The sequence below is a fragment of the Henckelia pumila genome, chromosome 2 (assembly GCF_033568475.1).
Source record: "Henckelia pumila isolate YLH828 chromosome 2, ASM3356847v2, whole genome shotgun sequence".
Taxonomy (NCBI): Eukaryota; Viridiplantae; Streptophyta; class Magnoliopsida; order Lamiales; family Gesneriaceae; genus Henckelia; species Henckelia pumila.
In genome coordinates this window covers 146,908,241-147,052,419 of record NC_133121.1, presented here as the reverse complement: position 1 = coordinate 147,052,419, position 144,179 = coordinate 146,908,241, and the positions used below count along the sequence as shown (strand labels likewise).

General features: G+C 35.7%; 10 protein-coding genes across 10 annotated transcripts; 4 read left to right on the top strand and 6 right to left on the bottom strand.

The window, feature by feature from the left end:
• Window positions 1-221: 221 nt before the first annotated feature.
• On the top strand, window positions 222-1,838 carry LOC140882075 (probable aspartic proteinase GIP2). The gene has a single exon (XM_073287823.1). It carries the CDS (start codon window positions 316-318, stop codon window positions 1,603-1,605), a length of 1,290 nt encoding a protein of 429 aa, XP_073143924.1. The 5' UTR covers window positions 222-315; the 3' UTR covers window positions 1,606-1,838.
• A 34,853-nt stretch (window positions 1,839-36,691) lies between these two features.
• On the top strand, window positions 36,692-39,005 carry LOC140884048 (F-box protein At2g27310-like). Its single transcript, XM_073290713.1, has 2 exons — window positions 36,692-36,829; window positions 37,688-39,005. The coding sequence occupies exon 2, from the start codon at window positions 37,708-37,710 to the stop codon at window positions 38,827-38,829; it is 1,122 nt and encodes a 373-aa protein (XP_073146814.1). The 5' UTR covers window positions 36,692-36,829; window positions 37,688-37,707; the 3' UTR covers window positions 38,830-39,005.
• A 1,533-nt stretch (window positions 39,006-40,538) lies between these two features.
• LOC140878645 (antifungal protein ginkbilobin-like protein) lies at window positions 40,539-40,949 on the bottom strand. Its single transcript, XM_073282260.1, has one exon. It carries the CDS (start codon window positions 40,947-40,949, stop codon window positions 40,539-40,541), a length of 411 nt encoding a protein of 136 aa, XP_073138361.1.
• Window positions 40,950-49,354: 8,405 nt separating this feature from the next.
• Window positions 49,355-49,768, bottom strand: LOC140878644 (antifungal protein ginkbilobin-like protein). The gene has a single exon (XM_073282259.1). The coding sequence runs from the start codon at window positions 49,766-49,768 to the stop codon at window positions 49,355-49,357; it is 414 nt and encodes a 137-aa protein (XP_073138360.1).
• A 2,553-nt stretch (window positions 49,769-52,321) lies between these two features.
• On the bottom strand, window positions 52,322-52,729 carry LOC140878643 (antifungal protein ginkbilobin-2-like). The gene has a single exon (XM_073282258.1). The coding sequence runs from the start codon at window positions 52,727-52,729 to the stop codon at window positions 52,322-52,324; it is 408 nt and encodes a 135-aa protein (XP_073138359.1).
• Window positions 52,730-55,142: 2,413 nt separating this feature from the next.
• LOC140878642 (antifungal protein ginkbilobin-like protein) lies at window positions 55,143-55,547 on the bottom strand. Its single transcript, XM_073282257.1, has one exon. The coding sequence runs from the start codon at window positions 55,545-55,547 to the stop codon at window positions 55,143-55,145; it is 405 nt and encodes a 134-aa protein (XP_073138358.1).
• A 5,155-nt stretch (window positions 55,548-60,702) lies between these two features.
• On the top strand, window positions 60,703-70,024 carry LOC140879532 (transcription factor BHLH42). The gene is made up of 8 exons (XM_073283282.1): window positions 60,703-60,859; window positions 61,123-61,383; window positions 62,184-62,280; window positions 63,125-63,139; window positions 63,238-63,294; window positions 68,071-68,485; window positions 68,639-69,411; window positions 69,817-70,024. Exons 1-8 carry the CDS (start codon window positions 60,753-60,755, stop codon window positions 69,892-69,894), a joined length of 1,803 nt encoding a protein of 600 aa, XP_073139383.1. The 5' UTR covers window positions 60,703-60,752; the 3' UTR covers window positions 69,895-70,024.
• Window positions 70,025-72,479: 2,455 nt separating this feature from the next.
• LOC140879533 (preprotein translocase subunit SCY2, chloroplastic) lies at window positions 72,480-81,093 on the bottom strand. The gene is made up of 13 exons (XM_073283284.1): window positions 80,922-81,093; window positions 80,168-80,689; window positions 79,850-79,938; window positions 77,506-77,585; window positions 77,310-77,399; window positions 76,668-76,759; window positions 76,153-76,236; window positions 75,282-75,423; window positions 74,597-74,713; window positions 74,057-74,186; window positions 73,520-73,643; window positions 73,336-73,442; window positions 72,480-73,016 (listed from the first exon to the last, which is right to left on the bottom strand). Exons 1-13 carry the CDS (start codon window positions 80,965-80,967, stop codon window positions 72,927-72,929), a joined length of 1,713 nt encoding a protein of 570 aa, XP_073139385.1. The 5' UTR covers window positions 80,968-81,093; the 3' UTR covers window positions 72,480-72,926.
• A 57,951-nt stretch (window positions 81,094-139,044) lies between these two features.
• On the top strand, window positions 139,045-141,322 carry LOC140885062 (uncharacterized). Its single transcript, XM_073291976.1, has 5 exons — window positions 139,045-139,295; window positions 139,932-140,447; window positions 140,522-140,608; window positions 140,686-140,757; window positions 140,972-141,322. Exons 1-5 carry the CDS (start codon window positions 139,257-139,259, stop codon window positions 141,185-141,187), a joined length of 930 nt encoding a protein of 309 aa, XP_073148077.1. The 5' UTR covers window positions 139,045-139,256; the 3' UTR covers window positions 141,188-141,322.
• Window positions 141,323-141,430: 108 nt separating this feature from the next.
• On the bottom strand, window positions 141,431-143,245 carry LOC140885234 (uncharacterized). Its single transcript, XM_073292181.1, has 6 exons — window positions 143,155-143,245; window positions 142,934-143,077; window positions 142,682-142,804; window positions 142,211-142,456; window positions 141,959-142,123; window positions 141,431-141,860 (listed from the first exon to the last, which is right to left on the bottom strand). The coding sequence occupies exons 1-6, from the start codon at window positions 143,197-143,199 to the stop codon at window positions 141,570-141,572; spliced, it is 1,014 nt and encodes a 337-aa protein (XP_073148282.1). The 5' UTR covers window positions 143,200-143,245; the 3' UTR covers window positions 141,431-141,569.
• Between the last annotated feature and the right edge of the window lie 934 nt (window positions 143,246-144,179).

Genomic DNA, 144,179 nt, shown 5'->3' with positions numbered 1-144,179 from the left:
ACTTTGATCATAAAAATTCATTTTTATTCAAATTTGTGGAAACCTATTTTTTGCAAGAATTGGGAAAAAAAAAAGCTAGGCTTCCAAAATAACTTAATATTGATAATTAGTATTAATTATCAATATAACAATGAGTCAAACACAAAGCCCTCGCAATTTATAGTCCAAATTTGCATCCTTCTGGATAGTGTACATTTTCGACGAAGTCACCATCTTATCCTAATATTAGCACCATCACTATGACAAGCTGAAGCAACATTTAAGTACAAGTGTTTCCATTCATCTTATCTAACAAAGTTTCCCTAATTACATACAATGGCTTCATTTGCCCCAATCTTTGCTATCCTTTTGTTCCTACTAGTGTCCGTCTCCGATGCACAATCCTCGTTTCGACCCAAAGCTCTCCTCCTCCGAGTGGAAAAGGATGCCACTACCCTTCAGTACGTCACCAAGATCAACCAAAGGACACCTTTGGTGCCTGTGAGCCTAGTTGTTCATCTTGGAGGCCAATTTTTGTGGGTCGATTGCGACCAAAACTACGTATCATCCTCGTACCGACCCGTTCGCTGTCGCTCAGCCCAATGCTCTCTCGCAAGGTATACTGGATGCGGGGATTGTTTCAATGGGCCTAGACCTGGCTGCAACAATAACACATGCGGTGCTACCCCAGATAACCCCTTCACTCGCACCGCAACCGGTGGGGAGCTAGCACAGGACGTCATCTCCCTTCAGTCGACCGACGGGTCAAACCCCGGCAGAGTCGCGACGGTACCCAATTACATATTCACGTGTGCGCCCACGTTTTTACTCGAGGGCCTAGCAAGGGGTGCAACAGGCCTGGCGGGGCTGGGAAGGGCCCGAGTTGGTATGCCATTGCAATTGGCAGCGGCTTTCAGTTTCCCCAGGAAATTCGCCATTTGCCTGTCCGAAAGCGGAATCATAATTTTCGGAGACGGCCCGTATAGCCTCCTCCCAGGATTGGAACCTCCATTGACATACACCCCGCTGTTCATCAACCCAGTCAGCACGGCTTCGGCTTTCTCGCTAGGCGAACCATCTGACGAATACTTTATCCGCATAAACTCCATCAGAATCAACGACAAGCCTCTTTCCATCAACGCGACACTCCTGACGATCGACAGCGAAGGCAAAGGCGGGACCAAAATCAGCACCGTGAATCCGTACACCACCCTGGAAACCTCCATTTACAGAGCATTCACTTCTCTCTTCATTCAAGAAGCCGCGGCCCGGAACATCAGCCGGGTGTCGGCTGTGGCGCCTTTTGACGTTTGTTTCAGCTCCCAGAACGCCTTCCCAACCCGGGTGGGGCCTTCGGTTCCATACATCGATCTGGTTTTGCAAGGACAGAATGCGGTTTGGACGATTACTGGTTCGAATTCAATGGTGGAAGTGAATGACAATGTTTTGTGTCTGGGATTTTTGGATGGAGGGTCGAATCCAAGAACCTCTGTTGTGATCGGTGGGTACCAATTGGAGGACAACTTTTTCCAGTTCGATTTGGCTGCTTCAAGGTTAGGATTCAGTGGCTCGCTTTTCTTGTTCCGAACTACTTGTGCCAACTTCAACTTCACTTCCAATGCTTAATTGACAAGCTGTCCAAGTTCCCCGGATGCATGGTTCGATATTAATTATCACAGAAATAAATGGCTGGCTGCTGATTGTTTTTTTGTCTTGTATTTGCTTCTTCTGCTTTTTCTTCCTTCTCCCACTGTGTTTGAGAGAATGAGATTTTTTTTTTTGTTTGGTTGGTTAATCTTGTAACTGATGATATCTCTTATTTGCAATAAATTACAAGTTTTATCGTAAAAAAAATAATTTATTTATATTTATGGAGCCAAAAAAAATTAGTAAACGAAATTTTGTGGGATAAAATCTTCAAATGTCCCTATTGTTTTCGTGTTTTTCGATTTATATCCCTGAAAATATTTCGGTGTTATTTATATCTCTTATTCGAACTTTAATTTTCAATATACATTCTTGTCGTCAACTGCTCTATTAGGAGATAATGGATGACGCGTGAGACAGGAAACGCCCAAATACGCCCAAATTAAAGCCCTCAACAGACCATTCTTGGAAATTCACGAACCCTAATCCTCAAAATTCGTCTTCTCCTTTGCTCCAAACTCCATCGGACCACCGTCCATTGGTCGGAGACGGGAAGCGACAAGAACCCAGCAAATTCAAAAGTAGCAAATGTAAGTTTTTTTATGTATCTTGTTCTTTGTAACTCATTTTTTAAGTTTCCGATCCCATCTAGTGGTGTGATTTCATTAAGTATACTTTGTTTTTCTTTTTGTTGATTCAAAATAGATTTTTCTTAATTATTTTGTAGCCAAAGCGTTTGTTTTTGGTTATTTGGCATCGATTTTGTTATTTTTTTGTAGTTTAAAGTGAAGAAAAAGCTACTGTCATTGATCTCTAATGTCCAGACGAAGTAGAAGCATCTTGCGTTTCACCCCGGACTATGGTATTTATTCTATTTAGCACTGATTTTGTTATTATATGTACTGTTTAATTATTGATGAACTGTATAAAACTATTTTATTTAACTATTTGTTTGACTATACCTTTGAATTTGTGTATTGATTTACAACTAGCATTGAGATACATTCATTAGTTTGAAACTATTTTATAATGGAAAAAATGAAGAGCACAAGTGCATTGAAAAAATATATTGGGGGAAATGTTGAATATTATGACTGGGTAGATGCAAATAAAATGAAAATGCTTCATTTGTATGTATTTTTCGAGGAATTAGGTTACAAAGACACATAGGTTCCTGTGTTTTGGCACAAAATAGGTCCTAGTTCGAGCAAATGACAGATATCTAGGGAATGATGCAGAGATATCGACAATTAAAGATAACATCCCAACGAACCACCAAGTCGATGTGATGATGAGATTGATAGCAATAGTGCAACAGGTTCAAAAAAGGAAGAAAGTTGATCAGAATATGATGATGATTATGTAGATCAAGAAGATGAGTTTCATAATAGTGATTATGAGTTTGAGGAAGATGATAGGGCTTTTAACAGTAATGTCGATCATGATGTGGGAATGTTGAATGATATGGTGATGGTAAATCCAGACAATCCTGATAATGTTTTAGCTGGGATGCAGAATGAAGAAGGCGATGAAAATTGTGTTGACAGTGATGACTTAGACAGTAATTTGGATTCTGATGATGGGGATGGTAAATCCAAAAAATTTTCAATTTTCGACTCAATCAATGATGGAAAAAAACCCTGACTTGAGAGATGAGGCTAAATTTGCAATTGAAAATCATTTGTTAGACGAGAAAGTCTATTAAGTTTGTTAAAGTTGATAAGCAGAGGCTTAGGGGTCGGTTGTTGGCGGATAAAGACTTTCAAATCGAAACACAAGGGATGTTTTTGACATAATAAGAATAAAACCGCTAATTGTAGTTGGCTGGGAAAAACTTTTGTGAAAAATTTTAAGTCTAACTCAAAGTTAGGTGTTGTAGCATTCCAAGATCAGGTTCGCAGTAGCTTGAAATTAAGTATTTCAAGGAAGAAATCTTATATGGTTAAGAGGAAAGCTCTTGAGTTGCTACAGGGAACTATCGCGCAACAATTTAGTAAGATCAAAAACTATTATCTTGATTTGAAAAGTGTCGATCCAAGTGCATCGGTTATCTTAAAACTGACTGAGGATGATGATGGGTCAAGATTTCAGCGCATGTATATATGTTTTTATGCATGCAGGGAAGGTTTTAAGAAAGCATATAACCTTTGGTAGGTGTTGATGGATGCTTCCTGAAGACTGAAATTGGTGGACAGTATGCATGATACTTGTTAATGACCATACACACACACGTTCGGGGCTATATATCTAGTTGAAATGTTTGAATATCGAACTTGTTCCGTTGTTAACATTTTAACGCCTTTTTGATCATGCATTAAGTTAATTTCTGAGGCATACATGTGTAAATCATGGTTAATTTCATTACGAAATATGATCTTGGAACTTATTTTTAGTTTTGTGTTGCTCGAGGGCGAGCAAGATTTAAGTATTGGGGGGGGGGGGTTTGATGTTATTTATTATATTTATTTGAGTTAAATTGTGATGATTAGGTGTTTTTGGAGTGATTAAATTGGTTTTTATAGTCACTAATCATGAGTTTATGATGTGATATAGGAAAAGGAATAATTTGGAGCAAGAGAAGAGACGCAAGAATGAATTACGGAGCAACAATGGTCAAAAAAATTATTTTAGATGCTAGAAATATCTAAATCCAATCTTCACCGTTCCAAATGAACTCAAGATGTTTTGAAGCTGCTGTCCAAATTTCGGCTCGATCCGATGGGTAGAACTTGAGATATGATTTTTTTAATAAAACTGCGCGTTAAAACCTTGACACGGACCTGAGCATGGAAGGGGGGCACGGACCTTGTGCATGTTTTGGAGGAAGGTCCGTGCATTTGTTTCATCGAAAAATTTGAGGCAGAGTACACCCGGAGGTAGACACGGACCTTAGTACAGGGTCTGTTCTTGTCGCAGATTTGGAAAAAATATATTGCGCATAATTTGGAAACTTTGGGTGTAGCACCAAGAACTTCTAAAATTTGAAAATCATGCCTAAAATTATTTTCAGTATTTATATTTTAAATTTCTTGAAGTTAATTGTTTAAGTTTCAGTTAAAGTTAGCCTTGCTTGACTTATTTGAATTAAATGCCTTGAACTGTTTAGTTAGTAATTTTTATCCAGGAAGGCGATGACGGTGGGCTTCGGTGGTTTATTTTCAAGATTTTTAATTTTAAGATTTTAAGTTAGAGGTAAAAGGGGGGTTTTGGCCAAAAATGCAAATTTTGAATTTTTAGGGGTCAAAAAGCAATTTTATCATTTTCTTGGGTTATTTCCTAAATTTTCCATAAAATAGGATTTTATTAAATCCGGGTTAGTGGAATTTCAATCAAAATGTTGTGAGTTGAAATTTTAAATTTAGAAGTTTGAAAATAGCAAAAAGTTTGAGGTAAAAAGTTTTAATAGTACAAGTAGTACTTTTGCTAGTACAAGTGAAATTTTAAAACACTACACACAATACACTACACTTTTAATTTACACTATCATTAAAACATTTCAATTAAAAAAATCAAGACACAAACCCTAACTCCCAAACCCTAGCCCTAGCAGCCCACTTCTCCCCTCTCCCTTGAAGAAGCCGTCCAACCCCTCCAGCCGCCGCCCAGCCGCCGTCCGCCGCCGCCTGCCGCCGTCCCAGCCACCGGAGAAGCTCCCCTAGGTGCTTAGCTTGGTGTTTGGTTGAAGTTCCACTCTCATCTCCCCTTATTTTCGAAATTTTTGGGTAAAAGGTTGAAAGGCAAGTGTAGCTACTCCTTTGGGCTCACATTCAAGCAATATCTACCCCCACCCTTATGATTTCTTGCAATATTTTCGAGAATGCATGTTTTTAGAAGGTTAGGGTTTCGAATTTTTCATGTGTAGGGGCTGATTTTTTCTAAATATGTTAGGGAGTTGAGTTTATGTGGATTAATGTTGAGTATATGTGCATTGACATGGAATTAATTGAGTGTCCTTGCCAAAATTCGAAATTTCAGATTGTATATGGACCTAATTTTCGAAATGTTGCATGTGTAGGGGCTGAAATTTATTTGATGTTGAAGTATTTAATGGTCTTGCATTGGTCTTGATTGATTGTTCAACATTTTGGAGTTTTGATGGTTAATTCTTGATGTTCTTGATATGTGTTGTGAAAGTGTGGATTGAGTGTAGCCCAAGTGTTTGGGAAAAGTCCTAAGAGAGGTTATTTGAGGTGTTTGGGTGTTTGGTGTGGAGATAAGTTGAGGAAAGTGGGCTAAGTGTTTGAATTGTTGGAATTGGAGGTGTGTGAGTGTGCAGGGCAGCACTGTTCACGGGGCAGGGCAGGGTCGTGGCTGAGGTCTGGGCAGGGTTAGGCTATTCCATGGTAAAGTTCATGACGTTGTGGTCGCGTCGATATAAAATGGGCCCGAATCGGATAAGTATTGAGTAAGTTATGAGTCTTTTAAGTTTGTGGTGTAAGTGCAGAATTTTTTTGAGTATAAGGGGCTGTCCGATTTTTGTGTTTTGTAAATTTGCTCTTTTGATCTTTTGATGATACCACCTATTCCTTGGGATGATTTGGAATGTTTGTTGAGTGTCGGTTCAAGCGGGACGGGTTTTGGATAAGGCATGACAAAATTAAGGGCTTTTCGGTTTACTTGCTCGAGTTAAGTCAAGTTTGAGGATTTTGTTGGGTAAGTTGTCTTCTTTGGACTTAGGGGCAGCCACTCATCCACCTTAAACTCACATTTTCGAGTCGAGTCTCATGTCTTAAAGATTGCTTATTCGTGTTGTTGGGATCGGTTCAGAGGGTAGAGGGGGGGTGAATACACTCTGAAACTTTTCTTCTTCTTCTTCAAAATGATCAAGTGAGGTTTAGTTCACTTAATCTGTTTTCTCAACTTCTAAAACGGTTTGAACAACTTAAATAGTGCGGAAATAGTTCAGAGGTTTTAGTGATGCAAAGTTTATAATGCAATGTATGAGCAGAATGTAAGATAAATAGCAGTAAAGATTAAGGCACGATTTATGGAAGTTCGAAGGCTTAATCCTTCTACGTCTCCCCTTCTTCCACTTAGGAAGGAATTCACTAGAAGACTTTGGTTATTACAACGTCTTGTAATACACCCACTTCAGACTTAGGACTTATCCAATGCCTAATCCGAAACTCCTAGATTTACACAGATAAGATTCTCAGTTCTTATCAGACTGGTGGAAGCTTTCAGAGTAGCTTCAATTCTCTTCAACAATGAGTATAGTTGAGTTGAGCTTCTCAAACTGCAGAGCGGTCGAGAGGCTTGAAAACCCTAGGATGATCCTTGACGATCAGATATGTGAACTGTAGGCAAGGGTTTATTTGAGCAGCAAATGAATGATCTTGTAAGTGTGCTCAAGTATATCAGATGAGGACTTCTGATATTATTCAAGTGATTGAGTTGATTGAGATTTTTCTGAATTGCTTGTCTCTCTCTTTTGTTTTTTTTTTTGTTCGTTCGTAGTCTCACTTCTTGAGCAATCTTCTCTTTATATAGGTCAATCATCAACGTCTTTATTTTGAACGTTCTGATGCTGCATTGAATGCACATTTAATGCTCATAAATGCATTGATGATTCTGCATGAAGATCGTACACTGCAGACAACTTCCAGGGTCCAAAACTGGAATAAACGGTCGAATGCTTTATCTGTAGTCATTCTGTGTTTTTGCCATTTTGGTGCAACCTGTTGTCTCGATTGCAGGAGTCAACATATCTTCTGACACGCCGGTTCTGCTTTTAATAAAAGATCTTGCAAAGAACATCTTGTCACAGGTACTTGTCTTGAGATATCCTGATAAGCAATTGGCATTCTACCTGTAGAGATATTTGTCCTCTGCTGGTTTGAATAACCAGTCGATAAGCTTGTGACTTCAACCGGTCGAGAGACAAAGGCGGTTGACAAGCTTCCGGTAGATAGATTTATCCTCTGCTGGTTTTGATAGTCAGTCGATAGGCTTGTGACTTCAGCCGGTCGAGAGCAAAGGCGGTTGACAAGCTTCCGGTAGAAGTTGTAGTAGATTCCTGAAATACAATGGTTGGCAGCACATTCCTATACAATGAGTTGTTGTTTGTTATCACCAAAATATCGGATTCAACAATTTCCCCCTTTTTGGTGATGACAAAACTTAAGTGCTCCAAGAACAATATGAAAGCATTAAAATGAACTTCATTGAGAGAATGAATTTCATTAAGTACAATAAGCATTTTTATTACGCCTACAGAAAAAAATAAGATGCAGCTGCGATAAGTAAAGAAGAGATAAGTTGTTCATCTTTTGAACCAACTGGCTCCTCCTGACCTATAACCTTCTCTTCTTCTTCTGTCGGCTTCTTCTTTTCTTCTGGACTCTTCTTCACATCTTCTTGCCTCTGCTGCTCTACGTTGCTCTTCTTCCCCCTTTTTGGCATCACCTTGGTTGAGTCGAAGGATGACCTCAGTGAGTTGAGTGCCAAGGCAGGCTTGCATAGTGTCTATTTTTGCATCGATTTGAGCAAGTAGAGTGGCTTGCATAGTGTCCATCCGATCATTCAACTGTTTATGAAGGCGGTTTTCGGATCGGATAACTTGTTCGGAGACGGTAGAGAGCGTGTTGATTTGAGTGCGATGATGGTTAGTGATCTCTGTGGACAGACGAGCAAGGTCTCGAGACACGGTCTCGAAATGCCGAATCATCGTCTGGCGTGAATTATCGACCGATAAGGATGAGTTTGTTATGTCTTGAGAGAAGGACCTAACCGTTTGCATGAGCTCATGAAGCCGATTTATCAAGGTATGATCTAGAGCTGCGGCCATGGCTTCAATTAAAGAATCATTAGTCTGAAGCATTTGCCCTTCTGGGTCATTTCTTGGTGAAACCGGGCTAGACTCACGATGATGTGGTGCAGGTGAACTGGCTGGAGAGCTACCCGATGGACCTTCCAATAATGGTACAGTTGGAGATGGAATAGTTTCGACTGCAGCCAATATGGTTGGTGGAGTACCAGGATCAGCACTTGGTTCATCCATAATGAGATCTTCCATAAACTTTTCAGTAGATGGAGACGGTTGAAGTGCTGGATCAGCATCAGTCACTTGCTGTTCTGGAGATGCAGGTGATACAATAGTGCTTGATATCTCCGTTGGGGGCACTGTTGCTTCACTACTGCAAGGAGCCTCTGTCACAGAGGTGACAGGTATCTCTTGTGCAACCACTTCTAAAACATCTTGTGAATGACCGGGAGAAGTGTGAGCGGTCGTCACTGGAGAGGAGTGAGCAATCACAACTGCTTCCGGTTGAGTGAGAAAGGTTTTCATCATCACTTGTGCTTCCAGCACATAAGCTTGTAAACAGGCTGCTGAAGCTGGTGTTTTGACATTGTTGAGAGCTTGGAAGTGCTGAAGTAGTTGAGTGATTTGACGTAGACTATCCTGTAGTCCAGTCAAAATCACAAAGTCATCGGCAGCGGTAGGACTCTTGGATTTGAAATTCTTGACACGCTCATTAATTAGCAGAGATAGCAGGCTTCCTCGAAGCTTCAAGTCTATGAGCTGTCTTCTTCCCAGAGCCTCCACGATGTCTTCAGTATCAGCAAATAGAAGCATCTTCTGCTCAATGACGTTTAGAGATTTCCATTTAGGAAATATTTGAGCGAGTGTCAAGTGAGTGCGGGAGTGATGCCATCTGTCAAAACGTTGTAGATGGCGCTTGACAGTACGGAGCACGTGAGAGATGATCATATTGAGTTCTATCGTAGCTGCTGGTTGAGCCTTGGGTGTGTAGATCATCACACCTTTCCCTTTGTCTTTGGGATCAGCTAGAGTGACCTCAGGAGCTGATGAGGCACCTGCCCGGATTATCACACCCTTTGTAGGACGAGGAGCAGTAGAAGCAACAACGGTAGTAGTCTCGACCGTTGGCAGGGTAGGAGCAAGTCCAGAAAGAGACTTTAGCTTCTTGTGCTGCCTCTTCTTCTCGCCTGCAGGCGTGGATGACACAGCTGCTTTGGAGACCGAAGGGGATGACTTGCTGAAAGCTTGAATCAGTGGAACATTCTCACGTGATTCATCTTCAGAGTCAGATTCGATGATCAGTTGACGCTTGGCAGACTTTTTGGTATGGACTGGTTTGGCCACGACCGGAACCGTTGAAAGCGGTTGAGGGATAGCAATAACCTTTGCGGTTGAGGGCAAGGTGTCGACCGCAGTCTCTTTCTTGTTCAGGAATTTGAGAATCGTAGACTTGTTGAGCCATTTGGTGGGATGCAGAGGCTCAGTCTTGGAAAAGTCCACTCCAAGGACGCCCAAGATGTGGCAGATTTGCAAAGCAAATCCCTCGGATTGCCCTTTGCCCCTGATCATTTCACATAGAATATTGAACAGAATGTCTGACCAGTTTATGTTGATCTTGGAGGCAATACAAGCCATGTATTGAAATTTCTCCAGCGTCACCTTGTCGTAAGATCCAGCCTTGGCCAGAAGATTCTTGGCCACGATATTAGTCAGTAGCCTGAATGGAGCTTTGAGAGATGTCTTCTGGGCCGGCAGTTTGATCGGAGCATCAGTAGTTGAGAACTCCTTCAACCAATAAGAGCAGTTACCATCTGGAAGATCCGTGCATTTTGTCAAACCCCTGGAGGGCAGATCAAATGTGCTGGCGAAGAACTTCTGATTGAAGGAGTAGACCTCTGTCTTGATCAAGCATTTGATAGTCCCATGCTCGATTTGAGCGGTTGCGAAGAACTCCTTCAAAACAGGCAAATCGCAGATGGCGCTGCATTCCAGAAATTTCTTCAGTCCAGAGGCTTCAAGCATGGTGAAGACCTCAGATATTCCTGCGTTGTTTGCCTTAACAACGGAATCAAAGTTGATTGCGAGGCAAGTCTTCTGGATCGACATGATAGCTGTAGATAAGAACTCGAGCAGAGAGTAAGCAAAATCTAGAGAGTAATTCGATGATGCATTTAATACAATATGAAAGCTTTTAGCAAAGGTGAAAGATTGATATACGAGTGTAAAGAAGTATATATAGGAACCTATGGGCCATAGGGTGACGTCATGAAAAGTATTTTTGAAATTCAAAAGGTTTTGAAGAACATAATCACGGCGCCCAATTAATGTCATTTGGTTCAAAGCACCAAGCTGCTAGTACGAAGCCTGTCAGAGACTAGTTAAAGGCGGATGATATGCCAATATTTATGGCAACGTAACAGCTAATCTATTAATGTCATATTGACAATCATTCCCCCTAAACACATGCATACTAACTTAAATCTACTAAGCCAAGAATATTTCGAAAATATGAAAACTTAGCGTCCGGTAGAGGCTTGGTGAATATGTCTGCTGCTTGCTGATCGGTAGAGATGTATTCCAGCCTGATTTCCTTCTTTAAGACATGATCTCGGATAAAGTGATGCCTGACATCAATGTGCTTTGTCCTAGAGTGCATCACTGGATTGTGAGTGATGGCTATGGCACTTGTATTGTCACAGTAGATTGGAGCTTCACTCGACCGAATCCCATAATCATTAAGCTGCTGTTAAATCCAGAGTATTTGAGCACAACAGCTGCCAGCAGCAAGGTATTCTGCTTCGGCGGTCGAGGTAGCAATTGATGTCTGCTTCTTACTTGACCACGAAATTAGTCTATCTCCAAGGAATTGACATGTGCCACTTGTACTTTTGCGATCAATTCTACAACCTGCATAATCTGCATCTGAATAGCCAATAAGATTGAGATTTGAATCTTTGGGATACCAAAGACCCACATTAGTAGTTCCTTTAATATATTTAAGTATTCGTTTGGTAGCAATGAAATGAGATTGCTTAGGTGCAGCTTGAAATCTAGCACATAAACAAACTGAATACATGATATCCGGTCGACTGGCAGTCAAATAGAGCAGTGAACCAATAAGGCCTCGATACATGGTTACCTCGACCGGAATTCCCCCTTCATCTTTATCAAGCTTAATTGATGTACTCATGGGGGTAGATACAGTTGAGCATTGTTCCATTCCAAACTTCTTTACCAATTCCTTGGCATACTTGGACTGATTGATGAATATTCCAGTTTCAAGTTGCTTCACTTGAAGTCCAAGAAAGAAGTTTAGCTCGCCCATCATGCTCATTTCAAACTTCTCCTGCATCAGTTTAGAGAACTTCGAGCACAACTTGGGGTTAGTTGACCCAAATATAATGTCATCAACATAAATTTGTACTAGTAACACATGATCACCTTTTACAAATTTAAACAGGGTCTTATCGACCGTTCCAATTTGGAAATCATGTTCCAGTAAAAATTTTAGTAATGTGTCATACCAAGAACGCGGTGCTTGTTTTAATCCATAGAGAGCTTTGTCAAGTTTATAGATATATTGAGGATGAGTAGGATTGAAAAAACCTGGTGGTTGTTCAACGTACACCTCTTCTTGAAGTAGACCATTGAGGAATGCAGACTTCACATCCATTTGATAAACTTTAAAATTCTTGAAGGCTGCATAAGCAAGAAAGATGCGGATTGCTTCTAGTCTTGCAACTGGCGCGAAGGATTCCTCAAAGTCTATGCCTTCTTCTTGTCTGAATCCTTGAGCAACAAGTCGAGCTTTGTTACGCACAACAGTGCCATGTTCATCGAGCTTGTTACGAAACACCCATCTAGTTCCAATCACATTTTGATTTTTCGGTCGAGGAACTAGATGCCAAACATTGTTGCGGGTGAATTGATTCAACTCTTCTTGCATAGCTTCAATCCAGCTGGCATCTGATAGAGCTTCATCTATTTTCTTGGGCTCTACCTGAGATATGAAAGCTGCATGCAAGAATTCATTAATCATTTGACCACGTGTTTTTCGAGGAGCAGAAGGGTCACCTATGACCAACCCAGGTGGATGATCTTTGTTCCACCTAAAATAATTCCCTAAAGGGTTGTCATCAATTGGTTGATGAACGTCCTCGTTTACTGGATCATCATTGGCTGGAGGATTGTTATCAACCGGTGGATCCACTTCTGGCCTTGTTTGATCACACCCGGTAGAGGGAACTGGATCATCCTTCTTTGGAGGATATAGATCACTGTCACTCTCTTCCTGTAGATTTGTGTTTTCCAGTCTATGACTCAGATCATTTATGCTCCCTTGAGTTTGTTCTGTACAAAGAGTAGATTCATCAAAAACAACATGAATGGTTTCCTCGACCGTTAGTGATCTTTGATTGAACACTCGATAAGCTCTGCTAACGGCTGAGTAACCAATAAAAGTTCCTTCGTCTGCTTTGGCATCGAAGGCTGTCAAATGGTTTTTGCCATTGTTGTGGATAAAGCATTTGCACCCAAAAATTTTGAAGTATGAAATATCAGGTTTTGTGCCATTCCAGATCTCATATGGAGTTTTGTTAAATCGTTTATTAATCATAGATCTGTTTTGAGTATAGCAAGCTGTGTTAACTGCTTCTGCCCAAAGCCTTTGAGAAACATTTGAATCAGCAATCATAGTTCTGGCTGCTTCTTTTAAAGTACGGTTCCTTCTTTCAGCCACCCCATTTTGCTGTGGGGATCTAGCAGCTGACAACTCATGCTTGATTCCCTGATCATCTAGATAAGTCATAAGAGTGGTGTTTAAAAATTCAGTCCCTCTATCACTCCTAATTCTATCTATCTCAGTAGATTGTTCATTTTGCAAGCGTTTAAAAAGCTTAATCAGGTGAGGTGCAGTTTGATCTTTTGAAGAGATAAAGATGACCCAAGTAAATCGAGAAAAGTCATCTATAACAACAAGAGCATATCTCATTCCCCCTATGCTTCTTACTGGTATAGGACCAAATAGGTCCATGTGAAGTAAGTCTAAACATTTGGAAGAAGACATACACCCTTTATTTTTAAAGGTTGCTCTCACCTGCTTTCCTAGTTGACAAGCAGGACAAACTTTGTCTTTTATAAAATCTCCTTCGGGCAGACCAGAAACCAAATCATGCTTCCTCAAGTTAAAAATGGACTTAAAATTTAGATGATTTAACCGCTTATGCCACAACCAATGTTTATCATGATGAGCAGTAAGACAAGTAGGTGAAGAAATATGTGAGCAAGACCAGTTTACCTTGTAGGTGTTTAGGTCTCGTACACCGGTCATAAGAGTCTCACCTTTGTCATTTTTTATGAGGCAAGTGTGTTTGTGAAACTCGACCGAATGATCATTGTCACATAGTTGACTAATACTTATCAAATTATAGCATAGTTTGTCAACAAGTAACACATCTTTAATAATGATGTTACCATGGATAATCTTACCCTTACCCACGGTTTTACCTTTGGAGTTGTCTCCAAAGCTGATCTTTGGTCCTTTGCACAACACCACTTCTGTTAGAAGTTCTGGATTCCCTGTCATGTGTCGTGAGCAACCGCTATCTAAATACCAGGTAGTGTCCTTGATAGAAGTGGTTTTCTCGCCCGTTTGGACTTTTAGTACCTGCAAAGAGTGAAGAACTTTTGGTACCCATATCTAGTAGGGTCCAGGTCGGATTAGCCCTTTCGGGACCCACACCTGGAACACCCTTACAGGTTTGCCCGTGTGTGTGTCCAGAAATCTGTGCGGTCGATAGGTAGTAAATGTGTGTGCTTGTGAGGTTGTTGTGTGCTGCTTGCCTTTTTGATTTTCATCAGTTAGCCTGTACCTCTTTTGAACTGGCCTGCAATTAAAGTACTGGTAAGGCTTCTCCTTTGACCATCTTTTCTTAGAGTAGTTAGACTCATTCCATGGCCTTTTGAAATTAGATTGGTTTCCCTTTCTTCTTTCATTAGGTTTTGGTTTGATCCAAGTTCCTCTTTGATTAGAGGTCTGGGGATCCACATATCCCAGCCCTCTATGCTTAGAGCTTCGTTCGTTAGATACTTTCTGATTTTTGTCAAAGCTGCACTTATCGTGTTCATATATCGTGCTGGACCTGACAAATCTTATTTTGTTAAGATTGCCTTTGTCCAGGCTTGACTGAATACAGGATTCCATAGACTGTTCATTTGTTCCAAACCCTAGACCGGTTTTATCATGTACCGGTCTTTGGATTTCTTGAATCTTGTCAATGGTTACAGAAGATTTATTCCAAGCCTTAATGGTTTCAAGTAGTTTTTTATTCTCAATCAAGGTAGCTTGGAATACTCTTTTCAAGGTGTCGTTCTCAGTAGCCAGCAGACTTAGCTTGACCTTAAAACCATCAAGCTCTTTTTGCTGCATGCAGCTTGATTTGCTTGACTTATCTTTTAGGTCAGCTCTTTCTGCCTTTACTTCCTCGAACTCCTTGGATAATGCTTTGTATTCATTAGCCATTTCGTGTAAAGCAGTAACTAAATCACTGTGAGTAAATTCAGGTGAGCCAAAGTCAAATACCTCCTCAGCTTCTTCTTCGATGTCGGCCATAAGGCATTCCACTTTTTCATCATCGCTGTCATCTAAAGAGCTTCCGGTATTGGAGTTGTCAGAGTCAGACTCAGCCCACTTGCTTTTGCTTTCGTCTGCTACTAGAACCCTTTGGTCTCTTCCTTTTCTAAACGTCCTTTTATCCTCCTTACCCCTTCTTCTTTCGGAGAATTGCTTCTGATCATTGTTCTTAGGCTTGGTGCAGTCTGCAATGAAGTGGCCTGACTTGCCACAGTTAAAACAAGTAAGACCATCCTTTGTATGGTCCGATTTATGATAATTTTTAAATTTAGAATTGTTTTTACGCATAAATCTATCAAATTTCTTGACAAAGAGTGTCATGGCTTCATTGCTGATTTGCTCAGCTGATCTCTTTGGAGCTTCCTCGACCGGTGGACATATCACGGTTGAGGTTAAGGCCTTGGTTGGTTGAGAAGTAGATGGTTCATCTTCTGTTCTCATGTTGAGCTCGAACTCGTAGGCTTTGAGATCTGCAAAGAGATCATGCAGTTCAACCTTGCTTAAGTCTTTTGACTCTCTCATGGCCACTGTCTTGATCTCCCATTCTTTGGGTAAAGCTCTCATAACCTTCACAGCAATTTCACGGTTAGTATAAGTTTTACCTAAAGCAATAAGATCACAGATGATACTACTGAACCGTTCATCAAATTCAGCCATGGTTTCCCCTGGCTTCATTTTGGCGTTGTCATATTTTTGAATGGCCAAAGTGAGCTTGTTTTCCTTTGTCTGGTCATTCCCTTCACATAGCTGAGTGAGCTTCTCCCAAATCTCCTTTGCTGTGGAACATGACTTGATTTTGCTGAACATATTCTTATCCAGTGTTTTGTATAGGATGTCCCGGGCCACATTGTCAAGATTGGCCTTCTTTTTGTCCTCAGTGGTCCACTCAGCTCTTGGTTTCTCAATCATTTGTCCTGCACCATCGGCTAGAGCTGGGTTGACCTTCATAATTTTGATAGGACCGTCTGTTATGACATATAGCATGTCATCATCCTGTGCTGCAAGATGTGCCTGCATGCGAATTTTCCAATCATCATACTCTTCTTTAGAAAACATAGGAATTCTGTTTAAAGAAGTCATGATTTTAAAACTTCAGATCAGCAGTTGAGAAAGGAACCCTCTCTGATACCACTTGTTGGGATCGGTTCAGAGGGTAGAGGGGGGGTGAATACACTCTGAAACTTTTCTTCTTCTTCTTCAAAATGATCAAGTGAGGTTTAGTTCACTTAATCTATTTTCTCAACTTCTAAAACGGTTTGAACAACTTAAATAGTGCGGAAATAGTTCAGAGGTTTTAGTGATGCAAAGTTTATAATGCAATGTATGAGCAGAATGTAAGATAAATAGCAGTAAAGATTAAGGCACGATTTATGGAAGTTCGAAGGCTTAATCCTTCTACGTCTCCCCTTCTTCCACTTAGGAAGGAATTCACTAGAAGACTTTGGTTATTACAACGTCTTGTAATACACCCACTTCAGACTTAGGACTTATCCAATGCCTAATCCGAAACTCCTAGATTTACACAGATAAGATTCTCAGTTCTTATCAGACTGGTGGAAGCTTTCAGAGTAGCTTCAATTCTCTTCAACAATGAGTATAGTTGAGTTGAGCTTCTCAAACTGCAGAGCGGTCGAGAGGCTTGAAAACCCTAGGATGATCCTTGACGATCAGATATGTGAACTGTAGGCGAGGGTTTATTTGAGCAGCAAATGAATGATCTTGTAAGTGTGCTCAAGTATATCAGATGAGGACTTCTGATATTATTCAAGTGATTGAGTTGATTGAGATTTTTCTGAATTGCTTGTCTCTCTCTTTTGTTTTTTTTTTTGTTCGTTCGTAGTCTCACTTCTTGAGCAATCTTCCCTTTATATAGGTCAATCATCAACGTCTTTATTTTGAACGTTCTGATGCTGCATTGAATGCACATTTAATGCTCATAAATGCATTGATGATTCTGCATGAAGATCGTACACTGCAGACAACTTCCAGGGTCCAAAACTGGAATAAACGGTCGAATGCTTTATCTGTAGTCATTCTGTGTTTTTGCCATTTTGGTGCAACCTGTTGTCTCGATTGCAGGAGTCAACATATCTTCTGACACGCCGGTTCTGCTTTTAATAAAAGATCTTGCAAAGAACATCTTGTCACAGGTACTTGTCTTGAGATATCCTGATAAGCAATTGGCATTCTACCTGTAGAGATATTTGTCCTCTGCTGGTTTGAATAACCAGTCGATAAGCTTGTGACTTCAACCGGTCGAGAGACAAAGGCGGTTGACAAGCTTCCGGTAGATAGATTTATCCTCTGCTGGTTTTGATAGCCAGTCGATAGGCTTGTGACTTCAGCCGGTCGAGAGCAAAGGCGGTTGACAAGCTTCCGGTAGAAGTTGTAGTAGATTCCTGAAATACAATGGTTGGCAGCACATTCCTATACAATGAGTTGTTGTTTGTTATCACCAAAATATCGGATTCAACACGTGTGCATTTGACGTGTTCTTGAGTTTAATAAAGAAAAAGGAAGTTTACTTGTTTGCATGCCATTTAATGTGTGAGTTGAGTCTTTATAAATGAAAAGGGAAAAGAAAGCAAATATTTTTGAATGAAGTGATCTGTTTGTGACAAGAGGGGTGTTGCTAGGCCGGGGGATGCCTCGGTCTACTCACCAAGAGGTTATAGAGGTTAGGCAAGGAGCAAGAGACATCTTGTTTACCCTTGCCACAGAGGGGCAATGTGGGATCGGGAGGCATCTCGGTCTCCTTGCCATAGAGGGGTTAAGTTCGTCGGGAGAAATCTCGTCGTCTTGCCGGCATAGTGCACTGCAGCCATGATCATGATCGAAACAGAGGGTCACAAATCAGGGATCGGATTTCTAAGAGGAAAAAGTAAAGAAAAGTTTAAAAGTTAAAGTTTCACAATTTTAGTTGACTCGTTTTGCATAGATGTCAGTCTTTCAGTTATGCATGAGTCTAAGTTGAATGTTATGAAAGTTAAAGTTGATCATAGTGTGAGTTCATTAATGCATGATTTCTATATTTTTTTAGTTTCATGCATATTACAGTTTAAGTTGAGTTTTTGAATCACGTATTTTAAACCCTTGTTATTATCCTAGTTATGCTTGTTGAGTCTTTAGACTCACTATGCTTGAATGTTTGCAGGAGAGGATTTTGTGGAGGAGACGGAGGGGCGTGATCTACTGGGATGAGGCCATCGGTAGTGCAAGGCCCAGTGACCGTTGCTTCCTTTTAGTTTATGTTTTTCCGCACAGTTATCGAATTTGTAATAATGAAGTATTATTTGAGATCTTGTAGTATTTATAGCCAGGATGTGCATTCCCTGTGCTACAGCTTATGTTTTGAAGTACGTTTTTCGCTTTTGCAAGTTTATGATTATCGTTGGAATTAATTTTAAATGCTTTAGTTTACTTTATGCTGTAACCGGGAGGTGGTTACTAGGATTGCATGTTTATGTTTAACGCACTTAAGTTTTGAAGTCAATTTTCTTTCCTTATTTAAATTGCTGTTTGAGTCTTGATGGCTTATTTGTTTTACAAATAGGTCATGGCAAAATTTTTAAAAATCCGTAATTTTCCTTTATTTTAATTATAGTCTAGTAGCGAGTAGTTAGGGTCGTTTCAGTTGGTATCAGAGCACGGTCTTGGTTTGGGCTGAGCCTACTGCCGGTTGCTGAAACTCAGGGGATCTCGCCTCATAGTCTGTAAGATTTAAGTTTAATGTCTCTATCTGTTTAAGTTTTGATGTATTAGTTTCTTGAGTTATTGAGAAGTTTAAATTTTAAGTAAAAATATTTTCTAAGGCATGAAATTTGAATGTTGGATTTTCTCAATGCGTTTAGATGGCTCGTCCTCATGATCCGCGTGCAGTTACGCCTCCACCACCTCCACCGGCGCCGCAGGTGGATATAGGAGGGCAGGTGCTAGCAGGATTGGCCCGTATCCTCGAGCGTCATGTGAATGCTCCTGTTGCTAGATCGGAGACTACTTATGAGCAGTTTCGGAAGATGAATCCGAAGGACTTCGCTGGCACCACTGATCCGTTGATAGCGGAGGGTTGGATCCGCTCCCTTGAGGTGATCTTTCGCTATATGCAGATGGGAGATCCAGATAGAGTGAGATGTGCTGTGTTTCTCCTCCAGGATGATGCCGCCCTCTGGTGGGAGGGTATGGAGAAGATTGTGAACCCAGCTACTCTACCTTGGGCTGAGTTCAAGAAGTTGTTCTTTGAGAAGTACTTTACTGCTGATGTGAGAGCCCGTTTGAAGACGGAGTTTATGAGCTTGAGGCAGGGTGATCTGTCGGTTGCCCAGTTCGTGGTGAAGTTTGAGAGAGGCTGCCATTTCGTGCCGTTGATTGGAGATGATGAGAAAGAGAAGCTGGAGCACTTTTTTGTAGGGCTTCGACCTACCATCCGTAGGGATGTGCTGATGGCTGAGCCATCTGATTATGCTTCAGCACTGAGGCGTGCCTTGAGGTCCGAGCAGACGCTGAGAGATATTAGCGCGGAGGCGCATGGCAAGAGGCCCTTCCCTCATCAGGGCCACTCTCAGCAGCAGCAGCACGGCAAGAAGCCGTATCATGGGCCCCCGAGATAGCAGGGACGGCAGGCACCGCAGGGGCGTCAGGCCCAGAAGCAGGTTCCTCCCAAGGCTGGGGAGAAGCCTATTTGTCAGTTTTGCCATCGTCCGCATTTTGGGAAGTGTTTGAAGGATGCTGGAGTTTGCTTCAAGTGCAAGAAGCCAGGACATATGTCTACCCATTGTCCAGAGCTGAGGAGGCCCGTGCAGGACAGAGTGTTCGTGATGGAGGCCGAGCAGGCCGACCCAGACACTACTCTTCTCACAGGTAATATCTTAACTTTTGGGTTAGAGCAGTTAAAGATTTGTTGATGCATGCGACTCTAAATCTTTGCTTGTTTGAGGTTTTACTCTAGTAACTTGTTGCATGCCTTAGGACCTTTGACTGTTTAGCATGAATAGTATCTTGTTTGGGAATTGTTGAATTAGAATGAGCCTAAGTAGAACTCGTGGTTTTAACTTCAACCTTTCGTCGTTGTAACTACTGCTATGCAGGTAGGATTGTTGTGGCAGGCGTAGCCACGAGGGCCTTATTAGACTCAGGGGCTACCCATTCCTTTATATCGGAGTCTTTTGCCCTTGAGAGGGGCATTCAGAGCGAGGAATTGGAGGTTGGATTCTTAGTTACTATCCCCTCAGGGGAAGAGCTATCCACCAGGAGCTTGGTGAGAGACCTTGTATTGCTTTTTCAGGGTCAGTCAGTGGTAGCAGACCTTATAGTGCTACCTTTGCCAGAGTTTGACCTGATTCTTGGGATGGATTGGATGACGAAGAATGCGGTGATGATAGATTTTCAGCAGAGGTCAGTACTAGTCAGGCCTGAGGGCGAGGAACCGTTTTGGTTTGAGGCTGCTAAGAGCTTGAGGAAGACTCGAGTCATTTCTACTTTGCAAGCTCAGAGGCTGGTACTTAGTGGGTGCGAGTCATTTCTAGCCAGTTTATCTTTGACAGAGCTGCCAGAGCGACCAGTTATTTCTGATGTGGCTATCGTCAGGGAGTTTGAGGATGTGTTCCCTAGCGATGTTGTGGGAATTCCGCCCGATAGAGAAGTGGAGTTTTCTATAGATTTGATTCCCGGTACTGTCCCTATCTCCAAGGCACCGTACAGATTGGCTCCTACCGAAATGAAGGAGTTAAAAGAGTAGATTCAAGAGTTGCTTGACAAGGGATTCATACGCCCTAGTTTCTCCCCATGGGGCGCACCAGTTCTCTTCGTTAAGAAGAAGGACGGTAGTCTAAGATTGTGCATAGACTACCGAGGTTTGAACGGAGTGACGGTGAAGAACAAGTACCCATTACCTAGGATCGAGGACCTCTTCGATCAATTGCAAGGTGCATCCGTCTTTTCGAAGATTGATCTTCGTTCAGGTTATCACCAGTTGAAGGTGAAGGAGTCAGATGTGGCGAAGACAGCTTTTAGGACTCGTTACGGTCATTACGAGTTCCTTGTGATGCCGTTTGGGATGACGAACGCACCCGCGGTTTTCATGGATCTTATGAACCGCGTGTTTCAGCCTTACTTGGACCGCTTTGTCATTGTTTTCATCGATGACATCCTCATTTATTCGAAGGATAGAGTGGAGCATGAACAGCATTTGAGGACCGTTCTTGAGGTGCTTCGAGAGCACAAGTTGTTGGCCAAGTTTGATAAGTGTGAATTCTGGTTGGAGAAAGTTGCTTTCTTGGGTCATATTATTTCTAAGAGCGGTGTGGAAGTAGACCCTTCAAAGGTTCAAGCAGTGAAGGAGTGGTCTATACCGAGGAGCGCGTCTGAGATTCGCAGTTTTCTTGGATTAGCCGGTTATTACCGAAAATTTATCAAGGGTTTTTCCTCCATTGCTGTGCCTATGACAGCGTTGACTAAGAAGAACGCCAAGTTTGTTTGGAGTGCCGAGTGTCAAAGGAGCTTTGATACTTTGAAGGAAGCTCTTACGACAGCGCTAGTGTTGACCATGCCATCCGGGCAAGGTGATTTTGTGGTGTATACTGATGCTTCCAAGTTGGGATTGGGAGCAGTTCTGATGCAACGAGACAGAGTTATTGCCTATGCTTCTAGGCAATTGAAGGAGCACGAGAAGAACTACCCTACTCATGACTTAGAGTTGGCAGCGGTAGTGTTTGCTCTTAAGATTTGGAGACACTATTCTTTACGGAGAGAAGAGTCAGATCTTCACAGACCACAAAAGCCTCAAGTACTTCTTCACCCAGAAGGAGTTGAATATGAGGCAGCGTAGGTGGTTAGAGTTGGTGAAGGACTATGACTGCAATATTAGCTACCACCCTGGGAAAGCTAATGTGGTTGCAGATGCTTTGAGCAGGAAGACTGCAGTGATTACCTCCTTGTCAGTGTCTAGACCGTTGCAGGTTGAGATTCAGAGGTTTGGTCTTGAGTTTTATGCGAGTGGTAGAGCTCCCGATTTGTCTTCCCTTAGTGTGCAGACTACACTTTTTGATCGTATCCGTGCAGCGCAGTCAGTTGATGAGCAGATCAGGAAATGGAGACAGAGAGATGAGGAGAAAGGCAGCGGTTTGTATGCGGTGGTAGATGGGATTGTGAGGTACAGAGGTAAATTTTGGGTTCCCACAGGTGATTCTCTGCGAGTTACTATCATGGCAGAGGCACATACGTCGCCGTACTCAATCCACCCTGGTAGTACGAAGATGTATCGGGATCTTCAGCAGCTTTATTGGTGGCCAGGCATGAAAAGTGACATTGCCCGATTCGTGTCAGAATGCCTGACATGCCAGCAGGTCAAGGCGGAGCATCAGAGACCGGCCGGATTGCTTAAGCCTCTCCCTATTCCTGAGTGGAAATGGGAGAATATATCCATGGATTTTGTCGTGGGATTGCCGAAGACATTGAGAGGTTCGAATGCCATTTGGGTGATTGTAGACCGTCTCACTAAGTCGGCTCACTTTTTACCGGTGAAGATGAATTTCACGATGACTCAGTTCGCGGAGTTGTATATCCGGGAGATAGTCAGACTACATGGTATTCCAGTCTCCATAGTGTCTGATAGAGATCCACGGTTTACTTCGTCTTTTTGGAAGAGTCTTCATTCTGCTATGGGTACGAAGCTACTTTTTAGCACCGCCTTTCACCCGCAGACTGATGGCCAGTCAGAGAGGGTGATTCAGATTTTGGAGGATCTTTTGAGGGCTTGTGCTATTGATTTTCAAGGTAGTTGGGAGTCGAGACTACCACTAGTGGAATTCGCGTATAATAACAGTTTTCAGTCCACTATTGGCATGGCTCCCTACGAGGCACTATATGGGAGGAAGTGTAGATCTCCAGTGTTGTGGGATGAGATAGGTGAGAGATCAGACTTTGGTCCGGAGATTGTTCAGTTGACCACCGAGGTAGTGGCTAAGATCCGTGATAGGATGAGGACTGCCCAGAGTAGGCAGAAGAGCTATGCTGATCACCGGAGGAGAGAATTGGAGTTCTCGGTGGGTGATCATGTTTTTATCCGTATTGCACCCATGAAGGGTGTGATGAGGTTTGGAAAGAAAGGGAAGTTGGCACCGAGGTTCATAGGGCCCTTCGAGATTTTGGATAGGGTAGGGGTACTGGCTTATAGAGTGGTCTTGCCGCCTAACCTTGATAAGATCCATAATGTCTTCCATGTGTCGATGTTGAGAAAGTACATCTCGAACCCATCCCATGTGCTTAGTTCGGAACCGCTTCAGCTATCTCCTCACTTGACCTATGAGGAGAAGCCCATCCGGATTTTGGATAGACGGGAGAGAAGACTCCGTAACAAGTCGATTCCAATTATCAAGGTGAGATGGCAGAACCATTCGGATGAAGAGGCCACTTGGGAAGCAGAAGCAGATATCAGAGTTCGATATCCGAAGCTTTTTGGTAAGTTTTAATTTCGAGGACGAAATTTCTTATTAGGGAGGGAGGAATTGTAGCACCAAGAACTTCTAAAATTTGAAAATCATGCCTAAAATTATTTTCAGTATTTATATTTTAAATTTCTTGAAGTTAATTGTTTAAGTTTCAGTTAAAGTTAGCCTTGCTTGACTTATTTGAATTAAATGCCTTGAACTGTTTAGTTAGTAATTTTTATCCAGGCAGGTGATGACGGTGGGCTTCGGTGGTTTATTTTCAAGATTTTTAATTTTAAGATTTTAAGTTAGAGGTAAAAGGGGGGTTTTGGCCAAAAATGCAAATTTTGAATTTTTAGGGGTCAAAAAGCAATTTTACCATTTTCTTGGGTTATTTTCTAAATTTTCCATAAAATAGGATTTTATTAAATCCGGGTTAGTGGAATTTCAATCAAAATGTTGTGAGTTGAAATTTTAAATTTAGAAGTTTGAAAATAGCAAAAAGTTTGAGGTAAAAAGTTTTAATAGTACAAGTAGTACTTTTGCTAGTACAAGTGAAATTTTAAAACACTACACACAATACACTACACTTTTAATTTACACTATCATTAAAACATTTCAATTAAAAAAATCAAGACACAAACCCTAACTCCCAAACCCTAGCCCTAGCCGCCCACTTCTCCCCTCTCCCTTGAAGAAGCCGTCCAACCCCTCCAGCCGCCGCCCAGCCGCCGTCCGCGCCGCCTGCCGCCGTCCCAGCCACCGGAGAAGCTCCCCTAGGTGCTTAGCTTGGTGTTTGGTTGAAGTTCCACTCTCATCTCCCCTTATTTTCGAAATTTTTGGGTAAAAGGTTGAAAGGCAAGTGTAGCTACTCCTTTGGGCTCACATTCAAGCAATATCTACCCCCACCCTTATGATTTCTTGCAATATTTTCGAGAATGCATGTTGTTAGAAGGTTAGGGTTTCGAATTTTTCATGTGTAGGGGCTGATTTTTTCTAAATATGTTAGGGAGTTGAGTTTATGTGGATTAATGTTGAGTATATGTGCATTGACATGGAATTAATTGAGTGTCCTTGCCAAAATTCGAAATTTCAGATTGTATATGGACCTAATTTTTGAAATGTTGCATGTGTAGGGGCTGAAATTTATTTGATGTTGAAGTATTTAATGGTCTTGCATTGGTCTTGATTGATTGTTCAACATTTTGGAGTTTTGATGGTTAATTCTTGATGTTCTTGATATGTGTTGTGAAAGTGTGGATTGAGTGTAGCCCAAGTGTTTGGGAAAAGTCCTAAGAGAGGTTATTTGAGGTGTTTGGGTGTTTGGTGTGGAGATAAGTTGAGGAAAGTGGGCTAAGTGTTTGAATTGTTGGAATTGGAGGTGTGTGAGTGTGCAGGGCAGCACTGTTCACGGGGCAGGGCAGGGTCGTGGCTGAGGTCTGGGCAGGGTTAGGCTATTCCATGGTAAAGTTCATGACGTTGTGGTCGCGTCGATATAAAATGGGCCCGAATCGGATAAGTATTGAGTAAGTTATGAGTCTTTTAAGTTTGTGGTGTAAGTGCAGAATTTTTTTGAGTATAAGGGGCTGTCTGATTTTTGTGTTTTGTAAATTTGCTCTTTTGATCTTTTGATGATACCACCTATTCCTTGGGATGATTTGGAATGTTTGTTGAGTGTCGGTTCAAGCGGGACGGGTTTTGGATAAGGCATGACAAAGTTAAGGGCTTTTCGGTTTACTTGCTCGAGTTAAGTCAAGTTTGAGGATTTTGTTGGGTAAGTTGTCTTCTTTGGACTTAGGGGCAGCCACTCATCCACCTTAAACTCACATTTTCGAGTCGAGTCTCATGTCTTAAAGATTGCTTATTCGTGTGCATTTGACGTGTTCTTGAGTTTAATAAAGAAAAAGGAAGTTTACTTGTTTGCATGCCATTTAATGTGTGAGTTGAGTCTTTATAAATGAAAAGGGAAAAGAAAGCAAATATTTTTGAATGAAGTGATCTGTTTGTGACAAGAGGGGTGTTGCTAGGCCGGGGGATGCCTCGGTCTACTCACCAAGAGGTTATAGAGGTTAGGCAAGGAGCAAGAGACATCTTGTTTACCCTTGCCACAGAGGGGCAATGTGGGATCGGGAGGCATCTCGGTCTCCTTGCCATAGAGGGGTTAAGTTCGTCGGGAGAAATCTCGTCGTCTTGCCGGCATAGTGCACTGCAGTCATGATCATAATCGAAACAGAGGGTCACAAATCAGGGATCGGATTTCTAAGAGGAAAAAGTAAAGAAAAGTTTAAAAGTTAAAGTTTCACAATTTTAGTTGACTCGTTTTGCATATATGTCAGTCTTTCAGTTATGCATGAGTCTAAGTTGAATGTTATGAAAGTTAAAGTTGATCATAGTGTGAGTTCATTAATGCATGATTTCTATATCTTTCTAGTTTCATGCATATTACAGTTTAAGTTGAGTTTTTGAATCACGTATTTTAAACCCTTGTTATTATCCTAGTTATGCTTGTTGAGTCTTTAGACTCACTATGCTTGAATGTTTGCAGGTGAGGATTTTGTGGAGGAGACGGAGGGGCGTGATCTACTGGGATGAGGCCATCGGTAGTGCAAGGCCCAGTGACCGTTGCTTCCTTTTAGTTTATGTTTTTCCGCACAGTTATCGAATTTGTAATAATGAAGTATTATTTGAGATCTTGTAGTATTTATAGCCAGGATGTGCATTTCCTGTGCTACAGCTTATGTTTTGAAGTACGTTTTCCGCTTTTGCAAGTTTATGATTATCGTTGGAATTAATTTTAAATGCTTTAGTTTACTTTATGCTGTAACCGGGAGGTGGTTACTAGGATTGCATGTTTATGTTTAACGCACTTAAGTTTTGAAGTCAATTTTCTTTCCTTATTTAAATTGTTGTTTGAGTCTTGATGGCTTATTTGTTTTACAAATAGGTCATGGCAAAATTTTTAAAAATCCGTAATTTTCCTTTATTTTAATTATAGTGTAGTAGCGAGTAGTTAGGGTCATTTCATTGGGTCTTTTTATATTGGGCAACATATAACACTAATGGGGGACAAAAATCTGAGTTTTTTTTTGGACGGGAGAACGCAGAGAAGAATTCTTTAGTGGCTAGGTTTTATTTGTTGTTCTTAGATTTAATTTTTTTCTTGAATTTTTCTAGAGATTTCATGAATTTTAGTGGTTAAATTTTAATTCTTGGTTGAGGAAGACGAATCTTTGAAGTTTTATTTTTCTCGTGATATTTTGATACACGTTCATCATTTGATTTGTTATTTGAGTATAAAGAGTTGTTCCGATTTATTTGTTATGTTTGTGTGTTGATTATTAGCTTGATCACCTAATGATTTTTCATACAATCTAAGGCAAAATTAGATATCGAATCCGTAATTATTTGATCTCTCTAATTTGCGAAGCAAGTATGGTTAATATTTTCTGCTTTTGAATTTATTAATTCGTAGGAACAACGATTGAGTAGATTAAATATAATCGCTTGTGTTTGTATTGTCTAGATTCATCAATTTCACTAGTTTGAATGCTACTTTAGATTTAAATCTTGATCACTTGCATCTTGGTTGATTTATTGGTAAGGGTTAATTTAGAACACTTGTGTCTAATTAACTAAGATTAAGGTGAGATAGAAAATTAAATTTTCAATGATGAATATTCAAATGTGAATTAATTATTTTTAGAGAATCGATGATCGAGTGAATAAATTTCAAGGGCATAGTCGACCGATACCAATGTTTGTTTAATTAATTGTTTCTCTATAAGTTTAATCTTGCATGATAGTTAATAAAATTTGATTCTATTTGATTATAATTTTTAAAAGTTAATTTCAAATTCAAAAATCCCCTTTTATTTACTTTCATTATTTTTAAGAATACAATAAATTTTACCTTTTTCGTGGGAACGATCTCTACTCTCGCTACTACATTTTATTTATCTGAGTTGGGTTAATTTGGACGTGACACGAATAAGCGCTACCATGTATCAACACATTGAGATTATTAATATGAATTTCATTTCTATTGAATGTATCAACACAGGTCCAAAGGCCAGCCTCACAGGTCAATATGAATTTCATTTCTGTTATGTAGCTATATGTCTATAATTTTTGTTTGTCTATTCCTAAACCAGTGAATTTGTATGATCTATTTTACAGGTCATGCAGAGCCCTGTGTTCGTGAAAGAGGGAAAAAAACTTCACCACTATTTCGAAACTAAGAGAATGTGTTGCTAATCAAAGGAAGCAAAGCCAGTCAGTTCCAATCCGAGAATATTCAAGGATCACTTCAGACCAGGTTGATATAAGGGCTACTCCAGCACCAAAAGAAGTACAAGATCGAATTCAAATTCTTCAATAAAGAACTGATATATGAATCTAGGAATCTAGCACAATATTTTGTCACACGGTATGAATTTATTGTATCCAAGATTTTGGTGATGTTTGATTTTGGATATGTACATTTATTTTGAAGGAGATTGTGATGTTTGCTTTTGGATACATTTGATAGATATTTTTTATGTCAATTGATGGATACATTTTTTGTGCTAGCTAATATCTGTTGTAATTTTGAGGTTTTATGATATTTACGGGATACATTTTTTGTGCTAGCTAATATCTATTGTTGTAATTTTGAGGTTTTATGATATTTACGAGGAAACTCTGTCAAAAAAATTGGTTATTTTATTACTTTGGTTGCTTCAAAAACATATAACCAAACATTAGAGATTAAAAAAATAGTAGTATTCATTCATTCAACACATAGCATAGAATTTCAAGTCTGGTACATTCTTCCATCATCAAATTTTGCATGTAACAAATACATGCATCCAACTAAAAAAAAAAAAGGGCCTAAAGTCATTTCAAAACTAAAGGCTATCAATTAATCACTGATATGAGCAGATTCCATTTTCTTCTTAACATTTTCATAAAGCTCAGCGATCTTAGCTGTATGTTGTGAAAAATACTCATAAGCGTACGAGTGTCAAGTTTTAATAAAGTGATGAATCAAGTATCGTTCCCACAAAGAGTAAATTGAAAATATTCAATACTTGTAATTAAAATAGTCTTAATTTTATTTAGAAAATTCAACTTTAGATATTTGCTGACAATTTAAATAAATAATGAAGTTTGTAAAGCGCGCACACACACAATCCTTAAGATATTATCAATAAAAGAGAAATAGTCTAGAGGTTTTGATTTCACCTGGTCTCGAAAATCTTCATTCCTAATTAATCTATTTTCATGAGTTCATTTCAATTAATAACCAAGAACACATAGATTATACTATTTCGCTCTCCCGTGTATCAAATAGAGTGTATCAATTACAGATAAATTCCAATATCCCTATTAAGAATCTATTTGTAATGATATGTGTAAAAAAATGTTCTTTCTAGGCTCTATTAAAGTTATAAGCTCTCCCGAGACATATAAACAATTAATAGTGTGAATTCTATCGATCCTATTCTAAATCCCCTCTCCCGAGTGCCGGATTCTAAATAAATATAACAAATCAATTTATGGCCAATAAATTGAAAATACTTTCAAAACTAGAATCACAATTAATTTAGAAGAACTAAATTCAATAAAATCAACAATTCATAAACACGTCTTGACCAGGCTACATCAACCTTTAGACTTAAAAACCAAAATCATGTTTAATGTTTCAAACATAATTCAACAACTAAAAGAAAATAAAGAAGAAGTAACAAAGTCGTAGTCTTTCTTCCGTGTCCGGTTGAAAATCTCCGTCTTCGTTCCAAGCAATCTTCAATTCACGATCCAAAATCTCACCAAATAATGCTCTCAAAAGTGTTGTGTGTATGGCGGCTAGATGATCTCTATTAGGTCTGAAAAACTCCCTTTTATACTCCCCAAGAATCGTCCAAAATAAACTCAAAGATATCTCAAAGTTTCCATAATTGCAAAAACACTTCGGCAGAAATCTCGCGATGCGCGGGCGCACATCCCAAGTCACGCGACCGCACATAAACTTTTGTCTCGACAATTCAAAATTCTCGAACACGCGCGGGAGCGGGTGATGTCTGGCACGGGCGCGAATAGGTCTCAAGTCCTTCTTCATTCTTCCTTCAAAATCTTGGACCGTCTTCGCTCGTTTTACCTCTTTCTTGACTCCATCCATCATAAATTCAGTATTTACTTTATTTCCTAACATCCAACACAAACAACAGCAAATTCCACGTAATTTCGCCCGAAACCAAACAATTATCCAATAATATCAATACAAATTAAGTGCACAAAATGCACTTATCAAATTCCCTCAAACTTAAATGTTTTCTAGTCCCGAGCAAAAACCAATTAAACTTAAAAAATCGAGCTTGGTTCGTTTGCCTTAACGAGCCTTATTAAACGAGCTCGAACGAGCTTTTAACGAGCCGAGACCCGAACAGCTCGCGAATTGTTCGGCTCATTTACATCCCTACTTATTTGGGTTTTAATACTATAGTTTGTCAACGTTGAATTTCATATAATAACATGGATACGAGTCAATTCAAAAAATATCGGGTTAAAATATTTAGGTTTGGCTCGAATCGGATTGACCCGAAGGCTAGCCCAAAAAAAAAAATCAGGTTCGAGTTGGATTCGAATCAACCCGAGATGAATCGAAACTTGTTGTTGTTGTTCTTATTATTATTATTATTATTATTATTATTATTATTATTATGATGATGAAAGATTTGCTACATGTTTATATGTTTTATGATTGAAAAAAAAATTTATTGTTTATTGATATAATATATTTTTGTTAATTAATTTTTATTTTGTAAAATTTTGTTATTTAAAAATAATTTTTTATTTTTTGTAGTTAATAGTTAAACTCATTAAAAATAGCTTATAAGCACCTAGAGCTTAAAAGCTGTTTTATGAGCTTATAAACACTTAGAACTTACTTTAAAAATAAGATGTTAAATGTTTGGGTAAACTTATTTAAAACAACTTAAGATGTTGATATGTTTGATATTGTAACATCTTTTTATTGTCAAAATTATTAAAATGTGAATAATGTTATGAAGATAATGTAATGAGTTATATATATACGAAAATAATTTTAGAATAAACTTATATTAAAAAAATAAAATTATTTTAATACTTTAATTTAGAAAATTTTATGTTATTTAGATTTTTTTAAAAAATAACATTTAATATTTAGTGAAAGAAGGATATGATGATGATTTACGATAATATTTAAGGATATTTTGAAGAGATGGAATGTTAAAATAAGATTTTTTTTTTAAAAAAAATAAGATCACCCTAAATTTTTTAAAAACATCTTGTAAGCTTTCAAACAATTTATTTTGACAGCTTATAAGTTGTTTGAAAAAAAATTTATCAAACAAATTTTAAGAGCTTATAAACTCCAAAACAACTTAGCTGTTTTGTAGAGCTTATAAGCTCAGCCAAATATTATTTAAAATATATATGAGCTTGATTTTGTTATTATATGATTAATCAAAATATTATTATTATTATTGGATGTTTTGAATTTTTATTTAATTATTTTGTTAAAAAAATTAAAAGTAAAATCGAATTGATTCGGGTTAATCGGGTTAGTCGGGTTAGCCGCGTTCGGGTCGACCATTTTCGGCTTGGTTCAGGTTCCGGTTGATAAATTTCTAAATAATATTTTCGTCAACCGACCAGAATCCAACCGATCCATCCGAATTTACACCCATGGTTTGGAACTTAAAAATAATAAAAAAATTCATATTATTAGATTAAATTCAAAATTTAACAAGCTACAACACTAAAACTCAAAATATATTGAAGTAAAAAAATATAATTACAATTTTAACTTATGTTCATCGTCTACTGTAATTTGAATAATTACAATTTTCGGACGAATTAATTCTCGACACAACGATGGCCCACAAAACCATTGGTAGGTAGCTTTGGTTATTACTTTATAATTAATATTCGGTTGGTAGATTGCCACGTCATCTGAAGGTTATAAAATTAATCGGAAAAATCACCCAATGGATTTTTATTTTTTTAAATGATGCATTGACGGGCAAATGTTATCACTTGGTCTATGAGTTATTTGCATCAAATATACTTATTAAATATTGAAAATGAATAATTCTTTCTTGTGAAATTTTAATAAGCATTTTCAATTCTAATTTTTTTATAAAATTAGCATACTCGCTCCTTCAGATTAAGTGATTGTTGTACACGCGCTCCTAATGCAACTGGACAAACATTTTGATATTTTTTTTGCACCAAATACCCTTGTGAAATATTAAAAATGCATATTTGACCCTTCTAGAAATATAATTTTTAAATCTATTCAACTCATAATACACATTTTTTTTATTAAAATCCAATTATAAAATATTTAGCAAGCACTAATTTTTGGTTTATTAATTTTATTTTTAATTTAAATTTAAATGTATTATGAATAATTAATTGTTTTCTTAAAAATATTACACCACCGTCCCATATATATTGTCCTCTTTGAATTTTCACACAGATTAAGAAAAATTTATTGGGAAAGCAAATTTTATATAAACTTCCTATTTTATCTCTATTCAATGTATTAAAAAATTATTGCACAATTTTCAAGGTGTATTTAATAGGGGTATATTAGTAAAGAAGTATAAAAAATATTATTAATTGTATATGACTATATATTTGGGAAAACAAACAAAGAAACATGGACAATATAATTGAGACGGAGGGAGTATTACTTTATCTTGCTATCATTATTTTATTATACTCACTTCGTGTTTTCAATTTTTCCATTAAACATGCATTCATAAACCAGATTTAAATACCTAAAAGCAATGTTATAAAAAGCTTGATTAAGCTTCACTTAATCTTGCTTAAGCTTGAAACTTCTCTAAAATGCTTCGCTTCGGCCAAAAGCGATAAAAAAGCGGTTAGACATAGGTTGATCATGTCAAGTGTCATTAAATACACAAAAAATGTGATTTTTCTAAAAACCAAAATTGATTAATAAGATATAAATTAGCGTTTTTACTAGTGAGTGATGATTAACAATGTTAGAAATGTATAATATTGATTATTGTATGGCTAAGTGTAGCGATAATGTGAATGCAGCACATATTGAGAGATTTTACAACTAATGTTTTAAATTAGACCAATTAATTTAGTTTATGTTCAATGACACATGATATGAAATGAATGATGAAATAAATTGAATTAGAATCTCACAAAAAATTAATGCATTACACTTGATTTTTTTGAGATGACTAAAATTATATCTTAAATTAAAAATGTTTTTTTACGCTTAATCTCGCAGTAATCGCGCTTAAGCTTAAAAAGCTTGAAGCTTGGCTTCCACGCTTCGACACGCCTAAAAGTACCAAAATATTAAACCAAAATAATAAGTTTATGCATATTACTTTTCAAATTAGGGCTACTATATTTTTGAACCAAATTTTAAATTTTTTAAAATGCATTGCAGAATTTGCATTAAATAATAATACACAATACTTATTAAGATCCAATTATAAAATATTTTTCAAAAATTTTAACTTTATTAATGTTTTTTTCTAAAAAAATATTATTACTTTATCTCGTTATCATTATTTTATCAAATTACTTCGTTTTTTCAACTTATCCATTAAACATGATTCATAAATTATGATTTAAATGTCTAAAAAAATACCAAAATATTGAACCAAAATGATAAGGTCATGAATATTATTTTTATTTAGAATTATATAACCATGTTATTTTTTTATTATTTATAACAAATTGTGCAATGCATCTTATCGAAAAATTTAAATTTTTGTTCAATAATATATAGTCCTAAATCGAAAAAGCTATATGTTTGAACTTATCGGTTTAGTTAAATATTTTGGTACTTCAAATTATTTAAATTCTTATTTATGAATGCATGTTTAACGGAGAAGTTAGAAATACGAAGTGAATTTAGTAAAATAATGATAGCAAGATAAAGTAATAATATTTTTTTAAAAATAATTATTTAATGATAATACATTTAAAATAAAAAATAAAAAATAATAAAAAATGTTTGTTAAATATTTATAATTGAATATTAATAAAAATTGTGTATTATGGGTTGAATCGATTTTAAAACTATATTCTAAATAGGTCAAATATGTATTTTAATATTTCACCTGGGTTTTGGTGCAAAAAAATATCAAAATGTTTGTCTAATTGTATGAGGGGCGCGTGCGCAACAATCATTCATCTGAAGAGGCGAGTGTGCTAATTTTATAAAAGATCAGAGTTCAAGATGTCTATTAAAATTTCACAAGAAAGAAATGTGCATTTTTAATATTTTACAGAGGTGTTGGATGCAAATAACTTCTCAGTTTATATGGGATAAACTTCTGTCTAAAGTAATAGTATTCAGATCAATTAGTCATAAAAATCATATGAACAAGTCTTGTGCTAAATGCTTGTAAAAAAAAATGTTGATAGGAAGATCGAATTTCTAACTATTTGTCAAGAGTTTGCCCACTCTACTTACTCGAAAATCGAATTATTATGTTTTTCCATCATACATTTACAATTTTCTTATGTTTCTTAATAATTATGACTGGCTAGATATTATTTTCTTAACTCTCTTCAATAAATAAACAATAATTAATCTATAATTAGATAATTATTTTGTTTGATACTCCAACTATGAATAAAAGTTTATAAAAATATCTTTTATTTAGGTAGTATTTGAAATAGCTTTTAGAAAACACTTTTTAGTTTTTCTTTCACAAATGTTCAAAAAATTTGTGAAGAAAAATTTGAAAGATACTTTTTAGAAACTCTCCTAAACATAATCTTATACTTTGAAGTGCTGAAAACAAAGAGAGAGATATATTTAATTTTCAATTGAAATTATTTTTCTCTATCTTATTTTTCGAATATTTTGTAAACGTCCACCCGAGAATATAACATTTTACATTTTTTTACTTATAATAATCTACTTTTGAGACAGAGCATGCATGTTGACGTGTAAAATGGGAATTACTTATTCTAACACATGCCGAATCATTTTTTTTGACGTGAAAACTACCAACCGCTACCATTTGATGTACATTGGATAAACTTTCGCACTAACGCAATACCCTGCAAATTAGGCTAGTCAGGTAAACCACACTGAGCAAGCTTTGTGCGACAAGCTGGTCCAATAAAGTGTTGATAACGAGAATCGAATTCCTAATTTCTGACCAAACATTCACATACTCCACCAACTTGAACACGTCATGTAAACAAGGGCGGAGCCACACTTGTCTAGCCTGGGTAGCCCAAATTTTTTTCAAATTTTTGTGTATATAAATTTTGGATTAATTTGGTATAGCCCGGGTAGCTCAATTGAAAATATTAAAGGATTCGGGAACTTAAAATTTTAGCTCGGGTAGACCAGAAATCCTAGCTCCGCCACTGCTTGTAAATCAAACTTGTTTCACTAGGTTGCAATTAATTGATAAATGGAAAAGGATAAATTACAGGAATTTTAATATTTTTAAATATTAAATATATTAAAACCTATATTATTATATAATATATACGTCACAAAGAAAGCTATTTTTTTAAAAAAATATCTCTAACATGGGCCAAAAAAGGAAATTTTGTTTTAAAAAATATTGTAAAGAGTTGTCGGATAGACTCATGACTCATCTAACAATAAAGTACAGTAAGACACTAGGTGTTACATCGAAAAAATAAAATATTTGGTGGTACGTACGTGGCAAATCTAACCAGTTTTTAAGGTTTGTGTCTACCAATAACACAAAATGAATGTGGATAAGTGCCTACGCCCAACTTTGAAATAAATATAGGAATCTATTCATATTCATAACACAAACAATTATTTTATTTGTCTCGATTATATAAATCATTTTTTTTTCAAACATATTTAGTAATAGTTTTTTTTACACTTTTTTTTATCAATATATCTCTATTAACTATATCTTGAAAATTATGCAATCATTTTTAATGTATTAAATAAAAATAAAATAAGAAGTATATAAATAATTTGTTTTTTCAATGATTTTTCTTAATTTGTGTGAAAAAATAATTACACTATATAATCGGGACGAACAAAGTATTAATATCAATTTTATAAAAAGCGAAGCTTAATCTCGCTTAAACTTTAATACACTTAAGCTCGATTAAGCGACCACTTTTTAGAACGGAAGGTTTCATTTATTTTTTTAAAATAAAAACATTTTTATAAATATGTATATTTATAGTTTAGAAGTTGAATTATCTATTAAATCATATATTTATGGTTAATCTAATATTTTATTTAATGTTTGTTTTAAAATAATTAAAATTATAGTAAAAATTAAAAACATTTTTTTACGCTTAAGCTTGAAACTTAACCTCCACACTTCGACGCGCTTCATGTTTTTTAGAACTTTGATTAATATCTAGTATTTCACATATGATAGATTTAAGCATGTAAACTTTTACATTACGTTCAGAGTTATGTTTAGGTTATTATATCAGTTTCAAGATTATGTCAGTTTCAGAATTTACGAGTGTGCAATGAAGGTATCAAGTGTGGTTTCATCGTCATAAAAAAAATTACATATTGGTAATATGAGCATCGGTTAACTTTATTTTTTTAAAAAAGTTTTTTTTGATATTTTTACGAACATATCATGAAATTTCACATCAGTGTTAAATGATTTTAAGATGTTCAAATGTAAAATCTCAATTTTTTTTTTAAAAATAAGCGTTCATGTGTACCTACACATTAATATATCTATACTATATATAAAAGTTGAGTTTCTTTGAGGAAGAACACTAACTTATTTTTTTTCGAAATTGCCCTTTCAATTCGTATATATAAAATTTATTTTATTTGTATATTTTTTTCTCAATTAACAATTATAAATATGATAAATAATTTTTTATATTATTTTAGAAATAAAAAAATTTAAATATTATTAAAAAATAACATCTATATGTAACATACAATATTAAAATATTATATGATTTTATACATATGCGTTTATGTTAGTATATTAATAATTGAGATGTAATAATATAACATAGAGTTTATATATATAATTTTTAAATATGAAAATAAAAAAATACCTTTTTGTCGCTAAAATACAATCTCTGGAATCGGGTATGCGGTGAAACGTCATCGTAAAAGCCGTCCGCCGGCTCCCAATTTTTTTTTCCTTCTAGAAGATTACTAGTCCGTGTAATAAATTTTCACTTTTGGGAAACTCAATGGTTACAAACGAAATTCACACCACAAGATAATATTTTAAAAAATCTGGAAGTGGCCCTTCGATTTACGTTTCGAGTTGAAATATTTCATTTCCAATTTCTCAGCTATAGTTCTTGCTGTGAATCTTGGCTGGGGACCCGAGTCTGATTCCGTTTCTGCGACTTTGTGAGGTGGGTTTTCTTTCCTTTGAATCTTTTTTCACTCTTTTATGCCTTTTCTGTTTCTTGGGTTGTTCTTATTTTTGGAATTTTGCTTATGATCGCCAAATTTCTGTTTTAAGAAGATGGGTGATTAATGCAATTTTGTGTCTTGCAACTTGCAAATTGGCGAAAATATCGCCTTCTGCTGGTGGGTTGTTGGCTCTGTTGGTTTTACTATTGTGGGTTTGGTGCGTTCTGATTTGATTTCCGAGATGCGGTGTTAATTAGGCACTGTTTTGTTCTGTACAAAACTTTGGCTCGTTAGCTGCACTCATCACATGCAAGAATAGACCTGGGAAAAGCAATTGTTAAGTAGGAAGATGCTCCTTAAGACAGTGCTAGCCAGGATAAGCTGCTGAACAAGTTGCAGACTTAATTTTTTGAGCCTCCATGTTCTAAATACTAAATATGATGCTGTAGATTTTAACTTATTTTATTTGTTCCCATCCATAATGTACTCAACGTGAGTGTCTGTTCTAAGAAAGTGAATTATGGAAATTGAATGGGGATTTATAGATATTTGGTTTAACAAATAGAGACAATGGGGAAAGGCTTCATATGGTCAGTGGAGTACCCTGTTGTAGTCTTCTCTGAACTGTGTAAGCCGAGCTTGATGGTCTGATGACTTGTATATTTGAAGTGGCCACAGCATTCACGAATGGGACACGGATGTGTTTCATTCAATGGATTACAACCGTCAAAATATTAAAAAATTGAGTTTCCTATGCACTATCCTGTGAGCTTTATAATGGTATCGAGTAATCACGTGTCTGTCTCTCATCCTCGCTTTTGGAATTTATCCATGAATAGTTTCTTCTATTCTTTCAGATGGTAAGAGAATTCTAACGATGACTATCCCATCCATCAAAAGTATGACTTCATTGAACAGCGATCTTTTCTACGATATACTTGGCCGTCTTGATGGTGCAACTTTGGCCAGTGCAGCCTGTTCTTGTTCAACATTCTGCTCTATTTCAAAGGAAGAAAAATTGTGGGAAAATGTATGCTCTTCTATGTGGCCTTCAACTAATGGAGACGACGTTAAAAATTTGATCTTGTCCATAGGTGGATTCAAAAAATTTTATGCTGATTGTTTTCCCCTCATAGTAAACAAGGAGGTTCTTGAGTTTCATTGTAATGACCATTATGAATATCCTCAAGAATGGGCTGAAGCCGAATATTATGGCTATGAGGATGAAGTGGAAGATATTTCACCCTCTGATTTCGTGTCTTTGGTGGATATCAGATATCAAGATAAAACAATTTGTTCTAAAGTCCTCTGGGGCATCCCTTATGAAAATGGCTTTAATGGGTGGTTTTATGATAGCCCATTTCGGATGGATCTTCTAGCATATTCGGCTGGAGATGATGATCAGGCAGATGCAGTCACTATTTCTTTATCCGACGGTCTGCCTCCAGTTCAGTCAATCGAAAGAGAGAGGAAAGATGGAAAGCTGTGGCAAGAACTCCGAGGTGGCATTAGGCTTAGTTGGATTCTTGTTAACCATAAAACCAAGAAATCCGCAAATCTATCCAGTTGGAGCACCATTGGAGGACAGAAACATTGGCCAACAGGAAAGGATTTCTTGATACGGTTCGGCTCTGTTCTTCCAGCCAAAGATATTCTTCCTTGTCAAGTAGTGGAATGCATCCTCACCATGAAGTTCAGATTGATTCAAACTGAAGGTGAAGGCACGAGTACGACTCTGAAGCTAACAGAACTAAGCATGCAACTAGGGGACATGGAGGGTTCTCATCTCAACGGTAGAAATACTTTGCTGGTGCTGAAAGAAGCACTTAGCTGTCAAAGGAGTAAGAATTACAGTGAAGCCCTTGAGTCATGTCATCTGTACTCGAAAGTTCAGAGCGAGCTCAAGGAGGAGAAGATGAGATATGAAAACCGGTTGGACAGATTATGGATTTTAGGAAGCATTACAGCTTGCGCCACTTTCTGTTTGTACTGTTTATGAGAAAAGGAACCATTCGAATTACTGTACTTGCAGGAATGCTCGATGTAAGTTCTTTTTTTCAATGTCTCAGCTGATCTTTCTACACGTGGCTTATCGTTTTTGAGCCACAGTACTTGTTGGTTAGTCTTGCTTGTATGCATATATTACCATATCAAGCATGTGAATATATCATCTACCATTATAATTCTGTCAACGTACAACTATCCAGGTGAGCCATATATAATTATTAAAACACATTCGTACGTAGACTGCTTCTAATTTGTATTCAAATTCTTCTGTCAACCAAGCTACTTCGAAATACCTGGCATGTTTTGGCACTACTCAATGCCGAATCCCCACAAACGCCCTCGTTTGGCTGCAGAAAGTTCACGAGATCGTCTTATTACGACAATACCCGAAGTTCTTGCGTCATTATGGAAATTTTGGGATCTTAACAATCCAAAGAAGAGAATGAAAGTGAAAATGAAAAATGGAAGTTTGAACTCTCAATCGCGGCGTAGGCATGCAAGAAACTGAATTTGGAACATGACGCCCCGTAGAAACCCCCCTCCCTCTCTCTGATAAAAGCACTAGTTCGATTCTCATTCAATACCAGCGACATACTGTTATATTAGTATATCATATGCTGTTTTCTCCTTGTTTGTTGGTAAACCAGTTTTATTTTCTTCTGAAATCTCAAGATGAAATGGTGAAAAGAAAAGAGAACTCTATGCCATTTCCATTCTGTGATGATTCTGGTTACAAAATGAAATGATCGAGGGCCGGCAAACATCCATCAAGGCCTGGACGCATATAACACGAAAACTTGGAACCAAGTATTTCATACGACCCTGGTTCCACGTAGAAAGACAGCAGAAATCACTGAATCGAGGCTAACACATAAATGATAGCTGAAATTACACAAATAGAGATAGGTTTTCGAGATTCTTGATGTGCTTAAGGCTCGGTCTTTTTGCAGAAAATCTACGAGGAAAAGGGTTTATCTGGTTGGATTATCCCAGCTAATGTAGTAGATATATACAAACTTCATAATTCAGACAATTTATAGTATATGATAAATTAGTTTTCATTTCCTGATCACTACTTCAGTTAGAAGGGGAAGAGTTCTTCGAAAAGGATCGCTCTCAAGCCAAGTCTGATGGTTCATTAATCACCGATTTGAACCTGCCCATACCACTTTAATAAGGCCAAGTTCACCATTTTGCTTACCCACTGCCATTGCAAAATAATTAGCCAAATCTTAGTTTTGGTCCCATTTTTGGTTACCATAGTCGATATGATCGTCAAGAGATTGCCACTTGCTTTTCATAAGGATCACCTGCTCGTGAATCCATGAATCATGTATCTAATATCTATCTATATCCAGTTTGATTAGAAAAAATCACTCTAGATATGCACAAACATAATATATATAATTCATTGGAAAATAAAGTTCATCAATCTTCTGCATTTATAAGCTAAGCCCAAATGATTCAAATGTCAAAGAAAAGAGATACAATACAGTACAATAACCCGAAGAGCTACTAATTAAACACAACGTACGAACAAAGCACCATATGAGATCAAAGTACATGATCAGACATAGGAAAAGGAACACAATGCGAATTCAAATTCAACTCAAACATCTTTGGAACACATTATTTGTCAACGAACACCGTCTCTGGGGTCAGTGCCAGGACAGAAACATCAACGTGCCAGTCATGCCGAATCTACGCGAACCCATAGTTCTCGTACCTCATGCTACAATCAACCATAGTAACTTGGCCACCGATGCGATTAGCACAGAAACTAGACACAGATCCTCGTGCAGCAATCAAGCAACTGACGCACTCCGAATTTCCCAGATTTACACTACAAGTTGCATGCCCATAAGCAATGGGTTTGAAAGGAGAGACTGTGTAGTAATTGTATCCTGGCTGCGAAGGCGCAACGTTCGTTAGATCAGCTAAAACATAAGCCACACTGTTGGCAAAAGGGCCATTTGGTGCATACGACTTTACGTTGCAAATGAGGGATTGCACAGTGGTGTCTGGACGACTCTCCACTGCAGAAAATGATGCTGCCATTAGTCCCATTATCAATGTGATTATCTTCATAGAATTATTAACTGGATTAGGCATTGCCCTTTTATTTACTCTGATTCTTGATTCTTTTTTTTTTTTGTGTGGATGTGCGTAAATATTGTAATTTGTATGTAGCTAGTGAAATTTGATGATGCATGAAGGCGAGATGGATTGGCATATATATATGGATGAGGTTTGGATTCATACATTTGGCACATGCAATTTGGATCATTTGGTATATTACATCTATATGCGTATTTGCTAATTGAATGTGAATTAATAATCTCGATTGAACACAATTATGCATTTGTTGTTACCGTTCAAGTTATAGATGTGCGTGATAAATAAGAACTATTCAATTCATTTAAATTTATATTTGCGTATGTAGTTGCATAGTATTGAATATCTATCGCCATAAAAGACTAATTCAATGGTTACCATCGACACCATATGGAACAAATAGGTCATGCTGCATGCCTAGAAGGTGACCCTCTAATGAACCGATGCGTAAAAATTAGAAATCCCTTTCTATATATTCCAAACAATCGAGGATAAGGAAGAAATAATGAAGCATAAATTGAAAAATATAAAAATAATGGTCGAGTTCTTTTAAGTAACCGTTTTTCAAAATTGATTAGTCGTATCCACACACGTAATTTGTGTGTTGTTAAAACATGAATTTTTTTTTGAAACTAAAACATGAATTATTATTATTATTATTATTATTATTATTATTATTATTATTATTATTATTATTATTACTGTTGTTGTTGTTGTATTTTTATTCTTAACATATTTAAGTTTAAAATTAATATGAGACACGAAAAAATGGAGAAAATCATGGACACGTGAAGTTTAAAATAAACATAGAGATTCTTGTTTTGTTTTGTTTTGTTTTTTTTTTTTGGTTTTGAAGGGTAAGTTAGATATTTCGTTTGTAGTTTCACCAAATCAATTTTAATTGAGTTACTAAGATATGTTATTTTTTATTATAGTAGAGACCCCTTAATTAACTAACTTTTAATTAGTTGATGAAACTTGAGATAAATTACGACTATATCCTAGCTTAATTAATAACAAGCCAAAATTATTAGGCAAATTAATCATTCTATATGGTGTTATTTTTTTAGTCATTAGATGTTTGCTTATTCACCAAAACGATATTTACTTTTTGACCTTTGATGTCTTTTTATTTACGAAAAGGCTACACACCTGTAAAATTGATGTAAATGTTGCGTTTTGGTGAATATTTATTTATGAAAATGCTACATTTTTTCGTATTTTTTGATTTTACAATTTTTTTTTGTTTTATTAAAAAAAACAAACTGTACAAGCAGACAACACGTACATGACAGTACTAGTAGTAAGATAAAATTTAAGGTGATCAATGATTATATATCTTATCTTAATTCTCATGACCAAAATTATTAGGCAAAATATATATTTTATATGCCCGACATTTTTTAACACATGTATTTTTATTTACCAAAATGACATCAAACTTTGTACTTTTTGATTTTTATTTATTTTTATGTATGAAAATGTCATTCATCTTTGTAAAAATACCTTTATAGTCTTTTGGCTACTATTTGTTTACAAAAACGTTAAATTTTTCCATTTTTTCGCATTTTTTTTAAAAATTTTACCATTTATTTTTTGTTTAATTTTTTTTAAGAATAAACTTTACATATACGCAACACATGAACCGACAAAAGGGAGAAGAAAAACAATTTGAAATGTTCTAATTGTGTATCTGAGTGGCGTGATATTTGATCGATGAATTCGAGATAAATTATTTTGAGAATATTCCAAAGTTGGTCATTTTAATTTAACGTGGCCGTCTTGCCGCCAACGATATTCCGGCATCCGCTAGTCACGGGCCTCACGGCGGCTCTGGCCACAAGGATAAGACCATTTTGGATATTATTAATATTTTTATAGGTTCCGTTTGGACAAAAACTTATACAACGCTTTCATAAAAGTGTTTTTTAAATTTTTTTTATAAAATCTTCTCAAAATTTTTTTTTATAAAATATTTTAAAAGTTGTTTTTAAGAATAAATAATATGCATTTGGACAAGTATTATATAAATACATAACATTTTAAAAGTAATGTTGTTCATCATTATCTTTCATAGTTCCATTCTAAAAATATCTAAACCCACATCTCATTTATTCTTTAAAAACTATACTTAAAGAATATGTTTTAAAATGTTTTTTCCATGTATAAAACACTAAAAACGTTTTTAAAATATATGTTCAAATAAAACTTTAATTTAAAAAAAATTGTTGAAACATATCTCAAGGTTGCAAAATATTAAAATTTTCTAGCAAGGTGGATAATCCTGATATATGGCAATCAAATGCAGATACGTGATACCTTGCATATTATTTTGTAATTTCTAAGATATATATATGTATATAACTTTTTTTATTTTAATAATAACCACTTTTGGTGAAACTTTTCCTTATTTTGGAAATGGAAATTGTTCTTTTACACTTTAACTCTAGCTAATATATATTTAATTTTTTAGGTATGATTAATTTTTTTTAATTTTATAATTGTACATGAAAAAATTCATCTCACTGAATCTTATCTCATATTTAATCCAATAGAATATTGTAATAAGTAAATAGAATCTTTCAAAACAAAATATGTGAAAATATATTATGTTATACACACAACTATGCTCGGTAAGTTTATTATTTTTATTTTTCATGATTTTCTTGCTTTGATCTCTATCGATCTTCTCTCTTTATAATTTTTCAATCCATCAACCAAATTTTTAGTAGTTATCATAAATATAAATATTTTATATTTAGATTTTTTCGTATGAGTTAAATTAAATAAATGATTGAAAGTTCAAAAATAAAAATATTATATATATATATAGAATTTCGATCACATGGGCAACCACCATGAGCAATTACGTGAGCAACAGCTGACGTGACAATCACTCATTGGATGTACAAGGTGTCACGTCAGCTGTTACTTACGTAGTTGCCCATGATAGTTGTTCATGTGATCAAAACTCTCTCTATATATATATATGTATATATATATATATATATATACACACACACACACACACACAACGTGCTTATACGTTAAAGGCTAATATCTATACCTATTTATTAAGCAAGAAGAACTTAGAAAAATTACATGGTCTCTTAGTATGACACTCTAATTTGAAATTTTAAATAATTTGGAAAAAAATAATGGGAAATAACTGATAGGATCGGTTTACGGGGGTTACTGTTGGACTAATTTCGAATGTGTCACTGTAGCAGTTTACCCCACTATCTTTTACAAGTTGAGTTCAGTTGAGGTTAGTTAGTCAACTGAGCTCTTTCTTTCTCGTGTGTCTATGTTGATTAACAAACAGAGTATGTGCGGAAAATGCCAATCAACAGATTAGAACATGATTCAAATGGTTGAGCAGTTTCGTGAGTGTGTGTGAAAATGGTAAACTGATAGTTAAGCAACACACGAGATGTTTATGGATGTTCGGAGATTTCAATCACTTCTACGTCTTCCCTTCTTTCATCTCGGAAGGATCCACTCTAGAAGACTTTGACAGTTACAAGTAATTTGTAAAAGCCCGATCCAAGACTAGGACTTACACACACAGCCTATCCCAGAACTTCTAGAAACAAGAACACAACCCTCGACTGTTTCTTATCACAACGATAGTGTTTTCACAGAACACTCAACTGATCTATTACAGAGTTTACAACTCGATAGAGCTTAGCATAGATTGATCCTACACTTGATCAACTAAGACTTTATACTTGTGCTTGATCAGTTGATTATCGTGATCCTTGATGTTTTTCTTGTTGTATATATGTGTTCTTGAGAGTGTTTATGATTGTTGTGCCCAATTGTGTTACACACTACTGAATATTTCTTTGTTATCACGCACACCCTTGGCGTCTCTCTATCTAATCTTGTATTTATAGGCTTTCTCTAACGGCTCTTTTTGAATTCAAATCATTTGCCGTTGGCTTGTCTTTTCTTCAACATTCTCTGACAATAGTACACTGACTTTCCCTCTGTAACTTTGTGTTGTTGGCTTTGTACGGGAAACCTTATCCACTTCTGGTTGCGATGGTAAACTGATGCAATGAGTAAGATGTTCGCAATTGATCAGTTTGGTAGCTCAATCTGTCATCAATTTAGCATATGTCTTCATGTGATCAGTTTAGCCCTTTCTCTTTGGAGACACGTTTTAAAGCTTTCTTTAATAAATCGTTCTTTTTCTCTTGAAGACTAAATTATGACCCTTTGATGTATCTTTAGTTTGGGTCAACGGTCAACTCAATTATGCTCTAAGACATCAGTTTACTTATTTAATTCTTCTCGTTGTTTTGCGTGGTTTGGCTTGAACCAGTCTGCGTTTCCTGCTTTGTTGAATTCCATCGGATTAGTTTCACAAACACCGAAACTTGGATATTTCAATTTTCAACAATTTCTCCCTTTTTGGTGCTTTGTCAAATATTAGGCAATTGCTTATCATTCTTCTGTAAATCCATATATATGTCATTTCTTCAGAAGTTCTAATGCTGATGTTTCATCTTTTTCTTCTAATTTTTTTTGTTGTTTCGATGTTGCTGATGCTAAACCAGGGCAACAATAATGTTGGAGTGGTTTTGTGGTCTTCAGTTTAGATTGATAAACTAATTTCAGGTGATCAGTTTAGCTGTGGTGCACATCATCAGTTTCAGTTCAGGTGCTTCCACGGTATCCCTTCAATTTGGATGTATCTGATTGTCTTATGTTGTCACCCTTCTAATCTTTGCAAGTTCCAATACTTTCTTCTGTATTATGTACTCTTTTTCCCTGTTTATAACATTTGATATCATTTGTTGTTTGGCTCATTTATGTGAAATATAAACTTTTATGATTCGTTATTCTGCAGCAATTTTCTAATGCTGATGCACTTTGTTGTTTCTTGATAATGCTGTTGTTACCTTTTTTCCTTGGAGTAATACGATATTTCTATTTTGATGTACTGTTACTGGATCAGTTGATCTCATATCTTCTGACAATACTCCAATGAATTTTCTGCTTCATGCAGCAACTTTCTTCTTTCTTGGGATTAGCTGCTGTCTTTATTGCTCTTACAAGTACCTTGCATGTTCATTAAAGAATAAACGCAACATGAGTACTAACAAATGTCCTCATCGTTATTTATAGTGAGCACTTCTAATTATCTTAAACAGACAAAAATGGAGGTCCTAAGACGCATTTTTGAAGATGAAATCACAACAAAAGTTCAGCTACTGAGAGCTATAATAAATCTTCTGCGGGTAGTTTTAACTACTTACCCTAGGGAAAGAAAATATCCACTAGAAAAGTATATGAGGCAGCTTGGTACATCTAGAGCTGAGGATGTGTTCAGTCTTGATGGTATACACCTTCTATGTCTCAAAAAGAGTTGAGGGCTTTGCGAAATATTACTACTTATCAGCGATATCAAAGAATTTCAGATGGTGATCTAGTCATCTTTATTAATCTATGGATGGAAGCGGTTCAGAGAGCAATTATCATTGCTGACGAGGGGTGATTATACGACTTTTTAACATCCTTGCTCCTTTTCTTTTTTTAATATTTTAAAAAATAAAAGAAGATCAACTGACGTTCTCCCTCATTATGTGATATCTAATGACTTAAGCACAGACTATCTAATCATGAATAAAATCTAATGAATGTTAATACGAATATTTATTGAGATGCGTGTCAACTCTTCGCATTCCCTAATAGTATTAAGGCACGTTTCTTTGTATTCTGTTAGACTGACTATAAAGAGAACGATCATATTCGTATTTTTCTCGAAAAACAAAGATGGATACAGAAGCATGGATGAAGTTTTATGAAGATGGTGTTGAAGATAAAATCAATGCTTTAGAGGCAAAGATCAAAGCTCTTAAAGAGCTTTCTCTTCCCCTTCCTCGTTATGAGGATAGAAGACTGGAGAAATATATGAAAAGACTTGGTGACTCCAAGTATGATAATGTCTTCAGCGACGAAGACATTATACTGTTGAAGTTTTTGAAGAGACTTCAAATAATAAGAAGGATGACTACTTCCTCTACGTATCACGAGATAGCAACTGAAACGTTGTATTCGGCCATGGGCTTTTGGGAATCAACTGTAGTATGGGAAATTGAAATGGCAAGGGGCGAATTGTAAAGATTTATGTATGAATTTTGCTCTATAGTTTTGCTCCCTTTATATACTGTACATAGTGTTTTAATATTTTTCTTAAATACTAATGAGCATTAATACGATGAAATAATAAGATAAAATGCTAAAAAAAAATTGTCCTAATCAAGAACTTGGTTTAACTCTTTAACCAAACATTTAATCAGAAAAAAGGAAGAAATAAATAAGTAAGAGTTTTGAAAAGAAGTGACTTATTCTGTTTGAGAGATTCAGTTGATGTTTTTATCAGTTGGGCTATCGCAATAGCCCAACTGATGTTCCCCCACACTTCGAGACTTTCCTTTTGAGTTGATAATTGATCGGTCGATCATCTTAGTTGAGCTCTTTTGGACCTTTTTCTATTGTCCAAGTTAAACTGTCAGTTTAGCTGATATGTGCTAAACTGATCATATATATGTCTTTTATTCCTACAATCACAAAATCAAACTCGACTATGGTACCAATTTTTCGTGGGTCCTCAAGAGATTAGACCTTTAGGAATCCATACCTGAATCACTTTAACTGATCGATTCTTAGATGGATCCCACAAAGTTCGCGATTTGTGTTGTGTGCTTGTGAAATGAGTAATATGCATTTGACCATGAGTGATGTGTCCGTGATTGTGCTGAAAGGTTAATGTGAGTTTTTAACCTGCCTTTGTAATGAGTTCTTCTGTTCCACTTTAAATCTTGTCATTGGTAAGTTTTGTAGTTGTGACGTTCTATTGTCAAGATGTGCATAGTTTGACTTGATTCACAGCCTTGCTTATGAGAGCTCTCCGGCATATATCCAACTTCGAATTTTTTAACATTGCTGCATTCTCTAAAATTTTTATCACTTTGTCGAACCATCTCTCCTTATGTATCTTCTAAACTGGACTTGATGAAATAAATATACTTTCCTTTGATCGTCTCCAGTCTAGATTGATTTTCAACCATAGCAGACTTGCAGTTTATGTCACTGAACCCTGAACCAGTTTTGTCTCCATTGGGCTTCTGTGACTCTTGTAGTTCATTTAATAGCACTGATGACTTATTCCAAGTTTGAATTAACTCAGTCATCCTTAGATTTTTTTATTTCAATTGCTGACTTTCAACTTGTAACTCTTCATTTTTTGTTCTAAGTTTTGCAATTTCTTATTCTAGGCTGATCTTCTCAACTGATATTTTTCAATCGGGTTCGGTTGAGCAATCCAAAAGATTACTTTTCTTAGTAATAACTGCATTCCGTGTGCATATTTTGGTGTTGTTTTTATAGTTATTTTGCATGCTTTCATATTATTTTATATGTGTTTTTATGTGATTTATTGCATATGTGTGCATTTCACTTTTCGGGTTGATTTTTGTAGAAATTTGTGAAGAAATCATGATTTTTGGGCAAGAGAAGAACCGAAAGTATGAACTACGGAGCAGCAATGATTCAAAATTTACTTTAAATGCTAGAGAGATCCAAATTCGATCTCCACCATTCACAATGAAGTTCAAGATGTTTTGAAGGTGCTGTCAAAATCTGGACCACGATGCATAGGGCTTATATTTTTTAGGTCCAAATTAATTTATTGGGCTTGGCCGGTATTAAGTATTAGAGTTTTCTTTTTTTTTTTTTTCTTTTTTTTCTCCAAATAAAATATTTTTGGTTATTGCTAACATAATTTAAAATTATTTGTCTAACACAACCAGTATAAGTAAACAAATGCCAATATTTTGGTTAAAAAAAGAAAAGAAAAGAAAAAAAATGCCAATATTCACCGAAATCAATAAAATTTAATAATATAATAACTGCTCGTTGATGTAGCATGTAGCAATCAACTGTATCTTTATGGTTAGAAATATTACTCTAGTTATTGTGTTAATCTATCTATATGTTTGTGTAGTTTGTGTAGGGTATCCTCGGTGTCCGCCCGCAACTTTTATTTTTAAAAAGTAATCCTTTTTTAAAAAAATACAAGTTCACGAGCGTCAACTGATACTATACACTAGTATGCATGCTGCATAGTATCATACGTAGATATATAATCTTGGAAATTAACCAATATAATTCTTGTGAAATAAACAAAGCCCCAAAATAATAAATAAAAAAAAACGCAACTAGTAACTTCCGTCACACGAACAAATTAAAGCGTCACACGGAGACAAAAATACAGAGAAAGGAAAAGGAAAACACCGCACATCACTCAAAACAACACAAACTTCAAATAATTAGAACATATTATTTATGAAGTCTGTTCCAGGACACGTACATATATCAATGATTCAAATCTAGGCGAACTCGTAGTTCTCGTACCTCATGCTACAATCAACCATCGTAACTTGGCCACCGATGCGATTAGCGCAGCTACTGGACACAGTGCCCCGGGCAGCCACCAAGCACCTTGCACACTGCGAACGAGGCAGCTTCACATTGCATGTTGCATGCCCGTAAGCAATGGCTGTGGGATAAGGAGAGACTGTGTAGTAATCGTAGCCTTTTATCGAAGGCGTAACATTCATTGTATCAGCTAAAACATAGGCCACGCTTTTGCCGAAAGGGTCGATTTTCGCATAGGTATATGCGTTGCAGATAATGGTTTGCACGGTGGTGTTCGGATGACTCTTCACTGCAGAAAATGATATTGCAAGCAGTCCAATTATCAATGTGATAATTGTCGTAAAACTATTAGTTTGATTACGCATTCTTTTTTTCCACAAAAATTTTTTTCAAAATCTTGGGGTCTTGCTTTCTTGTGGGTGTGAGTGTGTGTGTGCAAATGTTGTAGTGCAACAGATTGATTGATATATCTATATATAGACAAACATGTATGTTTGTTTGAGGTTTTGATTCATTAGATGTGTGGTAATAAATTTTGGATCGTGTGACCATATTTATATGTATGTGCTCATTTTCTTGTACTCTTTCGGTATATAAAAAAATAGAGCAATGCTATATGTACAACGAAATTTGTACAATAATTTTTACACCATATAAAATTCAATACAAAAATTTAATTTATCAAATCTCATGATACATTGAATGCAAAATCTCACGATATAATATCAAAATCTCACGAGATAATAACAAAATATAATGACATAATTGTTGTAAATATCGTTGTACGATATATTAGTTGTACCTCTAGCATTATTCAAAAAAATATTTGTTTTTTAGCATTCAAGCAGTGTGTAGAATAAGAACGATTCCTAGTTTTCCAAAAAAAGAATATCGTGTAGGCGGTTGTTCGAGTGGAAATTAAAATGTTATTTTAGAATTAATAAAATTCTAAAAAATGGCTTTAAAATGATTTCACTAATAGAGAATTTAATTAAAATATATTGGTTTGATTAGAAAATGGCCTTAAGTTGAATTGATTGCCGAGGCAAATTGAATGAATTACCATAAAATATTAATTCAATTTTTATTTTATTTTTTGGAATTAGGAAGATTAATTAGTTCAATTTTTACTTATTAGTATGGACCAAATAGCGAGGTCATGTTGCCTAGAAGTCGATATAATGGTAATTAATCAGGTGGCAAAAATTGTAATCTTGGTTCGATATAATTACTGCCTTTCTCCTTAAAGAAAAAGAGATTATTGTTTTTATAATTTTGGTCTTTTTATGTTGTCACATTTTTATCGCAATCCATTATTTTTATTTATTTATTTACTTGAGAAACTTATAATTTCTCAAATATAGAATTTCCATTTATCTGGATGTGTACTTAAAAAAACACAAAAAATTATGTGAAACCGTGTCACAGATAAATTTTATTAGACAATTCTCCAACTCATAAAAATGATTACCATTAATTAGGTTTAATGTCAAATATATAACTTTTTATAACATGCATCATGCATGTATGACTTCAAAACATTTTTAAATAAAAATTAAATATTCCATTTTTTTTTTGTAAAACTGAATTATTTACAGAGTTTCGATTTACCTGACTAACATGGATGATTTGTTATGCATCATGAGGATTTACTCTATATGCACCAGCTGAAAATAGCGACAGCAAATTTCATCCTTATAGAACAATTATATTAAGCGAAAAAACCAAAATGTCCCTATTTAATCGTGCAATCCTAGCTATATATTGAGATGATTGTGGTGATATTTGATCAAAGATTTTGAGATTAATTATTCTAGAATATTCGGGTAATTAAATTTTATTCAAGATACCAGTCCGGCTTCGGCTCGTAATTATTAAGATGGCCGGCTAATTTGGCTCCTTAGAGACGACCAAAAGGCAAAATCAATAACAAAGAATTAGTCAAGATAATCAATAATGACTGAACAAATAATATAATTATTAGCTGGTTCGTACCAATTTTATTTATTTATTTATTTTATTTTTGGGTTGACTTGGAAGATATCCATATAAAATATGTTTAATTGATTTATGGTTCTTAATTAGTGAAGTGCTTACCACGTTTTCATGATTTTTTTTTCAAACACTAGGCAAATAATTTTTAAGTAAATAAATATAATTTCACTTATGTACATCTAAATATTTATGTTTGATGATTAAAACCTACCTGTCTAATGTTTGGATGGTTATAATATTCATGTATATAGAATTATCAAAAACGAAAAGCCATAAGCTGAATATAATAAAAATTTGTGTTTTTGTTCTTTGTTTTAACTTTTAACACTCTCTTTCTAAAAATCACGACTTTCGAAAATTTCATTAAATTATGCCATTGCAATCTCCAATTACTCGTTAAATTAAAAAGTAATCATTTGAATATTTTATCATCCAAGTATGTACAAAAAAAATATTAAGTATCACAAAAAATTTAAATAATAATGGAGACACATACAGAATAATAGTCCGCTTCAAGAGTATATAAACTATATATAACCCATCCAGATTTATACGGAGAACGAAAATGAGAAAAGACACAAAAACTTTTGTCATAGGTCTCAATACAGCTTGAGACATGTATGTTTTATGAATTAACATATGAAAAAAAAAAAAAAAAAAAATTGTAGATATGTAACGAGTCGATGATCAAAATTTATATTCGTGAAACCATTAGTCGGATCGACACAATTACATTGACAAGAGATCGAACAGTTGAATCTCAAATTAATTTTAAATTCACTCATCTCGACGAATGAATTTCTGAAAAAAGATTAATGAAGCAACTTCTAGTACTTGGACAAAATTGTACAGTTTATAATGAAGAAGAATAAAAAAAATTAAAAGGGAAAACTATATGTATATATGAGCTCTAAAAACTTAGATCAGATAGGATAGTTCTCATATCTGATGCCACAGTCAACCAACTCCGTCCTGCCGCCAACGCTGTTCCGGCATCCGCTAGTGACGGCGGCTTTGGCCGCCGCAAGGCATTCGGCGCAGTCGGCATTCGACAGAGCTTCGTGACAATTGGCAAGGCCGAAGGAAACCGCCAGGGCGTTGCCGGAGACCGTGCGGTATCGGAAGCCTTTACGGGTGGGCGTAACGCTCGTTAAATCCATGAGAACATCTTCCACGCTGCTGGCATAGACATCTTCTTGCGAGTACCCGTTGAAATTGCACCATAGGAGATTAACAGTCGTGTTTGGCTCGCTTTTAGCCACCAGGAATTGGCCCGCTATGCAAATTATCAGCGGGATCATCATCCAAATGGGTTTTTCAATCACTGCCATTTTGTCACACTCGATCTGTTTACTTTCTCTCTTTTTTTTTGCTTTCTTTTGATGGAATGAAATCGAATGTGTGTGTATATATCATATATAAACACACACGCACACACAAACAGCTTAGACTCATCGGTTAGTTCTCCAAAGTTTTGGACCGTACGCTGACCGTGTTAATGGTTTCAACTATGCATTAAATTCCTTTTTTTTTTTAAAAAAAAAAATGTTAACCTCAAAGAGTCAAAAACTCATTATATTGGTTCATGCATATTCACGAGCTGCAGAGACTTGAAATAGGGAGCAACATGACATTAAATTCCTTTTTTTTCAATGCATAATAATGGTACAATTTTGTGGCATCCGACCAAACTTATGAAAAATATATTTTTTTATGATAAAAAATATATTATTTTTAATTACAAATATGAATTAAGTCTACTCGTCTCATATATCAACTTTTTTCATTCAGATTGATTTTAATGTACATAATAGCAAATTGAATTAACTTGGCCAGGTCAAACCCGAAATCGTGACCGGGATGACCGATTTTTCATTTTGAAAACCGCCGACCCGACCAGCCCGCCGGGTCGGAACCTTTTTAAAATAACATATATTTTTTTAAAAAAATTTAAATAATATATATTTAATAAATCCAAGACCAAATACTTTTGACATCACTCTTGTCACTAGGCTAAGAGATCATTTGTTAATAGAATGTGATTGAATATAATTAAATGTAATAAATGTTTTATACAAGATGTTTAAAGTTGTAAGTCATAGACTTTTCATTGAGATAGATAGAGTGTTTAATATAAGATGTTGAAAGTTGAAATATAATATATTTTTTATTGAATAAATGTAATAGATTTTTTATTGAGATAGATATAATTTTTAATATAAGATGTGAAAAGTTGAACTGTAATATATTTTTAATTTAATAAATATAATAATTTTTTTATTGAGATAGATAGAGTTTTTTTTTTATATATATAAAATGCTAAGTTGAAATAACATATATTTTTTAGGAAAAATTGCTTTCTTGATCCTGTAAGTTTGTCACTTTGCGATTTTAGTCATCTATGTTTTCATGTTGTAGTTTTAGTTCGCTATCTTTATTTTTTGGTATTTTTAGTCCTTTTTTCGATGTGACGCTGATGTGGCACCATTGTAGTGCTGATGTGGAGCTGATATGTACATTGCCACGTATGCATTTTTTAAGAAAAAAACTAAAATTGCCAAAAATCGAAACATGCAGGACTAAAACTGAAATATGAAAACATAGAGAACCGAAATCGCAAAGTGACAAATATACAGGACCAAATTTGCAGTTTTTCCTATTTTTTATTGAATAAATATAATATTATAACATGTTAAAAGTTGAAATGTAATATATTTTTATTGAGATAATGAAATATTTGATAAAATTTTAAAAAGTTCAATTGTACAATTTTTTTTTAAAAAAAAAATTAATTTTTGTTTTAAAAAACAAGGGTTGACCCAGATCCGAACAGTCGGTTTTGTGACAAGGACCGTAACCGATCACGGACGGGCCGGTTAAGGGTCAGCCTTTTGCTGACCCGCAACCGGCGAGTTTGACCCTGACCCTGACCCTGGCCAGGTCTAATTGACTAGACGGTCGGCCGGTTTTGAAGCTTCAAACTAATGAAAAATGTGTAAATGATAATTTTATTCACATTAACAAGTGATATTTGGACCAACCGGCCGTCTTTTTTTACGCGCAATTATATAAGTCGTGAGTTAATTTAATATATTTGTATAAGTATATATAAATATAGATTAATTTTTTTCGAAATTTATTTTATAATATTAAAAAAACCATAGACCAAGTCAATTTATTGTCTAAGATCAGATCTTTTTTCCCCAAATGAACTCGAATACCATCAGTATTATTAATTAAGTGCCCCTAATCCTCCATTCCTTGAGCCTCGGCCATTTTATATTTCCGGACCGGCCAGCAAAATAGTTTCCGTTAAACTTATTTGTAAACATTCAAATACACTTGGGAGAGTTATTTGTCAAAAAATTAGTTTGAGCGTGTTACTTTTTAAACACAAAAACTCATGTAAAATTATTACTTTTTATTGTAAATGTGGACATGTACCTCACAAATAAAAGATCCGCAAGATTATTTTCAAGAGTTCTACTTTTTTTTTTAAAAAAAATGTTCCTATATTTATTCACTCACATAATTTGTTTCTATCTTAGGCAAATCTAATATTTTAGTCGGGTTGGATTTAAAACAAATGTTAAAAATATTATAAATTAGTATAATATCAAGAATTCCTGGACAAAAATAACTGAACTGAAACTGTTACAACTATTACAACATTGAACAGGGAGCAAAAAATAAGTAGAATCAATTTATACAGCAAGTGAAGCAACATGGATGAACCCGATCGAATCAATCATCGAAAGGGTACTGTTCATATCTAACGGTACAATCATACAGAACCGATCGGCCCCCGATCCTTCCGGCGCAGGCGCCAAGAACCGATGTTTTGGCGGCGGCGAGGCAAGCGGCACAGTCGGGGCTCGCCAGCGTTCGATTGCAAGCAGCATGGCCGTAGGCAAACGCATTCGGGTACGGAGAAACGTTGCGGAAATCATAGCCGCCTCGCCGCGAGGGCGTGGCATCCTCTAACTCTGCAAGAACATAGGCGAGGCTGATTGCGAAAGGGTCGCCTTCTGAGTATGTCCCCACATTGCACTGCACGATTTCGACGTTGGTGTTGGGTGCGCAGGTTGCAGTTTGTGATAGAGATAGAAAGAGAGCTAGAATGGCGAAATTTCGGGTAAAAGGGCTCATTTTTTTTCTTATCTTTTGTTGGGATTTGGTGGGCACAACATATAAATATTGATTGCGGGATTGGCAATAGTTTTACCATTTCTTTGTCAGGACATTGGATTCTTCGCTCACTAGCTATTTACGGTCATGCGTTGCTGGAATTTGTCTTTTATCTTATCCCGTACTAGGAACAAGAATATGGCCCTTTTGAAACGAGGCCCCACGGTAGCAGATGTGGTCTGGCCCAACATTTGGCAGGCTGTTGCACCTCGGTCCACTAGATGCCACACTACAGTCTACACATCGGTCCAGTTTGAGCCAATATATAAACCTTTTTTTGGACTTTTCTGGTGATATTAGATTTACTCGAATGCCTCCATTGTGGATACAATGATTGTAATGCAGCGGCCACGTACCATCACATATAATTTCTTGCCTTTCCTATTGCTGAATAAATCAGCCAACGTCACCAATGCAGCATGCTAGCTCTCGAGTCCTCTCGCATTACGAGCAGTACTGGCACCTTTAAAGCATATCTCAAGTCTCAATCTTTGGTGATTGAAAAGGTTCAACATCACCATTCTGCATTGAAAACCATCAGACAATGAGCAAGAGCTCCAATTATATATATGTCAGCAGTTAACCTAATTGGGGACTGAGAAAGCTCTCCAAGAAGAAGAATGAAGCTAAACATCCCACCGCTAGAGTTTGCATTGAATGCCGCTGAAGAGCCTCGGCTTCCTCTCCTTGAATCCCTTCTTTGGAAGGAGCAAGTCCACAACTCCAATAAGCAATGGCAAAACCGTACGTATCTGTTGGAAATATGCCAATAAAACACATATTTATTATCAGGAAAATGATACATGTACACTTTGAGTTACACATTAGGTTACACACTACACATGAAATTACAAATTTATCCTTTCATTTGATTTGAAAAAAACTTTCCAAAATACATTAATGATATATATGTAATTTCAAGTGAAACGTGTAACCCAACGTGTAATCCTGCGTGTACATGTAGCATCACCCTTATTCTTAATCATTATTTTTAAATAAAAAAATTATTTATTTTATTGTTCGACTATTTTATATTATTTTGCTTAAAAATGAATGTCTGTATAAAACTCATAATATATTATAATTATTGTGATGATTTTAATATATAAGATTGTTATATAGAGAATTACAAATCATATATAATATAATAAAATATCCATGATTGATTAAAGTATGAATCTCTAATTGGTAATCATTTCCTGATATTTTGAATATGAAATTTTTATCTGGACTGTCAGTATGATTACACTAAGCAAAGACATTTTATATGATTTGATTATATAGGACTTGATCAGATGTGATTTTAGAATTTTTGTTTAAGTGTCGTTATAAAAACTTTATGAACATTGTTAAGATGATTTTATGTAGATCAATCTCGATCCTGAGTAATCATAGACTCATTGTTTGTGTTATGAGTCTCTTGATTTCTTCATTAAACGTTGTTTCGGTAATAGGCAACTTACATTTTGGAGACTCATTATAAATAGAATCATCTAAGAATATGAACTACAGACACGGAATTCGTAACTTTCGAAAAGATGCTAAAATGATTCCCTTGAGTGTTAATTGGCTCTAGCATTGAACAATTTGAGCGTGTTAATTCATAATTAGATTATGAATTAATTGTTCACTAGATAGTGAATCAATGGTATACTTGAGGTTTTAGACTCAAATAGAGGGGTAAAACATTAATTTCACCCAACTTTAATTGTGAACCATGAACAGAGGATTGATAAAGATGTAATGATTATATCGACAGAATATTCATATATTTTGGGTAAACACGTTCCATATTTCTGAAGAGTACAGTTCCGAGTTTTTAGTGGCCGTACTACCTTGGAACTATTAGATTAGATAATTAATTAAAGACCATGCATGTTCCCCAAACGATCTTCACGAAATCACGATGGATGCTCTTAATAATTAATAATAGCATCACTTGCACGCGATGCGTGCATTTACATAAGTTTTTATGTTAATTAATTTTCATGTTATTTTAGAACTGGTCACATGATTAATTAGATATTAAAAAGTTTAAGAGTGATAACTATCTAATCTAAATATTTCAAAAAAAAAAAAACTATCTAATCTAAAAAGTAAAAAATACAAACAAATATAACATTTGTATTTTAGTAAATAAGATTGTTTTTAATGGCTAAAAATTGATGAGAATATATAAAATGACTAATTTGTCTAATTTTGGTTTTGTTGAGAATAAAGTTAGACGATAATCGTAATTTCATCTCAAACTTTATCAATTAATTAAAAGTTAGTTAATTATAGGGTTTCTACTATAATAATATAGTAAGATTATTAACTATTAATTTTCCTAAATTTCTTAAATAATAAAAATATTTATTTTTAATAAAAATAGAATATTTTATATTTGTAATTTGACAAATAAAATTTAATCTGGAAAGGGAGAGAAAATAATTATTTTTTATAATTTTGAGATTTTTATAATAATTTGAAAGTCAAATAATTTCAATCGTAGAATTGGATTTGGTTATCTGATTTATAGTCTTACAAACTGTGTTACCAGCTCAATTGACAAAATTTTGCTTGAGAGAACTTATCCGATCAGGCGGAAAGAATCCGCATGCTAAATGGCACTTGATAACTTTAGGCAAACTGAAATAAATTATGCAGAAAATAAATGTAAAGAGCACAAGCTTTTTTTATGGAAGTTCGAAATTAAAACTTCGACGCCTGATCTTCTTCTATTTTCAGAAGGATTTTTACTAGAAGAATTTGATTTATACAACAACTTGCACACATCTAATCCAATCAACCGGCCTTGAAAGGAACTCCTAGCACAACAATTGATCTTAATGATCAGATCATTTTCTAATTAGAGTTAAAAAGTACAGTAAAGCTATAACAATGCTTGTCTCAATCTAGACTTAGTATCACAAAATGATCACTCGGTTTGATATGATATAACGATAGATGTGTGATAGCAGCTCAAAGTAATCGCTCTGGTTCTTGCTTGAAAGTGAGAGATGTGAAAATCTTATAGAACGTTTGTATGCTTTATAATTCAAAGATTTTGAAGTCCAAGAGTTCTCTCAACTGTATACATCCTCAAGTATTTATATTAGAGAATATCAAACGTTCAAGAATATATCTTGTCAGAGTTTGATCCTCAAATAGCCGATCGACAATCAAGCAGAATGTGCCACGTATCCTTGTCCTCCTTCCAAAAATAGTACTAACGAAAGTGGAAAAAAATTGAATGTGGTCGGGTACGAAATATAACGTTCCATTCTCAACAACTTGTTCTGGATTTATTAAACAACCTAGACTGATCTTGAATGATGCTTGGAAGACATGATTGATCTGGTCTGATTCCATCTGGACTGGTCTGGCATTGCAATCTGGTCTGGCTATGAGAACAAGTCTGATAACGACTTTTGACTTGGAGAGTCAAAACTAGTTCTTTTAATCACAAAAATTTAATCCAATAATCTTACTAATCTGATAAGATATTCCTTATCATTTTAGTCTAATTTACGATCAAATGTTTCCTTAGATTCATATCGAATTGTATACTTGGTTTTTTTCAACGAGTTAATCTGATCTGCTCTGTGTTTGATTTGTTCATAGAGATTCCAACACCAAAATTAGGATTTTTGCTTTATCAGTTTCTCCCTTTTTGGTGATGTCAAGTCAAGTAAGAAAGAACTAGATACTTGCGCATTCATCTGATGAATCATATTGTCATAAAATAAATTGATCTGATCTGCTCAGTACAGACAAATAAACGAAGATTAAAGTATAATTATCCTGATCAAATATCAATCTATCTTCTATAAGATTAATTATGAGAAGTAATAAGTAATCCTTGTTTGGTTATTTAGAGTTGAAAATCATATTCAGAACATCCGAAAATGGTCAGGTAGTCATCAAGAGTTCGAGCAGTTCGGAAGATCCGAAATGAACCATAGTGGGATCGGTGGATCCGTAGTGTTCGGATGACAATGTTCAATATCGAGGCAACGAGCAGTTCAAAAGTTCCAAAATGCATATCGGAAGATCCGGTCGTCTTTGGATAAGAAAGTATGAGCCTGTTGATTGGTGATTTGACTCAAGAGAGTTCGGTAGATCTGAATTCAAGTTCGAAAAGTCCGAACTCTGCAAGAAGCATAGAGTTGTCCAATCACAAGACACGCGTTTGGTGGAGAATGTTTGGAAGCACCGAAAGAGCGTTCGGAAGCTCTGAACCAGGGATCGGAAGTTCTGATCGTTGCCTATATATAGAGGGCCGAGGTTGCCATTTCATTTGATAATTTCCAAAATTTTCTTGAACAATACAAGTAATGAGATAGACCAATATACAAACTATAAATCGATGATAGCACAAATAAAAATGCAGAACACAAACATAATGTCAATAATAGTCTAAAAATTCAACAAAATGTATCACCATAAATAAAATTGGCTTATCCAAACAAATAAACTTAACAATTAACAAATTGAGGTGAGAGAGAAATAGAGAAATTGATTAAACATGAATGTTATTTTTAATGGGATAATTAAATTTAAAGGGATAAAAAAATTCAATGTGCTAATTAAATTTAATTGGCTACATAAATTCAATGAGCTAAAGACCCAAAAAAAAAAAATTAACTAGGGTTTTAAAAAAAAAACACATCAAATCTAATGAAAAATAAAAAAAAAAACACATTTTTTAATAATTTTTTTAAAAAAATTAACCAGGACTCCTTTGGGGTGGCTCAGTCCCTGCATATAATGCATGTGATTTTGTTAGAGCTTAATATGCATATCATCTATCTACACATGCAACACCTACAAAATACACGCACATTTATGTATAAGGTGAGAGAGATACATATAACCGACGAAATTTAGGTAAATCAATTCCACAAGAATATGGCTAGCGTGTAAACATTAATTCGGTTGTCACCTACCGTTCAATCTAATACAACTCCCATCCCATCAATATTCCCATACTTTCCTATTATAACTTTAAATTATTATTATACCTTCAAAAAAAAAATTACTTTAAATTATTATTATCTAATGTATTTCTTAAATTAATGTTTCAAAACCCTAATCTGGCCATTTATTCTTCATTTCCTTGGTAACTCATCAACATGGCCTATCACCGAAAAATCGCCCATTAGCCGGCCTCTTCGATCTGAAATGGCTGCTCCGTCACAGAGGAGCCGGCTGCAAAGCATGCTGCAGGCGGCTGTTCAAGCAGTTCAATGGACGTACAGTATTTTCTGGCAACTCCATCCACAACAAGGGTAAGTGCATGCACAAGAATCACAAATCAGCAATATATATATATATTAATTAAAGCTAAAGATTTTTTTTGAGGGAAGATATACATATCTTAATTTGATCATGATTTACACATGAAATTTTTTCCAGTTGATGTGTAATATTTGTTACTTTTCTTTCCATGTATAATAAAAATTATAGTTTCAGGGCCTATGAATTCTGTACGTAAATATATGTAACAAATAAATGCTATGTTTACTTAATTTTTGGTTGGAAAATGTTGAAGAATCCTAGTGTGGAGTGATGGATACTACAACGGAGCAATTAAAACAAGAAAAACAGTGCAGCCGACCGAAGTGATCAGCACGGAGGATGCGTCGCTGCAGAGAAGTCAGCAGCTTAAAGAACTGTACGAGTCACTGCTCTCCGGCGGTGAGACAAACCACCAGTCGCGGCGGCCATCCACCGCGTTGTCCCCCGAGGACTTGACGGAACCCGAATGGTTCTATTTGATGTGTATTTCTTTCTCATTTCCTCCGGAGGTGGGGTAAGAAATTAAATAAATTTCAAACTAAATAATTAAATATATCATCATCAGTTATTTATTAATGAATGATTTCTTCAGCTAATAGATTCTACTCCATCTCTAGTAGTTTGCATTAATACCAAAAAAAGTTATAGTGCACACACACATATTGAAAATAATAGGAACTTTAGACCTGCAACTAGCTTAAATTAATTTTCTCAAGGGATTGTAACCATTCTCAAATATTATTACTATGCGTCTATGTGCAAAAAAAAATTGAAAAGGTTAATTTCTAAAAATTTTAAAACAAAGAAAAAAAGAAGCAAAAAAGCTAGCTTTTTGTTACTGTGAAATGCTAATTTATTGAGTGCATGCATATATATATATGTCTCGATGGTTAATGAAGTGGTCCAAAATAAAATTTCCAGTATTTCATGCATAAATTCGATTTTTCTAATCTGGGGATGTAATGATATTTATTAGGGGGAAGTGATGAATGGATAGTGCTCTAATTTAGGGGCATGATATTGAAAGTTTGCGCTGTTTATTTCGTCGTCCTTAAATTCAATTCACTCTTGCAGTCGGTAGGTGTGTCAATTATATAATGCGATTAGAAACGAACAAAATACACGTACGGTGTGGAAACGAATGTTATTTGCACTCCAGTAATTAATTTTATATATGGACACGTCCAAAATTTATTCAAATGATCATGGACTGTATATATATATATGTAACATAAATTATTCTGAAATGCGAATAGTACTAATTAATTAAACGAGAAGATTTAGAATATTAATAAGTTCTTTTTTCTGAATTAGACTACCCGGAAGAGCATACTCAGATGGGAAGCACGTATGGCTTTCAGGCGCAAATGAAGATGATCCCAGAAACTTCTCTAGAGCTATTCTTGCAAAGGTATATATCTTATATACCACCCTTTATTTATTTTCATGCTAATAATCCAACATATCCATTTAATTTACATTAATCTCTTTTATCAATTTCTTCGATCATGAGTGCATAGCCGGTTGTTAATGAGATGCTAGCAATGATAATTTTAATTTGACCACGTAGAGTTTATATATTTTTACTAACATCACATACATGTCCAAATCGATTTTAGATCTTTGAGTTTGTATTAGTGTATTGTCCATATATATATATATATGGGGAAAATAAGTTTTTTAGTCCAATAACTTTATCCCATTTGGATTTTGGTCCATTAACTTTTTCGATATGGGTTTTGGTTCATTAACTTTACATTTTCAGTATTTTTTGGTCCAACTGCATATGTGTCAGCTTCTGATTGGTCCACGTCATCATCTTGAACCAATCAGAAGTTGACACGTATGCAGTTGGACCAAAAAACACGTAAAATGCAAAGTTAGTGTACCAAAACCCACATCGGAAAAGTTAATGGACCAAAAAACTTATTTTTCCTGTATATATATGTATACTTACAAGAATTCAACCGGGTGAGTGATTTATTAATTCGAACCTACAAATATAGGGCATTGCCCGGCCACATGAAAAATCTGATGTGGCCATACCACATTATCATTTGATCAAATATTAGGACAATGCCCTTAATATAGCATCGAATTAATTGCATGACGTGATGACTGATGATTAAGTTCGTGACGATCGTTGTTTAAAAGCTAATTAGCTAAATAATTATTTTTTGAAAAAAACTTAGCTAAATATGGTGTGGAAATTTTTGTCTCTTTTGCATGTTCCAACTCAATCGCTGATTTGCAAGAGTGCCCAAATACAGGTAGATTAGTCATTAAAATTAATATATTTGGTATTTTTTTAATTTATATATATTTCTTTTTGTATGGGAAATTGTAACATTTATATGTTGGTGATCAGACTGTGATTTGCATTCCTCTGCTGGATGGAGTAGTAGAACTTGGAACGACACAAATGGTATTGCCAAGTATATTTCCTTTGTCACTCGTTTTGTTTCTAATTATATTTGAAGTACATGACATAGTAGATCGATGTAGAATAAAGACATATATCAAGTTAAATAATCGATCTATATATTAAGATAGTGTTTGCAATCTCTAAAAATAAGTGATTATTATGAATTTTTTTTCCTGACAAATTATATTTAGGTAGTGTTTGCAACCTCTAAAAATAAGTGATTATGAAATTTTTTTCTTAATAAATTTGTTAAGAAATACTTATTTTTAGAAGTTGCAAACACTACCTAAATATAGTGGATTTCATATACACCCAAGATTAGCATGATTTAAAATCGATACAAACGCAAATTTAAATCGATAGTGACATCACACATGCATAGTGTGCTAAGTTGATTACGTATATTACTAACTGTGGCACACGCAATGTGTGTACATATAATATAAAGAAAACATAATTTTTGCATTGCAATATTTGCAAAATCATGAGAGAGCCAACTGTTGTATTTGTAAAATCAGTACAAACGAAATAAAGTGAAAAAAAATGAAATAGAGTAAAAAATTATAAACAAAATGTAGAAAATGGAAGGTGAGAGATCATTTCGTGGGAGAGAAAACAACATTGTGATTAGAAGAGTGATAGAAAAAAGTGGAGACTTTTATGACCATTTTGCCCTAAATATGTGAATATCATGATGATGTTTGAGATATTTATATGTAAAATTATATTTGTTTAATTAGGTCGGACCAAATTAATTAGTTAGATGCCCTCTTATTTTATATAATAGTATAGTATAGACTTTTTTTTTTTTTTTGAAACTAATGCAATATATTAAAAACTCACAAAATCATGTGATACAATATTATACAACCAATGTGCAAAACCACCAGAAAACCAAACTAGATCAGCGTTAATATAACATTAGAAAATATATAATAATAATAATAATAATAATAATAATAATAATAATAATAATAATAATAATAATAATAATAATAATAATAATTATAATAATAATAATAATGTATTATTGAAGATGTAGATTTATTAGAGCTTGGGTATAAATTTTTTAATGATATCTTGCGTCAATCCAACTCACCCAAATTGGGGTGGAAAAATAAGGATTGATTTTGTTTGGGCAAGGAAAAGAATACAACAATAGTTATAATGGGTTGGATCTGAGTCCCAGTAGAACAAACCCAACCCCGACTGGTCATCGTCACTACTAACTGTGGCACACGCAATGTGTGTATATATAATATAAAGAAAACATAATTTTTGCATTGCAATATTTGCAAAATCATGAGAGAGCCAACTGTTGTATTTGTAAAATCAGTACAAACAAAATAAAGTGAAACAAAATGAAATAGAGTAAAAAATTATAAACAAAATGTAGAAAATGAAAGGTGAGAGATCATTTCGTGGGAGAGAAAACAGCATTGTGATTAGAAGAGTGATAGAAAAAAGTGGAGACTTTTATGACTATTTTGCCCTAAATATGTGAATATCATGATGGTGTTTGAGATATTTATATGTAAAATTATATTTGTTTAATTAGGTCGGACCAAATTAATTAGTAAGATGCCCTCTTATTTTATGTATAGTATAGACTTTTTTTTTTTTTTTTGAAACTAATGTAATATATTAAAAACTCACAAAATCATGTGATACAATATTATACAACCAATGTGCAAAACCACCAGAAAACCAAACTAGATCAGCGTTAATATAACATTAGAAAATATAATAATAATAATAATAATAATAATAATAATAATAATTATAATAATAATAATAATAATAATAATAATAATAATAATAATAATAATAATGTATTATTGAAGATGTAGATTTATTAGAGCTTGGGTATAAATTTTTTAATGATATCTTGCGTCAATCCAACTTACCCAAATTGGGGTGGAAAAATGAGGATTGATTTTGTTTGGGCAAGGGGAAGAATACAACAATAGTTATAATGGGTTGGATCTGAGTCCCAGTATAACAAACCCAACCCCGACTGGTCATCGTCACTACTAACTGTGGCACACGCACTGTGTGTACATATAATATAAAGAAAACATAATTTTTGCATTGAAATATTTGCAAAATAATGAGAGAGCCAACTGTTGTATTTATAAAATCAGTACAAACGAAATAAAGTGAAAAAAAATTAAATAGAGTAAAAAATTATAAACAAAATGTAGAAAATGGAAGGTGAGAGATCATTTCGTGGGAGAGAAAACAGCATTGTGATTAGAAGAGCGATAGAAAAAAGTGGAGACCTTTATGACCATTTTGCCCTAAATATGTGAATATCATGATGGTGTTGGAGATATTTATATGTAAAATTATATTTGTTTAATTAGGTCGGACCAAATTAATTAGTAAGATGCCCTCTTATTTTATATAATAGTATAGTATAGACTTTTTTTTTTTTTTTGAAACTAATGCAATATATTAAAAACTCACAAAATCATGTGATACAATATTATACAACCAATGTGCAAAACCACCAGAAAACCAAACTAGATCAGCGTTAATATAACATTAGAAAATATATAATAATAATAATAATAATAATAATAATAATAATAATAATAATAATAATAATAATAATAATAATAATAATGTATTATTGAAGATGTAGATTTATTCGAGCTTGGGTATAAATTTTTTAATGATATCTTGCGTCAATCCAACTCACCCAAATTGGGGTGGAAAAATGAGGATTGATTTTGTTTAGGCAAGGGGAAGAATACAACAATAGTTATAATGAGTTGGATCTGAGTCCCAGTAGAACAAACCCAACCCCGACTGGTCATTGTCACTACTAACTGTGGCACACGCAATGTGTGTACACATAATATAAAGAAAACATAATTTTTGCATTGCAATATTTGCAAAATCATGAGACAACCAACTGTTGTATTTGTAAAATCAGTACAAACAAAATAAAGTGAAACAAAATGAAATAGAGTAAAAAATTATAAACAAAATGTAGAAAATGGAAGGTGAGAGATCATTTCGTGGGAGAGAAAACAACATTGTGATTAGAAGAGTGATAGAAAAAAGTGGAGACTTTTATGACCATTTTGCCCTAAATATGTGAATATCATGATGATGTTTGAGATATTTATATGTAAAATTATATTTGTTTAATTAGGTCGGACCAAATTAATTAGTAAGATGCCCTCTTATTTTATATAATAGTATATTATGGACTTTTTTTTTTTTTGAAACTAATGCAATATATTAAAAACTCACAAAATCATGTGATACAATATTATACAACCAATGTGCAAAACCACCAGAAAACCAAACTAGATCAGCGTTAATATAACATTAGAAAATATATAATAATAATAATAATAATAATAATAATAATAATAATAATAATAATAATGTATTATTGAAGATGTAGATTTGTTCGAGCTTGGGTATAAATTTTTTAATGATATCTTGCGTCAATCCAACTTACCCAAATTGGGGTGGAAAAATGAGGATTGATTTGGTTTGGGCAAGGGGAAGAATACAACAATAGTTATAATGGGTTGGATCTGAGTCCCAGTAGAACAAACCCAACCCCGACTGGTCATCGTCACTACTAACTGTGGCACACGCAATGTGTGTACATATAATATAAAGAAAACATAATTTTTGCATTGCAATATTTGCAAAATCATGAGACAACCAACGGTTGTATTTGTATAATCAGTACAAACGAAATAAAGTGAAAAAAAATGAAATAGAGTAAAAAATTATAAACAAAATGTAGAAAATGGAAGGTGAGAGATCATTTCGTGGGAGAGAAAACAGTATTGTGATTAGAAGAGTGATAGAAAAAAGTGGAGACTTTTATGACCATTTTGCCCTAAATATGTGAATATCATGATGGTGTTTGAGATATTTATATGTAAAATCATATTTGTTTAATTAGGTCTTTGAGATATTTATATGTAAAATCATATTTGTTTAATTAGGTCGTACCAAATTAATTAGTAAGATGCCCTCTTATTTTATATAATAGTATAGTATATACTTTTTTTTTTTTTTGAAACTAATGCAATATATTAAAAACTCACAAAATCATGTGATACAATATTATACAACCAATGTGCAAAACCACCAGAAAATCAAACTAGATCAGCGTTAATATAACATTAGAAAATATATAATAATAATAATAAATATAATAATAATAATAATAATAATAATAATAATAATGTATTATTGAAGATGTAGATTTATTTGAGCTTGGTTATAAATTTTTTAATGATATCTTGCGTCAATCCAGCTCACCCAAATTGGGGTGGAAAAATGAGGATTGATTTTGTTTGGGCAAGGGGAAGAATACAACAATAGTTATAATGGGTTGGATCTGAGTCCCAGTAGAACAAACCCAACCTCGACTGGTCATCGTCCCTAGAGCTTCGATTTCAAAGAGATGTTAAATCTATTATAATTTTTTTATCCAAATTAAATATATTATAATAATAATGGATTCGATTTTTTCTGCTTAAAAACGTCCAAAAAACTAAATAAATTTGTTTAAAAAACTTAATTTCGAATGTCTCAATTCAAACATACTTGCCCTTGAAAAATCTATATTAATTAATCGGCATTTGATGCTATAACAAATAAAAAAAAAACTAAAATTTTTAGAGTTACTGCCATTATACATTTTTCCTAGCTAGCTACTCAATTTGATACATGTTATGAAATAAATGGATGAAATTCCTTGTTGAAATTAACAAAAAAATGAGCACATGCATGCAGGTTAAAGAAGAGCGTGGATTAATCGAACGAATAAAAAGCTTCTTCAGGGAGGTTAAAAAGGATCCCAATCCAACTGATCTCTCAGACCACTCAACGTCTTCCATTAACTATCCTACAATAATATCCCACACCCAAACTACTCCTTTCATATCTGCCTCCCATCAACCAATCAATATAGGCCCCGAGGCCGCCGCCGCCGAAACTCCGGCTGGCACAACTCATGCAACAGGAGATCAGTTGATGCTACTTGATGTATCCGAGGATATTCGGCTTGGAACCCCTGACGATGCCTCCAAGAACAATTTGGAGTTCTCCGATATCCACCTTCTCCCACCGGACCACCACCGCGAGCTTGACGATGAGTCGGTGCACGGGTGGCCATTTCCCTCTGGTGCTGATCACCAATCTCATCCAAGTAATTAACGTCCATGCACATTATATATTAATTACCATTGCATCTTATTTTGTCAGTTTGTACGTGCATGCATGTGTTTGCGTACTCTTGAAATTACTATATATCTTAATATATTTTGCATGGCTTAATAATAATTTAATTGTTGAAATGCAGACTTTCCTTCATTTGACTTGCTAACACAAGAAGACACTTATTATCCACAAACAGTCTCCACAATCCTCCAAAACCAACCGGGACGGTGGCCCAACTCTTCCTTCTCCACCCTTTCCTCCGCCTTCTCCAAATACTCCGCCTCAAGCAATCGACGCCTCTCCGGCGGTGTCTCCCAATGGATGCTTAAATACATCCTCTTCACCGTCCCATTTCTCCACATCAAGTCTAAAAGCCGTGGAAGCATCTGCCAGCAGGACGAGCACATGGGCGCCAACCACGTTCTAGCCGAACGACGCCGTCGAGAGAAACTCAACGAGCGCTTCATCATACTAAGATCTCTCGTGCCATTCATCACGAAAATGGATAAAGCTTCCATCCTTGGAGACACTATAGAGTATGTGAAACAGTTGCGCATGAAAATCCAAGAGCTTGAGATGCATGCACGGGACACGGAAGCAGAAAGGTCGAATAATAGTAAGCGGAAAGTACTTATGCTTGCGGATGGAAGTGGTGGCGATGGCGGTAATGGTGGCCGGGTGATGCTGAGGGCAGGGGAGTCGTCCAGTAAGCTGCGGGAGGCGGCAAAGAAGAAGAATGTCGTGCAAGTAGAGGTGTCTATAATCGAGAGTGATGCATTAGTAGAGATCAAATGCCGGCACAAGGAGGGGTTGCTGTTGGATGTGTTGCATGTGCTTCGGAAGTATGGAATTGAGGTGACGGCGATGCAATCGGCTGCCATTGATGGAGCTTTTGCAGCAGATATTAGAGCTAAGGTATAACTATTTCCTTTCATTTTTATTAAATATGCAGATTGAACATAATTTATATATAAATTTTTCCGGCTAATTGCATTCACACCCCTGTGAAAAGTCTAAAAGACATAAAACGCTCTGTGTAAAATTAATAGCATGTTAGACCCTGTGTTTTAAAAAAAATTAGCATAAAAACCCTTATAAGAGGGTATAAATGTGTCCGAGTTTGTATAACATAGGGGTGAAATGTGTTACATTTTAAAAAACTGAGGGATGCATTAGCCTATTAATATTTCTTAGGGGGTTTTATGCCTTTTAGACTTTTCACAGGGGGTGTGAATGCAATTAGCCCTAAATTTTTCATGATGTCTTTGTTGGTGTACTTTAATATAGCTTCTTTTTTTTTTTCTTTGAATTTGTTCTCAGATAGAAGATAATGTGAAGGGGAAAAAGGCAAGTATCGTGGAGGTTAAAAAGGCAATTAACCAGATAATTGATGGCTAGTTAACATGCATCAACAGAAACAGATTGTACGTTTGTGCATGAAATTTAATTAATGTTGTTGGCATATATACCTTATGTGTAAATGTTGCATGTAAACACTACCATATATACACATTGTCTGATATTTAGCCGCTTGTGGAGTACTTAATTTGTTTGGGATTGTTTCACGACATATATATATATAGGACACAGTGTTTTGAAATATTCATTGTGGGGCATGCACTTAATTAATTCATCCATAAATTTAGCTTGGCAACGGCTCAAACCGATGGAGTCAAATTTGGAAAACTGTGTAACCTCGAGATGTAAAAGGTTAAAAATATAATTTATCTTTTTATCTCAGACTCAATCATTCAGACCAAGCATAATATTATTTATTTATCAATTACTATTACTATTCCACGTCAAACTCAAACATATTAATAATCATATGATTTTTTAAGATAATGCCTACCTTTAGTACCGTTTGGTTTGAGTGATGGTATAAGTAATATATAAATAATTAATATAATATAATAAAAAATGATAGTTAATATAGTATTTGATTTGATTGATATATTATAGTTTATTTGATTTGATTGATTAAATTTTATATAAAAATGTTAAATGATCATTTTGTCATTTTAATAATAAATAAATTATAAATAATATTAGATATAAGAGGAAATATAGTAATTTAAATTCAATGATTTGATTGATGTAAGATAAATTATTAATGATTTGATTGATGTAAAATTAATAATTAATAGATAGATAAATAAATAAATAATATGACAAAAAAAAACGTGAGATGGGATGAGATAAATTATACATATATTAGTAATATCGTGTACCAAACGATGCCTTAAAGTTAGACAAAACTGTAACGGTTAGACCGACTAAGAAATTTCGGGATAGAGATCCTCTACTGTGCTCCTTCCACAGTATTTGGTGATGTGGGACTTATTTATGGATATTTCTTGATTTTAGGCATTTAAGAAATTAATTATGTTAACTTAAGTAATTTTAATTTTTTGTTAAATTCAAATGTAAATAATAATTTTATATAATCTTCTTCGAATTTGTGTTAAGAAAAATGCTAGATGTACACCTTGTAGTGTACACCTTGGTTTACACCCTTACTTAAAATTTTTCTAATTTTCCTTATTAATTGCAAAATACCCATGATAAGAAATAAATATCTAGTTTCTCAAAAAAAGTTTTATAATTAATAAGGAAGGGTGTAAACCAAGGTGTACACCGAGGTGTATATCTAGCATTACTCTTGTGTTAATTAATGGGTAAAATTTTTAAATAATTATATATATATATATATATCAAATTATTTTTTAATTTATTTAATATGAAATAATATATAAAATTTAAATCTATTAATTTAAATTAATGATTTTACAATTAATATTATTATATTAGATTTTTACAATTATCGTAAAACATTGGAACACACGATGAACTATTTGTATCTTGTTCAGAACCTACGATACCTCATGAATGTCTTCAAACAACCGGAAGTCAATTCAAATTCATCAAATTATTTATGGTATGAACTTTTAATGATATCTACAAAATTTTTGGTGTGTAAAAACCTTAAGCCAAAAAAATATATTGTGGTGATAATGTTTTTATAATATTTATTCTTATTTAATGTAGACACAATATAATTGATCATCATCAAATATTCTATTGAAGTCGTGAATTTTAATTAAGATTTATCCAATACATATTCTTGAGTACGTAGTTTTCTTTCTTTTTGAAAGAATAACATATTAACAATGTTAATTGAAATAAAATATCAAAACGCATGAATTATTTATTTTTGATGGAAATATGATACTGAATTTAATTAATGATATTGCATGATGGAATTGTACTAAATTTAAATGTAAGTGTTAACATATTAATTATATTTATTGTTAAAAAATTTATTGACCATTGGTAAAAAAATAACAATACTCATCAAATTCGGAAAAAAATGATACAAAGTAATTTTTTTAACAGGTAAAAGTTTAATATAATCATATTAATTGTAAAATCATTAATTTAAGTTAATATAATTTCTTATATATTATTTTTCATATTACAAAAAATTAAAAAGAATTTGATGTATATATATAATTATTTAAAAATTTTACGCATAAGTTAAGATAAGCTTGAAGAAGAGTATATCTAACTATTATTTAAAATTTTAATTTAACAAGAATTTAAAATTACTTAAGTTAACATAATTAATTTTCTAATGACTAAAATTAAAAAAGTCCATAAATAACTCTCACGGCACCCAGTGCTGTGGATGGAGCACAACGGAGGATTTATATCCGAAAATTCGGGGTTGCACTGTTAATATTGCTAGCATTATTGTTGAATCCGAAAAGAAGATACGTACCTTTTGCCTACAAATATCATCAATGGTCAAGTGCCTTAAAATATTTTTGGCGTTAAAAAATTTAAATTTGTGTTTGCATACAATTTTTGTAAAACTTTTCAAAAAATGGTTCTATAAAAACTGAAACATGTTTTCCTATGTTTTTAGAATTTTTTTTTTTTTAAAAAAAAGGTAAGTTAAACGAAATTTTTTTATAGAATAGTAATCTAAAAATCTTTTTAATTTCTTTTACCTATAAAATCTTTTAGTAACAGGTCAGTACAGCTTGAAAAATATTCCAATCCTCAGATACCGACCGCCCATTGTCACTTTGTTGGTAACATGTCATTTACAAGCTCGAAATAATAATACAAGATTTAAATACCAATCGCCCATTATTAAAAACAAAAACAAAAACAAAAAGACCCCGGATGATTATAATGATTTGTCGCAGAAGAAGCCTTCTTCCAGTGAATGTTAAGTCAGGGTATTCTGTAAACCAGGAAGTTTACAAGAACACACTACAATGATTCCAGTCTCCAAACCAGGCTTCCTGTCATGCTGACAAACTAATGGGCATGGTTCCTTTGATCCGAGATTGATGGATTTCGCCCGTTTAACAGGAAGGATAGCAACCGACAGTTGAGCTTCAGAATCGCTGTTGAACTGGTCACAGCCCATAGCGCCTCAATGCTTTACTGAGATTAGGCATTACATTGTAGGCTTGATAGGATCTTCTCAATTCAATTATTGAACCCACCTGGAGACACCAACAGAAACAACATACAACTAGGTCAAGAGGAAAACTGGCAATGCCTTCGTGTTTTCATGAATGATCAAGAAATGAAAAGGAAGCTTTGAGGATGTGTGCGAAGAGTTCATGAATTGCTGTTCCGGAGGGCATGATTTGTTGGTGACGTTACCATTCAATGGTTGTGAACAGAAAGTCAGAAATGAAGTAGAAATGATTTGAATCCCAACAATGGAAAAATAAATGATATGCGTAAACAATGATCTCGAATGTTGGACGAAGTTACCGAAAACCGTGTCAACAAAATGCTAAAGTTGATAAGACTTACAATTATTAGAATAGAAGTGAACCCTATGGAGAAACCTTCATTAACACGTCGTAAATAATGATCAAGAATGGACGAAGAAGTTGCTAAAACACTTAGCAACAGACCTCCTGCACAAAGAACGGTCATAATTAGAAAATCCAAATAACAAACATACAGAGAGGTGGATAAGGTATACGAGAAATACCCCAGAAACGTGTTGAAGCTTGGATTTTAGTCAAATACTCAATGGTGGCTTTTCCGGGCTTTATATTTGGAATTCTGGCACCCATCTTATTCAGATAATCAGCAATTTCTTTCGGCATATTCGCCTAGATAAGAAAAGTTAATGAACACTCGGTAGAAAAACCTCATCAGCATGCCATAGGGACTCTAGCAAGATATACCAATTCACTTTCGTGAGATGAGTGATTACTTCCAGGAAAAAGGTAGCAACATGGTTAGTTCTTTCAGAGGAAAATTAAGTTCACAAGAAATCAGAGAAATAAGTGCAAATATGCTCCATAGTTAATTTTTTGGGTCCGCAAGAATCACATAAAGGAGACGCGATAATTAATAATATCTGAAACACAAGTAAATTTGTTTAATTCGCTCAAAATAACAAACTTTGACATGATGGAGTTTACTCTCGTGTGTAAATGCCTAGGAAGGATAGCAATCATGTAACCAGCACTTTAACGAGAAGAGGGAAACAAACTCAAGCTGAAAAGAGGAAAATCCTTACGATGTCAAATATGTTGAACAGGAACACAAAAAATGCATAAATTGAATAGTAAACCCATGGTTCTGCACCGCGAGGTGTGTCGGGATTCAGGATATCTTTCACATTTTCCCAAAAGCGTGAACCAAGAACACTGATCAAAATTCATATGTTAGTTAGACTTCATAGCTGAAGGCTCATAATAGACCTTGACAATAATCAATGAGGTAAAAAAAATTAGAAGTGCAGTCTAGTGTTTACAAACATGGCCAAATAAATGACAATTAATGATAGGTGAACGGGAGCGGAAAATCAGTGAACTTGAAAGCAAGTCCAGCATCCACAAAAAGACAAACACTAATGACACATAGAGATAAGAAGGAAATGAGAGAAGGGAAGAGGGAAACTACAAGATGAATGCCAGAATATATCATCCAACCCCATGCAGTATTTTGACCAACTACTAACGATTAGACAAGTAAAACCTTGAAATTACCTTCTAACAACATCCATGCAATTGAGAAATAAGTAAAGAGAAAATGTAAAAATTCCTATCAGTAGTACCTTGCAACAATGGTTGGAAATGCCAAGAGATATGATGTAGTGAGAACAGGCTGCATTCCAGAAGGATTGATGTTGAATGGAATATAAGGCTCCACCTCAGTGATGGGAGAGTCATCTCTGCCAGAAACAGAAGTATACATTTGATGATCAAAGCCCTAACCAACATGTCAAAAATATGAAGCAGCAAAAAATTACCCCTTCCCCGGTAAGTTAGATCCTACCTATACAGGCACTGCCTTGAGGTAGATCTAACGGTGGACATTTATCAATAAATGTGGGATCCATTATTTTTTAGTGGACCATGCGTGTATTGATAAATTAGGACCCTTAGATCTATCATGGGGGTAATGCCTGTATAGGTAGGTTGAAATGACCTCCCAAAACTTGCAAAAATTAAACTCTAAATTGCTGAAAAGTCCTTGATTGTCACCATGCCTGGGAAAAGCTCGAGGGTTCTTTTGATGAGTTTTGGGAACTCTAGACAACAATTATTTTCTTTTTTCTTTTAACAAAAAGAACATCACCACTCCATTATTGCTATAAAAGTGAATTATTGATCATCATCAATTCAAGATCAAGGTGCTTGATTCAAGAATTTTTGTTGTCTATGAGTTTGTAAGATAAGCTCACACTTTTATTATCCCAAATGGAGAAAATGAATGTAAATCATCCGGCAGTCGTTCACCTGGCAGCAGAAGCAAGTTTAAAACCATAGTACTGCAGCTTGATCTTCCGGCAACCCTCAGTAACAACCACCGCCCACATAGTGACTACGGTGAAGACACCTAATACTGCAAGTACGTAAGGCCACCAGCTCACAGAGCTTCCTGCAATTGGGTTGAAACCCAGATATGAAAGTAATACTTTTATTATCTCGAAGATATGACAGACTGCGGAACCATGTTGTCTGAGGTGTTTTAGAAGACATATAATTGTTCAGGAAAAAGTAACATGAGGATGCATGCCCTTCCTAGAATCACCATATCAAAACTTAAGTGATATGTGGTGGAGGTGCAAGGAAAAGGCTTCATGATAAGGAAAACACAAGCTTCACATATGGTCTACAGTGAAATTCAGAGTGATATGACAAAAGTTCAAGCAATGTTGCAGCATTTCTAGTTTAAGAACAAATATTTCAGTTAGGTACTGCGCTAATTTGATATTTATTTATTGATAAAGTACTCATAGGCGATCAAAAATGAAACTTTGCGAAATTTCAACAGCTAGAATGAGAAGACAGGCGGAAACAAATGAATTATTTAATTATTCTGAAAGTGAGAAGAAATTTACTGTCACAAGGAGTTTAGTTCTCATCCATGTAGCTTGGAAAAAGTAATCCAGATAATCACATCTCCAGAACTAGAATATCATGTTTTCCATAATCATCAATCAGAACCATATAATGTATCTTTATCAAAAAATAATTAAGAGAATTTCATAAATGTGGTGTGGCGTTACTGCCAGAACGAATTATGATATGATATGATGCGCATATGATATGCATATGATGTCTGATTACACATTAGAGATAAATAGATAGTGTTATTTCCACTCACCAGAGAGCTGAGTTAGCATCTTATACAATGTATCCGTATATCCAGTCAAAATGCTGACACATATAATCAAAGATGATCCTTGACCTGCCAAAACGTAGCAAAAAGGGTTGCCATATTCAGCAAAAAGTGACAGCAAAAGAAAAACTCTAAAATTAAGATCTAAAAAACTACATTTGATCATGTTTTAATTAATTAAGAAACAAAACATTCAATTCATTTCGCCATTTCTTCTTTTACTGATTCCAGTCAATAGTCTCAAGATACACAAGTGCCTGTGTATACTGTCTTTAGGCCATGTAACACCTGATCAAGTGTCATTTTAGTCCCTTATTTAAAAACGGATATTGGGTGCCAAGTGCCAAGTGCCGCCGTAATTGGCTAACACTATAACTACGGAAATTCTAAGATTCAATTCTAAATAATAAACACAGAACAAACAGGTAGATATTATTCCGGAAAACAAATGTCATTTTTGCAAATAGCCAAAGACCCAAGAAGACAAGATATAAAAGTACCAAATCCAGACTCTGTTATCTTGTCACAAATCCAAGTCATTGTCATTGCTCCACACACTAGAAACCAAGTAGTGAAGATCACGTGCTTTACCCTGCAAATAAAATATAATATGCCAAACCCAATTTATTTATGATCGTCAAACAGAATCCGAAGTGGGTCAACAAAATTGCAAAAGAAGTACCTCCTCAAAACACTCTACAATGCGCATGCATGGATCAAGAATGAAGGCATAAAAACATGAACGGAAAATTTAGCACAATCCACAAGGATTGACCACAGCTGGAACTTCAAAAGTAAAACTCATTCCTAAATGAATTTCAACATATTAAACCAAGTCCTAGAGTTGACACTCATAAGCACATAGCACTCAATTTTGCACATGCAGCAATCAGCATATCCAAATATATGCCATGTATGTCAATGAAGTCCAAACAATATAAGATTGACTTCATTTCAATACTATGCCAGTTAACTGAACCATGCAATAAAGAATAACAGATAAACATAGATGCAGCAGCAACTACATACCATCACACTCAAAAACAACTACATAAGACCTGCTTAAACTTTTGAAAAATATAACCCATATCAGCACTTGGAAGAAGGGTTAACTATGAAGAGAATTTTTCGGCCATAATTACCTGTGACTGGCGGCATAAATAGAATAGGGAAGGGAATAACAAGAAAGTACAAGGGCCTCCACTATTGCAAAGCCAAGGGAGATCCACCATCTGCAATACATGAACATGAGAGCTTTTGTATGTGATGGAAAAAGAACTTAACATAGAAAATATTAACTAAGGATGTCTCACTGCTTGAAATAGTAACTAGACACACATATAACTCTTGATCTTCTCATGACCATCTAAGCCTTCTTTCCGCAGCTTCACTAAGGAAGGAACAACGTGGCAAAGCACCTGAACAAGAATTCATGCCAATAAGCATCACATCGGAGATTATAGCCCATTACAAAGAGGTGAAAGTTCACAAGAGAGCTTTTTTTATACATAGGAAACTAAATATATTCATTAAGATATAAAAGGTTCTAATTACAAAAGGTGGACCAAAGGTCCACACAAGAAGAGATAAAAACCAGAGTCAACTTAGCATAATACAAGACTTCATTTCCCTATACAAATCTGAACCGAAAAGTTTCTGAACTCCTCCATCTTCGAAATCCAAAACGAAACCGTAAATTTTATCTTATCCCAGCAATCAGCAACCGGTTCTTCTCCATTATCGAAAATTCTCATGTTTCTCTCCAACCAGAGTACCTAACCATCTAACAAATACAATGAAATAACAGTCCACAAGATTTTATCCCTCTTGCCCAGATTACCACCCAGATTTGCTTCAAATAAGCCCCTCACATATACCAAGCCCAACTCCTCCAAAGCTCTGAACCATAGAATTCTCATAAAAGTGCAGTGAATGAGCAAATGATCTCGAGTCTCCACCTTTTGCCTACACAACACACACCAACTTGGGCATAGTGAACAAGAGGGATACCCTTTTTGCATCATCTCACAATTCGGTAGTTTTCCAAGCACAGCGGTCCACGAGAAAACTTGCTCCTTAGACGGAATTGACGCTTTCCAGATAATAGGATAAAGAGAAAATTACGGAGAAATGATGTCTGGAAAGAAGGATGAAAAACGATTTTACCGAGAATAGCGCTGAAGAATCCCACACCCATTTCCTAATATCATTCGCTCCCTCGATCAAACTAACCCTGTCTAAAAATTCCAACAGCGCACTCAACCCTAACACCTCAACATCCCTCAAATCCCAATGAAATAACAAATTCCAAGAACGATTTTGAGAGTTGTTAGATGAGTCTGACCGGAAAAAGGAAGAGATAGGCTTATTATGAACCAATGAACTATGGAATAAAGATTTATACAGTTCCTGAAGGAAGAATCCCCCACCACCTATCCTCCCAAAATCTGATCTTATTTCCCCCTTTAACCACCACCTTCACTGACGGGAGAAAAGCAGAGTATGTCTTCGAAATAAATTTCCAAGGACTCCTAAACGACTCGTTCCTAGCTAAACCCGCATCCTAACCGTTCTCTTGTAAACCATATTTACTTACCACAATCCTTTTCCGCAAAGACTCTCTCTCACTGTAGAATGTCCACCACCATTTCCCATGTAGGGCCCTATTCCTCAAACAAATATTACCAACACCCAAACCTCCTTTCTCCTTCGGTTTGCATACTTGATTCCACGTGACTAAGTGGCAATGTTTCTCCCCACCAGGTCAATCCCACAAGAAATCCCTCATGATGTCCACGAGAGAAATTCAAAGCAGCAATTTTATCGCCCCAAGCATTTTTTTGAAGGTGCTCAAAGGCTCAAATCAGATAAATTATCCCATGCATGATGAATAATAAACAGATTTATTTCAGATATCTACTTCTATATATAAGTCTAGGTTCTTTTCAATTTACTGTTAGATTAAGTGTCCGATGAGCCAATGGTATCATCACAATAGAAATACAACTCTTTGTGATATTAGAAATCAAACTCTTTTGCTCTCCAGATATACCCTCGATTGCACCCACATTGTATTAGGGTGCTCATTTTGTATAATTGAACTATTTTAATTAGAAATAGCCAAAATCTCAATCCAAAAACACCTATGCACCATTGTCAATGCCTGACATCGGAGCATGGAGAAAACCAAGATACAAATGACTAGCACATGGATAATCCTCTCGATTTACAGTTACCGTGCAGAACAATCTTCTCACCTATATGTACCAGTCAATTTGTAGGTCATTGGTCCATCAAGGCCCTAGAAACAACCCCAATAACCATATATTTGTTATAGGTTATGTTATTCTATCATGCATCGCTAGAAAATTATTTTTCAAAACCACGAATTAGCTATGGCTAAAGTCGCCTCGGATCACAAAATGAATGATCAAACAAGACATCCTCGCTCGACAAGGTGAGTGGTGAATCATCAACGACAAAACAAAAGCCTCCACTGGAATGTAAACGCATCCGAAAAGGTAGCCCTAAGTAGTTTAACTAAACCAAGCTGTCTAATAACACGCAAAACAACCAATATCAGCCCTCTGCCACGCAATGCATCAAAGGAATTCTAAAAAAGCTACATAAATACAAGTTCACTAACAGTAATACATAGTCTAAAAGCGAATGGAGATTACACCTGCATAAGGATTGATGCTGCTATTTGAGGACTGATTCCAAGCTGAAAAAGAGAGAGCTTCAGCTCCGGACTCAAATCACCGAGCTCATCTGGTAACAGAGGTTGATCAGGATTTCAAAGAATAAATTTTGAATACTGGATGATAATAATTAACTACAGCAAGCCAATTTATAAGTAAATTTGGAGATAAAACAAGACAGAAGCTTTCACCTGTGGGCACATGCATTGCCTGTGAAACAAAACTTAAAACAAGAGGAAAAATGAAATTTACAAATTGGCGCCATAAATTCCAAATTAAACACATAAAAACTCACTCACCAACAGAACCCGAGACAAAGCTGAGATAATTCTCTGGCATCAACCTTCTATCAAACCCCGGTAAGGGAATAAAGTATCCGAGACGACTGATCACAATCAAGACAGCAGTCACAAACAGCCTCCTTCTTATCTCGCTCTTGAAAAAAGATTCCGCAGCATCGTTAATTATGGAACCAAACTGTACAAAGTTCAAAAACCTATTCCTAAACGCCTCAGGCCTTGGCCCTACAACTTCCGAATTGTCAAGATTATTATTAGCATTTAAAACCACCCTTTCCCCGTCATCCTTCTTGGGTATAAACTGCTCAAGATTTATGGATTCTATGGCTGATGCCCTTACATTTAATGGCCCCGTTGATAGACAATCAAATAGCACAAGTCCCTTATTCTCTCTCAAGAAATCATACTTCCTTGTTGAGCATGACCCTCTTCCGCTTAACTTGGAAGGCAATACCAACGGAGAAAAACTATGTCTTGATAATCTTTGACTGTGGAAATCAAAGTTTTGGGAAGATTTCCCGCCTGCAATAGGAACTAAGGCATGAAAACTAAGCAAATAAATATGAAACGACGCAATCTCAAGAACTCTGTGGGTTAGCGCCACAAGCAACAGAGTACTGAGAATAGGTACAGGGACTTTAAAACTACAATCGTAAAATCAAGAAAGAAAAAAAAAAAAAAAAGGAAAGGACAAACCTTGAACGTATAAATCGTAAAATCAACAAATAAAAAAAAAAAAAAGGAAAGGACAAACCTTGAGCGTATAAATTGGGTAGAGGTCTGAGAAGAGTAGCTGCCATAGCTGTAAAGCAAAACCCAGTTTTGGAAGATAGAACAACCTACCAACCTTATCTTCACTGGCGCTCGTCTTCTTAGTCACAACTCACAAGGTTTTTGAACCTGCGAAATATCGAATTCTTGCTTCACTAATGGGGAGCCCATTTAGTTTTAGTGGACTTGGAGCTATTTTCGTTTTAGAAAACAAGTAAATAAATACATATATATATTTTTTATATTGTGAGCACCTATCATGTGCACTTATCTGTGCACCTGCTGATGTGGCGTTCACCTATTGGACGTAGAGAATGTCACGTCAGCGGTGCACACATAAGTGCACATCATGGGTGCTCACAATATCAAATTTGTATATATATATATATATATATATATATATATATATAATATAATGTTATTAAAAAATACAATAAGATAATGAACTGGTCTAAATCGAAAATCATTGGCTTTGTAAAGGGATGTAAATGAGTCGAGCCGAACAGTATTAGGCTCGGGCTCGGCTCGTTTGGTATAAATGGAGGCTCGGGCTCGGCTCGGGCTCAAACCGAGCTTTTATCATAAATCTCGGCTCGGCTCGTTCATTACATATGTAGGCTCGGGCTCGGATCATTTATCGAACTAATAAAGCCTGGCTCGAGTTTGGCTCGTTAAACGAGCTCCTTTTCAGGCTCGTTAGCTCGTTTAGAAAGCTCATATTCAAGCTCGTTAAGTGGGCTCGGGTTCGTTACACTAACTTGGTTTTACCGCTAGAATATTTACCATTTTGTCCTCGGATAAGATAAATAATACTTGGATAAGTAATATAATGTAATAGAAAATAAATAGAAAATGATAGTTAATTTAGTATTTGATTTGATTGATATATTATAGTTTATTTGATTTGATTGATTGAATTTTATATTAAAAATATAAATTACCATTTTGTCTTTTTTAAGAATAAATAAAATATGAATAATATTATTTATAAGGGTAATATAGTATTTTAAATTCAATGATTTGATTGATGTAAGATAAATGATTAATGATTTGATTGATGTAAAATAAATAATTAATAGATGAATAAATAATATGACGAGAAGAACGTGGGATTGGATAGAATTAGTTGTACAAGTACTTATTGTACTTGTACCAAACGGTACCTATATATTTCTAAATTTAATCATTAATAATAATAATTAATAATACATATTCGCACAATTATATTATCTAGCTTAATTATTTTATTTAACACTTAAAAATAATATCAATAAATCTTATCAAATAATTAAACAATTAGCGTCGATACTTACAAAGATTGCGACCAGGATAAAAAAAATACAAATGTTAAAAATATTGTTGTCGCAGAGTTCTAAAATATCATTCAGCTCGGTAGTTCTAATGATCACATAATAACATCATATTGTTTAACAAGTGTTATGCATAGTTTTAAGTTTTATTCGCATTAAAATTAAGTTATAGAAATATTGATAAGCTTAATTTTATGTGACCATTGAAAAACAATGTATAAAAGCTTTTTATTTTATTCATATTTAATATAGACATGTATTGTTGTAAATAAAATTACTAAATAGATATAAATTATAAACCTATTTCTTTTACATTTGATATGAAATGAATAAAGAAAAAATGAAAAAATGATAATCAAATATATAAGTTGAATTTGTTAACATATATAGAAACTTAAAATCGAGATCAAGAGAAAATACAATGCAGTGATCCAAATTTAATTAATGATTGATAACAACTTATCTCAGAACATAATTACCAATTATTAAATTAAAATCAGTCACAAATCAATTGAAATTCAAGACGAAAACAGAGTCTTGATACATTCAAAGTCGAGAAGACCAAACAATTGTTCCTAATCGAATAATAAAATTTGGTTTTAGAATTTATTTGAGCATTGATAAACTTATTTTTATTACTTATACCAATAAAATGAGATTATTTTTCCACAAATTCTCTTAATTATATATAGTTATTTAATTAGTTTTCAAAATATACCAACGTGTTATAAGATTTATATCATATTCTTTCATCTCAATTATATATACCTAATTTTTTCTTCAGATCTATATATATGCATGTATTTGTGTAAACAAAATTACTGAATAAAATATAAATTATAAACCTATATATCTTACATTTGATATGAGATATACAAAGAGAAAAAGAAGTTGATGTTGTTGTTTTTCATTTTCATTAGGTCATATATGCAAATCAAAATTTTATTTCATTAAGGTTGTTTTTCAAAACAACATATATAATGGAACTCATGTATTTAAGAAATTATTATTATTATATTTTGTTAATATAACCCGAAGTATATTAAATTTATATATATTTAGTATATATATACATGTGAATATCCATAAATTCTATCTATAATGATATTCTGAATTTTGGTTCATAATTTGAAATTTGATCAAATGTTATAATTAACTTTTTATTTTAGTTAATTTTTGTGTCTACATATCGTGAACATTTATAAATATGATATATATGATAATATAAAAATTTTCAGTTCTATATTTGATTAAATGTTATCACTTATTAAAACTTTTCTATTTATTATAATATACTACTTTTTGTTTTAAATTGAAAATTTGATATGATGTTAATATTAATATTTTTCGTGTTCATATATTTATATATACATATATATGTTAAAATTTTCTTAAATGTTATTAATAACTCACAAATTTTTTATTCAAAATATGAAATTTGATCGAATGTTAATAACTAATTTTTACTTTAGTTAATTTTTTTGTATCCACGTCTACATAAATTTTTTTATAAATTACATGTATTCTTTGTATCCACATATGCATGAAAATTTTTATAAATGACATATAGATGTGTACTAATTTTCAAATTTTTGAAAAATATATTATTATTATTATGTTGAATATTGAATATTGAATGTTGAATGTTGAATATTGAGTTGCAAAATGTGAAAAATTAGTGTGTGATGATGTAGATGATGATGTTTTAATTTTTGGACTAATCTTAAATGTGGATCTATAAATAGGTCTTCATTTGTGATGAAAAATACAATTGAATTGAGAGAAAAATATTATAAAGTGTAGAGTTTGATATATTTTGAGTTTTGGAGTTTTTATTTTTTACCATAAATTTTTACTTTTTCACAACATGTTATCAGCACGATCGCTCGAAGGTTCTCTATAATTTTCAACGCTCCAAAATACATGAAGAAGACAAAAATATTCAACAAGTAAGAATTTTTATTTTACTGTTTATATATTTTTATTGTGTATATATTAATATATAATATCATGTTATGAATTTCAAAAACTTGTTATAAATCCTGGGAGGATGTTAAGACGACATCCCACACTCCCGGTAAGGGATACGACAAGTATAAAAACCACGACAAGTATAAAAGCCTCTAAGGTTTTTAAACAATATAATCATATTTGTATAATTTCATGTTATTATATAAAAGGCTGTCTATGACACCGATCTTATAATAATGTGATATGATATACTATACCTGACTTTATACTAACTATATTAGTATAATTTCACAATATTATATAAAAGGCTGTCTACGACACCGACCTTATAATAATGTGATATGATATACATAATTATTTAATTATGATTATCATTATATGCATTGCATCATTATCACAAATTTTTATTCAACACATACTCGATTTTTTTTCCTTACCCCCAATGATCACAAACGGCTAGTTTTTGCCCTATAAATATGTTCACTCAAACTCATTTTCAATCACACCAAATTCATTCTCTCTCAAAATAATTTCTCCTCGGTTTTTTTCGAAAAAGAAGAAGATGGAGTTTTTGACCTTTCTAAGGCTATTTTTCATAACGACTATGATCATCATGCTCACGAGTTTTGTACTCACCGGCGATTTTCCACCACAGATTTTTTATCTATTTATATACGCACTTGTAATTTTTGTCCTTCCATTATTTTGTATTATCATACTAATAGAAATTAACTAATAAAATGCATTGTTATTTTTCTAGTACCACCATGTCAAACTTGGCAAAGCTTGAATTCGTTGCACTCGATATCACTGGAAAAAATTATATGCCATGGACTCTTGATGTTGAGATGCATCTTGAGTCATTGGGTGTAAGTGATACCATCAAAGAAATTAATATATCAACCTCACAAGATTAATCAAAGGCAATGATTTTCTTACGCCGACATCTTGATGAAGGGTTGAAATGTGAGTATCTCACAGAAAAAGACCCAATGATTTTATGAAACGGGTTGAAAGAAAGATTTGAGCATATAAGGGAAGTGATACTCCCGACCGCCCGTGATGAATGGAATACGTTGATATTCCAAGACTTTAAAAAATTCAATGATTATAATTATGCGATGTATCGAATAGTCTCGCAATTAAAATTCTGTGGACTTGAAGTCACAGAGATGGAAATGCTTGAGAAAACATTTTCCACTTTTCACGCTAACTCTACAGCAACAGTATAGAGTGCGTGGTTTTACGAGATATTCTGAACTCATTGCATGTCTTCTTGTGGCGAAAAAAAACAACGAATTGTTAATAAGAAATCATCAATCCCGACCCACTGGATCAACGGCATTTCCTGAAGCAAATGTCATAATAAAAAATAAAAATCAAAATCAAAGGCATAGACCAGATTTTGGTCGTGGACGAGGTCGAGGACGTGGGCGTGGACGTGGACGTGGACGTAAAAATGATCGCAGTCGTGGTCGCGGCCGTGGATATGAAAACAATCGAGATAGTTACTTCAATAACTCATCTCAAAAGAACGTCACGAACCACCCACCAAAAATACAGCATGAAAATACGAGTGAAAATGAAAATCACTCAAAAAGAACTGAGAGTGTTTGTTATAGATGTGGCACTCCAGGACATTGGTCACATATTTGTTGAACCCCTGAGAACCTATGTAAGCTCTATAAAGAATCGACAAAGGGGAAAGGAAAAGAGACCAATTTTGTTGAAAATAATGACCATTTAATTGGTTCAACTAGTTTCAATGCTGCAGATTTTTTGAATGATTTTGAAGATATTGATTAAAGATTGGTGAAACTAGATTGTAACAAATTTGTATTTTTCATGCATTCTTGTATTATAAAGCATGTTATATTTTGCATTTGTATTGTACTTAATTTTTTTTTATTGCATTTTTTTGAAGTTTGATATGAAAAATGCTATGAGCAAACATGGAAATAATATCATTGAAATTTGCATACCGGATAGTGGTACAACGCACACTATTCTGCGAGATGAAAGATATTTCTTGGAAATAAAACCAACAAAAACAATGGTGAATACAATATCAGGTCCTGTAGACTTGATTGAAGGTTGTGGTAAAGCACAATTTTTGTTACCAAATGGTACACAATTTCTGATAAATGATGCTTTATATTCACCACAATCGAAAAGAAATTTGTTGAGTTTTAATGACATATATTCTCATGGATGTGATACTGAGACGATAACTGATGGAAATCAGAAATATATGTGTCTTAACACATATAAATCAGGAAAGAAATATGTGGTTGAAAAATTATCAATGCTCCCTACTGGATTGCATTATACACATATAAGGCCAATCGAATCAAATATGGTGGTTAATAGTTCTTCAATATTAATCAATTGGCATGATCGATTGGGACATCCTGGTTCAATAATGATGCGAAGAATTATTGAAAATACGCATGGTCATCCATTGAAAGACCAGAAGATCTTTCAGAATAATAAGTTTCAATGTAAATCATGTTCTCTTGGAAAACTTATTATAAGACCATCTCCAGCTAAAATCCAAACAGAATCACCCATATTTCTTGAACGTATTCAGGGTGATATTTGTGGGCCAATTCATCCACCATGTAGACCATTTTCATATTTTATGGTATTGATCGATGCCTCCAGCAGATGGTCACATGTATGCTTATTGTCAACTCGAAATGTGGCATTTGCAAAACTAATGGCTCAAATAATAAAATTACGGAATCAATTTTCCGATTATACAATCAAGAAAATAAGACTTGATAATGCTGGAGAATTTACTTCCCAAACTTTCAATGACTATTGTATGTCAATGGGAATTACTGTTGAACATCATGTTGCTCATGTTCATACACAGAATGGATTAGCTGAATCATTGATTAAACGTCTACAACTGATTGCTAGACCAATGATTATGAAAACAAAACTCCATATTTCTATATGGGGACATGCAATTTTACATGCTGTGGCATTAATTCACATCAGACCAAGTGCATATCATAAATTCTTCCCATTGCAGCTTGCATTTGGTAAAGAACCAAATATTTCTCATCTGAGAATTTTTGGATGTATGGTGTATGTGCCTATTGCACCACCTCAACGATAAAAAATGGGTCCTCAAAGAAAAATCGGTATTTATATCGGTTATGATAGCCCATCAATCATTCGATATCTTGAGCCTCAGACAGGCGATGTGTTTACAGCAAGTTCTGCTGATTGTCATTTTAATGAAGAAATCTTCCCAATGTTAGGGGGAGAAAAAAAAAACACATCGAAAAAGAAATCACATGGTATGTACCATCATTGTTACATTTGGATCCAAGGACCAAACAATATGAAAAATATTTACAGCAAATTGTGCACTTGCAAAGAATTGCAAATCAAATGTCAGATGCATTTGCAGACACAAAAGGGGTAACAAAATCATATATACATGCTGTAAATGCCCCTGCTCGAATTGAAATTCCAAAAAAATAAATTGAAGACACTCATGATGTCATAAAATGCTTGAAGCGTGGAAGGCCAGTCGGTTCCAAGGATAAAAATCCTCGGAAAAGAAAAGGCATAGAGAAACACGATGATCATAAAATAGAAAATGGTGTTCCAGAAAAAACACCTGATGATAAAAATGTTCTGTCAGAACCACAAACTGACGAGAATCATGAAATCTCTATCAATTATATTAATACTGGAAAAATATAGAACCGAAGAGATATAGAAGATATTGATGAGATATTTTCTTATAATGTGGCATGTGACATCATAAATGAAAACGAGGATCATGAACCAAAATCCTTTGGTGAATGTAAAAATCGTCATGATTGGGCAAAATGGAAAGATGCCATCCAGGTTGAATTGGATTCGCTAAATAAACGCAATGTTTTTGGACCTATAGTCCTCACACCTGAAGGTGTAAAACCTGTTGGATACAAATGAGTTTTTATTCGAAAGCTAAATGAGAAAAATGAAATAGTCAGATATAAAGCTAGACTTGTTGCACAAGGTTTTTCTCAAAGGCCTGGAATTGATTATGAAGAAACGTATTTTTCTGTTATGGATGCAATTACGTTTCGATATTTAATTAGTTTGGCAGTGTCTGAAAATTTGGAAATATGTCTGATGGATGTTATTACGGCTTACTTATATGGATCACTTGATAGTGATATATACATGAAAATCCCTGAAGGATTTAAGATGCCTGAGGCACAAAGTTCAAAATCCAGAGAATTTTATTCTGTAAAATTGCAAAGATCATTATATGGGTTGAAACAATCCGGCCGAATGTGGTATAATCGGCTAAGTGAGCACTTGATGAAAAAGGGATATGTAAATGATCCAATATGCCCTTGTATTTTCATCAAGAAAACAACATCCGGATGTGTAATTATTGCTGTATATGTTTATGATTTAAACATCATTGAAACGAATAAAGAAATTCAAGAGGTTATGATGTACTTGAAGGAAGAATTCGAAATGAAGGATCTTGGAAAAACCAAGTATTGTCTGGGTTTGCAAATAGAACAAAAAGAATGTGGAATTTTTATTCACCAAGCAAATTATATAAAAAAGATCCTTAAACGTTTTAATATGGATAAATCAAATCTATTAAGTACACCAATGGTTGTAAGATCATTAAACATAGAAAAGGATCCATTCCGTCCATGTAAAGATGATGAAGTTATTCTTGGTCCAGAAGTACCATATCTAAGTGTCATTGGTGCCCTTATGTATCTTGCAAATTGCACTAGACCAGATATATCTTTTGCTGTAAATTTATTGGCAAGATTCAGTTCATATCCAACAAAGAGGCACTGAAACGGAATTAAACATATATTCCGTTATCTACGAGGAACGACAGATTTGAGACATTTGTACTCAAAAGACACCAATCAAAGTATCATTGGTTATGCCGATGCTGGATATTTATCTGATCCACATAAGGCACGTTCCCAAATCGGATATGTATTTACTCATGGAGGCACCGCAATTTCTTGGCGTTCACAGAAACAAACACTCGTAACAACTTTATCAAATCACGCTGAGATTATTGCGCTACATGAAGCAAGCCGTGAATGTGTTTGGCTAAAATCAATGACACAACATATCCAAACTTCTTGTGGATTATCAGTAGACAAGAAGCCTGTGACGTTGTGTATTGCTCAAATGAAAGAAGGATACATCAAAAGTGACAGAACAAAACATATACCCCCAAAGTTTTTTGCCTACACTCAAGAGCTTGAGAAGAATAAAGATATTGATATCTGTTATATTCAATCAAGTGAGAACTCATCAGATCTCTTCACAAAGGCACTTCCCACGATGATATTCAGAAAGCATATATACAACATTGGGATGCGCAATCTGCGGAATATGTGAAGAATCACTCATGTTAACATGAGGGGGAGTTTACGTGGCTGCACTCTTTTTCCCTTACTATGGTTTTTATCCCACTGGGTTTTTCCTAGTAAGGTTTTTAACGAGGCAGTATAAAACACGTAATGAAGATAATCATCATATCACGATCATCATCACAAGGGGGAGTGTTGAAAAATATATTATTATTATTATTATGTTGAATATTGAATATTGAATGTTGAATATTGAGTTGTAAAATGTGAAAAATTAGTGTGTGATGATGTAGATGATGATGTTTTAATTTTTGGACTAATCTCAAATGTGGATCTATAAATAGGTCTTCATTTGTGATGAAAAATACAATTGAGTTGAGAGAAAAATATTATAAAGTGTAGAGTTTGATATATTTTAAGTTTTGGAGTTTTTACTTTTTACCATAAATTTTTACTTTTTCACAACACAAATAAAATTTTGAAATTTGATAATATATTTTCACTTTTTTAAAAAAAATTAGTTATTTTTTGTTTATATATATATATATATATTATAATTTTCTATAAGATATTATAACCGACCCTTATTGAATAAAAAATAATTAAAGTAATCAAATATATTTATCGACAATTAAAAAAATTGATACTTATTATTTAGATATTTATTTATATTTTTCTATTAGTAACGATTTCACACAGTTAAGATAAAGAAGCTAATTTAACCTCACAAAATTATCATTTATATTTAAGCGTTATCTAAAATAATATTAATATTTATTACAATAATATTTTAAAATCAAATAAATTTACTATATCATATCAATAATTTTAGATAAAATTTCAAATACAAATTTTTCATTAATACTAGTTGATATATATATATATATATTATATATATATATATAAAGGTTTTTTATTTGATTTTTTAAGTAAAATCAAATTTTATTAAGATTTTTTTTCAAGAAAAATTTAATTTAATTTATAAATATTAAAATTTAAATTTACTCAATTACATATAAATTACTAAACCGACCGAGTTCGAGAAACTATATAAATTAGTATATTTTCACGAGCCAACAAAATGAGCCGAGCCCGATCCAAAACCCGAGCTCAATCTAGTGAGCCACTAAACGAGTCGAGTTGGCAAGCCACTAAACGAGCCAAGCCCAAGCCCGAGCCGGAAAGCCACTAAACAAGACGAGCCCGAGCTCGAGCTGGCGAGCACTTAATGAGCCATTAAACGAGCCGAGCAAATGAGCCATTAAACGAGCCGAACCCGAGCCCGAGCTAACGAGCCACCTAAATGAGCCGAGCTCGAGCTCGAACTTTCGAGCATATTAACGAACATGTTCCCGAGCTAACGAGCCGAACATCTTTAAGCTCAAGCTCGGCTCGTTAAAATTTCCGAGCTCAAAATCAAGCTCAGGCTCAGCTCGATAAGCTTAACGAACGATCCCAAACGAGCTTTTTCACGAGCCGAGCTCCGAATAGCTTGCGAACAGTTCGGTTCATTTACATCTCTATTTGTTCTTTCTTTTGTCCAATGTTGTAAATGCCTGGAGGCGGTGACGGGGAGGTCAGTGACCGCCTATCATCTCGGCCGCCTAGGTGATTGAATTTTTTTAACAATTTTTATAGATAATTATAATTATATATAATCATGCAATGTAATTACAAATAGTCTTAATTTTTTGTGTAATATAAGTAATTAAATAATGTCTATGCATAAAGAAGTTTCATTCAATATTATACAATCTAGACAAAGTACAAATAAATATATAAATGCAAACTTACAAGATAATTAAGGTGGTTGTTGATGGCAGAAGCAATGGAGGGCGGATGGAGTCGGTTTGAGGTAGATAACGGTTGATGGCGAAGGACATTTGAAACCAAAATTAAATACAAAATAGAGTGAGAGGTGTTTTATTATATCTAAGGTTTTTAAAATTGATTGACTTTGACTAGTTTTGAAAATTATTTGAATTTGATAGTTGATTAAGATTTTAAAATCATTGATCGCCTCAGAAGCCTCAACCGTTTGCTCGCTCGCCGGATGGCCTCGGACCGCCTAAAGAGACCGTCTTAGTCTAAGGCGAGGTGGTCAAGGGCCGCCTACACCGCCATTTAGAACACTACTTTTGCCCCTCTGTTATCCTATTAGAGGCGTAGTAACCCGCATTTCTAATTAGTGATTAATGAGTAATTAATCACATGATCATGCCTAGATTAAGTAAAACATGATTAAGTAAGTTCCTGTTGGGATAACGGACTTCAGAAATGGATTTAAAACACTCGAATTAGTTGAATTGGTTTAGCAGTATCGGACGGTCCGAAGAGGAGTTCGGACGATCCGAAGTGGATCGGAAGCTCCGTGCCAGGATCGGAGACTCCGATCGAGATCGGACGCTCTGTCGGCAAGATCGGAAGCTCCGATCTGGACCAGGGCACACGTCATCGCTTACGTCAGCAAGGTGACATCATGGCTGACATAATATTGAGCGATCGGACGCTCCGAAGGTGCGATTGGAGGTTTCGATCGAGTTCGAACGGTCCAAACCAGGTTCGGAGGCTCCGAACGTTGCCTATAAATAGAGGGTCCGAGAATTCATTTTCTCGCACCAATTTCCTCTCTTCTCTCTCGATTCCTAAGCCTTTTAACTCAGATCTAGGGAGATCTAGGCATCCTACGGGGAATCCGAAAGTGGCTTAGTGATCTAGACGTCGTCGCGGAGCTACGGCCTAGTTTTGAGGCTATCGACAGCAAAGGGCTAACGACGGACGCAGGTATAACTTTGGCATCCTAAAAATATTTAGAAGTATGCAATTGCTTAATTAAGGCTTTTAGAGCTTAATTTTTGATGCATGGATATTTTCATTGTAGTAGCAGTAGACTGGACTAGTAGGCTTGGAGTCTAGGTCAGTGGAGCTAGGTTTGACCGGCAGTGTTAGAGGTACGTAAGTACTGACCGAGATAGCCGGCATGATATATTTGCTTATATGTTGCATGAGTATGTGCTATATGTTTTATCATGTTTTAGCATGTTTTACCGTCTTAGCACATACATGATTTTGCGTGTGACTGCATCCGGAGATATGTGAGTCATTGACAGTCTCCATAGGGAACAATGATCTTATTTTGGACTCGAGTCAGGTATGATAGTTTCCATATGAGGCTTGTATCCTGTTTTGGATTCGGGTCAGGATAGGGTTGGCTCAGCCCTGATATGGAGTATACGAGTACCCCACGGAGTAGCTCTCTAGCCGGTACTGTATATTCCCGGCGCCATGAGCAAGTGTTTTCACTTGAGTTTTAAAACCATCTGTGTGTGCATATTTGTATTTATATCATTGCTTCGTATTGAGCGTTCTAGCTCACGCCCCTGTGTTTGGGTATTGTGTACCTTGTGGCGGGGTAGGTTTGAGGCTGGACGGTCCAGGCGGCTCTCAGCAGGATTGAGCTTTGGAGAGCGCGAGGTTTTAGAGGGTAGGGATTTATTTACCCTGAACCTTCGATTTGGTTGTATAACAGTATTTATACACTTGTGATAGCGTCGGTTGTATTCTGCCGATTGGATTTGTTGTATTTTAATTATCCGCTCTTTACGCTTTAAGCTTTTATTGCGTGCACTTTTACTATAACTCTGATTAGGTAGTGGATCCGGGTTGGGTCACTACATTTTTGGTATCAGAGCGATGCATTGCACTGGGAATATCGTAAAGCGGATTAAGTAATTATCTGTTCTTATGTAACAGATGGCAGATTACAACGAGAGTCACGGTAGCATAGACGGCGGTCGTTGGGGCGATCCAGATGATCGTAGACGTCGGGGACAGCCCGAGGAGCGCAGGCGAGTCAGCATGCGTAGATTCAAAGAAGTTAGCCCAAAGCCTTTGACGGGTGGTGAGACAGCTGAAGAGGCGGAGGATTGGATGGAGAGGATGGAGCAGTGCTTTCAGGAGTTCCGTTGCACGGCTGAGGATAGGATGGAGATTCTTGCCTTTATGCTTGAGGGCAGAGCGAGGAAGTGGTGGAGATCTACTTCCGCACCGTTCATAGCAGCTAGAGGTGCAGCTACTTGGGTTGAGTTCCGTACTGCCTACCAGAGATTTTATTTTCCTCCAGCTCTTCGCCAGGTGAAAGCCAGTGAGTTGTTGAGTTTGCGACAGGGGACGATGACGATCGAGGAGTACCAGCAGAAGTTCTTTGATCTGCTACCCTTTTGTCCTCATATTGCTGATAGTTCTATGGCGAAGTTTGATCATTTCCTTCAGGGTTTGAATCCTGACATTCATCGGATGGTTGTTGTGGGTGGAGATGGGACTTACGAGGATTTGGTGGACCGTTGTCGCCAGGCCGAGGACAGTATTCGGAGGAACAGGGGACTTTACTCCTCTTCTTCCAGGCCAGCGAGCTCCAGTCCTTTGGGTCCGAGAGGACAGTCCTTCAAGAAGCCAGGAGGTACTTCTTCTTCTTCCTCTGGATCTGGTGGAGTGCATCATTTTGGTGGACAGAGACCGAACTGGTGTACTCAGTGCCGACGCAGACATCCGTCAGGGCAGTGTGGTCGATCGACCACTGCATGTTTTCAGTGTGGCCAGGACGGTCACATGAAGAGAGATTGTCCTATGCTGATTGGGGTAGCGAGTGGTTCCGGAGGTTCTCAGGCATCTGTTCAGCCACCTCAGTACCAATAGCCACCTTTCCAGCAGCAGTATTAGCAGTAGCGTCAGCATCCGCAGCAGTCTCAGAGACAGCCTACTCAGACTCCTTCTCGGGGTCATTCTTCGTTGAGGCCACGTACCCAGGGTCAGGTCTTTGCGCTTAACCAGGAGCAGGCAGAGGCTGACAGTGATCGGATGATTGCAGGTATCTGTAGTTTATGTGGTTTTCCTGCATATATTTTAATTGATACCGGTGCATCTCATTCTTTTATCTCAGCACGTTTTGCTAAGAAGTATAGATTGTCGTTTATTTCTTTAGACGTGTTGCTAGTGGTTTCTACTCCTATGGGGAGCGAGGTTTTAGCCAAGCGTCTAGTTATGGGTTGTGTTTTGGATTTTGAGGGATATCAGCTTAGTTCTAACCTGATGATTCTATCAATGGAGGATTTCGATTGCATCATTGGGATAGATCTATTGACTACCTACCGAGCAATAGTGGATTTCTATCAGAGGTTTGTCCAGTTTCGTCCAGAGGATAACGAGTCATGGTATTTCTATGGTGAGGGAGCGCGACCCCCGATGCCAGTGGTTTCAGCTCTGAAGGCCCGGCGTGCTTTAGAGTCTGGCGGGGAAGGCTACCTTATCTACGCCATTGACGCATCCTTAGGAGAGCCAGATATCCGAGAGATACCAGTGGTTTGTGACTTTCCAGATGTGTTTCCGGAGGAGATTCCAGGTTTGCCACCAGTAAGGGAGATTGAGTTTGGCATTGAGTTAGTGCCAGGGACTGCACCAATTTCCAGAACTCCTTACCGATTGGCACCGTCAGAAATGAAAGAGCTGCAGAAGCAATTGCAAGATCTTCTTGATAAGGGTTATATTCGACCTAGCGTTTCGCCATGGGGAGCTCCAATACTGTTTGTCAAGAATAAGGATGGTTCGATGCGGTTTTGTATTGACTACCGTCAATTGAATCAAGCGACAGTGAAGAATAAGTATCCTCTTCCACGGATAGATGATCTCTTTGATCAGTTGCAGGGTACTTCTGTCTATTCGAAGATTGATCTTCGGTCTGGGTATCATCAGTTGCGAGTTCGACAGGAGGATGTTCCTAAGACAGCATTTCGTACGCGGTATGGACACTATGAGTTTCTAGTGATGCCGTTTGGGTTGACGAATGCTCCAGTTGTTTTTATGGATCTGATGAACAGAGTTTTCCGCGACTTTCTGGATAAGTTCGTGGTGGTGTTCATCGATGACATTTTGGTGTATTCTCGCAGCATGGATGAGCATGCCTACCATCTCTATACTGTACTACAGGTCTTGAGGGAGAGACAGCTGTACGCGAAGCTGAGTAAGTGTGACTTCTGAATTGACCGAGTTGTATTCCTTGGTCATGTCATTTCTCAGGATGGCATATCTGTTGATCCTAGCAAGACAGAGGCTATTCTGAATTGGTCACGTCTGACTACAGATTCTGAGATTCGTAGTTTACTTGGTTTAGCAGGATACTATCGTCGTTTTGTGAGAATTTATCTCAGATAGCTAAGCCTTTGACTCAGTTGACAAAGAAAGACGTTTCTTTTGTTTGGTCTGATGCTTGTGAAGATAGTTTTCGTGAGTTAAGACGTCGTTTGACGACAGCTCCAGTTCTTGCTTTACCGTCTGGATCAGGTGGTTTTGTAGTCTTCACTGATGCTTCTCTCCAGGGTTTGGGGTGTGTGTTGACTCAGAATGGCCATGTGATCGCTTATGCTTCCAGACAGTTGAAGACTCACGAGGAGAACTATCCCGTACATGATTTAGAGCTTGCAGCCATTGTCTTTGCTCTTAAGATATGGCGTCACTATTTGTACGGAGAACGATTCAAGATCTTCACCGATCATAAGAGTTTGAAGTATCTGTTCACTCAGGCTGAGTTGAACATGCGGCAGCATCATTGGATGGATCTGTTGAAGGATTATGATTGCGAGATCAAGTACCATCCAGGTTCTTCAAATCCCGTTGCTGATGCGCTTAGTCGCAAGGTTTATGTGAGTTCCCTTCGTACCAGTTTGGTTTCGAAGGCAGTGGAGGAGTGTTGTTCTTTGGGATTCACGTTCCGTCATAAGAAAGAACAACAAGGGATTCGTGTCTCTTCTGTGCTTGCAGAGCCAGCGCTATACAGACGAATCCGGGAAGCTCAAAATTCTGATATGAAGACTCAGAAGTTAGCCCGGCTGGCTGAGGGTGATAATACTTTTGGTTTCCATTTGCAGGGAGACGGTCTGTTGTGTCTTTTTGGTCGAGTTGTGGTACCCGAGGACTCTACTTTGAGGGATGAGATCTTATCGCAAGCTCACCGTAGCCGATTCTCTGTACATCCAGGCAGCATGAAGATGTATAAGGATCTTCGCACTCGATTTTGGTGGAAAGGGATGAAGCGCAGCGTTTATCAGTTTGTGTCCCGATGCCTTGTGTGTCAACAAGTCAAAACAGAGTTTAGACGACCCGGAGGATTACTTCACAGCTTAGAGATTCCTGAATGGAAGTGGGAGCATGTGACGATGGACTTTGTCACCCACTTGCCTATGTCTTCCAGGAATTGTGACGCTATTTGGGTTGTCGAAGTCAGCGCATTTTCTTCCCTATAACCGCGATTACACCTTCGATAGGATGGTACAATTGTATGTGCGAGAGATTGTTCGATTTCATGGGATTCCGTTGAGCATTGTCAGCGATAGAGATCCGAGATTCACCTCGAGATTTTGGGATAGTTTCCAGCGAGCCCTTGGTACTACTTTGAGCTTGAGTACGGCTTATCATCCAGAGACGGACGGACAGTCGGAGTGTACTATTCGCACTCTAGAGGATATGCTTCGCGCGACAGTGATGGATTTTGGTCCAGCGTGGCATGATCATTTACCCTTGGTGGAGTTCGCCAACAACAATAGTTTCCATCGTAGCATTGGCATGGCACCATTTGAGGCTCTTTATGGACGCCGTTGTCGTACACCTTTGTTTTGGGATGAGGTTGGCGAGCGTCAGGTTGAGGGTCCTCAGATGATTCAGCAGATGATTGATGCAGTAGAGTTGATCCGATGCAGGGTTAAGGCAGCCCAGGATCGACAGGCTAGCTATGCTAACACTCACCGCAGGCCACTTTATTTTGAGGTAGGAGAGTATGTTTTCTTGCGTGTGTCACCTTTCCGGAAGGTGATGAGGTTTGGTCGGAAGGGTAAGCTGACACCTAGATTTATTGGTCCTTTCGAGATTTTTGAGAAGGTTGGGGATGTTGCTTATTGTCTGGCCTTGCCACCCAATCTTTCGGAGATCCACAATGTGTTCCACGTGTCCTTGTTGAGGCAGTATGTGGCGGACAAGTCGCATATTTTGCATCCGACCGAGGTAAAGGTAGATCGGGATCTATCGTATGTGGAGAAACCCCTACGAATTCTTGACAAGAAGGACAAGGTACTTTGTAACAAGCTCACACCATTAGTTATGGTACAGTGGCAACGCAGAGGGACAGAGGAAGCTACTTGGGAGTTGGAGAGCCGAATGTTAGCCAAGCACCCCGAGTTATTTTGAGATTTTGTACTTCTTTGTATTGAGTTATACTTGTTCAGTTGTAATAAAGAACATTTGGTTGGCTATTTATGTTTTCCTCTAAGACTTAAATTTCGAGGACGAAATTTCTTAAGTGGGGGAGAATGTAGTAACCCGCATTTCTAATTAGTGATTAATGAGTAATTAATCACGTGATCATGCCTAGATTAAGTAAAACATGATTAAGTAAGTTCCTGTTGGGATAACGGACTTCAGAAATGGATTCAGAACACTCGAATTAGTTGAATTGGTTCAGCAGGATCGGACGGTCCGAAGAGGAGTTCGGACGATCCGAAGTGGATCGGAAGCTCCGTGCCAGGATCGGAGACTCCGATCGAGATCGGAAGCTCCGTCGGCAAGATCGGAAGCTCCGATCTGGACCAGGGCACACGTCATCGCTTACATCAGCAAGGTGACGTCATGGATGATGTAATATTGAGCGATCGGACGCTCCGAAGGTGCGATCGGAGGTTCCGATCGAGTTCGAACGGTCCAAACCGGGTTCGGAGGCACCGAACGTTGCCTATAAATAGAGGGTCCGAGAATTCATTTTCTCGCACCAATTTCATCTCTTATCTCTCGATTTCTAAGCCTTATAACTCAGATCTAGGGAGATTTAGGCATCCTACGGGAAATCCGAAAGTGGCTTAGTGATCTAGACGTCGTCGCGGAGGTACGGCCTAGTTTTGAGGCTATCGACAGCAAAGGGCTAACGACGGACGCAGGTATAACTTTGGCATCCTAAAAATATTTAGGAGTATGCAATAGCTTAATTAAGGCTTTTAGAGCTTAATTGTTGATGCATGGATATTTGCATTGTAGTAGCAGTAGACTGGACTAGTAGGCTTGGAGTCTAGGTCAGTGGAGCTAGGTTTGACCGGCAGTGTTAGAGGTACGTAATTACTGACCGAGATAGCCGGCATGATATATTTGCTTATATGTTGCATGAGTATGTGCTATATGTTTTATCATTTTTTAGCATGTTTTACCGTCTTAGCACATACATGATTTTACGTGTGACTTCATCCGGAGAGATGTGAGTCATTGATAGTCTCCATAGGGAACAATGATCTTATTTTGGACTCGAGTCAGGTATGATAGTTTCCATATGAGGCTTGTATCCTGTTTTGGATTCGGGTCGGGATAGGGTTGGCTCAGCCCTGATATGGAGTATACGAGTACCCCGCGGAGTAGCTCTCTAGCCGGTACTGTATATTCCCGGCGCCATGAGCAAGTGTTTTCACTTGAGTTTTAAAACCATCTGTGTGTGCATATTTGTATTTATATCATTGCTTCGTATTGAGCGTTCTAGCTCACGCCCCTGTGTTTGGGTATTGTGTACCTTGTGGCGGGGCAGGTTTGAGGCTGGACGGTCCAGGCGGCTCTCAGCAGGATTGAGCTTTGGAGAGCGCGAGGTTTTAGAGGGTAGGGATTTATTTACCCTGAACCTTCGATTTGGTTGTATAACAGTATTTATACACTTGTGATAGCATCGGTTGTATTCTGCCGATTGGATTTGTTATATTTTAATTATCCGCTCTTTACGCTTTAAGCTTTTATTGCGTGCGCTTTTACTATAACTCTGATTAGGTAGTGGATCCGGGTTGGGTCACTACAAGAGGTGATCGAATTTGAAATGCGTCATCAGTATCATGATTGGTTGAAGATGTATGTGTCCCTGACTCGAAAGTCCTCGACATCTCGTTATCGTGATGCCCAAGTGATTGGAGAGCTCATTTCTCGCACTGTATTACAATCCACACGTGTTCGTACTTGAATGTTGTATTCTCGTGTGATATTTTCCATATATCATGTGTAAAAGCTAAAACATCAGTGTCACTTGGACCACTAACCCGATTTTTAAGCAAATTGTTGTATCATCCCGAAAACTTATCAACATTAGGTATAAAGAGTTGTCAAAATGGGCCGGCGGAGCTACCAACCCGTCAATTGGCAGGGCGGGCCGCCCACCATTTAGGCGGGTTGGGAAATTATTAACCCACGCCGTCTATTTTGCTATGCATGGAGGGCCAACCAGCCAATTTTTAGTTATATTTGGCGGGTTGGGGCGGGTTGGCCCGCAATCCACTACTTGGCTTGGCGGAGCGGGGTGGCCCACTATTTAGGTGGGTTGAAAATTCGTCAACCCAACCCGCCTATATAGCGGGGCAGGGCGGGCCAACCCAGCGGGCTCAACCCACTTTGACAGCTCCGCATAACCCCGATAATAATGCGTCTTTATCGTATTAAATTTTCTCATTGGTGTTCCCATGGGTAGATTATTGTTATAGTATGTGGCGGTACTTTGCTAAAAATGCTTACTTTTTTGTGTATTGCCAATTTTTGGGTCGTTGGTAGTAATACCCCAACTTCTTGCAAGACATTTCTCCTCCTCGGTTTACCATGAGGATGGAAATGGGTCGGGTTCATGTAGGATTTTATACCTCCGTTTCCATCCTCATTTATAATATCCACCCCAATATACATCTATAGTGTTTTGGCTTTTCTTATTTAGTTTTTGCACCACCAATAAGAATCGAGAATCAAGCAAGTGTACCATATCATGCAAGAGAAAGACACAGGGAATAATCTCTAACTCAACTTCTCCAACTAACGTAACCAACTGAGAGAGGCCGTGTAGATAATGAGAAGATCTATTCAGTTGAGACATGCATGTGTTGCAACAGCTTTATATCGATCAGATTTTACTCTCATTTTGAATTAGGGTGTCTTCGAATGATCTGAGTGTGATTGTATCATCGATTTTATCTTTGTGTTCCATTCTCGGGTGTTGAAGATCAAATTTAATTCATTGTAAACGCTTGATACACTTTGTGATTGATGATAGTGAAGAGCTTTGGGCCAAAAAGTGGATGTAGGATGTTTATATCCGAACCAATATAAATCATTGTGTCATATTTTGATTTTGATGTTTTTCGATTGCCGATTATCTTGTTTTGAATCGTGTTCTTGATCACTTGCATGAACTTGGATTTCCTGGGTTTGGTGCACTGCCTATTGTGTTGAATAGGTGGTATTCATTGTTTATGTATTATCAAGATTAACACTACAACATCCTCATCCCCATTGGATATTCAACTTCCACCCACATCCCCATCTCCATCTACATACCCATCGGAGGATGATATTCATACCCTACTCAAATATTCTATTATCACGTACAATTTGTATTTTTTCAAATTTGCTTATTTTGATAAAACTATGCTTATTCAAATTTTTATAAGAACAATAAAGAAAGATAAATATAAAAATAAATAGCAAACTAAACATAATATAAGAAATAAACAAATTATTATATACAATTTATATCAACACCATTATTTTACAAAATAACGTTAGCTTTATACTAATAATTTTGTGTGTTCAATCCAACTACCATCATTCAACAAAAATAAATTAGAATTAATTTTTTTTAATATAAATAAATACATAAATAAATATATAAATATATATTTATATATATATATATATTCAATCGGGTATTCGGGTCGGGTTTGTGTAGGATGTTACTACATCTGCCTCCATCCCCAAATTCGAAATCCTCGTACCCAATTACTTATTTATTTAATCGGGTTCAACAAATGTCTCCATATCCTTCTTCATTAGGGTCGGGTATCGGATTCTCTATCAGATTGAGAGAAAATTGTCATCCCTAGTTGACCACATCACCTTAACTTTATTACGAGTAACATTCTTTTCCTTTTCACACACATCATCATCCTCGAGGTTAATATTTTTTTTCTCAGGCTACGTTGAATGTGGTGGAATTTGAGGGCAGAACCTTGACATTGGTGTTGTCGGCTCTCTATCGAATCTAAATCCTCCGAAATTGACGTTTTGAGATTCACTTGGTGAGATGTTCCATGGTGGTGGATGAGATAATACGTGAGAATGGTGTGACATGCATCATATAAGGACGCCAGACACCCCCTTGAAGTATAATAATTGCTCGGGAACATTGGGCTAAAAAACCGAGGAATAGGAACAACATTCGAATCGGTGGAAACATTTTGTGAAAAATAAGTTGTGTAAGGAAATTCAAAAGGATGAGGATTGAGACGATGACGAGATTGCGAATTTTGAGAGCTTGAATTTCATTCTCTATTTGGAGAAGCCAAATAATTTTTCAATGAACTACAAAATTGATCGACCATTTGATTTATACAATACAATCATGAACTTAGATGACTTCGAAGATAAATGTGGAATGATTTGTGAAATCAAATTCATGCCTTATTTATAGTTGATTTTTTTTATTTCTTCAATTTTTTAATTAAATTAATTTTAAAAAATGTATCTTATCTTATTGGCGTACATATTTCAATAAAATTGCGCATTGTATTTCAGATGGGCACATCTTTCAATTCATCCTTAAATTTTTTTAAAAAAATTATAAAGTAAGGTTGTAGCTACAAGCTCAACGCAGGCAACCTACACAAAGCCAAATTATTGGGTTTGTGTACGACACGCTTGCAGCCACTTTAAGATCCGATCATACGTGTACCCATATCCAACACGTTAGGGTTTTAATATTATATATAAGTATGATAAATTTAGTAATGTATATCAATGTTTGATACAAGAGATGAGATTATTGAATAATTAGTAAATGAATGATAAAAGATATAATTGGTAAGAATTGAAAATTTGCGTTGAAAATAGTATTGTATTTGGTTTGATTTTTAGGAATAAGATTAAGTAAGGGTTTATAATTTATGTACCAAAAATACCCTTTGATATTTTTTAATAATTAAATTAATATCTATTTTTTTAGTTCTTCCCCAATGTTTTCTCCTCGTTTGTTTAGAAAAACCTAGCCAACTGACAAGTTTATGCAAAGCTCTTTGCGTCGGTCTACAAACAGGGCTCGAAAATCTCCAGATCTTCGATATTACAGGTCAGTCCTATATACCCACGAGTAAGTTTCGAGTGTGCGGGTTCATCTCTGTTCGAATAGAGTAAGTTTTTCTTTATTTTCACAACGTTTGTTTATTGGTAGAAATCTTTTGATGACAAAAGTTTGTGGTTAATGAATTCGCTGTTTACTTCTACCCACGAAATAAATATTTAACTCGTTTTTGTTTGGATTTCGAACTGATGAGTCTGGTTCCATTTTTATTTCAAATTCACGTTTGAATCAAGGAATTTAGAAAATTTAAAATTGAAAATTTGGAACTATTCATTGACCAAATCTTTCTTACAGCTTATTAACCACATATTTTTCATATTGTAACTCAATTGTCATATCATCTCATGTTTAACATAGCTTTGATGGAAGTGAATACACCACCACAATGTGAATGTGGCAATGAGTTGATGCTATTACGTAAAGCTGATGAATATTCAACCCGGCCTGGGCACTATTACTTTATATGTCCAGCAGGCATGGCCGGCTCCAAGGGGAGGCGGCCTAGGTGGCTGCCTAGGGCCTCCCATTGGCATGGGCCTCAATTTTTTTAAATTTTTTTTAAATTTAAAATATTATATGAGTCTATTTGTTTTGTTTAAAATCCAAAATTGTGGTCAATTTTTTGTACTTTTTTCTATAATTTTTTTAGTAAAAAAATATCTCTTTATTTAAACAAAAATCTTCTTTCTTGTTAAATTGATCAACTCAGATGAGTTAGGTTATTAAAATTGGGCCAAGTATATTTTGTTTATTTATTGAATGAGATTTATTTTTGTCTATTTTGTACTGCAGTTGATTTTTTTTAATTGATTTAATTTTTGATCTCGATATATTAAAATCTTGTAATTTGCTTATTCGACAATGAGAATGATTTTTACTCAATTAGATTATAATTATTACTTGTTTATGTTACTACTTTAATTATAATATATATTTTTTTCAGATTTGTTGTGACAAAAATATATTATTTATGCTTCCTTAATTTGAAGATTCTTATTCTATTTGTATTATGCATTTATTCATCTATTACTCATGAGATTTGAGTATTCATCGAGTTAGTTTTTAGTTTTAGTTTTATTTTTTATATTTTGATTTAATTGTTGTTAATGTCATTATTTTTAGTTATAAAAATTTGAAATTTTGATTTTAGACGATGAAGTGATTGTATCGATATTTAATTTAAAAAAATATATAGCCCTCTCCCTGAATATTTGCCTAGGGCCTATAATATTTTGGAGACGGCCCTGCCAGCAGGTTTGAAACATCGTAACCAATTCTATTGTGATGATATGATAAAAATCTTATCATATCTTTATTTATATTTTAAAGATATATCATAATTTTGCATGGATATACATGGATCTAGTTGTATTATTCATTTAAATTCTACATGGACTGAGACTCTCTTTTTATAAATAAGGGCTCTCTAACCCTTATCAAGGTAAGTTTTTCCACACCTTTTCCACAACTCTTTCATACGAACTTTTCATATATCCTTTCTATACCTTTTCTATTGAATCCCCTGCCGACTTGAACGTAGAAGTGGCTTTGCCTTTGGGCGACGTTATCTCGCATGTTTTTTTATACACATATATATTTTAGGAGCATTCGGTTCGGTCTATTGAAGAAATTGATTTGTCATTACCGGTTCAAAGTAATTTATTTGATGCGGAAATTTTTGAACGCTTAGGGCCGTCTATGGGAAAAAAATTTAATCCCATGATTTGTTACCACGTGTTGAGTTTAAGATGGGCGGAAAATTTTTTGGCGGCTGATTTTTGATCTATTGCTGAGTTTTGCTGACCCACAGTCTATTACAATACAAGGAAAATACTCAAAGCCTTGTGATCCCCTTACTTAAAAACTCGTGATTCACTTTCATCCCAAAATTGATTTCCAGTCGATGAACATATTACACTTTGTTCGAGTTGCTCCTCCGAAAGTTTTGCCATCATATTTTAAGCACCCCGAAGATTGAATGAAAAAACCTACCAAGTATAATATAAACATTCACATTCCAAGATCTCCTACCACACTGCACCATAAAGCTACGAGCTTTTCATAATTTCTTTTTCCTCAATCAAAAGCTCCCTCAAAACAAAGTACACTAGGAAAACTCAACCAGTGCAAAGCTCCAAACTTTCAATCCTTAGCGGTCTACAATTTCTTGCATGCAAATATGGAGGCTGAAGATCCTATCTCTTGAGCCAGATATACAAAAGAGCATCTCTTATAAAAGCTCGCATCGGGTTTTCTCAATCGCAAGTTTCTCATCTCAGTGAAAGCCGTAGATCACTAATCTGTAAGTTTGAAAAAATCAAATGAGGGCAAGTGGCATGTTGAATTGAGGACAACAAGGAGACATGCATTAAATACATGCAAAGCAAATTCAATTGTGAAATTGTTTTGCATGTCCACACCGAAGATGAAGGCCTATAAATAGGTGCATTCCCTCGGCCTTGAAGATCATCCCAGCCTCAAGCATTCTTCTGTTCTTGAGTGCATTTCTTCTCCTATATTTCTATATATATTTGTGAGATATGTTTTTTCCTATATTAAGAGAGTGAATGTCTCTTTGGAAACACAGAGAGGGGTTGTAATTCTCTAAATATTATAGTGGAATCTTTTGATCTTGCCCGTGGTTTTTACCCTAATATTTTTAGGGGTTTTCCATGTAAATATTGGTGTCTATTTTATTCTTAAATTTTCATAGTTTCTATCTCGTAATGCCGCACCTGGGACCAACAAGTGGTATCAGAGCCTTGGCATAAAATTTCTTAAAATTCTGAATATGCTCTGTGGTTGCAACTGTGACTGATCTTCCACACCAGAAAAGATTTTTTGAAGAATTTATAAGGCAGGATTCTTGTAGTCAAGATGTCGGCAAAATACAAGATAGAAAAGTTCAATGAGAGCAATTTTTTGCTGTGAAAATTGAAGGTGCAAGCAATTCAAACAAAGGAGTGTTGCTTGGCAGCTATTGAAGATAGACCGGCGGACGTCACAGACGATCCAAAGTGGAATCAGAAGAGATTTCAAGGAAATGTGGCCAGTACATCAGGCGGTGGTGAAATATTATTCAGCGAAGCAGCAACAGTTGCGGAAGACAGACACAAATTTTGTGATGCATGGATTATGGATTCAGGAGCGATGTGGCACATGACGTCAAGGAGAGAATGGTTCGATCAGTATGAACCAGTCTTGGGAGGATCTGTATAAATGGGAAATGATCATGCCTTGGAAATCGCTGGGGTCGGTACCATTAAAATCAAAATGTTTGATGGTACTATTCGCGCCATACAGGAGGTACGACATGTGAAGGGCCTGACAAAAAATCTTTTGTCTGTGGGGCAATTGGATGATATTGGGTGCAAAACTCGTATCGAGAATGGGATCATGAAGGTTGTGAAAGGCGCTCTTGTGGTTATGAAGGTGGAAAAGGTTGCTGCAAATCTGTATGTATTGTTGGGGGAAACACACAAAGAGGCGGAACTAGTTGTTGCATCAATTGGTTCGCGAGAAGAATCAACAGTGTTGTGGCATATAAAGCTCGGACATATGTCAGAACAAGGAATGAAGATTCTCTCAGAACGGAAGCTGTTGCCGAGGCTTACAAAAGTGTCTTTACCCTTTTGTGAGCATTGTGTTACTAGTAAACACCACAAATTGAATTTTGGCACGTCTACTGCCAAGAGCAAAAGAATATTGGAGCTAATTCATTCTGATGCTTGGCAAGCACTGGTGGTATCCCTAGGAAGAGCGAGATATTTTGTCTTATTTATTGATGATTTCTCTAGGAGATGTTGGGTTTATCCAATCATGAAGAATTTAGATGTTTTTGAAGTCTTCAAAGTTTTCAAAGCGCGAGTTAAACTTGATTCTGAAAAGAAAATCAAGTGTTTGTGGACGGACAATGGATGAGAATATACCAGTGATGAATTTGATGCATTTCGTAAGCACGAGGGCATCAAAAGACAAATCACGGCGGCTTACACGCCTCAGCAGAATGGAGTGGCAGAGCGGATGAACAGAACTTTGTTGGACAGAACAAGGGCCATGTTGAGTACTGCGGGTCTACCAAAGTCATTTTGGGCAGAAGCAGTCAAAACCGCTTCTTACATCATCAATCGTTGTCCTTCAGTGGCGATTGATTTGAAGACTTCAATGGAGGTGTGGACTGGAAAGCCAGCTGATTATTCTCGATTACATACATTTGGAAGTCCGGTGTACGTTTTGTACAATGAACAAGAAAGATCAAAGTTGGATTCCAAATCCAGAAAGTGTATCTTCTTGGGCTATGCTAATGGAGTAAAGAGGTTTCGCTTGTGGGATCCTACTGTCCATAAGCTTATCATCAGCAGAGATGTTATCTTCGAGGAAGAAAAGTGAAGGGAGACAAAGACACAAAAAATTCAGAAACTATTATCATTCAGGTGGAAAATAAGACAGACGAAGATCAAGTTTCTTGTGAAGCAGTACCAGAGCACAAGGTACAAGAACCAGTTGAGTCAAAGGTTTCCAAGGTGAGGCAGTCAACTCGAGAGAGAAGACCACCAGGTTGGCTTTCAGATTATGTCACTGAAAGCAACATTGCATATTGTCTATTAATAGAGGATGGTGAGCCATCGAGTTTCCATGAGGCTACTCAAAGCTCGGATGTATCCTTGTGGATGGCAGCGATGTAGGAAGAATTGAAAGCATTGGAAATGAACAAAACTTGGAATCTTGTTACACTACCAGAAGGAAGAAAATCTATCGTAACAGATGGGTCTATAAGATCAAACGTGATGACAATAACCAAGTGGAGTGGTATCGTGCAAGATTGGTTGTCAAAGGGTACGCTCAGAAAAAAGGTATTGACTTCAATGAGATATTTTCTCATGTGGTTCGACTTTCAACAGTCAGAGTATTATTGGCAATGTGTGCGGTGTTTGACCTACATCTAGAACAACTAGATGTGAAAACGGAATTTCTTCATGGCGATCTTGAAGAAGAAATCTATATGCTCCAGCTAGAAGGTTTTGCAGAAAAGGGCAAAGAGAACTTGGTTTGCAGGTTGAAAAAATCTCTGTACGGTCTCAAACAGGCGCCGAGATGTTGGTGCAAGAGATTTGATTCCTATATCATGAGTCTTGGGTACAACAGACTCAGCGCAGACCCTTGTACGTATTTTCAAGAGGTCTGGTGATGATGATTATATCATTTTGTTGTTGTACGTGGACGACATGTTGGTAGCAGGCCCCAACAAAGATCGGGTCCAAGAATTGAAGGAACAGTTGGCTAGGGAATTTGATATGAAGGACTTGGGACCAGCAAACAAGATTCTAGGGATGCAAGTTCAACGAGACAGAAGCAATAGGAATATTTGGCTTTCCCAGAAAAATTATTTGAAGAAAGTCTTGCAACACTTCAACATGCAAGATAGTAAGCCAATTTCTACCCCTCTTTCTATTAACTTCAAGTTATCCTCTGAAATGTATCCTAGCAGTGAAGCTGAGAGGATGGAAATGTCTCGAGTACCGTATGCATCAGCAGTGGGAAGTTTAATATTCGCTATGATCTGTACTAGACCAGATATTGCACAAGCAGTGGGAGCAGTCAGTCGGTATATGGCGAATCCTGGACAAGAGCATTGGAGCACAATTAAGAGGATCCTTAGATACATTAAGGGTACCTCGGATGTTGCATTATGTTTTGGAGGATCAGATTTTACACTCAGGGGCTATGTGGATTCAGACTATGCAGGTGATCCAGATAAAAAAAAATCTACTACTGGTTATGTGTTGCAGGAGGTGCAGTCAGCTGAGTTTCAAAACTGCAAACGGTTGTGGCATTATCTACAATGGAGGCAGAATACATGTCAGCTACTCAAGCTTGCAAGGAAGCAATATGGATTAAAAGGTTATTAGAGGAGTTTGGGCACAAACAAAAAAAGATTCATCTGTTTTGTGACAGTCAAAGTGCCTTGCACATTGCAAGGAATCCAGCCTTTCATTCCATAACTAAACACATTAGAGTTCAATATCATTTTGTACGAGAAGTAGTAGAGGAAAAAAGTGTGGACATGCTGAAGATCCATACAAAGGATAACATAGCTGATTTTTTTACCAAGCCAGTGAATACTGATAAGTTCGAATGGTGTAGATCTTCAAGTGGCCTAGAAGGAATGTAAGCAGCGGGAATGATAAGATTGAAAGAATGTGTGGAGATGTGTTTGTTTTTCAATCAAATCTCCAAGTGGGAGAAATGTCGGTTTGAAAAAATCAAATGAGGGCAAGTGTCATGTTGAATTGAGGACAGCAAGGAGACATGCATTAAATAAATGCAAAGCAAATTCAATTGTGAAACTGTTTTGCATGTCCACACCGAAGATGAAGTCCTATAAATAGGTGCATTCCCTCGGCATTGAAGATCATCACAGCCTCAAGCATTCTTCTGTTCTTGAGTGCATTTCTTCTCCTATATTTCTATATATATTTATGAGATAGGTTTTCTCCTGTATTAAGAGAGTGATTGTCTCTTTGGAAACACAGAGAGAGGTTGTAATTCTCCAAATATTATAGTGGAATCTTTTGATCTTACCCGTGGTTTTTACCCTAATATTTTTGGGGGTTTTCCACATAAATCTTGTCATTGACAACATTCTGGTTTATTCGCGTGATGCGGACGAGCATGTTTCTCACTTGTGGTTAGTACTGCAGACTCTTCGGGATGAGCAGTTGTACGCCAAACTGAGTAAGTGTGACTTCTGGATGGATCGAGTGGTCTTTCTTGGCCATATTATATCTAGGGAGGGGATTTCTGTTGATCTGAGCAAGATAGAGGCGGTGCTTAATTGGTCGCGTCCAACGACAGTTGCTGAGATTCGTAGTTTTCTGGATCTAGCAGGGTATTATCGTCGCTTCATTCTGAACTTCTCACAGCTAGCTCGACCATTGACGGATCTTACCCGCATGAGTGTTGATTTTGAGTGGTCCTCAAAGTGTGAGGAGAATTTTTGTGAGATTCGACGGCAGTTGACTTCGGTGCCAGTATTGGCATTACCGTCAGGATCTGGAGGGTATGTGGTGTACACAAATGCTTCTCTTCAGGGTTTAGGTTGTGTTGTAACTTAGAATGGGCATGTGATCGCATACTCTTATAGACAGTTAAAGTTGCACGAAGACAATTATCCCGTTCATGATTTGGAATTGGCAGCTATTGTGTTCACTTTGAAGATCTGGCGTCATTATCTGTATGGTGAGAAATTTGAGATCTTAACCAACCACAAGAGTCTCAAGTATTTGTTCACTCAGGCGGAGTTGAACATGAGGCAGAGGCGTTGGATGGATTTGCCTAAGGACTATGATTGCAAGATTAAGTACCATCCGGGAGCTGCTAATCTCACCGCTGATGCCTTGAGTTGTAAGGTGCAACTATCCGCACTTCAGACTTGTTTGATGTCTAGTGTGATCGGGGAGTTTTGTTCTTCAGGGTATACTTTCAAGCATAAGAAAGGTATGCAGAGTATCCAGATGTTTGCGATATTATCTGAGCCAGCTTTGTATTCGCGGATTCGAGATGCTCAGATGTCTGATTTAAAGACCCAGCGTTTGGCTCGTCTAGCTAACGAGGGTAGCACGTCTGGATTTCACTATCAGTCAGATGGTTTTTTGTGTTTGTCTGGTAGAATTGTAATTCCGGAGGATGAAGAGTTGCGAGAGGAGATTTTGTCTCAGTTACATCGCACTAAGTTGAGTATTCATCCGGGAAGCAGTAAGATGTACAAGGATCTACGTACTCGGTTTTGGTGGAAGGGGATGAAGTGGGGGAGAGATAGGCTGAGGGACCGGAGTTAGTCCAGCAGACCGCAGATGTTGTCAATCAGATCAAGAAATGGATTAAAACTGCACAGGCTCGTCAGGACAGCTATGCTAATACTAAGCGTAGACCTTTGCAGTTTGATGTTGGGGAAAAAGTGTTTCTGAAAGTTTCACCTTTCCGCAGGATTCTTAGATTTGGCCTTAAGGGCAAGTTGTCTCCCAGATTCATCGGTCCATTTGAGATCTTGGAGAGCATTGAATATTTAGCGTATCGGCTAGCTTTGCCACCGTATCTGTCTAGTATTCATGACGTGTTCCACGTATCTCTGTTGCGACGATATGTAGCGGATCAGTCTCATATTCTGCAGCCGTCTGAAGTTCAGGTGGATACGGATTTGACTTATGTAGAGAGACCTATTTGTATCCTGGATCGTAAGGATAAGGTCTTGCGAAATAAAGTCATTCCTCTGGTTTTAGTTCAGTGGCAGCACCGAGGCACTAAAGAAGCCACTTGTAAGCTGGAAAGCAGGATGCGTTCAGAACATCCTGAGTTATTCTGATTGTTATTTCGGTATTGTACTAAGTTGTATCTTGTAAACATTAATTTAAATAAAGATGTTTCTGCATGTTGTTTTGCATTCAGTACTTAAGATCTGATTTCGAGGACGAAATATCTTAAGTGGGGGAGAATGTAGTAGCCCATACCCGAAATTGGTGATTAAGTGTTAATCACTCCAATAAATCATGTTAGTTAAGTTAAACGTGATCAAGGAGACTTATAATGGATTAACGGAGTCCGAAAATAGACCCAGAATGATCAGAAATGGTTCGGAGGGTCAGGCGGAATGGACGCAACGTCCGGGGATCGGACGTAAAGTTCGTGCCATCAGAATGTGTTATTGCTTACGCACTTGATGGGACATCGGAAGCAACGAAGGGGAACGGACGCAACGTTCGTCGGACGAATGAACGCAACGATGAGGAACGGACGTTCTGTTCGTTGTCTATAAATAGAGGTGCCGAGCCTCAGTTTCAGATGCACCTTTCACATTTCTTTTCTCGATTCCTTAGTCTTCTAGATTAAATCTAGGGAATTCTAGGCGTTCCATTGGGAATCCGAAAGTGGCGTAGCGATCCAGGCGTCGTAGCAGAGCTGTGGCCTAGTTTTGAGGCAAGCTACAGCAACGGGCTGATGACGGATGCAGGTATATCTTTTGCTTCCTAAAAATATTTAGGAGTATGCAATAGCTTAGTTAAGGATTTTAGAGTACTATAATGATATTAGTATCATTTGGTAGTATAGTATGGATTATAGGCGTGGACCTAGAGCTGGTAGAGCTTGCCTAGTATTTGAGGTATGAAAGTACTGTTCGAGATATCCTGACTGAGTATGCATGTATTATGTGACTGAATGATTTATATGACATGATTTTATGCTGCATACATTTGCATCTTGAGCTATCTCTTTTGAGATGTCTGTTAGTAGGGTTTTACCCTATCCTGTTAGTGGATGGACTTCCATCAATTTGGGTCTGGAGTATCCACTGGTTTTTGGTATGTGAGCCACCTCCTGAAGCAACGGCACAACGTGCTACATACCAGGGCCCGATCTGTTTGTTATCTGATTCTTGGCCTCTAGTCAGTAGGAGGTACACTTACATGCATGTATACTCATACTCTCGCGCTGAGCGTTTTATGCTCACGTCTCATACTTTGTGTATCTGGACACCCTATTCAATGAGGCAAGTTTGCGATTGGATGAGTCGGGTGGATCCAAGAGGGGCTAGGCAGTGGATGGCCAGCTGGAGCTTCACCTAGGGTTTTATTGTATTGGGTTGATACAGTATTTCGATTTGGTTGTATAACTATTTGGGTATTTGTAGATTCCTTTTCTTGGGGATTGTATAATATTTATTGCTTCCGCAGTTGATTTCTGGTTTACTATTTAATTAATTTAATTGCATGCCTAAGTTTTTTATTAGTAGGTGATCTCGGTAAGGGTTACTACAGCGCAGGTTTGGTAAAAATAAAATTACTCAAGCTACAAAGGTCATATTGGAGTAATCTCAAATCCTGTAAAATCACAAAAGAGGCATTTGCAACTTTGTAGAAGACAATAAATTCCAAAAACCTCAATAAGATGATCAAAATAATCAAACAACAAAATGGAAACAAATTTACTTTTACTATGACCAACTTAGAGTAAAAATATCATAACTATTTCACATTTTACCCAAAAGATGTGAATTATATGTCCAAACACATCTACACAAAATTTTCAACGTTTTCTATGTTGAATGGAAAGGCTGAATCGGTGGTCTAAAGCATCAAACATGTCAATTAAAGTTGGGTCATGGTATTGACATTCAAGGAGACAAGCACCCACCAACTTTACTATTCCACATTTAATGAGCCTTGGACTCTTGCTCTCATTTGACCTATAAATATATGTTTTGTATAATCTTTGAAGTGTGCAAAAGTGTAGAGAAATTTCTCACTTGTAAAATAAATATTGTGTGCGTAAGAATAAGAGTTTGAGTGTGCATATTTCTCCAATGTCATTCCATCCAACTCCACTTTTAGTTAACATTGCCACCAGAGTACCATACAGTTTCTTCCACACATGAACTTTGGAGTTAATATGTGGATTGTCACGCAAATTTGTGTTAGGAAAGGCTTCTTTCAAACGATTTTCAATAAAACCCAAGTACCCTGGCCGAAACCCATTTCTACTCTTCCAACCTTCAATGGAAGCCTCTTTCAATGCTTGTATCAAAACATGTTCTTCACGTTCAATCCAAGTAAGTCTAGTCTTATCAGTTTTTTTTTTTTTTTTGCTTTGCCAACACGGCTCTCGACAGTAGCTCCACTTTCCATGATTATGAAGTTGTCCTATTCCTGCGTAAAATACAACCCAAAGACTAATTCAATTAAAGAGTCAAGACCTTACAACCACATTTTAGATATATATATATATAAAACAATAAATTAATACAAAATCACTCCGGTGGTATTAATCAAAACAAAATAACATCCAATACAAAAATTTTCTGAAGTTCAGAAATGAAAAAGCATCAAATGCAACAATTAAACAACTTCAAACTTGTTCATAAATGAAAATGCATCTAATGCAACAACTACACTACTTTGAAGTTGTTCAGAATTGAAATAACATCAAATGCAACACGTACACTAGTTCAAACGTGTTCAGAAATGAAACAACATCAAACGTAAACAAGTACAATAATTGGATGCAATTAATTAAAACTGTTCCACATTGACATAGCAAGATTCTTCCTCCATGTATCTCAGACATCCGATGACTCAAAGTTGTTGATGAAATCATCTTGTATCTCATGGTCCGAACTGACAACCTCATCATTCACTTCCTCAATGGGATCTTCTGGCATTTCAGACCTGATGAATGCAATAGCATACAAGCCAATATGATTTTGTTTTGTGTTTTCAGCGGATAGAACGAAGGACTTTGTAGTATGGTCCATCACTTTTTCAGAAAACCGAAGGCTCTTTCAATCACATTTCGAGCTTGAGAATGTCTCCAATTGAATAACTCCTTATCATTTTGTGGACCATTTGCATGGTTTCCCCAAGAATCCCTATGGCAACGTACTCGTCTGTAGGGAATAAAAAATCCCTCAACATTGGCATATCTATTGTCACATAGATAATAACAACCTAAAAATAAAAAAATACTTATTATGCCACAAACAATACATGTAGAACAAAATATAAAGAGAAAATCACATTAAATGATATTTATCATCGTGCATAGTTAATAACATAAATTCAAATGATGAACAACCTCTTGGAACCTTAAAAATCATCACCATTCAAGGCATCGCTATTAACTTTAGCATCTGCTGCAGATCCCTACCACCCCGTAAGTGCATATATAAACTTCATGTTACGGTCGCAAACCCCAAGAACGTTCACTGCAATAGTATATTTTTCTTGTTCTATATCGTGCCTTCTCCATGATAGGCACATGTACACTGACATACGTTCTGTCCAATGCACCAAGACATCCCTATACAATTTTGTAATAAAAATTTTACACTTATGAATGTAACTATCATAATCTGTATAAATCTCTAGTTCAAATAATTATTTTTTTATAAGTAATTAAATATAGTTTGAGGTTACCTTGAACCATTTCCAAGATTCATCAGTGCAAGTATCATCAACGGGAGATGGTTTGATTAGTAGTAGTATAGGATGTAACATGAGGATTGATTGGAGCACTTCATGAAAATAGGTGCAGATTGTATGTCCACTACATACATAATCATGACAACAATTCGATTTTTCTTGTGACGAGCCAATATAGACAAAAGCATTGCGACCTTCTCTTCAATACGGATATATCTAGACTCGACTAACCCTCCAAAATGAGTTAGCAAGAAACACAATCGTGCGAATACATTCCTATTCATTCTTAGGTTCACCACGCACTGAACATCCCCTACTTCAATAATCCTGTGCAAATGGTTCATTTGCACATTTATTCTCATTTTCATGCTATACGAGGCTGATATTTTACGAATATCATGAAGTCGTTTTGCCCGTTTTTTTGTCTATGTCGTCTCAAAAGTAACAAAATCAAGAAGGACTGACATAGGATTTGTTGCAGTATAATTACAAAAAGGACATGTCTACGCTTAATTGCCATCTCCCAATATGCTTCACACTAAATTATATTTCAAAAGGTGATTAACAAAATAAATATAAAAAAAATTAATATCTGGCAAAAATTATAAAATACTATAGGTTCAAGAACATTTAGGCTGCGTTTACTTTAAGAGATAAGATTGTGAAAGGATAGATTAAAATATGATTATTATTATAATTTGATAGGATATAAAATGGTTATGGAAAAAAAATAATATGTTTAGTTTGATGGATTAATTTGGGATTGATTTTTTTTCCTTTTTTTACCATGTACAAATTTATAATCCCTTCTAAAATTTAGGATTAAGAATCATTTCTAAATCCTATTATTTACGGGCTTAAGAATTTATAATAATTTTCAATTTTGCAACTAAACATAGGATTAGTCGGTATTAAAAATGTTATCCCTCGTTTATCAAGCCAAATAAACGCAGCCTTACTGGTTTATCAATACTTATTTGTATATGAATAGAAACGTATATATTATGGACCAACTGGACATCTGAATCGATATTTAGGTTCAAAAGTGGGCAGTATATATTTTGTCAATTCAAAATAGCATATATCATATAATAAATTAACATGTTTATCCTCATATCTACGCATATATAAAGCTAGAAAAGAAATTTGTTCCAGACCGATGGAAGTCATATTGTCATTACAAGCTCTCGACATTTGGCTATGGCAAGATTTCATTAAATATCACAAATATAGAAACTAATAAGAATAAGGCAAAAATACATTATCTTGTTTACTAAAGAAGATATGATGCCATTCATTGACAAATACGGAGATAAGAACATATCATTTAATAAAATTTTCAATATGGAGAATTTCAAGGGGAGATGTCATTGTAAAATGAAAAAGTTGGCATGCATATGTGTGGGAAAGAAGGTCGTTATCATCCACATAGAATCCCCGAACACAATAATTTACTGATGCAATATCACTAAATTTGCAAATTTAAATACATACACATGTATGACAGACCCTAAAAAATATATAGATTTTACAAAAATTACAGTACATGGTAAGAAATGTGATAGAACTCACATGAAACAAAAGAGTAAAAACAAGTAGTAAAATCATTTTACTGCAAAGAGTCGACAGCATAAGATTTGAAAATTCTTTTGTCTACGTGCCTTCTCCAGTATGCATCTCGTTACAACCATGGAATCAGAGTTGACACTAGTCAACTTGCGAACTTAGAAATTTTGAAAATCAAGTGCAATACATCTGACAACATCAATGATTTATCTAGAACCTAAGTTTTATCATTCTTCCAACGTCATTTATTAGAGCAAAAAAATTCCACTACTTTTATAAATTAATTAGAGATTCACATCTTCAATGAGAAAATATGTACAAATGAGTTTGATATTCCAGCAATGTCTAATCTAATAAAAGATCAGTTCCTAAAAGAAGATACAACACGCGGGATAATAGATCAGTTTCTCACCTGAAACTGGAAAAAATTGATCTAAAAAATGTCATTAACAGGGAGCCATCATGTAGTGACCCTGCATGGAATCACCTACTAACTGGCAACTAATAGCATGCCTTAAACTTAATACAGCAAAATACTTAGTAGAGTAAAATGTGCGAAAACATAATCCATAACTTATATATCAGCTTAGTAAAATATAACCAAGCTTAATATTGTAGTGATACAACCATATCGAATCAACTTAAAAGTAAATATTATACAACTATATCGAATCCTGTTATATAATAAACTCCTCAAGGCTCCTGCTCCCTAGTCCTGCCTTGAACTACCAGCTCCGTCCATCCTGCGACCTACTCCGTGGAATAGGGTGTCCAAGATAACAACTAGGACGTGAGCGCTAACGCCCAGTATATAAACATGAGTAAACTATGTATATAGTGTATGCAACATGATGACTTGTAAGAGTCATCTAAAAAGTCATGCTCAGTACCGGTGCCACATGAGTGCTGCCACCGCACGGATCAACCTCTGGGTGCAACCACACTCGTCAAGTACACCAGAGTAGTCAGATATACATGTCACCACCGTCGCGGCACTCTCAGTGACAGACTATCGAGTATAGAGCTGAGCGGCTCTATAATCAGGTATAACAAGGTATAAGCTCAACGTGTATATGCACATGACATATGAGTATAGAAAGCGGTAAATCATATATCATGCCATATAATAATGCCAAATAAATGCAACATATAAACATGTATACTCGCTGGCAATCTCAGTCAATGTATACGTACATCTAGGCTAGTTCAAGTATAGTAGATCTGTAGTACCCCGTACCCGAAATTGGTAATTAAGAGATTAATTATGTTAATTAAGCCAATTAAGTATCGAACAGATCGGAAGCTCTGATGCAGGATCGGAAGCTCCGATCGATATTACATCATGCATGACGTGTGGCAGGATCGGAAGCTCCGATCGGGATCGGAAGCTCCGATCGCCCTATCCGAAGTCAACCAGTGATATTTTGACACGTGGCAGATAATGCAAGATCGGAAGCTCCGATGGCAGGATCGGACATTTCGATCATGTTCGGATGTTCCGATCGCAGTTCGGAAGCTCCGATCGCCGTCTATAAATAGGGGGTGCCAAGCTCATTTTTGAAGTGCACCATTCACCTCTTCTCTCTCGATTCCTTAGCCTTCGAGTTTATATCTAGGGCATTCTAGGTGTTCCGTGGGGAATCCGGAAGTGGCATAGCAATCCAGGCGTCGTAGCGGAGTTGTGGCCAAGTTTTGAGGCTATCTACAACAAAGGGCTAACGACGGACGAAGGTATAGCTTTTGCTTCCTAAAAATATTTAGGAGTATTCTTTAGCTTAGTTAAGGCTTTTAGAGCGCTATAATGATAGTAGTATCATTTGGCAGTGTAGAGCAGACTATAGGCATGGACTTAGAGTTGGTAGAGCTTGCACTGATTTGAGGTACGAAAGTACTGTTCGAGATATCCTGACTGAGTATGCATGTATTATGTGACTGCATGATTTATATGCCATGATATTATGCTGCATTCATTTCCATCTTGTTGTATCTCTTTCGAGACGTCTGTTAGTAGGGTTGTACCCTATCCTGTTAATGGATGGACTTCCATCGATTTGGGTCCGGCATATCCACGGTTATCTCAGTATGGGAGCCACCTCCTGAAGCGACGGCACAGCGTGCTACATACTAGGGCCCGGTCTGTCTCTGTTATCTGATCCTTGACCTCGAGTTTATAAGGAGTTCACTTTGCATGCATGTATACTCATACTCTCGTACTGAGCATTTTATGCTCACGTCTCGTACTCTGTGTTTTTGGACACCCTATTCCATGGGACAGGTTTGCGATTGGACAAGGCGGGTGGATCCAAGAGGGGCTAGGCAGTTGTCGACCAGCTGGAGCTTCGCCTAGGTTTTATTCTGTTGTTATTTGGATTGATACAACTATTCGATTGGGTTGTATAATATTTGGGTATTTACAGATTCCTTTACTTGGGATTGTATAATATTTATGGTTTCCGCAATTTATTCTGATATCTGTTTTATTAAGTTAATTGCATGTCTAAGTTCTGTTTAGTAGGTGATCCGGGTAAGGGTCACTACATTTATGGTATCAGAGCATGCAAAAGTATTCTTGGGATTTAGTTTCATCATGAGGTATTTTTTTAGATGGCAAACTACGATGATGAGAGTAGCCACGGAAGTGGAGGCGGTCGTTGTGGTGATGCTGACCGAGAGCGTCGTCGAGAACGGCGTCATCGTCAACATGACAATGAGCGTTTCACTGTGCATCGATTCTTAGCTATGGGTCCTAAGCCCTTAGTTGGAGGTGAGTCTCTGGAGGATGCGGAGAATTGGTTAGACCGCATGGAGACAACTTTTCAGACTTTCCAATGCACCGAGGAGCAGAAGATGGAGACCTTGGGTTATCTTCTGGATGGACGTGCACGCAGGTGGTGGAGGATTACTTCTGCACCTTTGGTTTCGGCTAGAGGAGTGGCCACCTGGGCCGAGTTTCGTATAGCTTTCTATAAGATGTATTTTCCTCCTGCTCTCCGACAGGCAAAGGCAGGTGAACTTCTGAGTCTGCGTCAGGGAGCCATGAACATCAAGGAATATCAGCAGAAGTTTCTCGATCTGTTATTTTATTGTCCGGAGATTGCTGACAGCTCCCATATGAAGTATAACATGTTCCTTCAGGGCCTTAACCCTGAGATCCATGACCGTGTGGCGGTTGGCGACGACATGTCCTATGAGGTTTTGGTGAGCCGTTGTCACCAGGCGGAGGACAGTATTCGGCGGAATAGGTCTTTTTCTCAGTCGAGACCTGCTAGTTCTTTGGGTCCCCGTGCCCAATCTTTCAAGAAGTTTGGATCTACTTCTTCTTCCTCTGGCTCTGCTGGTGTTGTCCGTTTCGGTAGGAAGGACAAGTGCGATCACTATGGGAAAAACCATCCATCCGACAAGTGCCATAGAGCTTCTGGAGCTTGTTTCCGTTGCGGCGAAGTGGGTCATATCTGGAGGGATTGTCCACTATCTGGGGGAGGCGGTTCAGGATCTGGTTCTCAGGCCACCGTTCAGCAGAGGTCGCAGGGACAGCCTGCTGGGAGTTCTCATTTGAGGCCACGAGCTTCTGGCCAGGTGTTTGCCTTGAGGCATGATCAGGCAGTGGAGGAGAATGAGAAAGTCATCGCAGGTACATTTCTGCTTTATGGTATACCTGCTCTTGTACTTATTGACACTGGTGCATCTCATTCCTTCACTTTTGCACGTTTTGTTAAGAGGCACAAGTTACCATGCATTGCACTAGACGTAGTGATGTTTGTTTCTACTCCGACGGGCCAATCTGCTTTGGCTAAGCGTCTAGTGATGGGTTGCCCTTTAGAGTTCGAAGGGAACATTCTGTTAGCGAATCTCATGGTCCTGGCGATGGATGACTTTGATTGCATTCTGGGAATAGATATGCTGACTACCTATCGAGCTTCAGTGGACTGCTATCAGAGATTAGTACGCTTTTATCCGGAGGGGAGTGAGAGCTGGTTTTTCTATGGAGAGGGAGCGCGACCCCCGATGCCTTTGGTATCAGCTTTGAGAGCCTGTCGAGCTCTAGAGTCTGGCGGGGAAGGCTACCTTATCTATGCAGTTAATTTGTCCTTGGGGAGCTCCTGTTCTTTTCGTGAAGAAGAAGGATGGGTCGATGCGGCTGTGTATTGACTATAGGAAACTGAATCGTGTTACAGTGAAGAACAAGTATCCGTTGCCTCGCATTGATGACTTGTTTGATCAGCTGCAGGGAACTTCAGTTTACTCCAAGATCGACTTGAGATCTGGGTATCATCAGTTGAGAGTCCGTGATCAGGACGTAGCCAAGACTGCATTCCGTACTCGCTATGGGCATTACGAGTTCCTAGTAATGCCATTTGGTTTGACTAATGCGCCGGCTATGTTCATGTATCTGATGAACCGTGTCTTCAGGGAGTATTTGGGCAAGTTTGTCGTGGTCTTCATTGACGACATCTTGGTGTATTCGCGTAATACGGAAGAGCACGTTTCTCACTTGCGGTTGGTACTGCAGACTCTTCGAGATGAGAAATTATACGCCAAGCTGAGCAAGTGTGAGTTCTGGATGGATCGAGTGGTCTTTCTTGGCCATATCATATCCAGGGAGGGGATTTCTTTTGATCCAAGCAAGATTGAAGCGGTACTTAATTGGTCGCGTCCGATGACAGTTGCTGAGATCCGTAGTTTTCTGGGTCTAGCAGGGTATTATCTTCGCTTCATTTTGAACTTCTCTCAACTAGCTCGACCTTTGACGCAGCTTACCCGCAAGGGTGTGGATTTCGAGTGGTCCTCCGAGTGTGAGGAGAATTTCTGTGAGCTTCGACGACGGTTGACTTCTGCGCCGGTGTTGGCATTACCGTCAGGATCTGGAGGGTATGTGGTGTACACTGATGCTTCTCTTCAGGGGTTAGGTTGTGTCCTGACACAGAATGGGCATGTGATCGCATACGGGCGACGTTGTCGTACTCCACTCTTCTGGGAAGAAGTGGGGTAGAGACAGGCTGAGGGACCGGAGTTTATCCAGCAGGTGATAGACATTGTTGATCAGATCAAGAAACGGATTAAGACTGCACAGGATCGTCAGGCCAGCTATGCTAATATCAAGCGTAGGCCTTTGCAGTTCGATGTCGGGGAGAAAGTGTTTCTGAGAGTGTCACCTTTCCATAAGATTCTCAGATTTGGTCTTAAGGGCAAGTTGTCTTCCAGGTTTATCGGTCCGTTTGAGATCTTGGAGAGCATCGGCGATTTGGCTTATCGACTAGCTTTACCACCGCATCTATCCAGTATTCACGACGTGTTCCACGTATTTCTATTGCGACGGTATGTGGCGGATGAATCTCATATTCTGCAGCGGTCTGAGGTTCAGGTGAACAAGAATTTGACCTATGTTGAGAAACCTATTCGTATCCTAGATTATAAGGATAAGGTTTTATGGAACAAAGTCATTTCTTTGGTTTTAGTTCAGTGGCAGCGCCGAGGCACTGAGGAAGCTACTTGGGAGCTTGAGTACAGGATGCGTGAAGACCATCCTGAGTTGTTTTGATTTCATTCTTAAAGTTGTATTCAGTTGAAAACTCTGTAAACGTTTGATTTGAATAAAGAATGTTTCTGTACCTTGTATTGCATTCAGTACTTAAGATCTATTTTCGAGGACGAAATATCTTAAGTGGGGGAGAATGTATTACCCCGTACCCGAAATTGGTAATTAAGAGATTAATTATGTTAATTAAACCAATTAAGTATCGGACGGATCGGAAGCTCAGAAGGTGAGATCGGAAGCTCCGATCAGGATCGGAAGCTCCGATGCAGGATCGGAAGCTCCGATCGATATTATGTCATGCATGACGTGTGGCAGGATCGGAAGCTCCGATCGGGATCGGAAGCTCCGATCGCCCTATCCAAAGTCAACCAGTGATATTTTGACACGTGGTGGATAATGCAAGATCGGAAGCTCCGATGGCAGGATCGGACGTTTTGATCGTGTTCGGACGTTCCGATCGCAGTTCGTAAGCTCCGATCGCCGTCTATAAATAGGGGGTGCCGAGCTCATTTTTTAAGTGCACCATTCACCTCTTCTCTCTCGATTCCTTAGCCTTCGAGTTTAGATCTAGGGCATTCTAGGCGTTCCGTGGGGAATCCGGAAGTGGCATAGCAATCCAGGCGTCGTAGCGGAGTTGTGGCCAAGTTTTGAGGCTATCTACAACAAAGGGCTAACGACGGACGAAGATATAGCTTTTGCTTTCTAAAAATATTTAGGAGTATGCTTTAGCTTAGTTAAGGCTTTTAGAGAGCTATAATGATAGTAGTATCATTTGGCAGTGTAGAGCAGACTATAGGCGTGGACCTAGAGTTGGTAGAGCTTGCACTGATTTGAGGTACGAAAGTACTGTTCGAGATATCCTGACTGAGTATGCATGTATTATGTGACTGCATGATTTATATGCCATGATATTATGCTGCATTCATTTGCATCTTGCTGTATCTCTTTCGAGATGTCTGTTAGTAGGGTTGTACCCTATCCTGTTAGTGGATGGACTTCCATCGATTTGGGTCCGGCGTATCCACGGTTATCTTGGTATGGGAGCCACCTCCTGAAGCGATAGCACAACGTGCTACATACTAGGGCCCGGCCTGTCTCTGTTATCTGATCCTTGACCTCGAGTTTATAGGGAGTTCACTTTGCATGCATGTATACTCATACTCTCGTACTGAGCGTTTTATGCTCACGTCTCGTACTCTGTGTTTTTGGACACCCTATTCCATGGGGCAGGTTTGCGATTGGACGAGGTGGGTGGATCCAAGAGGGGCTAGGCAGTTGTCGACCAGCTGGAGCTTTGCCTAGGTTTTATTCTGTTGTTATTTGGATTGATACAACTATTCGATTGGGTTGTATAATATTTGGGTCTTTACAGATTCCTTTACTTGGGATTGTATAGTATTTATGGTTTTCGCAGTTTATTCTGATATCTGTTTTATTAAGTTAATTGCATGCCTAAGTTCTGTTTAGTAGGTGATCCGGGTAAGGGTCACTACAAGATCCTAGGTTCCAAGCCTATATTCAAAAGTTCACCGTATCACTACACCAGTTCTTCAAGCCTTAACTAAGCTAATAAGTACTCCCAAACTTAAATAGATTCTCGGACCATACCTTCGTCCATAGATAGCCCTTTGGAGTCGCTAGTCCCGGATGACTATAACCACACCTTGGTTATTTCAAAACCTCTATTATAACCTATAGGGCCCTCAAGTGTATAACTCACTCTATATAACTGATCGAAGAACGAAACTCGGAATTCGTATTTGAAAATGAACTCAGGAGACCCCTATTTATAGCCAAAATTTCCGGACACGAACGTTGCGTCCGTTCCTTCATGTTTGACACTTGTCAAAACTCGTAGCTTAGTCATCAAGCCACCTCATGCCTACCTGTATCTCAAGGAACGTTGCGTCCGTTGAGGAACGTTGCGTCCGTTCTGCCCCTCCATCGTTGCGTCCAATGGCCAACGAAAGCTCCGTTCGTCAAATCATCTTTCTAGTTTATTAAGTGCCGAAATTGGTTAATTACTAACCCTTAATCATGTTTAACATATTATTACCTTAAAATGGGTTCTGAGTTACTACACATCAGAAGTTCATTCACTAAAAAGCAAACCAAATACTATCTAAAAAATAACAAAGGAAAAACTTGAGTACTGTATAAAAACATGTTGAGGTAGATTGATTCTTTATTAAAGAAAAACTGGATGAGAAGATTATAGAACTACCCAATGTTCCATCAGAAAATCAAGTAACTGATATACTTAACAAAGGAGTCTCTAATCGGGTATTCTCGTAGTTTCTAGTCAAGTTGGACATGTGACATATATTGTGATGGTCCGGGTGCGTCCCATCTCTCTCAGGGGCCCGCGACCATACGTACTCATGATCTTCTCCCCCCTGGAAGGGAGTTTTATGCCCTCCCCAAGGATAGAACCTTGTACCTCCAGGTCAAGTACAAGTTTTTATCATCTCTGGTACCATTTTTTAGTTTTTTTTCACGACTTATTATTTTATTTTATTTTTTGTTTTTGTTACCGAAAAACAGTTTGTACATATAGGGTGAGCAAAAATTCGGTTAAACCGATTTAACCAATTAAACAAAACCAATTCGGTTCGGTTATTTCGGAAATTCGGTTTTGATTTTCAAAAAATTCGGTCAACTCAGTTAAATCGGTTTGGTTTTGGTTTTGTATTTTTTAAACTCGGTTAACCGATAGTTTATATTATATATATATATATATATATATATATATATATATATATATATTTAATATTTGTGATTTTTGAATTGTAATGAGTCTTGTGGTCCCACATACCATTCAATCCGGATGAGACTATGCTACACCTGGTAGAGCTTAGCCGTTGGATTATGGGAGCTCCCACATGTAATCATGTGGGTCTCACATGATTTCATGTGGGAGCTCTTGATCCAACAGTTGTGCTGCACCTGGAGAAGAACTCCAGGTGCAGCATAGTCTCACCCATTCAACCCTAATCAATTAGACAAGCTAGCCGCCCACTTTGTTCATTTTACCTCTCCCTGTGTACATCTCTCTCTCCCTTGTCCTCACCTGCATGCGTAGTGCGTACAGTCCAGATCTTTTTCATTCACCTCTTATATCTCGACTCTTGTTCATCGATGTTCCGTTCATCTTTCATCTCTCGCCATCTCTCGCCGTCGTTTTTCGCCCCTCCCTTCACTGGTCGGCTGGTCGCCTCTCAAAAAAATCAAATTTCTAGTAAGGTTCTAGTAGAATTCCTTAATCGAAAGTGCAGTTTCTATTTTTTAGATTTGAAAAGTTTTTTTAAAACTTGTGCAGAAAAGAAACTATACTTGTTTTTTTTCCGAAAACTAAGGGTTTTTTTGTTGCTCAAATAATTTTTCCAAAAAAATCGGTTAATCGGTCACCGACCGAATTAACCGATTTTAATTCGGTTCGGTTTTGATCGATTTTTATAAATAATTATGTTAGGATCGAAAAATGCCTTTCTTAGTTATATGGAGTTCAGATGGGTTAGTAAATGAACTCTTGTCTTTCTCGTGTGTCTATGTTAATCAATCAGTGCGGAAGAGATTGACTAACAGATCGAACACAGATAAAATGGCTTGGTTGAATTCGTGAGGTGAGTGGATGTGTTTGACAGATAAGAAATAACACAAAGACTTGTTTCTGGATGTTCGAAGCTCAATCTCCTACGTCACCCCTTCTTCCACCTCGGAAGGATTCACTCTCTTCTAGAAGACTTTGATCTTATACAAGCAATTTGCACAGATCCGATCCAAGATTGGACTTATACTGCTGCCTAATCTCAGAACTCCTAGACACTCAAGAACACAGCTCTTGTCTGTTTCTTGTTACAAAGGTAGTGTTTTACAGAACACTCAACTGATCTGATATAATCTTACAACTCGATATTTCTGATCGTGTATTCTCTTCTCTTTCTGTAGCTCTCTTTTTCTTATGCTTCTTAACCTCTGTTTCTTCTTTTCTTCTCTTCTTGTATTTATAGCCTTTAGAAAGTATCCGTTAAGGTGTCGACACGTCTCCTTAATTTGCTCTTAGATCTTGAATTTCTGATTCTTTGTTGGTAACGTTCAAATCTTCATTTAATGCCTTTTGTCTTTTAGCACAAAATCTCCTTGGTTGTTGAGCTAATCTTCAATTGATCTGATCCTTGCTTCTCTTGCTTCTGCTTCGTCAATTGATCTGCTTCTTCAATTGATCTCCTTTGATCTGCTTCTTAAATTGATGACTTAAGTAATTTTTCAAACACCAAAACTTAGATCTTGAATTCCTAACAATTTCCCCCTTTTTGGTGTTTGATAAAGGTAAGCAATTTATCTGTCATTTTCCCTCTTTTTGACAATCGCATCAACTGATGATCTTTTCCTTTTTAGTTGTTCTTTGATCTGCTCTCACTTTCTCTGAATCTGTTCCCCCTTAAAAGGTGATGTCAAATGAATTGTTCAAATTGCTAAATTGTCTGATCTGGTTGACTGATCTGGTCATGTCTGAGCTTTAACTGATATGATCTGGTTCAATTGATCTAGTATCTTAGTTGATCTTCATCATTCCAATTGATCTGGCTTGTTTATGATTCGATCTGATCTTTTCTGGTTCGATTGATCTTGTCTGATCTGATTGAACTTTGATCTGGTATGGTTTGATTTGTCTGGTCTGGTCCAATATGATTTGATCTGACGTTGATCTGGTCCAACTTTAATCTGATCTGGTATGATCTTTGATCTGGTCTGGTATGTTTCGTCTGATCTGATCTGCTCCAACTTATCTGGATTCTTATCTTGCTCTGTATTTTCGAGTTGATATGTTACCGCTAAGTTGATCTGGCTCCTTTTGCGTCTATTGATCTGCTTTGCTCAGTTCTTCTGTTCTTCCTTCTTTTTCTCGACTGATCTGCTTTCTTCTTTAATTAAGATGCCAGAGAGAATCTTCATTCCTCCTTAATCTGTTGCGTTTCTCTCCAGATTTTGTGTTGTGTGATGTGTTCTTGTGATCTTCAAAATCTCTTTTAGATGAAATCCCATCGAGCTTTTATTGTTCACAATTCTTCATCTAATCTCCAAGATTGGTGCGGGTTCGCATGCTTTTCATAGCAACAGCGCTATCGCGCTTTTGGAGGAGCGCTACTGAAGTGGTATCGCGCTTCCAAGGAGTGCTATGAGCGTTATCGCGCTATTGAGGGGCGCTATCGCTCTACCAGGGGCGCTACTTTCTTGTTCTACTGAGCGACAATTTTCAAAAAATCATATCTCACAATCTAGCCATCGGATCAAGCTGAAATTTGGACAGCAGCTTAAAAACATCTTAAACTTTATTATGAACAGTGAAGATTGGATATCATTTTCTCTAACATCCTCTGTAATTTTCTGAATCTTGCTATACTGTAATTCCTTTCTCAATTCTTCTCAGTACTTGTCACCTGCAAATACAAATAAAAATATGCTATGGTACCCATATCTTATGTGGGTCCTCGATGGATTAGTCCTTTAGGAACCCAAGCTTTGATTAATCTAACAGGTCGATCATTGAAAGTGTCCCATTAGGTTTGTATATTGTGCTGTGTATGCTGGTGATGTGTATGTGAATGATAAATATGATATGCATTGTGTCGTTTGTGTATTGGATATGTATGTCTAGATTGATTGTACAAGTTAGGCCTCCAATATCTCTTTTGAACGGATCTATTTTTGAAATAAGGTGGTCTATGTTGTACCTTCATAGAGTCTTGTCTTGTTTGACCATATCCAGACCGAACTAGTCTTTTCTTGATCCAGCTTGAGTTAGAACTCTCTGGTTCCACATATCCCAATCCTCGATTGTAAAGAGTTTTTGGTTGAGATATAGGTGAACTGACATGATTATCAGGTTTTATATTTTCATATATCGTGCTGGACTTGACAAATTTCACATAATTTGAAGTGTTCTTGTCCAGACAGGATTGAGTACTTTTCTCAGTTGATCTGCAGTCCTTATAATCAAAGCCGAGACCTGTCCTGTCTCCAAAAGACTTTTGTGACTCTTGCATCTCAGTCAACAAAACAGATGACTTATTCCACGTGGTTATTAGTTCAGTAAGTTTTAAGTTTTCTGACTTTAACTGCTGACTTTCCACTAGTAGTTTATCATTTTCAATCTTAAGCTTGGAAATCTCTACTTCTAGACTAATTTTCTCAACTGATGTTTTCCAATTAGGTTAAGTTGAGCAGTTCGACAGATAATTTTGTTTGGCCTTAAATTCCTCAAATGCTAAGCACAGTCGTTGATACTCATTACTCATGTCATGTAATGCATTTGCTAAATCTTCTCGTGTAAATTCATCTGAGTTGAAATCAAATACTTGTTCACTGGAGAAGAGTTGATCTGATGATTGATCGCTGATAGATGGTTGGTCACTTTTGGCCATGAGGCAGCTATCTTCATCTTTGTCATCAGAATTTGATGTGCTCACTGAACAACAAGATTCTTCAATAAAAGCGATTGGTTCAGTTGAGCAACGTTCGAGAAAGTCAGATGAATGAATTGGTTGACTTGTGCTCTCTTCATCATTTGATCTGGAACTATCTGAGCAGTAGAGTTCTTTAAGATCTTCAATCATTGGACTCCTGATCTGCTCAGCCTCCTCATCTGTTCCAAGCTTGATTAACTGCTGCCAAAGATCCTTAGTAGTGGAGCAATGTCTCAATAGTTTTGGCAGTGCAGTTGTCCATAGTGGTGTACCAGAAGCTTTTAGCAATATCACTGAATGCGGCCATTTGAATATGTTCAGAGACGAGAAAGAACCTCGCTTTGATACCACTTGTTAGGATCGAAAAATGTCTTTCTTAGTTATATAGAGTTCAGATGGGTTAGTAAATGAACTCTTGTCTTTCTCGTGTGTCTATGTTAATCAATCAGTGCGGAAGAGATTGACTAACAGATCGAACACAGATCAAATGGCTTGGTTGAATTCGTGAGGTGAGTGAATATGTTTGACAGATAAGAAATAACACAAAGACTTGTTTCTGGATGTTCGGAGCTCAATCTCCTACGTCACCCCTTCTTCCACTTCGGAAGGATTCACTCTCTTCTAGAAGACTTTGATCTTATACAAGCAATTTGCACAGATCCGATCCAATATTGGACTTACACTGCTGCCTAATCTCAGAACTCCTAGACACTTAAGAACACAGCTCTTGTCTGTTTCTTGTTACAAAGGTAGTGTTTTACAGAACACTCAACTGATCTGATATAATCTTACAACTCGATATTTCTGATCGTGTATTCTCTTCTCTTTCTGTAGCTCTCTTTTTCTTACGCTTCTTAACCTCTGTTTCTTCTTTTCTTCTCTTCTTATATTTATAGCCTTTAGAAAGTATCCGTTAAGGTGCCGACAAGTCTCCTTAATTTGCTCTTAGATCTTGAATTTCTGGTTCTTTGTTAGTAACGTTCAAATTTTTATTTAATGTCTTTTGTCTTTTAGCACAAAAGCTCCTTGGTTGTTGAGCTAATCTTCAATTGATCTGATCCTTGCTTCTCTTGCTTCTGCTTCGTTAATTGATCTGCTTCTTCAATTGATCTCCTTTGATCTGCTTCTTCAATTGATGACTTAAGTAATTTTTCAAACACCGAAACTTAGATCTTGAATTCCTAACAAATTCGGCCGGTTCGGTTATTAAAAAAATGTTCATTTCGATTCGGTTATTTGAAATTTGGTTCGGTCGGTAACCGAACCGACCGAATGCTCACCGCCAGGGGCGGATCCAGGAATTTTTTTAAGGGGGGCAGCCGAACAGAATAAATTATCACATATATATACACACACATAATTAATCATCACATAAAAAAAGTTAAATATAGTAAATTTAATAATATTTTTATATTTCAAATTTTATTTATAATTTACCCTTACGACTTGATATATATTGAAAATAACTAATAATACTTCATTCGATAAACTAATATTATATACATATATATATATATATTTCAATATAATTAATTAATATTCATAAAAATATTTTCAGCAAAAAAATTTCTCTTCAATGCATTTGTGATTGGTAAAATAAAAGGCAAACTTAGAAGCTTGTAAGCTAACAATTTTTGCTTCAACAAATTTTTTTTAAGGATTAAAAACTTAAAACCCATTGTGTTTAGGTTTAAAAACTTAGTGATTGGGCTACAATTTTTTAAAAACTATGAACCATAAATTTTTAGGTCACTTTGCACACATTAAACAATAAAGATTAACTTAAATTTTTTGACTTTTTTTTATATTTTTGTGTTTGGTTTTTAATTTATGACCATATATTATTATTTTTAAAATATAAAAATATATTAATAATTTTAAAAAAAAATCAAGGGGGGGCCCTTAGTAGAACCACCCCTGCTCACCTCTATGTATAGGGCTGACATACCGTATCGAAATACCGAAATTTTGGCATACCGTACCGAAATTTTTTCGATATACAGACATTTTTCGGTATAACGAATTTTTTTTCGGTATCTATAGGTATCAATATGGATTTTTTTCGTACCAAAATTTTGAAATTTTACTATCGATATTGGTATGAATTTTTTTCATACCAATATTTGTAATAAGGTATACCGAAAAACCACCCCTACGACTATGTACATACATGTAACACATGCACCCAAATAATAGTATTTTATTAAGGCACCCGAATACTAGTACTTTATTAGACATGAGGAACACTCTGATACTACACATTGATATGACCTCTTTTTTTTTTTTTTTGTCACTATTTGATTACGGAAATGCTATTTTTGCTTTTGTTTTTACCTTTTGATGGACATTTATTTATATACGAGAACGTCACTTTCGAATTTTTTTTTCAACATTTTTTTGTTAAAAAAAATGTATTCGTATAAGCACACATGACACAACACGTACAACTGAGTACTACTAGATTATTGTTGTTGTCCAAACTAATTTATTCTTGTGCACGGTATTAGGGCTGACAAAAAATATTGAAATATCATCATACCGCCTTTACCGTATCGAAAAAATCGAAAATATCGAAAATTTCGGTATATCTTAAATTTCGGGAGAAATTTTCGATATCGGTATAAGATTTTCGAATTTTCGGTATACCGGAAAAAAATCGGTATACACGATATCGATATGATACCATGTATACCGATATTTTTTAAAAAAAATCAGTATACACGATATCATATCAATACCGTACCGAATAGAATTTTGGTATGTATTTATGTTATACCGAAATTTTCGATACGGTATCGATCGGTATCGAAAATTTCGATATCGAAATTTCCGGTACGGCGGTACGGTATGCGGTATACCATACCGAACCACCCCTACACGATATACGTTAAAATTAAAACGTAAGATTATTTGAATTGATGCATCACATATAATTAATTAATTTGCTGATATTATTTATATTATTACATCATGACCATGTAATAAATCTTCAGCAATCCTGATAATGCGCGCGTACAATGTGTAGAACTTATGAATAAGCATCCACCAAAGCTGCAATTCATCCAAGCTTAAGGGGGCTGTGTTTAATTTTATTTTCTTCTTATTGCAAAGCCATCAATCAGATAGCTAGCTAGTATGTCCATTCTTCGGGGAGATACATCTCCGGTGAAAGGCCAACGTCTTCGTCGTCTTCCTCCTTATTACTTTTCGGTTTTCCATCCGTGTTTTTAACAATATCATTTTTGGGTTCATCTGCAAGTGAAAATTAATTTATCATATATAATGATCAAATTAGAAATTGTTATAGTAATTTAAATTTTTTAAAAATAAATTTAATTTGGGAATTGATGTGATATATGGAAAACAGTTTATAAATATATATATATATATATATTATATATATAACCTGGTTGGGGCTTCATTTTCTGCCCAAGTTCATGCACGTTCAGATTGAGAGCATGAACAACTCGAGAAGGCAGCAACACGGGAGACAGTACCGCTGGAAGGGTCAATGAATTAATATTGTGAATTTTATATTTCTAGTACGTAATATGGTAACAACTGAGGAAATTTTATGTTATGATAAATTTAATTATTTGCACATATGTCTGCAACATAGAATATATATTATGGATCGTACATATATATATAATATATGGAGTATGAAAATATAGAATTACTCAATTGAATCACATATAATTGATTATGGTTTCAATACACATATATATATAATCTACATCTTAGAAAGTTCATTAATTAATAATATTCTGGACTCATGTTATTGAACATCATAGGCGTCCGAACATGTTCATGAACATCTCGTGCAATGACGAATTACTCGTCCCCTCACATACCTTTTTGGGTTTCGAAACACGTGTTACATTGAGTGATTTCACGACGATTCTCATGAGATACCCAACAAGAGACACCATATATCAAAATTATGTGTATATATATATAATTAAACATGCACACATATGTGCATGCGCGTGCGGGCCCAAATTAACTTAAGGACCCTTTTGATTGTTAATTTGTTCGCAAAAAAAAAAAAAAAACGACCCTCCACATGAATGGAGCAAAATTTGTACCTGGCTTCTTGCTGAATTTAGAGTCAATGCCATATCTCCGGGGAAGAAAAACTCCGGTTCCGGTACTTTTTTGGTTTGAACCTAAGAAGATTGCTTGCATCCCAGCCCCACCTACCGCCACCACGGCCGCCCTGTCGGGCTGATGTCTTCTCCTCTGGATTGATCTTGAATTCTCTCGATACTATATACATAAATGAGCAGTACCACATGTTTTAATTCCAAAAAAAAAAATTAAAATAGTTCCTTCCGAAGATGAATATTCTTAAGTTCCAAGTAATAATGAGTTAATGTACTCGGGTATCAATGTATTAATTAATTTGTGATGTATATTCCCAACATATATATAATACAAATGCACTTTTGAGTTTTGATCATTTGAAATATATCTTTCCTAATCAAATTCAACTAAAACTAACCACTTCTCAGTTTTTCTTTAACAAAATTTTTAAATTTTGTTGAAAAAAACAGCTTCCTAAAAACTCACCCAAACACTACCTTATAAAACACATGTCGAGAAAATTTCAAAACCTTATCAGTTGTTATCACCACGTAAACACGTACGTACCTGCATCGCCGGAGGATAGTACGACGATTCATAAGCGGCCGATGTGGCGGTTTTCTTCCCATATCGACGCGGTTGCTCCGCCTGAAACCCTATCCCAATCTGCCCCTTCACCAATTAAAAAAAAAAAAAAACAACATGAATCAGTAACTAGTTCACTTTCCATTTCAGTGCGAGCCCGGAGAATGAAGAAGAAGAACCTTGGGACGAGGCGCCCACTGCAGAACCCCACGCTCGAGTCCACGGTACTCATTCTGCGCCATAGCACACCCGATCGAAAATCTTGAATAAAACGGGATTTCCGAAGGGGGTTCGCAGTTCCAACTTTGAACCTGCAACATAGCTGATTATATATATACTTAACGTGGGGGGTTTAGTGGATTACGTGATAAATGAATTAGGGACGGATTTTATTTACTATTTTGGCCCTCGGGGGTTACCTAAATTACCCTTACACCCAGATTTTTTGTCTACTCCAGAATTTTGACTGCAAATTTACTTCATTTTTTTCTTTTTTGTCTTCTTTGCATTTAATCAGAATTTGATTCACTCTCGACACCGAGTAATTTCCGTTTCAGTGGAGATTTGATGCCATATACAAATTAAATTCATTTGACTATTTTTCCAAAGTGAAATATCCTATTTCGAAAATCATATCTGATTCACAACATCTCTCGCAAATTCAATTCATGTCAACCACCTTACTAAATATAACAACACATTCACGAGTTACAACTAATAAACATCGTGACATATTATTCGCATCAATATGACTTGACGTTTATTAATGAATTCCATACGTGATCAAACTAAAAAGGTTACGATTTTTTCGGAAAGCGATCCCGGGATGTTAAGCCCGAAAGAATCTCTTTCATAAAGTCTTGATGTCATACTTACCATATGATTGTATCGAAATCTAACAAATAAATCTTAAATTTATTTAATGAATTCTTTTTAATTACATAATATCTAAAAATACAATCCATGCAATTACTTCTACGGGATCTGAGATAGTTTCCATAAATCTGATTTAATATAAATGTTTAATATCTACAACAAAACATACATATTTTGTGAGTATAGTACTAAATTCAACATGCAAATCTTGAAAAGAGTAATGGACACTAATAAGTAACTAAGTCGATAATTAGTAGGATATGGAGAAATTGGTAATTTCACAAAGATGGCCACTAATGGCAGATGATTTTATTGCAACGTGGGAAGTGGATACTGGATAGGTTGGGTTGGGTTCGGTGAACCCCTCCCCCGTGTGGCCTGGGTTTCGTTTGCCACCCCAAAGTTATATATGTACTATTTTCCTATCTAATTTTCCCCCATAATAGAATATAAAAATTAGTATAAAGTAAATTCTTCTTCGGGTCAACTTAAATATTATATATTTGATTTAAATTATAAACGAATTGGAGAAGAGAAGAACCACCTCACCAAACCCACCTACATTTTTGGAAAATAGCATGTTTAGTATGAGTCAAAAAATCATGTATTTTATTTAAATGATGTATTTAATATATTTTGTGTTTTTTGAAAATATGTATTCTTAGATTATAAAAATTCAAGCATAGAACAATTGCGAGAAGGGGACGATTCTGATGAAAAGTGATTAAAATAACTAAAAATCGAAAGATATATGACTCGAACTCAAATTTGATAATATATAAAATCGAAATCGAAATCGAAATCGAAAAAAAACAAAACAAAACAAAAACAATCATATAAGAACAAAAATACAATTTTTTTAAATAAATAACACTCCATATAGTTTAATGTTATTTTTTTATAACATAACACATACTACGTAGTTTTCCATATTAATTTTACGTGGGAACCTAGAATTAAACTCAATTTTAAATTGTTCCTAACAATTTTGTTTTAAAAATCAACTATATTTTTTTTATTATAAACTTCTACTTCGTAATTTGCTCAGAAGATTGTCATATATATATATATACATATATATATATATATATAGAGTTATTTGCACTAAATATTCTTGTGAAATATTGAAAATGCACATTTTTTTTCTGTGAAATTTTAATAGGCATCTTCGATCCTGATCTTTTATAAAATTAGCACAAATACCCCTTTATATAAGCGATTGTTACACACGCGTCTCTCATGCGACTGGACAAACATTTTGATTTTTTTGGCACCAAATACCCCTGTGAAATATTAAAATTGCATATTTGACCTCTTGAGAGTATAATTTTAAAAAAATTTCAATACATAAGATCTAGTTATAAAATATTTATCAAACATTTATATTTTATGAATTTTTATTTTTATTTTTATTTTAAATTTATTATTATTAATTAGTTTGTTTCTAAAAAAATATTATTATTTTATCTTGATATCATTATTTTATTAAACTTACTTCGTGCTTCCAACTTTTCCATTAAATATGCATAAATAAAGATTTTTTTAAGAATAATTCATAAATAAGGATTTAAATACATAAAAGTATCAAAATATTAAACTAATTAAAATAATAAGTTCAAGCATATTACTTTTTCGGTTTAGAACTATATAGTATTGAGCCAAAATCTAAATTTTTGAAAAAATGCATTGCCCAATTTGCAATAAATAATAAAAAAATAAAATGATTATATAATGACAAAATTTACTATTAATTCTATATTTAATTAAATAAAATAATATTTTTAATTAAATAACTATGAAAAATATTAGTTATTTTATCTTAGTATTAGTTATACAAAAAATATATTTTAATATTGCATTTTATCATTATATAACCACTTTATTATTTACTGAAAATTGTGTAATACATATTCTCGAAAAATTTAGATTTTGATTCAAACATATATAGTCTTAAATTGAAAAAGTAATATGCATGAACTTATCATGTTGGTTCAATATTTTGGTACGTTTAAGTATTTAAATTCTTATTTATGAATGCATGTTTAATGGAGCAATTGAAAACACGAAGTGATTTATAAAATAATGATATCAAGGAAAGTAATAATATTTTTTAGAAACAAATTAATTAATAATAAATTTAAAACAAAATTAAAAATTCATAAAATGTAAATGTTTGATAAATATTTTATAATTAGATCTTATGGGTTGAATATATTTAAAAAAATATACTCTCAAGGGGTCAAATATGTAATTTTAATATTTTCACATGGTATTTGATGTGAAAAAAAATCAGAATGTTGACCCATTCGTATGAGGGGCGCGTGCACAACAATCGCTCATATGAAGGAGATGCCTATTAAATTTTCACATGAGAAAAATGTGCATTTTCAATATTTCACAGAGATATTGGTGCAAATAACACACACACACACACATATGTTTGTTTGAGAGAGTTTATTAGCAGTCATACATATGGACATAGAGCTACCAAATTGGTCAACTCATGGTGTGACGGGTCGGTCTACCAAAAAACCAACTATTAGGTAGGACAAGTCGGTCCATCATCCCGATGGGTTGGAATCCCCAACCCAAGATGGGTTGCGGCCTGCGGGTTGGGTGGATTGGCCTGCAGGTCGGCCCACAAAGAAATAAAAATTATAATTAATTAAAATTTTCATTTCAAAAATAAATATTTATAAAACTATCAATAAAATTTCTAATTATTGATTTCATATATGTAATTTGCTACAAATTGATTAACACAAAAAATTCAAATTTATCACAAAAAAAATCACAAATTTCATTAAAATATAAAATATCACCATAAATCCACAATGTAATATATATATTTCTTTTAGGCCCGAGGACCAACCCAAGCCCGCCTAAACTCGCGACTCGTGCGGGTTGGCCTGCCTTTAAATGGATTGAAAAATTTTCAATCCAACTCACTTATATTATGTGATCGGCTCAGCCAAATTGACGACCCAACACGCACACCAGATGGGATGATCAAGGATAATCTAACCGATTAAATAGAAAATAATGGCATAAGTGGTTAATCTAAAAGTTTTATTTTTAATTAATTATTGCAATTTTGGGCGTATATGAGTGAGCTTTATTTAGTTTCAATAATTCATCAACCAAACCAAACAATACACTAATAAGCGATAAATAAGTTAATATCACAAAGACATCCTCTTTGGTTGCACCAAATACCCCTGTGAAATATTGAAAATGTACACTTTTTCCTTGTGAAATTTTAATAGACATATTCGACCCTGACCTTTTATAAAATTAGCACACATGCCCCTTCATATGAGTGATTATTGTGTACGCGCCCCTCATGCGACTGGATAAACATTTTGATTTTTTTTTGTACCAAATACCCCTATAAAATATAAAAAATACATGGTTAACCCCTTGAAAGTATAATTTTTAAATCTATTCAACCCATAATACACAATTTTTATTAGGATCCAATTATAAAATATTTACCAAACATTTTTCATTTTATGAATTTTTGTTTTTATTTTAAATTTATTTCTTAATTAATTTGTTCCTAGAAAAAATATTATTACTCACTTTGTTATTTTATTAAAATCGTTTTGTATTTCCAATTTTTTCATTAAATATGCATTCATAAATAATGATTCAAATACCGAAAAATACCAAAATATTGAGCCAAAATGATAAGTTCATGCATATTTTGGTTCAATATTTTGGTAATTTTAGGTATTTAAATTCTTATTTATGAATGCATGTTTAATAGAAAATCTGGAAACACAAAGCGAGTTTAATAAAATAATGATAGCAATAAAGTAATAATTTTTTTGAACCAACAAATTATTTAATAATAAGAAAATTAAAATAAAAATAAAAATTAATAAAATAAAATTTTTTGATAAATATTTTATAATTGGATCTTAATAAAAAGTGTGTATCATTATTTACTGCGAATTGTGCAATGAATCTTTTAAAAAAATTTAGATTTTGGTTCAAACTATACAATACTAAATCGAAAAGTAATATGCATAAACTTATTATTTTAGTTCAATATTTTGGTACTTTTAGGTATTTAAATCCTTGTTTTATGAACGCATATTTAATGGAAAAATTGGAAAACGAAGTGAGTTTAATAAAATAATGATAGCAAGATAAAATAATAATATTTTTTAGAAACAAATTAATTAAGAATAATAAATTTAAATAATATAGTAAAATGAAATTTTTTTGATAAATATTTTAAAATTGGATCTTAATAAAAATTGTGTATTATTATTTACTGCAAATTGTGCAATGCATCTTTTCGAAAAATTTAGATTTTGGTTCAAAATTATATAGTTCTAAATCTAAAAGTAATATGCATGAATTTATCATTTTGGTACCTTTAGATATTTAAATTATTGTTTATGAATGCATTATTAATAGAGAAGTTGGAAATACGAAGATAGTTTAATTAAATAATGATAGCAAGATAAAGTAATAATTTTTTTTTAGAAAAAAATTTAATTAAGAATAATAAATTTAAATAAAAATAAAAATTATTAAAATGAATTTTTTTATAAATATTTTATAATTGGATCTTAATAAAAAGTTGTGTATTATTATTTACTGTAAATTGTGCAATTCATCTTCACGAAAATTAATATGCATGAACTTATCATTTTGGTTCAATATTTTGGTACTTTTAGATATTTAAAACCTTGAAAACAGGAAGTGAGTTTAATAAATAATGATAGCAAAATAAAGTAATAATATTTTTTTAGAAACAAATTAATTAAGAATAAAAATTTAAAATAAAAATAAAAATTAATAAAATAAAAATGTTTGGTAAATATTTTATAATTGGATCTTAATAAAAATTGTGTATTATGAGTTGAATAGATTTAAAAATTATACTTTCAAGGAGTCAAACATGTATTTTTAATATTTAATAGAGGTATTTGATGAAAAAAATAAAAATATTTGCCCAATCGCATGAGATGTGTGCGCAACAATCACTGATATTAAGGAACGCGTGTGATAATTTTATAAAAAATCATGATTAAAAATGCCTATTAAAATTTCAAAAAAAATATATATTTTCAATATTTCACATTATATTTGGTGCAAATAAAAAAAAAAAAAATTCCAATCCGCGTCCTTGCTGCTGAGTTTTGGAGAGTCAAATCATGCAAGCAGCGGGATTCTAAATTTTGACATGAACGGTCAAGATTCAACGGTGCTTGGTACTGATTCTGTACTCACTGTTTACCAGGAGCCAGTCGCATTAAAATCACACAATGATCGTCCGGCCATTCCGCCAGCAGCTAGCGCGTGTTCTGGGTTCAGATTCTCTTACATTTTTTGTCCTTTGCTTTCTCTTGGTCTCGTGATTTCTCCGATTGAGAGAGAGGAAGAATGGGTCGGAAAAGGATGGCCGAAACAACTTCAAACGAGGTACAAAATTTTGGTGGCCGGAAAAGGATGGCCTTTTTCTTGTTTCGTTCGAGTTTTTTTTTTTTTTTGGGTTATATTTTGATGTGTTGTTCCCTGGAATTTTATGTTCTTGAAGACAGAAAAACAAGATTCGTGTTTCATTAATATGATGGTCGGGAAAGAAAGGAGGGCGGGCTTGATTTCTTGAACTTGGGAAGCTTAGGTGGATGGAGTTGAGTGAGGGTGACGGGTTTAAAACATGAATTTGTAAACTTACTGTGTTAGGAGAAGTATGCAAGTTTATATGTTTAGATCAGATAAGGGAAAGTATGCCATTTTTGGGAATGCCCACTACATTTTCAAGAATTCAGGTTTCTGTTTTTCTTTGGATTCTCTTTGATTTTTTTTTTTTTTTATCACACTACCTCTTTTGTGTTATTCTTCAGCACAAGTAGAAGATTGGCTTGATTATGATATAACATTGTCACTCACGCCTTCTATTGTATGTTCAACATTCTTCGTGCCTCTTTGTTAACTAGACCGTCTCTATGTCACAAGCCACAACACTCTCTCATTGTATGGTGAATAGTGAGGAATAAACTGTGCTACAATATGAACTAGAATTTGAGCAAGACTGCCCCCATTTTTGTTGGATAGGGAAAAACCGCCAATGATTTTTCAGAGACAACAGTTGCAATTTTGGGAAAGTACTCTCATTCTAGCAGTGCAAACCCTTCCGAAGCTGTTAAAGCTGTTAATGCTGGTAATGACGGGCATTCGACGTCGAATGGCATATCAGCCAAGAAGGGCAAAACACAGGCTATGGATGTGGTGGTCAGAAGATCTTGCCGTATTATGAGTTCAGTCCCACGAGCTGAGAGGCTGCAAATGAAACCTACTTTGGGGCATATAAATATTTTTGAGAGTCAAGCGGAAGAAATACCCATTGTTCGGCAAGTAAATACTGGGCCTGTTTTAAACAAAAGAGTCGTGGTTGAAGAAATACCTCATGCCCAACCAGTTGTGACCGCGCCAATCTTAAACCAAAAAGCTATGGAGGAAGAAATACCCCATGTTCCGAGGGGGGTTGGTACCATGTCGATTGTGAATGACAAAAGTTTGGTAGATAAATTTGAATTTCTGATTAAAGTATTTGGTGAATATGTGTCTAAGGTATCTTATAAAATGTTTGTGCTTTTACAATCTTGAGTTGTGGACCTTTGTTGACGAGTTTTTCGCTTCAACAGACTGATAAACAGGTGGACAAGGCATCGAATGAGGACTCATCTACTCACTTGAACTACAAAAGCCTATACGTCGACTCGCAGAAGAAGGTTTGTTGTGTTTCCTATGGCTTTCTTTGCGAAATAATTCTTGAATCTTTTCTGGAGTGTCATCTCTACTTTTGTAGGTTGAGGGCTTGATGGAAGAAAATTTTCATATATCCCAAAAGTTGGAATTTGCACTTGGAAAAATTGAAGCGGTAACTAGGACTTTTCTGTTGAAAATTTCTTTGACCCATTTTTAATTTATCATGAAAAGTTTGCCTTTCAACTGCCAAAGCAATTTGATGCTTTATCATCTGCTTGTTCGCTACTGATTTTCGAATGTCAAGTATTGGGTGAAAAAGCTCTAATCTCTTTCTATAACATGTTTTATCTAAATGGATTATTAATGGATCGGGTCCTTTGATTCAGTATGAGAAGATGATGGGTGTTATGTGTGCCTCAAAGGAAGTAGTTTTATTCCCAACTTCATCACCTCTTAAGAAGCATGCTCCAGTTGCTGTTGTTGGTCATGAGACACCATCTCCAAAGCCAAAGAAGCCAAAGAAGGAGCCAAAGAAGCCAAAGAAGGAACCCAAGAAGCCTTTGCGCACTTACAAAAAGAAAAATGCAGTCTCTTTTTATTGATGCCAGTTCTGCTAATGGCCCAGCTAAGTGACTGACCTGACCAAGTTTCTCTTGATTGTGTGGCTTGTTCACTATCTTCAAAACAAATTCTATAAACCGTCTTGCTTGTAAATAATGGGATTTGCTTTTCTAGTATGTCTGGATAATTTTCTGGTATGTCATGTGTTCCAGTTTTAGTATGAATGTGCTAAAATTAAATCATCTGGATGATTATTTGTTGACACGTATATGAGAGGAAACACTATGCCTGAAGATCGACTTTTTTTCTTTAAGAGACGAGCAAAGGCTGATGCATCAAGGTTTAGCTTCTTTATTGTAGAGCACAGAAGAATTGAACGCTTACAATTCTCAAAAGCACCAGTTAGAGTACAAGTGAAATGCACTAATGTTCATCATCGTAGCATTCATTCAGTGACTTGGAGTATCCCATGGATTCTGCATCTGGGGTTTTTGGAGGTGTATTTTGACATCTGTCAGCATCAGTTTCAGCGGGGGATGAAAAATCTAGGCACATGCCTCTGCACAAGTTCTCATAAGATGCAGAGAGATCTTGTGAGGTTAGCTGATGGTACTCCACTAGCTGATGGAGGCATTGGTTCTCTCTTGTCAAGTTAGCGTTTTCGTTTGCTAAACGGGATTTCTCTGCTAGAAGCGCCTCCAGCTGAAGTCTTACCTGTAAAATTTCCAAGTGAAATGGTGGGCACTGTTAGTATTTAAATTACACAAAAAATGTGCAAGTTAAAGCTGAAAGGTAAATGATGGTTACACTACCAAATCATCTTCATCTGGACGGATCTCTTTGGTGAATCCATTCCGAAGTTTTCTGTTTTCTTCCTCTAGTAGAGCACATCTCTCTTGCATGAAGCTTAAATCTGATTTGATGGTCCTTAATTCTCTCGCCATGGCAGAAGCTTTGGTCGCCATTGAAATTGCCATCTTTGACGATGTGAAAAATGCATAAAATCAATACATGGTGTGTTATCATCGCAGAAGGCGCTAATCAAAAGCAAAAAAAGTGCATACATTTTTGGCTTTCTTGATTTTCTCCAGTTCTTTTGGGCTATCTCCTTTTTCTTTATAATAACAACCATAAGAATCTTCCCCAGAAGCATCTTGAGATTCCTTCAATTTCCTCTTCAATCCCCTTTGTTCTTCGTCTTCTTCTTTACTAATTTTGTCCTCAGATAAATTTTCTTCAGATTTAGCCTTTTCGATGGTGGCATGAACTATTTCGGTCAATGTGGGTGGCCTAGCTAGATCTCTAGCTCCCTGAAATCACAAAAAACAAACATAAAGTCTCTGCTGCATATTGGGTTCTTAATCTTTTACCTCGTAGTTTAACGTGCAGAAGAAATTTCAAATCTGTCCTGTATTTCTTGAACATAACTAAGTAAAATTCTGATCTTTTTCAAAGTTCTTGCTGTTTTACACTCATTGTGTGTGTGTGTGTGTGAGAAGCCATTCTTGAAATTAGCTAAGTCTCGAGAGTCTCACCTGAAGAGCGTTCTCTATATTGTTAGACAGCTGAGAAAGAGTCTGCGAAACAGAGTCGAACCCTCTCAGCAAAAGCATCGAATCCTCCTTCATTCGTTTCGACCGATCAATTGCTGCGGATTTCTACAAAATCCATCCACACAACCAATAATCCATCATCAATTCACACACACACAGCTTAAAATCTGGTTCAATCACTTAAATTCTTCACGAATTCCTACCAAAACACTCGAAAATAAACAGAAATCTCACCACTTCCGTGGGCAGTGACTGCTCGGCATTCCGGTTCTCAAGCAACGTGTCGATCCTGCTGCGAAGCGTGCTCCAGAAACGCTTATCAGAGGATGGGCTGAACATCGGAGGGGACGAAGAGTGGACAATCAAGCTCGGAGAGCCCTGCAAAAATTGCACAAATTTTGTGTCAAGAAAAAGGTGGGCAACAGCAAAAACATCATTAAATACCAAGGAAAAACCTTGTTGAGGGAAGCAGGGGACTGAGATTCTACAGAAGTTGCCATTAGAGCTTCTCTGGATTTGGAGAGAGAAAGAGACAGAGGAGAGGGAAGAGAGAGTGGAGTTTGTAACGGCTATCTTCCTAGAGGCTTTGGCTTTTGAGGTTTAAATAAATTTTTAAAATATAGACTCCCGCAACGTTCTGATTCTTCAACCATTGTTTTCGCAGTACAAATTCTTGAAAAATTATCACTGAACCGTATTTTTTAAAAAAAATAATTTATGAAATGGTTTTTTTCGATTTTAAAATGAAATTTGTCTATTTTTGTTGTTGAAATGATAGAATCAAAATTTGAAATTGAAATGATAGAATATAATATATATTATGGAAAAATATTTGTTAGTAATAGATAACGAATCAGTTTGAATACAAAAACTGTAATTTAAAATACTTTTAAAAAAGCTCAACATTTTAAATGCTTTTATTTAAAACAAAAACAAAAACAATTTTGTCGTTTAGATAAATGTTAAAAAATATTTTTAGTTAAAATTTTAAATATAAATATAAATAGAAGCCAAAAAATCAAAAAATTTAGCTGTTTTAAAAAATCATTATCCTGTAATGATTCTAAAATAATAATTAACACTGAAGAAATAATTATAGAAGATTTTGATAAGTCTATAGATTTAGAAAGAGTACTTCAAATTCCTTCAATCATAGAAAATAAGTTTAATAAATTAAATGTTATAGAAAATATTTTTAAGTAAAAAAAAAATTCCTACATGATTATTTTTATGCTAAACTTAACTTAAAAAATAGGTTATGGTTTTTTGAAAAATTCCTAAATTCCAAGAAAATTATCCAAAAACAATTCTATGAATTTTTTTAATAGTAATAAAATACATAGCTTTTCTTTGATGGATTCGAAATCTATGATTCTCAAAATTCTTTAGATTTTCCCTTCTCTGAAATATAAATACTCTTACTAAAGCAACATAATGGAAAACTATTTCTGATGCTCATAAAATATAATCTAATAATTAT

Excerpts from the sequence above, each read along its gene's own strand:
- LOC140882075 (XM_073287823.1), top strand. The coding sequence starts at position 316 with ATGGCTTCATTTGCCCCAATCTTTGCTATCCTTTTGTTCCTACTAGTG.
- LOC140884048 (XM_073290713.1), top strand. The coding sequence starts at position 37,708 with ATGACTATCCCATCCATCAAAAGTATGACTTCATTGAACAGCGATCTT.
- LOC140878645 (XM_073282260.1), bottom strand. The coding sequence starts at position 40,949 with ATGCCTAATCCAGTTAATAATTCTATGAAGATAATCACATTGATAATG.
- LOC140878644 (XM_073282259.1), bottom strand. The coding sequence starts at position 49,768 with ATGCGTAATCAAACTAATAGTTTTACGACAATTATCACATTGATAATT.
- LOC140878643 (XM_073282258.1), bottom strand. The coding sequence starts at position 52,729 with ATGGCAGTGATTGAAAAACCCATTTGGATGATGATCCCGCTGATAATT.
- LOC140878642 (XM_073282257.1), bottom strand. The coding sequence starts at position 55,547 with ATGAGCCCTTTTACCCGAAATTTCGCCATTCTAGCTCTCTTTCTATCT.
- LOC140879532 (XM_073283282.1), top strand. The coding sequence starts at position 60,753 with ATGGCTGCTCCGTCACAGAGGAGCCGGCTGCAAAGCATGCTGCAGGCG. Across the intron at positions 61,384-62,183 it reads TCATTTCCTCCGGAGGTGGG|ACTACCCGGAAGAGCATACT; the intron begins GTAAGAAATTAA and ends TTTCTGAATTAG. Across the intron at positions 69,412-69,816 it reads CAGCAGATATTAGAGCTAAG|ATAGAAGATAATGTGAAGGG; the intron begins GTATAACTATTT and ends ATTTGTTCTCAG.
- LOC140879533 (XM_073283284.1), bottom strand. The coding sequence starts at position 80,967 with ATGGCAGCTACTCTTCTCAGACCTCTACCCAATTTATACGCTCAAG. Across the intron at positions 80,690-80,921 it reads ACCCAATTTATACGCTCAAG|GCGGGAAATCTTCCCAAAAC; the intron begins GTTTGTCCTTTC and ends TTCCTATTGCAG. Across the intron at positions 77,586-79,849 it reads CAGCATCAATCCTTATGCAG|GTGCTTTGCCACGTTGTTCC; the intron begins GTGTAATCTCCA and ends ATTCTTGTTCAG.
- LOC140885062 (XM_073291976.1), top strand. The coding sequence starts at position 139,257 with ATGGGTCGGAAAAGGATGGCCGAAACAACTTCAAACGAG. Across the intron at positions 140,448-140,521 it reads TTGGTGAATATGTGTCTAAG|ACTGATAAACAGGTGGACAA; the intron begins GTATCTTATAAA and ends TCGCTTCAACAG. Across the intron at positions 140,758-140,971 it reads CACTTGGAAAAATTGAAGCG|TATGAGAAGATGATGGGTGT; the intron begins GTAACTAGGACT and ends CCTTTGATTCAG.
- LOC140885234 (XM_073292181.1), bottom strand. The coding sequence starts at position 143,199 with ATGGCAACTTCTGTAGAATCTCAGTCCCCTGCTTCCCTCAACAAG. Across the intron at positions 143,078-143,154 it reads CCCCTGCTTCCCTCAACAAG|GGCTCTCCGAGCTTGATTGT; the intron begins GTTTTTCCTTGG and ends CAATTTTTGCAG. Across the intron at positions 142,457-142,681 it reads ATATAGAGAACGCTCTTCAG|GGAGCTAGAGATCTAGCTAG; the intron begins GTGAGACTCTCG and ends TTGTGATTTCAG.